This window comes from Bufo gargarizans, chromosome 10, assembly GCF_014858855.1.
Source record: "Bufo gargarizans isolate SCDJY-AF-19 chromosome 10, ASM1485885v1, whole genome shotgun sequence".
NCBI classification, from domain to species: domain Eukaryota; kingdom Metazoa; phylum Chordata; class Amphibia; order Anura; family Bufonidae; genus Bufo; species Bufo gargarizans.
The window spans coordinates 76299085-76414027 of NC_058089.1; the positions used below are offsets into that span (position 1 = coordinate 76299085).

General features: G+C 44.0%; 1 protein-coding gene across 1 annotated transcript; it reads right to left on the reverse strand.

Annotated features, from left to right (window-relative positions):
* Positions 1 to 224: 224 nt before the first annotated feature.
* On the reverse strand, positions 225 to 81226 carry PYGM (glycogen phosphorylase, muscle associated). Its single transcript, XM_044269762.1, has 20 exons — positions 80631 to 81226; positions 76878 to 76979; positions 76300 to 76378; positions 73125 to 73228; positions 58263 to 58394; positions 50383 to 50494; positions 49441 to 49523; positions 45216 to 45359; positions 45033 to 45125; positions 31364 to 31510; positions 31020 to 31183; positions 30823 to 30937; positions 28815 to 28916; positions 27771 to 27918; positions 23425 to 23483; positions 14773 to 14914; positions 14216 to 14423; positions 3294 to 3428; positions 3074 to 3140; positions 225 to 689 (listed from the first exon to the last, which is right to left on the reverse strand). Exons 1-20 carry the CDS (start codon positions 80871 to 80873, stop codon positions 537 to 539), a joined length of 2532 nt encoding a protein of 843 aa, XP_044125697.1. The 5' UTR covers positions 80874 to 81226; the 3' UTR covers positions 225 to 536.
* Positions 81227 to 114943: the final 33717 nt, after the last annotated feature.

Consider the following 114943-nt stretch of genomic DNA (forward strand, 5'->3'; position numbering starts at 1 on the left):
AAACTGAATGTACTCCGTATGCATTCCGTTTCCGTATTTGCGTTCCGTTGAAAGATAGCACATGTCCTATTATTGCCTGCAAATCACGTTCCGTGGCTCCATTCAATGTGTCCGCAAAAAAAAAAACTGTACACATACGGAATGTACTCCGTATGTCTTCTGTATCGTTCAGTTTTTGCAGAACATCTATTGAAAATTTTCTGCCCAGCCCAATTTTTTCTATGTAATTACTGTATACTGTATGTGCCATACAGAAAAACGGAACTCAAACGGAAACAAAATACGGAACAACGGATCCGTGAGAAATGGACCGCAAACACTGAAAAAGCCATACGGTCGTGTGCAGGAGACCTAACAGCGAGGCTGTGAGCTGGGCAATGATTCAATGAAGGGATTGGTTAGGAACAATTTTTGTGGGGTGATTGAAATGTTTGACGTTTCTAACTATTTGCACTTTCTACATTGCATGATAGGCAGTGATTCATTTCAGTAAGGAGGAGAAAGTGCACTGTATCCAGTATCAGAGTTAAGGGAAATTATTCACGTGGAACATCAGGTGGAGGAATTTTTAAGCTGCTAGGCTCTACACCCCATATTTCCCGGGCATACTGAGCAATTGTCCGGTCACTGGAAAACTTTCCTGATCCAGCAATGTTGTGAATCACTTTGCGAGTCCATTCTCTGGGGTTCTGCATAAGACAGAAAAAAAGATGTAAGCAAAATTTGAAAAATAAGGTGATGTGTCAGAGTTAGGGATGAGCGAATTTCTTATTTTGAAATTTGTTTTCTGTTTGGGTGGTTGTATAATGTGAATTGCATTATGGATTTCGTTACCAATTCACCAAGTTCCCAAGTGACGCAATTCACATTATACCACAACCCGAACCGAAAACGAATTTCAAAATAAGAAATTCGCTCATCTCTAGTAAGAGGTTTAAGCAAATGATGGAAAAACTCTGAATAAAATAAATAAAATAATAAATAAATAAATAAAATAATACCATTAGTTATGTAAAAAAAAGTCAACCAAACTTCTTTTATATTTTAATTATGGACAATATTCGCCCAAATATTTGCGAATTAGAATATTGCCCCGCCACTCATCACTATTCTAGAGTCCAGCAAAGACTAAATCTTGGCTGATTTAGATTTTTTCATAACTGGTAATACACTAAGGCCCCATTCACACGAAAATTACAAAAAACTGTTAAAAAGGTAAAAATTGTCAAATTTTTATTTATTTTTTCATGGATGCCTTTCTGAAAAATGGCCATTAAAAATGCCTCCTTAGGCTTGATTCATTTTATCATTGTATTATACACTGCACAGTTTCAGGGGCTATGGCCACCGCCGCAGCGTAGTTGCAAGGTGTTCAGGATGGGAGCTGCTGCGCATGCTTGCCTATGCGTGCTACAATGGTCCCAGCCACCAGATAGGCTGGCACTTTTTCCTATAATGTGCAAGCACGGCCACCGCTGCAGGATTACAGGGTGGTCGTAACCCCTGGATGGGAGTAGTGTATAATGTGATGGGTTTTCCACACAACTTCAGTCAGTTTTTTCTGCGATTGCGTTCAGTGTTTTAGTTATTTCTGCACTAGTGCAATCAGTTTTGGATGCGTTTTTCATACGTAAGAAAAACTGAAGAATTACAAACATCTCCAAGCAACCATCAGTGAAAAACGCATTGTATCCGGATGCAATCAGTTTTTTCATGCAAGCTACCATTCACTTCTATGGAACCAGAGCTGTGTGAAAAGCGCAGAATATAGAACATGCTGCGATTTTCCCTGAACGCAGAAATAATGCGTGAAAAACGATGCCCATGTACATGGACCCATTAAAATGAACGGGTTCAGATTCAGTGCGGGTGCTATGCGTTCACTTCAAAGCTCGCTCGTGTGAAAGAGGCCTAAGGCTCCCTGCATATGGCGCTGCATCATGTACACACCCTCTGTGGTGGCAATCATAGTCCCTAATGTTTCTTCAGCTCCATACGCACTCCACTTGTCATCATGGTATAGTCCCACAAAACACCTTCATAATGCAGCACGTCACGGAGCATGCCCTGCTCATTTCTTGCACATTCTCACAGAATGCTAGTATGTATGCTTGTGTAAAATCCGGGGTACAAGTATGGCCCAAGGAAGGCAATGTTGCTGTAATAAAGATCCGTCCTGCGTGTTTCATCGCTTTAGCTAACATATAAAGGGGCTGTCTCACTGCAGTAAGTGGCATTTATTATGTAGAGAAAGTTAATACAAGGCACTTACTAATGTATTGTGATTGTCCATATTGTCTCCTTTGCTGGCTGGATTTATTTTTCCACCACATTACACACTGCTCGTTTCCATGGTTACACCCCCACCCTGCAGTCCATCAGTGGTGGTCGTGCTTGCACAGTATAGAAAAAAGCACTAGCCTTTTTTCTATACTGTGCAAGCACGACCACCACTGATGGACTGCAGGGTGGGGGTGTAACCATGGAAACGAGCAGTGTGTAATGTGGTGGAAAAATAAATCCAGCCAGCAAAGGAGACAATATGGACAATCACAATACATTAGTAAGTGCCTTGTATTAACTTTCTCTACATAATAAATGCCACTTACTGCAGTGAGACAGCCCCTTTATATGTTAGCTAAAGCGATGAAACACGCAGCGTGGTCAGTAACCATGGAAACGAGCAGTGTATAATGTGATGGAAAAATGAATCCAGCCAGTAAAAAAAGCAATATGGATAGTAACAATACATTAGTAAGTGCCTGCTACAGGATAAATGCCCCTTACTGAAGTGAGACAGCCCCTTTAAGTTACTTGCAGCCATTTACAGAACCTATTTACTTACATTGTACATCATTTACTGACACAATGTTATGTGATGACAAACCTCTACATACCGCGCGCATGCATGAATAAGATTAGGAGCTCTTTGGACAGCCATTCACTGTTAGAAGCTACGGGATAGTATTGCTGATTTGATCATGCATATATGGAAGCATATCCATCTATGTGTCATCCTATTATCTGCTGTGCGATGTGTGTCAGTGTGACAGTCTGGACTATGACAGTTCACCTTGTAAAGAGTGCTGACAGATTCTTGACATCTCATATAATCTTCATAATCTGCAAACACTTTGAACCTGAAGAGAATAACACAACATTTGTGAGCGGTGAGCTAGCCTGAAGCTGGAGCAAGTGGAGGGAAAGGGGATAAAATACAACCAGCAGGACAGACGCGGGGAAAACGCGGACTGTTAGGCAAGAGACAGAGCGAAAGAAAGAGAAATTGTTACCTGTCATGATTCATCAGCATGTTGACAATGTCCTTGAAGAGGTCAGGTTGTTTTGGGGAGAAATATCCTGAATTAAGCTGATCAATCACTTGCCTGAGCTCAGGAATCCTCTCATAATATGACCGAGCATTGTAGCTGTGCAGAAATCACATACGTCTTACTGTTAGCATCCATGTGCATGTGAATACAATAGATTAAACATTATGGACACAATGAACCTAATGAGGTTTTCCCTTCAACCACTTCTATAATCTGAATGATAGATTTGTTTAACCTTTAAATATCTTTTTAAAAGGGCAGATTATATGCCGGTAAGGAGTGGTGATTGACGCTACAGCCTCTGGATCAGCACTCCTCTAAATCGCTCCATTTAATAAGAATAACGACTGTGCATGTAAAGCATTCTTTAATACGATAGTTCATCCATTGTCAGCGGCACATAAATGGGAAGAGATGTTCCCAATAAATGAGCATTTTTATGCATTAAAAAGGTAATCGGCCAACAAACAAAGCACTTGCTCGTTTGTCAGATGATTGGCGGGTTATTATCATGTGCCCAAGATGGGGAACAAATTCATAGAAACATTCATCGGACAAGGCCTTTAACCCTTAGGATACTGGAGGTTTTTTCCTTGAGTCAAAACTTTTTTTATTTTTCCGTTCACATGTCCATATGAGGGCTTATTTTTTGTGGGACAAGTTATACTTTCTAGTGCCACAATTTAATATGGCATACAATGTAGTGGGAAGTGGGATTTTTTTTTCCAAATGGTGTGGAATTGAAAAAAAAAGCAATTCCTCCACCTTTCAACAGGTTTTGTTCCTACGGCGTTCCCTTTGCGGCAAAACTGACCCGTGCCCTTCATTCTCTGGGTCAGTATGATTACAAAGATACCACATATATATATCTTTTTTTTTTCTGTCTAAATAGGGTAGAAATAAATTAACACTTTGAAAGAAAAATTTTTTTTTTTTTACATCACCATATTCTGCCCCCATAACTTTTTTATAGTTATATCTACTGAGCTGGGGGGAGGGGGGGGGGGGGCATTTTTGGCAGGACAATATGTAGTTTTTATTGTTACTATTTTGGAGTGTGTGTGTCTTTTTTATCACATTTATAAAAAAAAATTGCATAAAAGAAGAGGTGAAAAATTGCAAATCGGCCATTCTGACCTTTTTACGTTACACCTATTTCTATATTTTAATAGTATGGGCGTTTTTATAAGCGGTGATGCCCTTGATCTTTAAAAAAAACTTTTATATTTTTTAAATTTTTTATATATTTAACAGGTTTTTTTAAAACTTTTTTATGGTTTTGTAACTCATGTTTGAGGCGATAAAACTCTATTTTATTTTTAATTCTGTGCCGTTATGTTAATTATATAGCCATATTGGTACTAGAATTGCTCATTTCTTATCAATTGCAGCTTCAATTTCCTGGGTATCTTCTGAGAGACCCAGTGTATTTAAATAAATTACCGGCATCCACATTGGCCGCTTGATCAAGGCATCTAAAGGCTTTAATGACCGTGACCGGCATTATTGCCAGTCAGGGTCATTAGCCACGGGTCTCTGCTGTTTGAAACAACAGAGACCTGCCGGCAATGGTGCCCACTGTATGCGTAAGCTGGCGCCATGTTTGCCCATCGCTGAATGGGTTAAAGCGGATTTCCATGGAGATATTGTCTGTTAAAAAAACAGGCCAGAAGATGATAAAAAAAATTACGAAGACGTTCTCACCCTCAGCGATCCCCGGCCACTGCCGTTCCATCGCTGCTATGGTCCCTGCTGCCCTCGACTTCCTGGTCTTGGCTTGACAAACAACAAATGGCCTGGAAGCCTACTCAGTCCATTGCAGGCCAGAGCTGTGAGCCGCCTCACCCACTTATTTGGCTGTGAGGGAATTCTAAGTAATTTCCAGGACTAGGAAATAAGAGCATTGGGGACTGGAGAAGCATTAAAACAGCAGCAACAGGAAATTCATGAGTAATGATTTTTTTTCTTTTTTCTTTACCCTTTTTTATTTAATATCTTCCCAGTCAACTCTTTTTAGGACATAGTCTGTTTTGCCCTGTAGGATGCAGCATATCAAGACCAATCACTTTTTAACTTACTTTTCCATCTACATAGCTGTTGAGTTTTTTTTTGCAGGACAACACGGCATAATTTGGGGTACGTATAATGTATTGTATAACTTTTATGAATTTTTTTAGCATGTCATAGTTTTTTGTGTTTAGTTTTTACAGTGTTCATAGTCAGTACAACACTATTACCAGGTTTCCTACTTTTCCAATAATAAATTCTTTAAAATGAAAACAAAAGTTATTGTATACCACATTGCATGACCTATGACATTTTATTTTTTCTATTGGAAAGGTGTGCAAGGGCTTGTAAATTTACCAATTTAGGGGTACACATTTTTTTTATTCAATTTTTTTATTATTTTCTTGAAGTTGGATAGGTGAAGAAAACCATTGGGCCAGATAGACCAAAGCTGTACGGAGGTCTATGATAACCAGACGCACACAGCTGTGCCTAATGTATGATGAGGAGTACACCTTGTCATAGATCAGGCACAGCATCTGGCAGTCTGTGCACCTATACTGATAGGTATAGGAGATGGCATAGATTTCAGAGTTCTTTACGGCAGAAAACGGGTGTATAATATGATAAACATGTCTGGGTTTTGCAACTTTTTCACGCCACAAAAGTGCCATATTTTAAGATAACTCTGCCCCATTGTGTTTTTTTGTGTGTGTTTTTTTAACGTATTGTTATGAATTCGGAGCTACCAATTTTGTATAGTGTTTTTCTATAATGAAGCCTTTTATCAAAAAGGCAACTTTTATACTTCAAAACACTTTTTTTTACAATATTTATTCTCATGGGCATTTGACCATGTGATTGTTCACTTGCATAATACACTACACTACTTATATAGTACAGTGTATTATGCCTATTAGGCCTAACAGGAATAAAAATATATCAGATCTTGGGGCCTCAGTTACTGGCACCACAGTGTGAGTATAAGAGAGAGAGAGAGAGAGAGAAAGTATGAGGGTCAGACGGATCTATTGGAAAGGATTCCACCAGATCTGAAAAACTTGAGGCGCCTCATGTTTTGTAGGAGTTGGGTGGAAAGGAGGTTGGGTGCTAGATACTAGAGGCTGCTCCAGGTTTAGTCAGGTCGACAAGGGTGTCTGCCTGTAAAGGATATGGTAGTATACCAAAATAGGAGGACTGGTAGGTGGTAGTACCCTCCAAGTCTCACCTATTCTTGAATAAACCCTTTTGGGCGCCAATAGTTGTCGGTCGATAGTGGTGGCTAGGTGTCAAGCTACTTTGGTGTGTAATAGGTTTTACATCAGCGTAACATTTGCAAAGAAGTGGATTAAAGGATATAGGGATGTATATAGAGATATCGATGTATAGGATAAAACCATAAATATACGTATATATAAAATCTGTATAAAAGATTGTACACATAGATAGGATCACTGCATAACGTCTCAAGTGCCTGAGAAACCGTGTTCTGCAGTATCGTACACGATATAGTGGGGTACAGTATATATGTAGATATATATGTGTGCATATTCTCTCTACATATAGTCCGCCTCCATTGCTCTTTGCTAAACCTTTTTTAAGTTTTGTGTTTGTGTACTCTATTTTGGGTTTTTTATTTAAGGATTTTTATATAATACTTGGATGTTTCGGTCTGAGTATGTCCAGCAGTTTAAAAGGAATATAAGTGGAACATAGATGTTAGTTGTGCAATATGGGGTTGGAGGTGGGGGAGGGGAGACGGGGGGTGGTGGCGGGGTGGGTGAGAGGAGGAGAAGGGAGAAGGAGTGCTTTTTTGGAACTTCGGAGGGGGTAGAGGGAGAGAGTGATAGGGGTGTTTTTGGGGGGTATTGGGTGTAACTCTAGCGATAATTGGTGATTTAGTAGTTGGCGTGTTCCAGTGTTTCGTTAAGGCCAAATGGAGTGAGGGTGTTGAGTTTAAAAATCCAGAACATTTCCTTCCTACAGAGTTGTTGGTAGGAAGGGGTTTGTTCTAGGGGGGGTGACCTTTAGATCGAGGGGGTTGCTTTCGTGCGCTAGTGTGAAGTGGCGTGAGACGCTGTGTGTCGTGATTTTTCTTTTTATGTTTGATCTGTGTTCGTTCATTCGCTCTCTCAGGGTTTGTGTCGTGTGGCCAACATAATTGATATTGCAGGGGCATTGGAGTAGGTAAATGACGTTTCTGCTGGCACAGGTCATTTGTTGTAGAAATGGGATCTTGCCTATGGGGTGTGGAATGTCTATCTCTCTGTTTGCTGTTTTAATCATCTGGCAGAATTAGCATTTATTCACGCCGCATTTTGAAGATCCATTGAAATCTGATGTTTGTTTGTTGATTTTTGTCTGTTTCGTCATTTTTTGGGTGTGTTTGGGCATGATGGGGCTAGAATGTTTTTAAGGGTTTTTGCTCTTTGGAAGGTGAGTCTTGGTGTTTTCGGGATTTCTTTACCTAGAATGGGGTCTTTGAGTAGTACTGACCAGTGTTTGGTTAAAATGTGTCTGATAGTTTGGTGGTTTTTATTGTATCTTGTGATTAACCCTGGTATGTAGGGGGTTTCTTTTGTAGCTTTTTTTCTTGATTGGAGGCTTTCCTTCTGATCTATTTTGTGAGATTTTCTTTTTCGAATTTTTGATGAGTTGTGGGGGGTAATTTTTTTGTAGGAATCTTTGGCTTAGGGTCTCTATTTCTGTTTTCATGGTGTCCGTGTTTGTGCAGTTGCGTCTTATGCTTTTCATCTGGCTAAAGGGTATGTTTGTCTTCTGTCATGGTTTGAATCTCTCTGTGACAATGGCCACACCCATCTGCCTCCCAGCCAAGCTCTTGAACTAATCCCTGCTTACCTCATTTGCATAGCCAATCAGAGGGGGTTTTACAATTTACCAATTGAAAGAGGTGTTCCAACTGTCAATATAAATATATATGTGATGCATTCAATAAAGAATTGTCAGTTTGAACTCACATACAGCCTGACCGGTGTTCGTTCTGTGAGAATTAAAACGTAACGAGCGGTCGTTTGAGGCCGGATCATCAACGGCGGAACCAGCAGATATTGTGGTCACATCAGGGAGAGCAGAATAGAGCAAGCAGGGGCTCGTTACATTGGTGGCAGCGGTGGGATTGGCTCTCCAGTTACTGGGACACTCCAAATCACAACTAGGAATGACCAGCTACGCAGCCTGCAGGAGAGACACGCTGAAAAATTTACTTGAGAGCCGAGGAGGGATCGCTGGGACAAAGAACAAGGCCACCTTGATCAGTGAGTTAGCTGAGATGGATCAGAGGGATGGTGATGCTGGACCTCGGTCCGTGGAAGCCTTGTTTCAGCAACGAGTTAGATAACGGTTGGCATTATATGGTGCCAACCCATCCGAGACCGCCATACAGAATGCCATCAGAGACATCCAGCTGCAGGATGAGCGGCAAGAGAGAGAACTAGAGCGACAAGAGAGAGAATTGGAGCGACAACATGAGTGGAGAATGGCGGAAATACGGCGATCAGAGACAGCACCTAGAGATACAGCACCTGTCCGTAAGTTGCCCTTTCACGCATTCAAATTATTTAAGGAAGGAGAGGAGGAAATATAAGAGTTCCTCCAGGACTTTGAGAGACTGTGCCAGACACATAAAGTGCCGTCCCAAGATCGGGTCGCCTTACTGGCGAGTAACCTAACTGGCAAAGCTGCGGATGCGTATCGGGCCATGGAGCATGAGGACGCCATGGATTATGACCGAGTAAAAGAAGCCCTGCTAGCCCGATTTGCCATTACCCCTAAAGCCAGCCGGATTAAGTTTCGAGAATCCCGGAAACAAGGCAACCTAACCTACGTGGAGTGGGCACCTCGTCTGCAGCGGAACCTCAAGGGCTGGTTCCAGGGAAGCCATGCTCATACCATAGAAGACATCACCCAGCTAGTTCTCTTAGAGCAGTTCTTTGACCACACCCCTCCGATAGTACGGGATTGGTTGCGAGATAAGCGGCCACAGATGGTACAGCAAGCAGCTACTTTGGCCGATGAATATCTGGACTCTCGGAGATCCATTAGAGGCCAGCGCTATCTACTACCGCGGCCCAGTGTACCGACCTCGAGCCCAACTCCAGTATCTCAGTAGGCTGCCTCTAGACCCTTAGCCCAATCAAAACCTTCTACCGGGCCTAAGTGCTATACATGTAATCAGACGGGTCATCTGCAGCGTTATTGCCCTAACCGATCCCCAAGGTACCAAGAGACTGCCCAGTTATCCAGGTCGGCGACTTATTGCCTCCAGAACGAGGCCAACCCTCTAGATGTTCAGGAAGAGTTTGGTGAGCTGTTCGAAGCCGATCCCGTCCAGGCCGCAGCTGAAGATAATCGGCAGCACCATCGTCAGGCGGTATGGGTTAATGGGCAGCCGACCCAGGGACTTTTAACGTTAACCCTTATTCAGCCTAACATGGTTCCTCAGTCAGCCCGAACCGGCCAGACTGTGGCAGTCAGGGTAGCAGGGGGCAAGGTGCTGCGCTTATCCACCGCCAGAGTTCACCTGGATTGGGGCTCATGGAAGCGACAAGTGAGAGTAGGGATACTCCGTGAGTTACCCGCAGAAGTACTTTTGGGAAACGACTTGGGGCATTTGACTTCTTCATTTGCACCAGAGACTGCCATGGCCGTGACCACTCGACAACAAAGCCACCTACAAGGCAACTCCACTCCTATGGGGACCCAGGTAAGACCAAATCCTCCCACGTTACCCTGACTTGACAACCCCATGTCCTGGGATTCTCCTTCCGATGTTAGGCAAGAAACCCGGAGAGACCCTACTTTAGCGTGCTATCGGGACAGGGCGGGCAATTATCCAGGGGGGTTAGGGGAAGACAGAATAGAGTGGGAGGGAGGGCTTCTTTATCATTACACTGAAGGGGTGGGCAACGGGAAGCGCGAGGGCCCCCACAAACAGCTAGTCGTACCCCAGAAGTACAGACAGGAGCTATTGAGGCTGGCTCACGACATCCCCTTGGCTGGACATTTAGAGATAGCTAAGACCCGAAGTCGGTTGTCTCGTGCTTTCTTCTGGCCTAGGTTACATGCAGAGGTACGAGAATAGTGCCGGACCTTTGAGACTTGCCAGATAGTAGGAAAGGCGGGGGATCATCCAAAAGCCTCTCTGCACCCCATGCCGATAATTAGGGAACCCTTTAGCCGGATAGCAGTAGACATTATTGGCCCACTGGCCCGCCCCAGTGCCACTGGGAAGAAGTATATTCTTACAGTGGTGGATTACGCCACCCGCTACCCAGAAGCCATTCCCCTATCCAATATCCAGGCTAACACGGTAGCTGATGCCTTACTGCAGGTGTTTACTAGGGTAGGATTTCCCCAGGAGATATTGTCTGATCAAGGAAATCAGTTCACTGCCGAGCTGACCCAGCAGCTCTGGCGCCTCTGTGGTATTAAAACCCTCCAGAGTGCACCCTACCACCCCCAAATGAACGGGCTGTGCGAGAGATTTAACGGGACCCTAAAACAGCTACTTCGGGCCTTCGTGGAGAGTAGAAAGGATTGGGAAAAATATCTTCCCCACCTACTGTTCGCATACAGGGAGGTACCTCAAGAGTCCACAGGGTTTTCACCATTTGAGCTGTTGTATGGGCGAAGGGTTAGGGGACCCTTAGACTTAGTGAGGGCCCAGTGGGAAGGGGGAGAGGATCCTGAAGGCCTCCCCATCCTTAGTTACGTCTTGGAACTCAGGGATCGACTACGGGAACTTACTGAGCTAGTCCATGAGAATATGCAATCAGCCCAGAGTCAGCAGAAGGTTTGGTATGATCGATCTGCTCGGAATCGCACTTTTTGTGTCGGACAGAAGGTCCTAGTATTAAAACCCTTGAAGCAAAATAAATTACAAGCCTCCTGGCAGGGTCCCTATCAGGTGTTAAAACAGCTGTGCGACACCACCTACGTGGTCACCAGCTGTGCAGACACAAGAATTAAGAGGACATTCCACATCAATATGATGAAGGCCTATCACGAGAGGGCTGAGGCAGTAGCCGCTATATGCGCTCCTGCCACCGGGGACTCTGAATACCTGCCGATGCTGGAGCTTCCTGCAATCAGTAACCATTCTGGGGGGGTGGAAGATGTTCAGTTAGGAGATGGGTTAGGACCCCAGGAACAAGAACAGGTCAGGGAATTACTCCAGGACTGGAAAGAGATGTTCTCAACACTCCCTGGATACGCTCACTTGGCAGTGCACAAGGTGGAGACCTTCGGACAAAAGCCCCTGAGACAATCAGCCTATAGGATTCCCGGAGCTGTGCAAGAAGGGATGAGAGCAGAGATTAGGGAGATGCTTGAGTTAGGGGTGATCGAACCATCAGCAAGCCCCTGGGCTTCTCCTGTAGTATTAGTCCCAAAACGGGATGGCACGACCCGATTTTGTGTGGACTATAGGCGACTGAATGACTGTACTGTGACAGATGCCTACCCCATGCCCCGAGTGGACGAATTGTTGGACAAAATAGCTCAGGGACATTATCTGACTACTATTGACCTGTGTAAGGGTTACTGGCAGATTCCCCTGGAGGCGGACGCCATTCCAAAGTCGGCCTTCATCACCCCGTTGGGCCTTTACCAGTTCCGGGTAATGCCATTCGGGATGAAAAATGCTCCGGCTACCTTCCAACGAATGATAGATCAACTCCTCGGTGGTCTGCAGGATTTTGCATGCGCATATCTTGATGACATCGCACTCTATAGCCAGACATGGGAGGAACATCTCAGACACCTAAGCATAGTGCTAGACAGAATCAAAGTTGCAGGCCTGACCCTGAAGCCAGACAAGTGTAATATCGGGATGTCTGAGGTACAATATTTGGGACATAGAGTGAAATGTGGGAAGCAGAGGCCGGAGCCTGCAAAAATCGAGGCCATCCTAAACTGGCCGGTTCCCAGAACCAAGGCCCAGGTACTTAAATTTTTAGGGACAGCCGGGTACTACAGAAAGTTTGTACCTCACTATAGTGACATAGCCAAACCACTGACGGACCTGACCAAAAAGAATCTCCCTAGACAGGTCCTGTGGTCCCCGGAGTGCGAAACAGCATTTCAACAGTTGAAAACCACCCTAACACAAGCTCCCATACTGGCGGCACCCGATCCTAACAAACGCTTTGTCGTACATACCGACACCTCCATGTTCGGACTGGGAGCCGTACTAAGTCAAGTTGGCGACGATGGGAAGGAGCACCCGGTGGCGTATCTCAGCCGCAAGTTGTTACCCCGTGAAGTTGGATATGCTGTCGTGGAAAAAGAATGTTTGGCTTTAGTCTGGGCTTTAAAGAAATTGCAGCCCTACGTCTATGGACGCTCCTTTACCGTCATGACGGACCACAATCCCTTGATATGGCTAAACCGGGTGGCGGGAGAGAATAGTCGATTACTAAGGTAGAGCCTGGCTTTGCAACCCTACAATTTCACCATACAATATCGGCCAGGGCCTCAAAACGGGAGTGCGGATGGATTATCCCGGCAACGGACCTGGAATCTTAAGACTATTTTTCCAACATCCTCGAGTTGACCCGGTGAGGGTCCCACTGTGGCTGTTGGACTGTTTCCCAGGAGGGGGGGGGGGGGGGGGTAATGTCATGGTTTGAATCTCTCTGTGACAATGGCCACACCCATCTGCCTCCCAGCCAAGCTCTTGAACTAATCACTGCTTACCTCATTTGCATAGCCAATCAGAGGGGGTTTTACAATTTACCAACTGAAAGAGGTGTTCCAACTGTCAATATAAATATATATGTGATGCATTCAATAAAGAATTGTCAGTTTGAACTTACATACAGCCTGGCTGGTGTTAGTTCTGTGAGAATTAAAACGACACGAGTGGTCGTTTGAGGCCGGATCATCAACGGCGGAACCAGCAGATATTGTGGTCACATCAGGGAGTGCCGTGAGAGCAGAATAAAGCGAGCAGGGGCTCGTTACATCTTCTATTTATGGTAGTGACAGCTGTTGAAATCTAGGAAGCTATTGGCGTCTACGTTTTTAAAGTGTGTGCTGGTGGAGATAATGTTGTTTTTACTATTGAGGTGGAGGTCTAGGAAAACTGCGTTAGTCGGGTCTGATTCTAGTGTAAGTTTAATGTTCCAATTGTTTTTGTTGAGGGTCTGTATGAATGTTTTGAGGTGATTGTTATTTCCTTGCCATATGAAGATGATATCATCAATGTATCTCCTAAAATTTGATGTTGGGGTGCTTAAATAGACCAAGTTGGTCCTCGAAAGCCCCCAAAATACCAGTCCTCCTATTTTGGTATACTACCAGAGTGTGAGGGCACCGAGAGGGTGACAGAGGAAGACCATCCCAGGTTAGATTGTGTGGTTGCTATTGACTGTGTCATCTATGGAGTAACACAGCCAAAATCAGAGCTAGCTGTATGGCAGTTTGCAGGGCCATCATGTCACCCTATGCCACTAGCATTGCTTCAGGTAATACTTGGAGGCACAGGTTTTTGGACGCATTGCTTCTGGTAATACTTGGAGGCACCATAGGGAGGCACACAGAGGCTCATAGGAGCTTCAGGCATTGTGTGTCTTCATACAGCCTCTATGCCTTCATGTACATGTGGCCTTATGCTGCCTGTCTGTTCCTAGTTATCAGCACCTACCTGTGCTATATATCATGCAAGGCTAAGTACATGGGAATATTAAATAGCTCACTAATTTATAACAGACATCACCGTCAGTTGATCTGAAGTATTGTACTGTACATGGAAAACCCATGGCATGGTTTATGTGATGTTCATGTAATGTATCTGTAACTGTTTAAGTGCAGGAATAAACTACTAAACATCATAACTGAAAAGGGTCACTTCTTACCCTTCACGGTCTAGACGTTCCACATCAGGTACCCTCATGCCGAAGATGAAGATGTTTTCTTCTCCAGCTTCTTCAGCCATTTCCACATTGGCTCCATCCATGGTGCCAATAGTAAGAGCCCCATTTAGCATAAATTTCATGTTTCCTGTTCCTGAAGCCTCAGTGCCAGCGGTAGAGATCTGCTCAGAAAGGTCGGCAGCAGGAACCACTGATAAGAAGCAGACAAGAAAAGCAACATGTTTTTTTTTACCAAGAATCTTGCTAGTATCAATTTGTCAAAGCCAGGATAATGCTGTAAAATGAAAGAGTTTTTCTGCAGAAGTGCTATGCTATAACGGGCAGTTCTATGGTCTATGACGCGCACACATAATGGTAGCAGATGACATCTACTAGATGAAGATATCAAGGACTGATATATCACTGCAATGCACCATGTTATCTTATCGAAACAGGATTGCAGAGGAGCATTGCCTGGCCTATAAGACTCCTCACGACAATTTGTCGCTCTTCATAAGGAGATACAGAATTCCCCGAATCTTATTGAAACTGAAACACACCTTTTTCTGCAAGGGATACACGATAGTTCTCCAAGAATATGAGTTTGAGCCTGTCTCCAACTGCTGGGTCATTGTTGATAACATCTCCCACAGAAGTGATCAATTTGATGATCATCTTGGCCATATGATACCCAGGAGCAGCCTATCAATGAATGACAGAGAGACCAATGATACAAGAAAGAAGAGGGAAAACTGAGAATGTGAAGGAGGAGGGAGAGAGAATAAATGAGACAATGATGGATGGAAGGAGATATACTGCATGAAAGTAAAAGCGTAAACAGAGAGATGCATAGAGATAATAAATGTGCACATCTGTAATTGCGCTGCTCTTTGCATTATCATACGTCAACATCTTCACCCCTTGTGTTACGAAATATTAAGACAATTAATAAGAAGTGACAAACTCTCTATTGTAGTGCTCGCATACAGAAGACATAAACCATCTTAGCTTTAGAATTGTATAACATTTACAGTCAATTGTGCATAACATATTCCCTAGTCCTGAAATATAGGGAGATTGCACATCCAAAAAGATTCTTGTGACCAGTGAAAAAATGTAACATGATTGCTCCCATGTAGATTGCAGTGCTCCAAAAAGATAATGCAATTGCTAAATATATAAAAATACACATTATGTTACATTTCATTATTAGCAAACTGTGACCATGAACATCCAGTTCAATATGAGCAACATGATAAAGAGCGGAAGAAGATTGGTATAAGTGTTATGGGTAAAGATTCAATGAGACTTCTAATTTCTTCATCTAAAGTCCTGTTCTTTCTATGCTTAGGAGGCCAGTGGCAGTCCTATAAGTGTCTGATAGTCATAACTGTATGCACCAGCGTCGGGAGGCTGTCAATCACTGATAAGACTGCCCAATGGACCCCTAGGCTCAGAATGAGCAGATTTAAATGAATAAAGTATAAGATTAGCAGAATTGTTTCCTATAAACCTATATATCATTCATCTCAGCTTCTCCTGCTCTATAACATGCTCACTTTAAGGGTTAATTTAATTATTTTTCACATCAAGTATGTGCAAAAAGGCTGCTGATTTCTCACAGTGGCATATATGAGAAATTGGCTAAACCATAATGTAAGGGCTAGGAGAACAGTCTGCCCTACATGAAACCCACTGTAAAAACCAACATATCTGTAAATAGCTCCTGATAGTCTCTAGAATTTGAAATAAAGAAAATATTCCAATATATTTACCCATGTGGAAACTTTAGGTCTTTGGAGAAGCTAGTGTCTGCAGTGGCCTCTGTTGGTGTGGTTTAATTATCTTCCTGAAAGGTATTTACAGTGTAAGGCCTCATGCACACGACCGTTGTGTGCATCCGTGGCCGGTGTGTCGTTTTCCGTTTTTTTTTCCGCGGACCCATTGACTTTCAATGGGTCCGTGGAAAAATCGGAAAATGCACCGTTTTGCAGCCGCATCTGTGATCCGTGTATCCTGTCCGTAAAAAAAATATGACCTGTCCTATTTTTTGGACGGACAACAGTTCACGGACCCATTCAAGTCAATGGGTCCGTGAAAAAACACGGATGCACACAAGATTGGCATCCGTGTCCGTGATCCGTGGCCGTAGGTTACTTTCATACAGACGGATCCGAAGATCCGTCTGCATAAAAGCTTTTTCAGAGCTGAGTTTTCACTTCGTGAAAACTCAGATCCGACAGTATATTCTAACACAGAGGCGTTCCCATAGTGATGGGGACGCTTATAGTTAGAATACACTACAAACTGTGTACATGACTGCCCCCTGCTGCCTGGCAGCACCCGATCTCTTACAGGGGGCTGTGATCCGTACAATTAACCCCACAGTGTGTGCCCCCCCCCCTCCCTCTTTTGTATTTAACTCATTGGTGGCACAGTGTGCGGCCTCAGAACAGCCTCCCCGAGTTCTCTAGATCCAGCACTGCCAGATACGGAGAAGCATCATACTTACCTGCTGGCTGCTGCGCTGTCTGTGACCGGCCGGGAGCTCCTCCTACTGGTAAGTGACAGATCATTAAGCAATGCGCCGCACAGACCTGTCACTTACCAGTAGGAGGAGCTCCCGGCCGGTCACAGACATCGCAGCAGCCAGCAGGTAAGTATGATGCTTCTAATATTGCTAAGTAACCATGGCAACCAGGACTGCAGTAGCGTCCTGGTTGCCATGGTTACTGATCAGAGCCCCAGTGATTAAACTGGGACTCCGATCGGAACTCTCCGCTGCCACCAATGATCGGGGGGGATGTGGGGGGGAGGCCGCACACTGTGCCACCAATGAGTTAAATACAATAGAGGGAGGGAGGGGGGACCGGGGGGCCGCACACTGTGCCACCAATGAGTTAAATACAATAGAGGGAGGGAGGGGGGCCGTGGGGGGGCGCACACTGTGCCACTAATGATAATACAATAGAGGGAGGGAGGGAGTGCGGCACCTGAGGGGTTAATTGTGCGTATCATAGCCCCCTGTAAGAGATCGGGTGCTGCCAGGCAGCAGGGGGCAGTCATGTACACAGTTTGTAGTATATTCTAACTAGAAGCGTCCCCATCACCACGGGAACGCCTCTGTGTTAGAATATACTGTCAGATATGAGTTTTCACGATGTAACTCAAATCCAATGGTATATTCTAACATAGAGGCGTTCCCATGGTGATGGGGACGCTTCAAGTTAAAATATACCATCAGATCCGATGGTATAAAAGGGACTTCTGACTTTACATTGAAAGTCAATGGGGACGGATCCGTTTGCAATTGCACCATATTGTGTCAACGTCAAACGGCTCCGTCCCCATTGACTTGCATTGTAATTCAGGACGGATCCGTTTGGCTCCGCACGGCCAGGCGGACACTAAAACGACTTTTTTTTCATGTCCGTGGATCCTCCAAAAATCAAGGAAGACCCATGGACGAAAAAACGGTCACGGATCACAGACCAACGAAACCCCATTTTGCATGAGGCCTAAACCATATTGCACACCATATTACAAACCCATAGTTGAACTTTAGTACTGTATTTGCGATCCGTATGGTGTACATCCCAAATACAGTTGTCTGGATGACGTTTTAAGGGGTCATCACATCCCAAAAGTCTGGCCCGTCTCCTTCTGGACCTTCTCCTGCATTCAGCGGTGGACTAACATGCTCAGTAGCTTCTCAGCTATCCTCCTTCTATCTGCGCCGGTATAGTGATTAGTGTTGATCGAGCACCAAAGTGCTTGGGCCGAACCCTCGGGATGCTCAAGTGCTCTACCGAGTCAATGGTCAATGGGAGAACCTGAGCATTAAACCAGGCACCCCTTCCTCTGAAGAGGGGAAGGTGTCTGATTCATACGAAAAGGTCAGAAATTGATGGAAACACCACCGAAATAATTCTGGAATAGCATGTGGAGGATGTCTGGATGCATCTTGGACTCCCAGGCCGCTGCTGGGAATGATGTTGTCTGAGTAGTACGCCACTTTTACAGACTGACAATAATACATACAAAACCGAAGATAAAAGAGATTTTAGAGGAAAAATTGTTAGGAAACATTCTTTCTGTGATATTTACTTGTATATAAAGTGCAAGTGCTGCCAAAAATTACAAGGAAGAGGCACTCCGATACAACCTGTATATCACATAAAGGAGGGCCTCATTCACATTGTGGTACAATTGTTCAGATAGTGGGACTCCTACACTCATAAAGCCTATGCACTAAGTGAAAGGGCTGCCAAAAATTACAAGGAACCGTCACTCCAATACACCCTTTATTACACATAAAGGAGGGCATCATACACACCCTTGAAAAATTACAATTGATGGCCTGCTGGTGACCCTCTAAAAACATTAGGGGTGAGGGCCTGCTGCTGAGCTGAGCATCTAAAACATTAGGGGCAAGGGCCTGCTGCTGAGCTGACCATGTACAAAATTATGGTTGAGGGCCTGATGCTGAGCTGACTCTATAAAACATTAGGGGTTAGTGCCTGCTGCTGAGCTAACCATTGAAAAAATTATATGCAAGAGCCTGCAGGTGAGCTGACCATGTAAAAGATTGTAGATGAGGGCCTGCAGGTGAGCCGACCCTGTAAAACATTATATGCGAGGGCCTGCAGTTGAGCTGACCCTGTAAAACATTATATGCGAGGGCCTGCAGGTGAGCTGACCCTGTAAAACATTATATGTGAGGGCCTGCAGGTAAGCTGACCCTGTAAAAGATTGTAGGTGAGGGTCAGCAGTTGAGCTGACCCGGTAAAACATTATATGCGAGGGCCTGCAGGTGAGCTGACCCTGTAAAAGATTGTAGGTGAGGGCCTACTGGTGAGCTGACCCTGTAAAACATTATATGCGAAGGCCTGCAGGTGAGCTGACTCTGTAAAACATAATATGCGAGGGCCTGCAGGTGAGCTGACCCTGTAAAACATTATATGCGAGGGCATATACGCAAGGGCATTATATGCGATGAATAAGCATGTTAATAGGATGGAAGAGGAGGATGAGGATGATAAAAGGAAGATTCAACCATATACCCCTTTTTGTGGTGGAAGGGGTGCATGGTAATACAGTGTATTCAGTAAGTTATAAACAACAAATTTAAAGTGCCTTTATGGTCATCAGCTTTCCTCTGGTACAGTCGAGAAGTCAGGGTCAATCCAGGCCTTTTTTCATTTTTATAAGAGTCAATCTGTCAGCATTTTCAGTTGACAGGTGGCTACGCTTATCTGTTATAATGCCACCAGCAGCACTAAATACCCGCTCAGACCAAAACGCTGGCGGCAGGGCAGGTCAGCACCTCCAAGATGTAGAGCGCCAGTTTGTGCCACGTGTCCAGCTTGGACACCCAGTCGTTGTAAGGCACTGAGGGATCATTGAGGATGCTGACACGGTCTGCTATGTACTCCTTCACCATCTTCCAAAAATTTTCCCTCCTTGTGACAGTAAGCCAAGCATCAGGATGAGGGTGCTGGTGGGGTGTCATGAAACTGTCCCAGGCTTTTGAGAGTGTTGCCCTGCCTCTGTTGGAACTGCTGTGTGTTCCCCTTGTCTCCCCTTCTCGGTTGCCCAAGGAACTACGGACTCTGCCACCAGCATTGTCAGAAGGAAATTTTTGGAGCAATTTTTCAACAAGGACCTTCTTGTATTGCACCGTTTTGCTTGTTCTCTCCACCAGAGGAATGAGAGATGAGAAGTTCTCTTTGTAGCGGGGGTCGAGAAGGATGAACAACCAGTAATCCATGTTGTCTAAAATGCATATAACGCACAGGTCGCGGGAAAGGCAGCCTTACATGAAGTCAGCCATGTGTGCCAGAGTACCAACAGGCAAGACTTTGCTGTAGTCATCAGGAGGATGACTCTCAATCTCCTCATCCTCCTCCTTCTCTTCTGCTCACCAACGCAGAACAGATGGAATTAAACTTCCATGGTTACTACCCTCTGTAGCGGAGGCAACTTTCTCCTGCTCCTCCTCATCTTCATCATCCAATTTGCGCTGAGAAGACGAACTGAGGGTGGTCTAGCTATCACCCTGTGTACTGTCTTCCCCCATTTCCACTTCTTCCATATGCAAATCATCCGCCTTCATTGTGAGCAGCAAGCGTTTCAGTAGACACAGAAGTGGGTTGGTTACGCTGATAATAGCGGCATCGCCACTCATCATCTGTGTTGATTCCTCAAAGTTGCGTAAAACCTCACAGAGGTCAGACATTCATGCCCACTCAACGCTTGTGAAGAGCGGAAGCTGACTGGAAAGGCGACGACCATGTTGCAGCTGGTATTCCACTACTGCCATCTGCTCACAAAGCCTGGCCAACATGTGGAACGTGGAGTTCCAGCGCGTGCTCACGTCGCACAACAGTCGGTGAGCTGGCAATTGCAAGCGCTGCTGCAGCGTTGCCAGACCGGCGGCAGCTGTAGATGACTTTCGGAAATGGGCACATACGCAGTGCACCTTCACCAGTAGCTCAGGCAAATAGGGGTAGGTTTTGAGAAACCGCTGAACCACTAAGTTGAACACGTGGGCTAAGCATGGTATGTGTGTGAGCTTGCCGAGCTCCAAAGCCGCCACCAAGTTACGGCCTTTATCAGACACAACTATGCCTGGTTGTAGGTTGAGTGGCGAGAGCCACAGCTCAGTCTGGTCCCTTATACCCTGCCACAGCTCTGCGGCGGTGTGCTGTTTATCCCCTAAGCATATCGACTTCATCACTGCCTGTTGCTGCTTCCCCACTGCAGTGCTACACTGCTTCTAGCTAGCAACTGATGGCTGACTGGTGCTGCAAGCGGATAGTTCAGAGCTGGAAGTGGAGGAGGAGGCGGAGGAGGAGAAGTGGGGGTTGGAGCCACTAACGTAGGTGCTGGCAGAAACCCTGATCGACGTCGGTAGCACCTGTGCCATCCCAGGGTACGACTCGCTCCCAGCCTCCACAACCTTCACCCAGTGTGCCGTCAGGGAAATGTAGCGTCCCTGGTCGAATTCACTTGTCCATGTGTCTGAGGTTAAGTGGACCTTCCCAGTAACTGTGTTGGTCAGGGCACGTGTGATGTTACAGGACACGTTGGTGTAAGGCGGGCACAGCACACCTTGAAAAATAGTGGCGGCTGGGGACTGCGGGATGGCCGCCGACATCTGGCTGTGGAAGACATCAGTGTCCACAAGCCTAAATAGCAACATTTCCAGGGCCAGTAATTTGGAAAGCTGCACATTTAGTGCTATGGCCTGTGGGTTGGTGGGTGGGTGGCTGGGTATTTGCGCTTGCGTTTAAAGGGCTGGGGTAAGGACATTTGGACGCTGCTCTGGGACACGGAAAGGATGTGGTCGCTGATGGTGTTTGCGAAGGTCCAGGTGCAGGGGGCGGGAGGCATCTGGGCCTGAGCCTTCAACAGGGGATTGGCCAGCATGTAACACAGGGGAAGAGGAGGCAGTGGTGTGACCCGCTGACACAGATTGTGGACCCAGGCATTCGTCCCACTTATTACGCTGCTTGGATGCCATGTGGCGGCTCATGCTGATGGTGGTGAGGTTGCTAGTGTTTACGCCCCGGCTCATTTTGGTACGGCACAGGTTGCAAACTACTATTCTTTTGTCGTCCGCACTTTCCTCAAAAAAGCGCCATACTGCGGAACACCTACCCCTTGGCAAGTGAGATTTCCACAAGGGGATGCTCCGTGGAACAGTTGCGGGCCTGTTTGGTGTGGCCCGCCTTCTCCCTTTTGCCATCCCACTGCCTCTTCCAGCCTGTTGCGGTGCTGCAGATCCCTCCCCCCTCCCCCCTCCTTCCCAGGTTAGGTCACTGACTTAATCGTCCACCACCTCCTCTTCCACTTCCTCACTCTGCTCATCCTCCTGACTTGTTGACCTAACCACAACCTCAGTGATGGACAACTGTGTCTAATCCTCATCATCCACCTCATTAAACACTAATTGCCGTTGCCCACCGTCCTCTTCTTTTGACTGTTTGGGAATAAGGGCACAAGATCTGTCCCTGTTCAAGCATTCTTGCCGAGAGGCCCAAAAATCAAGGAATGGCGATGAAAAGAGGTCTTTGGAATATCCGAGTGTGGGATCACTTATTTGCCCAGACTGTCCATGGTGGGAGGAAGGAAGATCAGGGTGAGGATTGTGTTGAGCAGACTGTTGGCTACTGAGACTGGACTTTGTGGAAGACAGGGTGGCGCTTTACCTGCTGGAAGCATTATCTGCTGCAATCCAACCGACCACCTGGTCACACTGGTCTGACTTCAAGAGTGGTGTCCTGTGCCACCCTGCAAACTGGGACATGAAGCTAGGTATCGTGGATGATTGTTTTTCTTGTGCTCTGGCAGCAGGCACAGTTTCTACGCGCCCAGGGCCACGGCCTCTGCGTGCACCATCAGCATCACGGTCACTTCTCCGTCCCTTACTGCTTGCCTTCTTCATATTAAATGTTATATATGCTTGAAAGTATGTCACACGTACAGTAGCTTAGGATTTGGAAGTGTATGCGCAAACAAATTTAAAAAGGTATTTGGGATGTGGAAACGTCACACAGGAGATATCCCGCAGATAATGTCAATGCTGTCACCAGTGGCTAATAAAAAACTACAAGGAATGTCACAGGTATTTGGGATGAGGAAACTTTATACAGGAGAGTTACCACCGGTAATGTCACTGTCCGCAGCGTCTACGGAAAAAATAAATGACACATTCCGGCCAGCCAATCACTGTAATGCCAGTAACCAACATGGCTACAGCATTACAGTGAGGGCAGCACTTACCTGCATGTTTATTGGCTGAGTAGCAGCAAAAAAGTGCGGGGAGGAGACTCGAGCATTGCGCTCCAGCACATGCAGTATTCTGCTGAATACAGCCATGTGCCGAGCATCGGGATGCTCGAGCTGAGCTGGTGTTTGGCCGAGCATGCTCGATCAACATTAGTCGTGATCTCTTAGTGGAGTTACTCAGACATCTTTTATTCATTCTTCCCATTCATTGTTAAAATAGTGGTGTGTATTACTCCAGTGCAGATATATATATATTTTTTTAATTTCTGGTTTTAACCGCTTTAAGGAAGGGTCCTTTCCATTTGGCTGAATGTTACATTGTTCAGCATTGCTGCCTCAGGAGTTTTAGCTAAAGGCTGTTCATTTTATAGTCAATTCACAAGCGACCGCTACATTATAATATGCTATAGTCTACCCACCTTTCCTCCGATCATCACTGTCCTGGGCACCCACTGCTTGTTTGGCTCTTTCTTTATGCCTAGGAGAGTCATAGGTCAGCATTAGTCTCGTACAATTAAACCAATTTGAAAAGTAAGTAGGCCATATTTGACCATGCAGCCTTTCTATTACATCTCATCTATTCGGGTGTTGTCACTAGTTTGTAAATTACAGATTCTAGCTTCTATTCTAAAAAAGGAAACTTTAACAATTTCTCCAGGATTACTAGCTAGGATTAAATAGTGGATATTTCATATTGGTTGTAAGGTTATTAATGGAATGCAATTGACTGTATAAGAATTCAACCACAGGATAATTCCTGATGTATACCTCCGACGGATGCCTCTGGTGGCTGATAGAGCCAGATAGAGAACAATGTCGGGAGGCTCAGTCCCCACCCGTAACCTAGAAAACTCTGGAAGATGTCCCCATCCTGCGCTTAGCTGGGAGGAATAAGCACAACAGAGGTGATAATGTGCATAAAGCCTGAACTTTTCTTAGGGTCTAAATTGTTTTGTACAATAATTGGATTTGACAAAAAAAACTATTATAAGCAGCCAGTAGGAAAACTGCTGGATGGTAGGCTGTCAGTAGTGTAAACACCAGGAAGATTTGCCACGTAGCAAGCTAAGTGTATTGCTTAGGTGGATGTTTAGGGAATGGCTATAGAGCTTGAATGGGATCTTTTGGCCCCTGTTTGGTGAATGGGGGGCCCATGGACATGTTAAATGCATGTGCTGAGAGTTTCGTGTGTTATGGGATGTTGGGATTATAAGGGGAGATTTATAATCTCCCTGCGTCACTTTTGTGGTGTGTTTGGGACTTTTAAAATGCCACTTGTGACAAATTTTGTTGCAAGTGGTGTTTCTGCACCGCCATCGCCACTCTACCTAAAATGGTTCATGGTGAGGGCGAGGCCAGCGGGTCCTCCAAATTTATCTTTCATATGCGCAAATGAAGACAGAAATCTATGGCTGCTTAGAGCTGCTGTAGAATTCATTCTGGCGCACGCCCTGCAGGAGGATGCACCTAATATATATATTGTACATTGTACAGCAACTTAAGATATTTCAAAGATGGTGTAAAATGCCGGACTTTGATAAATCCCCGCCATAGTGTTTTGATTGTGCATGTTAACATATTTGTATTTAAACTAGAGAAGATGCCCTTTTCTACTAACTTCATAAACATAGGAACAAAAAGAACATAATACTATGGGAAGGGCTGCAGGAATTCAGATTCCCTGTGCAGTAGAGTTCCATGGGTCCAGGTCAAGCTTTGTACAGTACAGGGTAAATGCTGCTGTTAGTGGCCCCTGCTTTTTACTGCACTGGCATTTATCACTTCCAGTACATCATGTAATCCCCCCTCAGTCAGGCATCCAGTATACTTGGCCCTTGAATTGAATCCCGATACTTTGCTTAGCAGATTCAGCAGGAACATGAGGACACAGAAGGGGCAATGAGCTCTGCAGGACATGGCACTGCCTGTAGGACACATTAAATGAAATGCTGCTGCCGCAGAGACGTGAGACATGCCAGGTGGAAGGGACCTAATTCATGGATCTAGACATTTAGTAATAACATTAACAAGATGGCCCCTGGGGCCCCTGAAGTGAAGTCTGGAACTTTCACATACACCACGCTGCACTGGACAAAGGCAAAAGAAGAGTGCTTCTAGCGCTGCTTCTCAGTTCTGATGACATGGACATGTAGATGAGCGAGTTACCCTTACAGGCCTCACACCCATTGACTGGACAGTCATTTTGTGTGTATAGCCCTGTATAGCACAGTGCTTTACAGACGAGATTCAAAAGTGCAGTGACACAGTCCCTCCTACCCATTCGTGTTCCAAATTTTTTGCGTGAATATCGGCACTTCGAGAATCCGCAAATATTTAGAATATAGTGCTATATATTCGTAATGACGAATATTCGTTCGTTTTTTTCTTGTTTGTTTTTTAACACAGCACACATCAGGTGATCATCCCTCCCTTCTTCTAACTTGTGGGCCAATGAGAAGGCTTTGTCACAGCTTAGCAACCAAAAGAAAAGTTGCCTACCAGTTACTATATAAATCAAGACACTCCCCAGCAGGCATTTTGTGGAGAGAGAGGAGAAGAGCTTGAATACTGTGCTGTGCTTTTTCAAATTAAAAAATGAGAAAAGATCGCCTATCCGGGAGAGATGTACCTTGGTAGCTCTCCCAGAGTACTGCACAATCAAATTAAATGGGGGGTCAGTAACATATATAAAACATAACTTTTAATCAATCTAAATTAGAAAACCTGGGGGCGGTGGTTTTAAGTTTGTCTTTTGAGGGTGGACACATTGTAGCAGGGGACGTGTATGGGCTCCTTCCTGCAAGAGTGACACCCCTCTGGGCACCTTACTAGCTCATTTGCATACCAAATAAGCTGGATTTTCAGAGGATAAAAACATTTATTGCTAGAACAAAGGCACATCTGGAACTAAGTGCTATTAGGCCATGGCTTAACTTCAATAGCGATTATCCTGGTGACAGATTTCCTTTAAAGCTCACCTACAACAGTGAAGAAAAAAGGCTGGGTTGTTATGGAAACCTGGAGTAAAACTGTGTATGTGGAGGCTAACGGCCTGCAAGCTTCTATTAGCTGATGCATTTTTTGGGAATATCTCAGGAACGGTACGTCCTAGAGAGCTGAGACCCAGTCTAAAACCTTCCCAGACACCTGATGTACCTGTGTGCCAAATTTCGTGATTGTAAATGCAACGGTGCGGATTCCTTTAGCCGACATACACACATACATACACTTAGCTTTATATATTAGATTAGCAATCTGAGATTAAGAATGGCTGTAGACATTGGGTGGAATGGCCACTCCCGTTCTCCATACAAGCAGGGCTCTAGGGCTATGAATATACTTAAAGGGATTCTGTCACCAGGATTAACGATATGTAGATATTTATATGTGCCCATTAGTCTTAATGCAGTGTTTCCAATCATCCCTCTGTTTATGACCTGTGTGCCTTATATTCTTATAAAAATCGATCTTATTCATATGTCAATCACCTCTGTCAGGAGCCCATGAGGTTGTCCCACGATCTCCTGGAGCCCGGCCGCGCCCATCGATCTGGAGCCCAGCACCGCCTACTACTTTATATTCACTGCACCATCCTGACGTCATGTTATCTCTGCGCCGTAGTCTCGCGCAGGCGCAGTGGACACTGTAGTCTGCGCCCGTTCGGACTACTGGCATCGGCTTCCACTTGTCCACTGCGCGAGACTACGGCGCAGAGATAACATGACGTCATGATAGTGCAGTGAATATAAAGTAGTAGGCGGTGCTGGGCTCCAGATCGATGGGCGCGGCCGGGCTCCAGGAGATCGTGGGACAACCTCTTGGGCTCCTAACAGAGGTGATTGACATATGAATAAGATCGATTTTTATAAGAATATAAGGCACACAGGTCATAAACAGAGGGATGATTGGAAACATTGCATTAAGACTAATGGGCACATATAAATATCTACATATCGTTAATCCTGGTGACAGAATCCCTTTAAAAGGTTGAAGCTGAGTTTTGCTGTAGAGAAGCTGAACAAACCACTGCTGGACATGGACTTGTGATCACTTAAGGTGCAGTGATATGTAGCAGGTCCATTGCGGAAAACCTGCAGTAGATAGGGCCAAAAAGCTGCTGCTGCAAACATGCCCCAAATGGACTGGATTTTATGGTGGCATCACTGCCAGGATCTCAGCAGGTCTACCACTGCTTTCAACCTTTGCATTGCAGAGCTGCGGGTAACACCTACAGCAACAAATGCCATATACTACAGATTAAAGACCTGCAGTGCAGTCACTTTACACTGTGGGTTTTCTCTGTAGCGTGTGGATAAGATTTCTAAAATCTTTGCTTAAGCTGTAAATACTACGTATGTTCAACACAAAATTCTGCTGCTGCTGCTGCTGATCCACATCATTTACGCCACATGCGGCCACGTCCTTATAGCATAAGCTTTCTGGTGTCATCCTACTAGTGTGAATCTAGAACTTTGTCGAAGTAAAAGGACTTGTACGATTTGCTTTGCTGAAGAAACCAGTGGTTTGGTAGGACTTTATTTGCTGCTAGACAAGTATCTTATGACTTTACTTTCAATAAATCCAGTTTTATTTAATCTTATGCTGCTTTTGTCTACCTGGTCACCAGCAATTACAGCACATACGGTGGTATGCCGGTTTACACAATAGAAGAAGACTGTATAGGACTACTTTTTGCACAGATATTAGTATAGTGAAGTCAACACTGACACCTAGCACTCTGCTACCTCCAAGTGAATTGACTTACGGTTGTATAAGGTGATCACATGCAGACAGTTCAGAAGCTGCCTCTTGTATTCGTGGATTCTCTTCACGTGGATATCAAACATGGAACTTGGATTAATCTTCACTTTGTACTCATTCTCCAAATACCGTGCAAACTTGAGTTTATTTTCCTGTAGGAGGCACATTATGAGCATTAGGCCTCATGCACACGACTGTATGTATTTTGCTGTATACAGAAAACGGATCCGCTGGACCCTAAAAGAACAGAACTATTAATGTCCGTAATGCGGACCATAATAGGACATGTTCTATTTTTTTGCGGAACGGAAATACGGACATATGGAAACGGAATGCACACAGAGTACCTTCCGTTTTGAATGAAATGAATGGTTCCGCATACGGACCGCAAAAAAAACGGAACGGACACAGAAAGAAAATACGTTTGTGCGCATGAGGCCTTATTGGGTTGGTAGATTAAAGATATTCTTCACATACAACACTTATTGGTTTGTTAACACCAAATGTCTGCACATCCGACTTGTTCACTTTACAGCGAGGTTGTAATGAAAGCTGATGCCAGCTGAGTGAGCTGCGGTGGAGAAAAACACACATGTCTGCAGAGAAGCTGCACCAGTAAGCAGAGAATGTGTTAATCATCATGTTATGCCTTCACAATGATTTTGTCAATTTTCTCTGATTTGGTAAAAGTGGCTCATTAAAATACCTGAGAAAATGATTAACTAAATCGAGCTCATGTGGGAAAGTCATTAAAAATAGAATGTAATCATCTGACACCCACAGAAGAATGAAGTATGGGAAATGGGCTTGTTTGTTTCGGTAGTCGAGAAATAGGGGTTGCAATCATAATGAGAATTTTACCCAATGGCCAAGGCCCCACTTTCATGAATAGATGCGCCTGCGCAGTGTAACATCACCATCTGTAAGACTGTGGAGCCCAGGAAGGACTGCTCTCTGCTGTAATAGGGGGCAGCTATAACAACTGGACAAGCTGTTTAATGTGCAGAATGTTGGTACCATGTGTAAAGATTGTGGGTTTTTTACCAACCTGCTTGACTTTTGCAATATCTCTGATCAATGCATCATCATTGACAAAGTTCAGTAGCTTCTTCAGCTGGTCGAGGTCAGTGATGTAATCCTCTCCAATGCGCTATAGAAAGCAAGGGGATTAGAATAAATACTGTACCAGCATTACATATGACAATCTTTTTGAAGTCTGCTTCCTATTTAAGGGAATCGGTCATCAGAAAAAGACCTAGGGGCACATTTATTAAGACCGGCGTTTTAGACGTCGGTCTTAATTAGCCTTATAGCAGTCAGTGGATCACCAAAGTTATGAATAGGTGCCGCCGGCCTCTACATAACTTCAGCACATCCAGCGCCAATTCTAAATGTCAGACAGCTCCCTGTCTGTCTTAAATTTAGAACATTTTCTACACCTAAAACAGGCATAGAAAATGATGAATGAGACAGGCCTGTCGGCCCATCCCCTTCCTGCCAACACCAAGCCCATTTTTTTGACCTGGCGTTAGCAGGAAAGATGCGTCAGAATCTGCGCCGGATATATGCCACAAAAGTGGCATATATCTAATCATATGTTTAACATATTTTTAAAGAATGTTTGATGATGTTATTTTTAATGTTATTATTATTCAATGTTAAGATCCATATTTAAACAAAACCCATAAAATCATGTTGTTTTTCGCACTGTCCACTAAGACTAATAATAGGCACCACTTCTTGGTCTGTACAGATCACTTTACTGCAGTGACCTGCTTATCTGTTATTCTAATCCTGCCTGTAATGATATCACCTCTGTGTGTAGATAAGACAAGATCCACCATTCACAATAGGTGATTGTTGAGGCTTATCTAGTCTCTCCTTGTACAATGACCTCTGCACAGGTCACAGAGCATGCCTAGAAAACTCTCCCATAGAAGTCAATGAGGTCCCGTCCTGACCATTCTGTCTATGGACTATGGGGCTTCCGTTAAGCAGTTTTCTAAATGCTCGCTATATGCTGTTCAGAACAGCTCGGGCAAGATGGCAGCCCCCATAATTATGTTCAGGAAATAGAATTAAAATATCTGTAAATCAGTCCCCATTCACTTCTATGGGACAGCTCAATACTACAGAGCTATCCCATAGAAGTGAATGGGGACGCCATACTTGTAATTACACATGCTCACCACTGCAATTGCTGTGGCGTGCAGGTAAACAGAGCAGAGAAGGCAGTGCTCAAATGAATGCTGCCTTCTCTTCAAACAGCTGATCGGTGGGGGTGCAGGAGTCGGACCTCCACCAATCTGACTAGTAAAAAGTGAACAACCATTTTACTCTTGAATACAGCCACAATTGGCAGAATCAGAGTGGTTCTACTGAACTGAGATCACCATAAAACACTAGAATAAGCTCTTCTGTATGCTTTAAATTGTTGTCAGCCCATGTCTATAGAACACTAATAGACCCTTAAACAGGCACTAAATGGCTACAGGGCCATGGCCCTGACTTATCAAGACCTTGTTAGGCCCTGCCCGCCAGAGGTGGCATATAATTTATATGTCATAAATGAAATGCCTCTTCCAGCAGTGTGTGTGCCAGACTTACGCCTACTATAGCTCATAGCTGGCATAGATTACAGTCATCATTTATGCCAGTTTCTGGCATAAATGATGATAAACGTGTTCACCTTTTCAGAAACAGGTGAGGGTGACATAAATATGCCAGTTGCCATAATGGCATTTAAATAGTGACAAAACCAGGTGATGAGACTTTTTAACGCCAAAAACCAGGTATAGGGAGCCCCCTTATAACGTCAATAGTCCTATTAGTTCGGTGAGGCTATTATTACGACCTTTTTAATCGTTCTCATCTAAAAAAAAATCGGAGATTTCAGAGGACAGTAGAAGTTTTTTACTAACTAATCAGTTATAGGATGAGGCCACAGTAATGTGATCATTGTAACGTCAGATGGCTCATAGGCACTCAACACACCTTAATTCCGAATTTTCTGTAGCGTACCAGTGGGTATGATAAATTTACCATACACCTCTTACCTCTGCAATGACTTCTGCCAGACCTGGGTTACACAACACTAACCAGCGCCGGGGAGTAATGCCATTAGTCTTGTTCTGGAACTTATGGGGGTCCATTTCATAGAAATCATGGAAACTGAAAATATAAAATAGTAAAATTAAAACAAAGAAGCAGACTAAAGAGGAAAATTGGCCTCATGCATAGAACGCATACTCACACGGTGTCTTTTATGATATCCGAGTGAATCTGAGCAACGCCATTTACTGCATGTGAGCCCACAATGCACAAATGAGCCATATTAATACGCTTAACTGAGCCCTCTTCAACAAGAGACATTCTGCCCATGCGGTCCAGGTCTCCAGGAAACATGGCAGAGACTCGCTGCATGGAGGACAGGGAAAAGTCTTAAGGTGAAAGTGGCAGTGCAAGAATAAACATAAGTGGATTAGACATCGGGGGGAGAAGAGGGCAAGGTACACATGTGGGACAGGAAAGGGAGAGGAGCATAAGATTAGTACAAGAGGGGAATAAGTTCTTCAAATATTGGAACTAAGACTGTACATTGAGGTGTCTCTGATTAATTTCATAGATAATGTCCAGGTGTCTTGGGAGCAAATTCTGCAGGAGATGAACCGGCCAGCGCTCTAAAGCCTCAGGTAACACTGTGTGGTTGGTATAAGCACATGTGCGGACAGTCAGATCCCAGGCCTAAAGGTGCAAAGAAAAGAAGGACATTGTTTCTGTAGGCTGACTTAGTATAGTCACATGACCTGACAAGAAAATCCTGTGGCAGTAATTGTGTATGACAAAAAATTTATATTCACGGGGTATTGCTCCATGTTATCTCTTATCTAAATCACACTTAGTGAATATATTTATTCACCTAGCCTGCGTACGTTTATTCATTCTCAAATCTTTTGAATTCACGTTACATTACATGAGTGGCCAATACAAGGTTACATTTTACAGTAGTTCTATCCACAAAAATACAATGAGAGGCACAAGATATATAAGTGGAAAAGGAAAAAGTCTAACCCTGCTTTCACACCTGAGCGTTTCTCAAACGCGCGTTTTACGCGCATTTTTGTCGCGCGTTTTTATGCGCGTTTTTTGTAATAGTAAACGCGCGTTTGACGCGTGTTTGTGTGATTGACTGCAGTGTCCTATGGCCACAAACGCGCGTCAAAACGCCCCAAAGAAGCTCAAGTACTTGATTATGCGTCGGGCGTTTTACAGCGCGATCGTACGCGCTGTAAAACGCCCAGGTGAGAACCATTCCCATAGGGAAGCATTGGTTTTCATGTGTTGAGCGTTTTACAGCGCGTTTGAACGCGCTGTAAAACGCTCAGGTGTGAACTTAGCGTCAATCACTTTTAAAAACTCCCTCTGTTCCAGCGCTACCTCTCCCCGTAGTCTGGAGAACCCCTTTAAACGGGGCAGCACTCCAGTATTATTCATGGATATTGCCCAGTGTACAAAGCTGTGCTGCTCCAGAGCAAAGCAGTCACCCAAATATCACCCATTGTGGGGGTGACAGGAGTCAGTCACACCAATCTGATCATAAAGATAGTTCCATCAATATTACAGTCTCAGAAAAGCCCTCAAAGATGTGGGGCCACCCAAGCAGATTGATCCAATCGGGAGTTCTTGGCCAGGGGGGAGTCTTAGATGAAATTTAGCCATCCGGGTATGGCAGGAATCCAATTGTCATAGTGGTCATATGGGGGCTCTATATGGCAGTATGATGATAAAACATAAGATAAAGTTGTGATTAGTGAGTGGACCCTCCTTTATCAAATGGATTCAGAGAACAATCTACTAAAAGTAACACTGTGTAACGTAGACCTTTCTGATGAGCTGACTGTACCAATATATCAATGTCAAATCAAAAGATGAAGGCCAATTACAGCACAAATACAATACATAGTCTAAATTCACCAATGCAGCAGAAAAATGAACCTACTAATTAATAGCAGCAATGGCCACGGTAGATCTGCTGTAGGTTTCTTTTCCTCCGGGTCTTCAGTTGTAGACTACATACAGTTACTAAATGTGGTGATTAGTTACAAGGGGATCATTTACAACCATCTGTTTAAGGGAATGGCCTAAATGATATTAAATGCTGATTACTTATGTGAATTGCTGCTAGTCTGTTCCCGCATGAACTGTCAGAAGATATTTCAGTTATGAACATCTCTGCTTATTACTTCATGGAGTTTATTTGATTAATGTAAGTATAGCAGTTATGAAGAACATGCTGGGGAGGAAGGATCTTCTGAGATGGAAAAGATAGCAGGTAGCTAATGATGACAAAAGACGATCAGCAGATAAAAGACAAAGGGGGAGAAAATGGAGGGCTAAATAAATGACAATTGTGTATACGTTTAGCGGTTATAAGGCTCTGAGGGTTATGAACTGTTATTGACATGCACCAACTGCTCAACCTTCCCCTTCGTATTAAAGATTCAGTGATTCCGTGGGCTTAATTTAATACGTTTTCACCTAGCAGTGTCATTCCGTTTCTCTTACCATAAACATTCAGATAAATCAATATTCTATATTAGGTCGCATCTTTCTTTTCTCATTCCTCACTAGTTATCCAAAGAGCTCTTAAAGGGACAGCATCCATAGTAGCACCGATTTTGCAGACCTGATTTAGGCATCTACCATATGTTAGATGTACTGTATTATAATCATTTACAAACCATTCAAGTATTGCTGACAATTAAATATTGAGATTTAGCATTTTGGATCATTTTTGTTTCCACCAATAATGCAGGTTTTTGAACTGATGGTAAAACAAATCCTATTACACTACTACAGCAGAGAAGGGGACAAGTGACAATTGTCACAATATCAAAAGAAGAAAGAAAGGCTTATAGGAAGAATATAATGCAAGCCTACAAGGTAATAAAGATTGGCATTTTTAGCTTTAGTAAATTATTGCGTTCCCTGTATAATACCAGTTCTAGAGTATACGCTGGGCTCTATGATTCCCACTGTCAATATGATGTGCCTCTACACAGGGGAGAGTAAATGATTACAGAAATGTAAACCAGCTATGGGCTTCCGTAGATTTCAGTCTAGGCTCCTGGGCTCCTGGAGGATGCACTTGATTTATGACAAAGTGTGCACGTCCTCCAGCGGCACAGGGGATAACAAAGACCAGCGTAAAACGGCAGTGTCTGATGAATCCCCCCCCCCCCCCCAACTGTATCTTTGTAAGCACTGAATGGACAGAGGTAGCGTTTGTAGGCACACACATTTTGTCAATCCATTCACACATTTTCAGGAGGAGAAACAGGGGAATACCACAAAGCAGAGTTCTAAGAAAAGATTCTCCGGAATTGCTATTTTATTGGGAATAGCAGTATTTACTAATACAAACAATCCAGGAGAGCCAAGTGGTCCTCTTTCAGTAAAATAATAGGAGTATTGATCCTCCCTTTGTTCTGCAGGACTGGGGAGTTAGCAAATTAGATTAAGCAATTTCCTAATTTCTATTGATGGCCTTCTCAGGTTACAGCTGTACACAATATACATGAAACCAACAGCACCGAGGACTGACCTGCAGTAGCAAGCGCAGCTACGTGCAAAAGTAATGAAGAATGAGTTCCCCCAGTAGACTGTGTCTAAGGCCGTATGGCTGCTGTGAAGCATACAGTATATCTAAATGCTGTAAACGGCAGCTCAGGCAAAATGGCTGCCCCATAGTCTTGCATTGAAAATCGGAAAATAAAAACAGATCAGAAAATAAGTGTCTTTATCTGGTTTTAACTGTTAGGAAAAATTATAGGCAGCAGATTCCCAAAAAGGCTGCGAAGATTGAAACAGATGAAATAGGGTCACTGCAAAAGGTTACGCTGATACCATGTTAAAGTGTTTAGGTAAAATATTGCTGTGTTTGTGTATCCAACAGCATTGTATTGATAAGTCAAAATTAACAACTTGACTCAACCCCTTTAGGTTGCTAGGAGTTGGACTGGAGTCTGCCCTTAGGCACTAGAGAGAGAGTGCTTGGTGGAGGAAGAGAGTGGATGTACATGTGCTTACTCCTCATAACTAGGCCTGAGGGAGAACCTTCATCTCTGAGGCATCCGCAGCAATTGCTGCACCTAAGAACTTCAGAGAGAGAAAGGATACTAGAAGATCCAGGATCTACAAAGCTACGCATTGAAGACAGTCAGCAAGGTATCGTACACATTTATGGCAGAGTGAAAGAGACTTTGCTGCTGTGAGATGGAACATTGCTAGCGCACTCTTCTGCACCCTGAGATGGTTTGGCCAGCCGTACCTTAATTCTGTACCCCTCAGCCTGGGAATTACAGAACATATACCCTAAATCTCAGTTGTATGCCTTACATTAGAAAGACAGAGAGAACGAATACCAAAACCCCAATCATTGCTGCTATCCATACATTGCTGTTGAGGAGATATTACAGTGTGAACTACTACTTGGAACTGTGCCTTTATACTGTTGGATGTACGTCTACTCCTATCCTGTCCTGCATTTTAGTAAAGAAAGACTTATTTATTTACTACAACAGGCCTGGTTACTGACTCCATCACACGCCGGCCTTGCACCCAAACCCACACGTGTTTCCTATTTGATTAACGTATACAAAAAACATATACGTTAAATGGATGCCTCCGACTGATGCCATGCAGTGGCATCCGTTCACCATAGAGTTCTAATGTAAAAAAAAGTTTTTTACTGTACTCTACAAGAACATGTGCTGCGTTTTTGTATCCTTTCTGTATAAGTCAAACGGAGGCAAAAAAACGTGAAGTGAACACACCCTAAGCCTTTATGCTGCAGTAAGAACACACCTTGTCCAGCCCTATCACTTAAAGTGGAGGGGGGAGTATAGAGCACTATGGCCAGCGCTCTGCTGCTCCAAACATGTCATAAAAATGAATATGTGTCCACTCTTATCAGTGGTGTAACAAGGGCGGAGATCCTCCCTGGGTGTCAGGCTGTCAGCTATACAGGGGGTGCTGCCGTGCCTGCCTGCATGCGGGCACTTGAGTCTAGGGCTGCTCAGGCGGGTCGGGTTAGGCTACTTTCACATGGTTTGTCAACCTTCAGAAATTTCTGGAGAGTCCATAAATTGATGTGTCTGTGATTTTTTTTAATCCAGAACTTGAAAGCTTCCAGTGTCACAGAATTAAAAAAAATGTTTTATATGTCATCATGACCTTTCAAAGGTTTTGATTAATGGGGGGTCCAAGTGGTGAGACCCCCCCCCCCCCAATCCCTAGAATAAGGAGAGAGAAGCACTTGTATATCGTACTCTCTCCTCAGTGCAGGAGATAGAATCGAGATGGGGCCATATACTTTGTGTTGAGTTGTCTCTTGCAGCAGGAAGAGAGATCGTCGATGGGTTGGGGTCTCACCACCAGCGGAGAATTGGATTATAGCAGGGATGTTTGGGTCCGCTGCCCCGGGCCCAACGCCGACCCAAAAGGCCATTATTATGGGAGAGATTACTATGTGGGGGCAAATTACTATATAAGGCAATGTGGGGGAAACTACTGTGTGGGGGCAGTGTGGGGAAAACTACTGCTCGGGGGCAGTGTGGGGGAAATTACTGTGTGGGGGAAATTACTGTGTGGCGGCAGTGTGGGGGAAATTACTGTGTGGGGGCAGGTTGGGGGAAACTACTGCATGGGGGCAGTGTGGGGGAAATTACTATATGGGTGAAACTACTGCGTGGGGGCAGTGTGGGGAAATTACTGCGTGGGGGAAATTACTGCGTGGGGGCAGTGTGGGGGAAATTACTGCGTGGGGGCAGTGTGGGGGAAATTACTGCATGGGGCAGTGTGGGGGAAATTACTGTGTGGGGGCATTGTGGGGGAAATTACTATATGGGGGAAACTACTATGATGGGGACTCTTGTTACTGGCACATGATGTTTTTTTTTTGTTACTGGCACCTGATGGGGGGCTTTTGTTACTGGCACATGATGGGGGGCTTTTGTTACTGCCACCTGATGGGGGGCTTTTGTTACTGGCACCTGATGGGGGGCTTTTGTTACTGGCACATGATGGGGGGCTCTTGTTACTGGCACATGATGGGGGGCTCTTGTTACTGGCACATGATTGGGGGGCTCTTGTTACTGGCACATGATTGGGGGGCTCTTGTTACTGGCACATGATTGGGGGGCTCTTGTTACTGGCACATGATTGAGGGGGCTCTTGTTACTGGCACATGATTGGGGGCTCTTGTTACTTGTGCATGATTGGGAGGCATCTATAAGAGGACATTTTACTGGCACATTATTGGGTGGCATCTATGGGGGCACTTATTTCTGGCACATTATTGGGGCACTTATTACTGGCACATTATTGGGGGCACTTATTACAGGCACATTATTAGGGGCACTTATTACAGTCACATTATTGGTGGGCTCTATAGGGGCATATACTGGGGGGCTCTGTACAGTAGCATTTTATACTGGGACACATTATGGTGGGTACTACGGGGAAGTGGGGAGAGGAGTACTATGGGGTCATCTACAGGAGGCACTAAGAAGGGATATTTTCTACTGGTACATTATGGGGGCACTAGGAGGAAGGGGGGAGAGAAGCACTATGGGGGCATTTACTGGGGGAACTATATAGGGGTATTTTATACTGGCACATTATGGGGGCACTATGGGGACATTAGCTCAACTGGAGGCATTACAAGGGGGTATTTTTTGCACTGTCACAGTAGAATTATTTCTACTGGGGGGGGGGCATTATGGTGGGCTTTATTACTCCCCCATAGTATGACCCCCTAGTAGCAGCACCAGCCTCTCCCTGCTCTGCGACCCCACTGCCCCTTCTCCAAATCCTTATTATGAAATCTTTCTCATTAGGATAAAACACAACATCAGCTCCACCGAGCCCCCCAGCCAAAGTGTTGAAGTGGTGTCCGAGATCCCCAAGGGCCAAGCCAAGTAATTGTAAGTTTTCATGTGAAATATGTTTGTTATACACATATAGCATAAACTGTGCCACACAATATACAGTATACCTCTACACTGTGTAGTCTGTTCTATAGGCACCATTGTTTTGTGGCGGCAGACAGAAAATAATCTGGAAGTGCCCCTCCTGAGACCACGCACCCCCGTCAGCGATCTGGGAAGGGGGGGATGTCTTCTGAGCTAACGGATGCAGTAGCAGCCTCATAGCCCCCATATATGGCTAAAAAGTTATTGCTTCGTGGGGGGGGGGGGGTGACACCATTTTGTACCATACCAGGTGACACCAGCCCTAGCAATGCCACTGGATATTATAAATGCTGTGGACACTATAGGGACATTTGGGGCAATTTATCAAGCTGGTGTAAAGTAGAACTGGCTTAGTTGCCCATAGCAGCCAATCAGATTCCACCTTTCATATTTGACAGACAGCTCTTTTAGAAATCCAGTTCTACTTTACAGCAGTTTGATAAATGACCCCAATTATGTCTACTGGGGTCAGTATTTTTTCAGCAGTATAGTACCTGGGACATTGGGGAGCACAGTGGGCACAGTATTGTGAGTGGCAGCAGGATGACACTGTGGGGACATCAGGATGGGGAGGTTTGATGGAAAATTGAGAAATCTAACGTGCCTGTGTTACAAACTCTGTAGAGACGAGATGCGGCTGAAAGAATTTGTCATGGCGGTCTAACAGAGGAGAAGAGGAAAGAGAAGGTCTACATGACAGAAGATGTCCCTGGATGTAAGAGGTCAGAAGATGTCCCTGGATGTATTAGGGGGTGTGCCACAGAAAGGACCCGCCCTGGGTGCCAAACACTCTAGGCATGCCACTGGTTGAACGTTTACTTAAATCAAATGTCTCAGGACTGTTGGTACAGTTCATCAATACAGTGCACTTATATGGCATAAAGGAGGATTCAGAAATTACTTTAGCTGTAATCCTTACAACAGGTTTGGCAATTATCAGTTGAGGAGTTTTCCTAATGCTGTTACTTTACAGGCAAGACAAAAGTTCTCTACTTAGATAGTTCTACTTTAAGTCCAATCTCTAGTACTCAGGTACGGAATATAATGGTTTCCTTACTTTATATTGGGCAATCCAATAAGGGCGTTCTCCCTTGTGGCAGGCAAACTCTCTGCTAAATTATTTTATGCAGGATGCTCTCCTGAAGTATTCAGGATCACTATGTCTCAGAAGGCATGTAGTGAAAAAGGATAATTAGGCGCCTTTTAATCTCTTAAGGACACAGGGTGTACAGGTACTCCCGATCACCGCCGCGTGGGACAATGCACGGGGGGGTCCTGTGACCCCCCCCCCCCTTATGTTGGCGATCGCAGCAAACCGCAGGTCAATTCAGACCTGCGGTTCTCTGCGTTTTCGGGTTATTCGGGTCTCTGGGGGCCCGATAACCCGGAACAGGATGGTGATTGGTGGTGTGATAATACACCACCAATCACCATCCTGCGATCCTGAGAGGTGATATTGACATCACCTCTCAGGATCGCTTCTGATTGGCTGCAGGGGCCGGCGGGTGGTTTAAATGATTGCAGCACTCCTCTTCTCCTCTTTTCTGTGTCTGGGAGCGAGGAGAGAGGAGGCTGCATCGATCTCCAGAGCCAGCACCCCCATATCTGCCCAGCACCCGCCTTCTGACCCTCCACAGTGCCATCTGGCACTAAAAGATATTTAGGGAAAGGTTAAGGTAGGCAGGGATATTCAGGGAAAGTTTAGTGGGGAAAAAAAAGTTTCAACTGTTGCATTACCCTAATCGGGTGTGTGGGGTCCGCAGCACAGCTGTGTGACCCTAGACCCCCCAGGGGTGCTACAGTTTCCCCCCTGCCCCCCCCCCCCCCACCACACACATTTTTTTAGGGTGCAAGCAGTTGATTGTTTTTTTTTTTTCTGCGTACGCTGACTGTGGCCGGTACGCTTAGCATCCGGCCACTGTTAGCGCATCACACACCCCACCACTGATCAGCTTCGGACGGCTGATCAGCGAGTTAGAATTTTATTTTTTCAAATTTTGGGGCCTTTTTTTTTTTTTTTTTTTGTTAGTTTTAGGGATAAGTCCGCGAACACCCGTGCCCCCACACGTACACTAAAAAAAGATTTCCACACACGCACACACACACTCCCTTATGGCCCGCCGGTTCTCGGCCGAGGAGGCATATGCCCAACTTGCCTCCGAGAGTCCCAGTGAAGGGCGAGGATGACCCTACTTTCCTTTTCTCATCCGCGTCCTCCTCATTATCTAGTGACTATGTGGCCCACACTAGTACGAGCAGCTCTGGGGCTCGTACTAGTTTTCCGGCCCACCAGATAAGTCTACCGGAGCCCCCTACCGGTGAACTTGCATGGTGTACCCCAGAGCATTTTGAGCCTGCGATTCCTGATTTTGTTGGCCAAGCAGGAATCCAGATTCCCACAGTAGGCTTCACTGAATATGACTATTTTAGTATTTTTCAGTGACCACTTTGTGAATCTGATGGTGGAGAAAAGGAACCTGTACGCCAAACAGTTCATTGTTCAATACCCAGGCTCCTTTTTGGCTAGGGCCGGTGGCTGGACTCCGGTCTGTGCAGCCGAGATGAGGACGTTTTGGGGCCTCGTGCTGCACATGGGCCTAGTAAAAAAACAAAAACAGTGTCAGGCATTACTGGAGTGGGGACGTCATCTACCAGATCCCACTTTACAGTACGGCCATGACACGTACCCGGTTTGAGGCCACCCGGAAATGCCTGCATTATGCAGATAATGCAGCATGTCCCCCCCAAGGTGATCCTGCCTATGACCGCCTGTACAAAATCAGGCCGGTCATTGATCACTTTGGGGCCAAATTTTTGAAGGCCTATGTACCTGGAAGAGAGGTCGCGGTTGAAGAGTCTCTCGTTGCTTTTAAGGGGAGAATCATTTTCCGCCAGTATGTTCCCTCTAAGCGGGCGAGGTATGGCGTGGAGCTGTACAAACTTTGAGAGAGTACCTCAGGGTACGACTACAAGTTTCGTGTGTACAACGGGCGAGATTCACTTATTAAACCCCCAGAATGTCCCCCCACTCTGGGTGCTAGCGGGAAACTTGTGTGGGACCTTATGCACCCACTGCTAGATAAAGGTTACCACCTGTACGTGGATAACTTTTATACTAGTATCCTCGCCGCCAGATCCACGTCCTCTTGTGGGACCGTGCAGAAAAATCAACACGGCCTTCCTACCCACCACCTCCAGGTACCTATCCCCAGGGGTGAGACCCGTGCCCTTACCAGTGGAAACCTGTTGCTGGTCAGATATAAGGACAAGGGGGATGTCCTTGTACTGTCCACAATTCACGATAACGGCATCACCCCTGTCCCTGTGCGAGGTACCGCGGCAACGGTCCTCAAGCCCGATTGTATCGTCGACTACAATCGGTATATGGGAGGAGTTGATATCTCTGATCAAGTCCTCAAGGCATATAATGCCATGCGCAAAACCCAGGCATGGTACAAAAAAGTTGCGGCCTACTTGGTACAGGTTGCCTTGTACAACTCTTTTGTGCTGTCCCAGAGCACTGGCACCACAGGGAAATTCCTTCAGTTCTATGAGGCAGTTCTCAAGGTCCTGATCTTTTCTGACCGGGAAAGAGCAGGCCGGAGTAACTCGGGAACTGGAGGCGCCTGGATCGTCCCTGGCCAACACTTTGCAGGTGTGGTCCTCCATACTGGAAAGAAGTGTCACAGGAGGGGGATACGGAAGGGCACCACCACTCAGTGTGACACGTGCCCCGATCATCCGGGCCTCTGCATTGACGGATGCTTCAGGGAGTACCACAATTCCATGGAGTACTAAATTTATAATCCCCTCCCCAAATTTTTATTCCATTTAGCCACTGACAATTGGAAAAAAACTATGGTTCTCAGACTTAAGACACCAAAACAAAACATATTTTTTTTTACAAAAATATTATTTTGTAAAACTAAAATAAATTTAAAAAATACATATTAGGTATCGGCATGTCCGTAAGAATCTGCTCTATAAAAATACCCCATGACCTAACCCCTCAGATGAACACGTTTTTTTTTTTTTTTAAAAAAGGTATTTTTTGTCACCTTACATCACTAAAATTGTAATAGCAAGCGATCAAAAAGTCACATGCCCCCCAAAATAGTGCCAATAAAACCGTCCTCTCATCCCGCAAAAATTGAGCCCCTACCTAATATAATCGGCTAAACCAAAATAAAAAACTGACTCTTAGACTATGGAGATACTAAAATGTTTTGTTTTTTGTTTATAAAAGGATAATATAGTGTAAAACATAGATAAATTTAAGAAAAGTAGACATATTAGGTATCGCCGCGTCTGTAAGAATCTGCTCTATAAAAATACCCCATGACCTAACCTCTCAGATGAACACGGTCCAAAAGATAAAATAAAAACGGTGCCAAAACAGCAATTTTTTGGCAAATTTTCCATTTTAATCAGTTTTAATTTTCCATTTTAATCAGCAGGGGTTAACAGCTAAACAAAACTTAATATTTATTCCCCTGATTCTGCAGTTTACAGAAACACCCCATATGTGGTCGTAAACTGCTGTATGACCAAACGGCAGGGCGCAGAAGGAAAGGAACGCCATATGGTTTCTGGAAGGCAGATTTTGATGGCTTTTTTTTTTTGGTACCATGTCCCATTTGAAGACCCCCTGATGTACCCCTAGAGTAGAAACTCCATAAAAGTGACCCCATCTAAGAAACTACACCTCTCAAGGTATTCAAAACTGATTTTACAAACTTTATTAACCCTTTAGGTCTTCAACAGTTTATGGCAAATGGAGATGAAATTTCAGAATTTCTATTTTTGGTAACCTTGCCTCACAAAAATGTAATATAGAGCAACCAAAAATCATATGTACCCTAAAACAGTACCAACAAAACTGCCACCTTATCCTGTAGTTTCCAAAATGGGGTCCCTTTTATGGAGTTTCTACTCTAGGGGTGCATCAGGGGGCTTCAAATGGGACATGATGTAAATAAACCAGTCCAGCAAAATTTGCCTTCCAAAAACCACACAGCGCCCCTTTCCCTCTACACCCTACCGTGTGCCCGTACAGTAGTTTATGGCCACATATGGGGTGTTTCTGCAAACTACAGAATTAGGGCAATAAATATAGCATTTTGTTTGGCTGTTAACCCTTGCTTTGTAACTGGAAAAAATTGATTTAAATGAAAAATGTGCACAAAGAAAAAAAAAAAAAAAAAAAGAATGGCCTGGATAAGTAAAGCGTTTTAAAGTTATTCACACATAAAGTGACACTAGTCAGATTTTCAAAAAATGGCCTGGTCCTTAAGGTGAAATATGGCTGTGTCCTTAAGGGGTTAATCATCCAGATGTGTCCAGGTACTTTTAAGTCTCTCCCGGTCACTGGTGCTTTTGAAGTCCATTGGCTAATTTTAGCTCTAATCTTCACTAGTCTTTCTCTATATTCTTACATAGACTCACTTGTCTGTGCTGGGTTGCTGTGACTACTTGGTCGGTCCTCTCCAGGCTTGATCAGGGCCCAGAGGGTGAAAAGGCAGCTACATCTTGGACTGAGCCTGCTCTGCTCCTCCATACACTTCCTTCTCCTCTCTGCTTCCTACGTTACTCCCTTCTGTCTCAACACTTCCTTCACACTGAGTAAGCAAACCCCAAGCTATATCTAGTATGTGGCTCGAGCACCACCTAGGGCGAATAAATGCAATGACAATGCCAGCCTGAACTTAGGTATTACAATACATTAAGCACATATACAGAAAGTATAGAAATTAAGCACATATACAGAAAGTAACTGCAAGAGCAGTGGAGCTCTGTAACTGCAAGAGCAGCAGAGCTCTGTGACTGCAAGAGCAGTGGAGCTCTGTAACTGCAAGAGCAGTGGAGCTCTGTAAGAGCAAAAGCAGCAGAGCACTGTAACTGCAAGAGCAGTGGAGCTCTGTAACTGCAAGAGCAGTGGAGCTCTGTAAGAGCAAAAGCAGCAGAGCACTGTAACTGCAAGAGCAGTGGAGCTCTGTAACTGCAAGAGCAGTGGAGCTCTGTAAGAGCAAAAGCAGCAGAGCACTGTAACTGCAAGAGCAGTGGAGCTCTGTAACAGCAAAAGCAGCGGAGCTCTGTAAGAGCAGGAGCAGTGGAGCTCTGTAACTGCAAGAGCAGTGGAGCTCTGTAACTGCAAGAGCAGTGGAGCTCTGTAACTGCAAGAGCAGTGGAGCTCTGTAACAGCAAAAGCAGTGGAGCTCTGTAAGAGCAGGAGCAGTGGAGCTCTGTAACTGCAAGAGCAGTGGAGCTCTGTAACTGCAAGAGCAGTGGAGCTCTGTAACTGCAAGAGCAGTGGAGCTCTGTAACAGCAAAAGCAGCGGAGCTCTGTAAGAGCAGGAGCAGTGGAGCTCTGTAACTGCGAGAGAACCGGAGCTCTGCAACAGCAGGAGGAGCGGAGCTCTGTAACTGCAAGAGCAGCAGAGCTCTGTAACTGCAAGAGCAGAGGAGCTCTAACTGCAAGAGCAGCAGAGCACTTTAACAGCAGAGCAGCGGAGCTCTTTTATAAGCAGAGCAGCGAAGCTCTTTTATAAGCAGAGCAGCAGCAGAGCTCTGTAGCAGCCAAGCAATTATCCTGGTAGGGTAGGAGGGAGTAAGCTGATTGGTGGAGGCAGCACGGATAGCGGTTCCCGCTGGCACTCACTCCAATCAGCGGTACATGCCGGCGGCAGTGTAGGGACGAAGGGCTCTCCTCCTCCTCTGCTATGTTGTGGATTCTGCCGGCAGCTGCATAGTAAAGACACGCAGGATAGCGACATTCAGCTCAACTGAATGCTTAACTGCCACCTCCCATTCACCCCACAGCTAAATTATAGGCTCAGGATCGCTCTTGTGATCATGCATTAGTGCCGGCCAGTTTGATTGCCGGGACTTTCGCTTTATAAAACACACCGACTTTTTCCCCCACTTTGGAAGTCAGGAAGGATTTTTCCTCCTTAATATGGGGCAATTGACACCCAGCTCATAAGTTGTTTTTTATATACTACCTCTGAATCAGCACAGTAGGATTATAGGTTTGATTTGATGGACCTATGACTTTTCTCTTTTAACAAACTTGTGTAACTACATGACTATGTGACAATCTAACAGAAAAATTATTTAATGAATAGTTAGTGAAAAAAACTATAGTATGTATCTAAGCAGTTCTGTAGAAGAGTGAGAGATAAATACCACCGCAATTATAAAGGCCAAAGCTAGATATAATGATGTTCCATTACCGTGTCCCAATCCAGTTTTTCAACATCCAAAAATAATCTCATAAGCTCAGGGATAGCCAGAGATGGGTGGGTGTCATTGAGTTGTATGGCCACCTAAAAATTTAAAAAATAAAATAAAATCATAAATGGAAAAATGAAGTTGGTGATTACTGAGAAGATGGGTAAAGGAGCAGAGAAGTGTACCTTTTCAGGAAATGCATCAAAGGATGTGCGGACTGCATCACGGCTCCCAAATTTAGAGGATTTGAAGCGTCTGATTATATCTTGAAGAGTAGCGGCAACAACAAAATACTCTTGTTTTAGACGTAGTTCTTTACCTTCAAAGAACTGGAAAAAAGAGAGTTATGTAACAACAGAAAAATAGAAAAACATAAAAATTCACTAGAGAAGCAAATATGCAGCCTGAGTGTTAATCCAATCATGGTATACAGTATGTGCTCATAGGGGGTCATATATATAGACTGGTGGATGCGGCTAACTTATGTAGAGACACAGGCCTCTATATAACTTTGGCGGTTGGTTGCGCAGGCCATGCGACATGCTTTAAACTGACAGCATTATGACAGCATACATTCAAAAGCTGTAAGGGTTACATAGCATCATAAATCAATATAATACTATGCGACCCCGTTAGTGCTGGGAGTTCGGGACGGGAGCTACCGCAGACACATGTGAATTCAATGAGTTGAACTCACTTGTGTAAAAGGGGCCTAACAGCTGTCTACAATACCGGAAATACGCATAGAGGTCATGGCTTGCAACAAAGTCCAGATCCCTGCACAGGGTATAAGGGTGAATATCAGGGGACTGCCAGTATAACACCCTTTAGTTAAGACTAAAGGCATACCAGTTGGTTGACACAGTGGTTCCACACCCTCTCCCACTGCCATTATCTATAGAAAAAAGTTAAAATGCGGAGAACGCTGCATGCAAATGACCCCTGATGGGGGTAGTGCCACTGTATGGAATAGTAACACTGTCCAGCCTCATTGCGGTTTGTGGTTTCTGCAGTGGGCATATATCAGAGCTTACTTGTGCTGACTTATCCTGGCCTGAAGGATATAAGGCATGGATGTCAAACTCATGGCCCTCCAGATGTTGCAAAACTACAACTCCCATCATTCCCTGATAGCTGTAGTATGCCCGGGCATGATGGGAGTTGTAGTTTTGCAACAGCTGGAGGGCCACGAGTTTGACATCCCTGATATAAGGGGTTATCCAAGAATAAAGGTGGATTTACACGTCCAGATATTCGGGCAGATCATTGAGAACCAACATTCCTGCGAATCCTCGTTTCCGACAATCTGCCTGTGTAAAGGTGCCGCTGATGACCCTGTGTAAAGGTGACGCTGGTTCAACGGGTGAAACTGCAGATGAACCAGGCATCTAAATTATCATTTCTGGACAACAGATTGTGCTGTCTAAGCAACAATCTGCTGCCCAGAAACAATGGACCTGTATGAGGACGAGAGATCACAATAGCGATCCCTCGACCTCATACTGTGGAGGTGATTGCTATATTTTTCTTATTTTACTGAAATACGCCCCTATACGCTTTCACCAGAAATAACTGCAACAGTGCAGTGCGTATTATTTGTCTTTTTTTACTGAAATACGCCCCTATACCATTTCAACAGAAATAGCTGCAACAGTGCAGTGCTTATATATTTTTATTTTTTTACTGTAATACGCCCCTATACGCTTTCACCAGAAATAACTGCAACAGTGCAGTGCGTATTATTTGTCTTTTTTTACTGAAATACGCCCCTATACCATTTCAACAGAAATAGCTGCAACAGTGCAGTGCTTATATATTTTTATTTTTTTACTGTAATACGCCCCTATATGCTTTGACCAGAAATAACTGCAACGGTGCAGTGCGTATATATTTTTCTTGTTGTACTGAAATACGCCTCTATACGCTTTTAACAGAAATAACTGCAGAAGTGAAATGCGTATATATTTTTCTTGTCGTACTGAATAGTGTTGGGCGCAAATATTCGAATAGCGAATATCGGCACTTCGAGAATTCGCGGATATTTAGAATATAGTGATATATATTTGTAATTTTTAATATTCTAGATTTTTTATAAGATACTAATATTTAACAGAACATAGCACTTGCAGCCCAATAACAAAAAGATGAAATGACAGAGCTTTCTATTGGCTATTTGGATCCCAGTTGTAAATCGTTTTACTATCACTGTCCCTAGCGCCTTCTCACGTCTCTCCCTGCACTAAGATGCTGTGAAATGATTTCTCCCTATGCTTTCCCTGCACTTAAAAATCCTTTTTTTCTTTTTCTTTTTTTTAAACATAGAGGTTTTTCCAATAACTGTCCCTAGCACCTTCACACGTCTGTCCCTACACTCTGAACGCTGGAAAATTGCAGAATCTAAAATGGCTGCCGTACTTATGGGGCTGTGACATCACAGGGCTGGCTGGCTTCTGATTAGCTGCATGCAGACATGTCAATCTGAGTGATCCTGCTTTCCCAGAGCTCCTGGCCCTATGTCCTCAGTCCTCACACATGTAGCCGCGATTTTAGGAAAATTGCAATTCGTTACCACGAAGCGTGAGAAAATTCGCATTCATTGCGAATCAAAGTTTTCCTGAAATTTGGATTGAATTCCAGTTCGTCAGCTTTGATTCGCTCATCTCTAATGTTGATCACAGCACGGCAGGGAAAGGAAGAGCTGTTAGACAATGAACCCAGCGGTGGGGACAAGGTACGTATCATCTCTACTTGTCCACTCTGGGAAGTCTGTCTTACTCTTGGATAAGCCCTTTAAAGAAGTAACGTCCATTTATATAGCTAGATTTTGGGCCATAGCTAGCGTCTATTGATGAACCAGTCAGTCAGCACTCATTTAAAAAGTTTTTACACAGGCCGATGGAAACTGCGTGTGGACGAACAATTGTTACTATAATCATTCATCCCCCAAACTGTTAACCGCATTTTTTTTATGCTCTCAGAAATTAACAAATGAGCACTTGCTGGTTTGTCTGCCGATTGCGGCATACTTACAGCGGCCAATTATCAGGAACGCATATTTGTAAGCACATTTGTTCCAGATAGCCCAGTCATCTTCTGGTGGAAAAGGACCTCAGTGTAGGTCACTATAACTTAAGGTAGGTTCACACCTCCGTTTAACTGATCCGGCAGAGAACGGCCTGCCTGACATCACTGGATCTGTCATAGCTGGATACTGCCATTCACGCCGGACCTCATTTTGTATATTATTGGATCCAGCAGGAACCTTGCCACATTCCAGCATGAGTGCTGTGTTTTGGCCAGACAAAAAAAACACTGCATACACCCAATTTTGTCTGGCCGAAACCCCACACTCATGCCAGAAAGCGATTAGATCCCCGCCAAATCCCATTATAGTCAATGGGTCCAGAGGTGATTGACAGTATCCAGCTAGGTCAGATCTAGTGAACTCCAGCTGAGTTAGGCCTCTTTCACACTGGCAAAATGAGGGCCGCAATTCACGCGCGCCATTCCGTGGGCATTCCGCATCACGGATGCGGACCCATTCACTTGAATGGGTCCGCAAATCCGGAGATGCGGAAATGGTGCAGAGCGGAACCACGGAACCGCACCCTACGGAAGCACTACGGAGTGCTTCCGTGGGGTTTCGTCCCGTACTTCCGTTCCGCAAAAAGATAGAACATGTCCTATCTTTTTGCGCAACGGCCGGATTGCGGACCTATTCAAGTGAATGGGTCTGCGATCCGCTGCGGCTGCCGCACGGACTGTGCTCGTGCATTGCGGCCCTCACGACCACGGGCCGCACACGCCAGTGTGAAAGAGGCCTTAAACAAAGGCGTACACCTACCATTAATGACTTGTTCTTACCATCAACACAGCAGTATTTGGCTCTGCCTTTATGCAGATAGGGTCTCCACTTGAGGACTGCCGTCCCTAGGGACTTAAACTGACATATGCAGTAATAATCGTGCTAGAAGGGATTGTTTCTTTCAGTAAATGACCATAAAAAAATAGGGTGACTACAATGTGTTTAAAAAGGACCTAACGGGCATGTTTTAGTGACTACTTACACTCACCATGCAATAACAATACATAATGTTGTGCCATTCCTTTATTATTCCCATTATAAGTTAGTGGATAAATTGCCAACTGTTACCATTCCCCCAGTCAAAGAGGAGTTTCTCTGCACAGTCCACACACCTGCAACAGGTATTACACAATTAGCAATGTATACAATGACTTCTAATAGTAGTAATAGAGGAAGGTATAACATGTATTCAGAAGAAGAAATGCAACAGAATGGGAATGCAGTGATTTACCTAAACAGACATGTCAGGAGTCTTGGCGGGTCATACTGTGTGCACGCTCATCTTAAATATAAAATATTGCATGCAGAATTAGCTTACTACTCACATTATCATTTGGATAGAGGACACGGGAGATGTTTTCTGCAAGGTTACGATCTAATACAGCCTGGATGTAGCCGCCCACATTGACTGAAGAGGGTAGAAAACTTTACTTAAAAAATGTTCTCATATTCAGCATGTAAATAGTCAATGACAGAATCGACGATCAAGAAAATGTTGTTAGGAAAGAGTAAGTAAATAAGGGCAGCAATGATGAATGTAGAAATATGGGGAACACATAAGTGAGCCCCCCTTGAAAGAAATTAAACTACGCCGTGCAAATGAACAAGTAAAAAGTCAGGTGTGTGTGGTCCTGTGTAGTAATCATCAGTATTAAAGGGGTTGTCTCACTGCAGTAAGTGGCATTTATCATGTAGAGAAAGTTAATACAAGGCACTTACTAATGTATTGTGATTATCCATATTGCTTCCTTTGCTGGCTGAATTTATTTTTCCATCACATTATACACTGCTTGTTTCCATGGTTACAGACCACACTGCAATCCATCAGCGGTGGCCGTGCTTGCACACTATAGGAAAAAGCATCAGCCTCTCTGGTGACCGGGACCATAGGAGCGCACATAGGTTGTGCAAGCATGACCACCACTGATGGATTGCAGGGTGGTCTGTAACCATGGAAACGAGCAGTGTATAATGATGGGAAAATGAATCCAGCCAGCAAAGGATGCAGTATGGATAAAAACCATATATTAGTAAGCGGCTTGTATTAACTTTCTTTACATGATAAATGCCACTTACTGAAGTGAGACAGCCCCTTTAATCATTGAGACAATTGCTATCCTCCTTATAAAGCTGGATTATAAGGGGGGCAGTTACCCAGAAACTGACATCTCTCACTTCCCTCAAGCACTTTCTACACACTCCCACCAAAAAGGCATAGAAAGAGGTGACAGAAAGATAAAGCTATTATTTTATCATAAAACACTCACAGTCTTTCAAGTTGAAGTCATTGGGGGCTTTTGCTGACCACAGCCTCATGGTATTACATGTGTTATTTTTATATCCTGGAACCGGGGTGTCATATGGAAGAGCAAGAACAAGCTGTAGAGTAAAGAGTAAAAGTATTTACTATATAGTAAAAATAATGTTACACAGCACGTGGTAGTAATATAGCAGAGACAAAAAAAGGCATAGAAAAAACTATAACAAAAGTGGTAGGTAAATTGATAATATAATGTGTATAGTATCAGGACGCAGTGGGAGAAGATCTGGTGAATTAGTCCAGGTGGAATGTTTATTATGAGACCTGGAAGATTTAAGATTGAATTTTTTACTTCTGAGTAAGGGTGCGTTCACACTAGCGTTAGGGATTCCGTTATGGCTTTCAGTTATAACATGGTTGTAACGGAAAATAACGGAATCCATAAGACAGAAGGACGGATCCGCTCTTCTTCCTATAGACTTGTATTAGGACGGAATGCAAAACGGAAGCCTTTAAAAGGCATTCTGTTTGCTCTCCGTCCTAATAGAACTATGGGAATAAAAACGGATCTGTCTGCTGACAGGACTTTGTTTTCTGTCTTGCATAACAGAATCCTAGATGGATCAGTTATGCTTTACCATAGACTTCTATTAGGACGGAAAGCAAACGGAATGTCTTTTAAAGGCTTCCGTTTTGCATTCTGTCTGGGCATTCTGTTATTTTCCGCTATAACCAGTGAACGGAATCACTAACGCTAGTGTGAACCCACCCTAAGCAGTAATAGTAAAGCAGTAAATGGGAAAAAAGAGGATGCAGAGTAATGTTCACTTCATGGCTGTAAAGTGTGATGAGATGAGAGGGGCGGTGTAAAAAATTGGTCTAAAGTAGGGATGCTCAACTGGTGGACCACTGTAGCCAGATGTCCAGACCCTTGCATGTCCTGCCCTCAACTGTATCTGCGACCTCAGGACCTAGTTCACCATTCCCCTGCCGTCAGTGATTCGGTGATAGCATGCGCCATGTAGTAGCGTTATCACATGTGCTGCACTGAGCCACAGACAGCAGAGCCCAGAGCGGAGGTGTACACTGTGCTAGGTGTGGCTCAGCGTGGCAGGAACAATGACGTAGCCGCATCAATCCTATTAGTGGTGAACCACTGATGGCAAATGGAGAAGAAGCAGGGAACTAATGGTGAGGGAATGTGGGATGAGTATTTAAAATGGAGGCAACGTGGGGCATCACTCCATGAGGAGCATAAGGGAGCATTACTTTGCAATCTTTGGAAACAGCATTTAAGGGAACACTTAAGAAGGCATCTTAAGAGGGCATCACTGTGAGAGGGCCACTTAATGGAACATTACTCTGTGGGGGGGGGGGCCACATAAGAGGGCATCATTCTGTGAGGGAGGCAATTAAGGGGCATCAGTGTGCTGGAGCCACTTAAGGGGACAGCATACTGTTTGGGGGCCACTTAAGAGGATATAATAATGTGACGGGCACTTAAGAGGTCATCATACTGTGTGTGAGTCACTCAAGGGGGCATCACTGTGAGAGGGCACTTAATGGAACATTACTCTGTGGGGGGGGGGGACCACATAAGAGGGCATCATTCTGCGAGGGAGGCAATTAAGGGCGATCAGTGTGCTGGAGCCACTTAAGGGGACAGCATACTGTTTGGGGGCTACTTAAGAGGATATAATAATGTGGTGGGCACTTGAGAGGTCATCATACTGTGTGTGGGTCACTCAAGGGGTTATCACTGTGTGAGGGCACTTAAAGGGGTTATTCAATGTCATAAACAGTCCACCCATGTGCCTGGCACCTCACACAAAATATACTTACCCTACTCCCCGAGCCGCTCCTGTTCCCCGCACCGCCGTTCCTGCTTCTCCCTGTACACGAATGAAAACATCCGGTGTTGGGGGGGAGCAGCCAATGGCAGGCGGGGAGGGGGGCGAGCCTCCCTAGCATTGCGGGTGTGTCTTGTTATTATTTTTTATTTTACTTCTTATTTTTTATTTTTTTTGTGGCTTCACCCAAAGGCAGACCCAGGTATGTGGATTTTTATAAAAAGTACGTGAGTTCTCCTGGTCTAAAGTAAGTCAACCAAGAGGTGGCATAAGGAAAACAATTTGTTAAAAATTAGCCACTGTGTCTGTCTGCCTGGTCAAATTTAAGTCAGTAATAATAATAATAATCTCCCTAATGAGTGTATTCATAGATATTGTCACATAAGCTGTAGACCACAGGTGGACAACTTTTTGTTTCTTGGGCTACAAAAATGTTTTTCATATAGTTTTTTTTTAAACTCTTTTTTATTAACATATGAGAAATAACATCAATATCATATAATTCTGTTACATGTCATAATACAGACAAAAATAAAAGATGTCTAGTTATCCAGTTCACCCACTGCACTGTGGCAAACCCCTTATTGCTGTAGCCGAAGAGGAGTTGTACAATATATTCAGGTGACCCCGCTAAACTGACTGAACCATGGATCCTCGAGCTGAAGACAAAACTTGTCGCAGTCTCGAAGCTGAGTACAGGGTGTGTGATGAACTACACCACAGACCCCAGACTTTGTAAAAATTTTTAGGTTTATTGCGATGTTTAAACACCAACACTATATAATGGTAGAATCTGATTTATCTGTGATTTCCACATAAACAGGTTCGGTGCATTGGGGCTGTACCATCTCAAAGCAATGCATTTACGTGCCATAAATAGTGACTTCCTCAAAAATGTTGTCATATAGTGATCCCAGTTATCTTCCATCAGTATTCCCAGCAGGCAAATTTCAGGAGTGCAAGCCACTTGAAGTGGCAGTAGATCGGAAAGAAAGGCGGTCCCCTCCTTCCAAAATGTAGCAATCGAGCTGCATCTCCACATCGTGTGCCAAAAGTCCACCTCCAAGTCCTCACATCTTGGGCATGCTGTGGATGGTGCACTACCCATTCTATATACCCTGGTTGGTGTAAGATACTGTATGTCTGATGAGTGATGTAAAGTTGGATCATTTTGTTATTGACTGCTGGTGATATGGTAAATGTGATTCTAATAAAGCCGTTATGGATTATTCCATATCAAGAATATCTCAATCTTTTCCATTTATCTAATACTGTGAGGGGGTTGGCACTAACCTTCGCTTGTACTAAATGTGAATAAATTACTGATACCAGTCCTCTGGGGCCCTGGGTTTTAACCACTCCTATGAGTGGGTACTTAGAAATCCTGAAGCTATTGTTTGGAAATTTACTCTGTATAGCTGTAGGTAAGTTGTAGGTAAGAAAATAAGTTGGTTCGGGGGATGTTATATTTCTGTGAAAGTGTCTCAAACTGCATCAACACTCCTTTATCATATATATCTCCAAGGGTTCTGACCCCTGCCAGTTGCCATTTGTCTGCTCCCATGACCACTTGCATCTGTAGTAGCGATTGGTTGCTCACAGAGGTATGTCAGAGACCACTTCCGTAAATTGGGACAGTGACTTAGCCTCCTTCCAGACCGTTTGAACCAATTTGTGTAGTGGCAATAATGATTTCTGGAACTTGGGGGGGCATTTTCAAAACTGACCAAAAAGTGTGGCAATTCAGGTAATGTTTTAGAAAGTACTCCGAGGTGGCAGATCTCCAGTTGTATACCAGGCACTGATGTGTCTCAGCTGGCCCGCTAAATAGTAAATATAATAATCTGGTAGCGCCATACCTCCCTCTGCCTCTGATGTTTTAGTGTATCTAAGCTAAGTTTGGCTCGGGATCTGGCCCAAATAAAGGTTCTGGTCAGAGAATCTATTTCTTTAAACACTGATTTGGGTACATGTACCTCTGCATGCTGAAGTGCATGGAGGACCTTGGGAAGTATAATCATTTTAATTAGGTTAATGCGTCCTGCTACCGAAATAGGCAGTGTCTTCCAACTTTGAAACTTACTCCGTATGTGGTTAGTTAAGGGGAAGATGTTAAGTGACAGGGTCTGTGAATCTCTTTTAGTGATAGTCACTCCCAGATACTTTAAGGTGTCTTCTACATTTAGCCGCTCTGCATGGGAAGGACCTGTTCATTCTGCTCTACCCAAAGGCATGTAGACCGATTTCTCCCAGTTGATTCTTAAGCCCGAGAACTGCCCAAATTCATTTATCAAAGTCACTGCATTGCGAAGGGATGTATCAGGTGAGGACAAATATAGGATCATATCATCTGCATATAGTCCTATACGGACCTCTCTTTCGCCTATGGTCACTCCATTTATATTGTTCACTCTCCGTTCAGCCAATGACTTACAACTGACTTCCACAAAAATCCGAACCTCTCTCTCCCGGCTCCAAGATTTCTCCCGAGCTGCACCAGTTCTCTGGAATGCCCTACCCCAAGAAATCAGGCTTAATCACAACATGCACAGTTTTAAGCGTTCGCTAAAAACACATCTTTTCAGGGTGGCCTATCACCTCCCTTGATCTAACCTCCCATAGCCCATTTATTATTCCCTGAAGCTGAGCCTCCACTGCACCCAGAAACACTCTGTATATTGGCTGCTGACCGGCTCATGTGGCTTTATATCTGCTCCCCTATTCTCCCAAGATGGCTGGACTATCGTACATAACAAGCACTTCTACCTTTTGTGTCACCCCTATCCCCTCATAGATTGTAAGCTCTTGCGAGCAGCGCCCTCATTCCTCTTGTTGTAATAATCGACTTGTCTGTTGCTATGTTATTTACGACTGTTTGTACATGAACCCCTGAATTGTAAGGAGCTGCGGAATATGTTGGCGCTATATCAATAAAGATTATTATTTTGTCAGCACTCCTCACCCTGATTGCCAGTGTCTCAACCGCCAAGGCAAATAGGAGCGGCGACAAGGGGCAGCCTTGTCTCGTTCCTCTATGTAGGGGGAAACTTTCTGATAATTCTCCATTTATCAGTAGTCTGCTTATCGGGATGTTATACAGGATAGTGATCCATTTGAGGAACTGCAGACCAAATTCAAAGCCTTGCAGGCAACCAATTAGATAAGCCCATTCTATAGAGTTAAATGCCTTGGTGGCGTCTAATGAGGCCAGGGCCCAATCCGCATTCAGGGAATAACCCACTTGTGTAACCACCTAAACCAGTCTGATATTCTCAGTTGTGGACTTCCCTGGCATAAAACCAGTCTGATCCTGGTGAATCAGTGACAGAATTACCTGATTAGGCGAGTGGCCTAGATTCTGGTTAGAATTTTGTAATCCACATTTAGCAGTGCTAAGGGTCTATATGAACTGCACTCTAGGGGTTCTTTATCAGGTTTAAGTAAAAGTATTATAGTGGCCTTCATAAATGAATAGGGCAAGTGCCCCGTCTCCAGGGCCGAGTGGAGGGTGGATAACAATTGAGGGGCCAACACCTCCGCATACTTGGCATATACTTCTTTGGGGAGCCTGTCTGGGCCAGAAGATTTCCCATTATTAAGATCCGAAATGGCCTGCATTATTTCCTCCAGGGAAATTGGTTGGTACAATTGGGTACTTTGTGATATACTAAGTTTAGGGAGGTATATACTTTCCATATAAGTGGCTATCTCTGTTTCAGATACTGTTATGCTAGATCTGTATAGGTCTTGGTAAAAATGTGCGAAAATACGGATAATTGCTTCCTGTGTGCAGTGTTCTTGTCCTGCGGCGTTCCTGATTGCTAATATTGCTGAAGAGGGCAAGTCATGTCGAATCAGTTGAGCTAGTAGTTTAGCTGACTGATTGCCCAGTTCAAATGCTGTCTGTTTCATAAAGAACTGTTTCCTATCTGCTTTGTCCTTGAGAATCGCTAGGTACGGTCTTGCCCGCCTGGAGCCAAACAGTCCTGTTGTCATCAGTCAGATGACGGATATATTGTTGCTCCAGAGTGGTACACTTCGATTCCAGCTCCGTCCCTGAGCGTTTATTGTGTCTTTTTTTTATATAGGATATGCTGGAATGTAAGGACCCGCGAAGAAACGCCTTCAAGGTGTCCCATACAAGGGCCAGGTTGGGCTCCTCTTCGTGTGTTTTCAAAAACTCATTTAACTGATATGGAATCCCATCTGCCAGAACAGAAGACTCAGCCAGAACAGATGTATATTCATTTTATACATTACTGAAGGGGCGCTACGAATCAGAGTACCCAGTATCGGCGAATGATCTGATATCCCCCTAGGTAAGTATACTATGGAGCGTAGATTTAACATCGCTATCCATTTGCCTAATAAATAGTCCATCCGGGTAAGAGAGTTGTGGCCGCCACTGTGGCAGGAGTACACTCTGTCTCTGGGATATTTACCTCTCCAGAGGTCAAACAATCTAAACTCAGTCAGAAACCTGTTGAGTCGTGAGGGACTCTCCACCCCTATCAGATCCGCCACATCTGGAAAGCGGTCCAAAGAGGGGTCTAGCATCATATATAAATCTCCCATACAAATCACTGTGGCGTGTGGATAAGCATCTGCAAAGGTGACTGCTAAGTGTAAAACCTGCATAGAGCCAGGGGGAGGGTTGTAAATGCATAGTAACGTTTATTATACATTATCAATAAGAGAGTGAGCAAAGACATATCTGCCTTCTGAATCAATAGCTAGGCCTTTTACCTCCCAGCGTAGGTGTTTCTGTACCATCAGGGACACTCCTCTTGAAGAAGAGGAGTAATAGGAGTGTGCGGCCCATTGTACCCAACGCTTCTTTAAGGCCCGAGAAGTATTGGCGATAAGATGCATCTCTTGGAGAACAAACTTTGTTGGCTATGATTTCTAATAAAAGCTAGAACCATAGATCTCTTTTGTGGCGTACCCAGTCCCCTGACATTCCACGATAAGAGTTTTAACTCAGCCATGGGTTCCAAGGCAAACATATGTTGTCAGGAGCGGAGCATAATGCAGTGGGTGTATATGTGCAACAGTGTAACATGAGAAAGTATAGCTGAAGTAATATAGGTAACCAGAAAAAACTAACCGTAATTCCCTAACGTTATGTTTCAGTAAATGTAAAGTTAAGTCTAGAATAGTGTCTTAAACCAGACTAAGGCCAGTGAAACCGGGATGCCTCTGCCTACGGTGATAATTGGCAGAAGCATGCGGGCTGCTGCTACAGTAATAGTAGAACCATTTAAATGCTTGTACACAAGTATTAAGGCCCTATTTCAGCAGTTGAATTAAATCTAGGTAATATCTAGAAGCTGCAGTAAGAGGTATCTAACTCACAACTTTTAAGTTTTTTGTCATTTTTAAAACAAGGTATGTTTTATTCATCCCACTGTAACAATTTGGAATATTATAACAGGTCTGTTACCTAAATTCTTAAATAAAAGTCATTTTATTTCCATGTTGTAATGCAGTATAACAGGAAACTCCAAGGCGGTAAATACTTTCACTGTATGTGCCGAGCTGTTGTCTGTCTTAGTGAGCACTTTATCTGGGCCCAAAACCGCGTAATTAACTTTGTGGCGCAAAATGGCGCAAGTCACATAGACAATTACTGATGTGCATTTTGGGTCAAAAATGTATCTTTTCGTCTTCAATCAGAATCTTTCAGTTAAGCCTCATGCAGACGTCCGTGGAACACGGTCCGCGAGATGCCGGACTGGCATTGCAGGAGTGCACGTCGTCATTGGTTGGTATTACGCCGTGCGCTCCTGCTATGCCAGTCCGGTATCTCACGGACTGCGTTCCACGGACGTCTGCATGAGGCTTTACATTGCACTCTCTGGACTCTTTCCGAGTCTCTTCTTCTTCCCGTTCTGGCTGTACAGAGCAGTTTCTATTAGTAAAAAATAAAAAATCCAGAGCAAAGAGGGTGCTGATATCAGGGGGAGAGGTGCACCCTGCCTCCACTACGCCTCTATATGGTTAAAATGAGACAGAATGTTTGTTTCAGTGTCCTTACCTGTGCATCCACCCACTCTGCACCTTGTGGAGTGTGCTGGACTTTACCATAGAAGTATACAGGAATCATGTACTCTGGTCGAGCTTTTTCCCATGGGTTTCCATACCTCAGCCAGTCATCCGCCTCCTCTACCTGTAATGAAAGAGATGTGAGGACACTGGTAATATCAATTTTAGAGTTGAAACTGGCATATACACACTGATACGCAAAGATGGCACTGATAGTGTGAGAAGCAAATGTAAGAGCTATGGGGGACATTTATCAAAGTCTCACCACTTTTCAAAGTGGTCTATGTTTAAAGGGGTTGCCAGGTTGTCCGATCTGCACCCATTCACCATGAATGAGTGGAATACTGGAGCTCTTCATGCTCCGATGCTCTCCCTTGCCCTGCGTTTCTTGAGATCCGGTGACGTACTGGGCTATCCATAGGTAAGCTAGGCGGAGGCTTCCACCTAGCAGTGAGCCCAGTGACCTCACCGGCAGTGGCATAACTAGAAATGACTGGGCCTCACAGCTAATTTTTGAATGCCCCCTCCCCTAAAGCAACTCCCTCCTCCTGTGCAACACGCACACCTGTGGCTAGTCAAAATTACTCTCTCAGACCAGGCCCAGTAGCCGCTCAGTGCATTTCCTACAGTGTCTCTGTATATACTGTCATTATATAACACTGTTGCGGTGGGCTTGACAATAAAATCTTTTATTTAGTCTTCCTCTTGGGTGGGCCCCTTCTGAGTTCAGGACCCAAAGCAGATGTTTCCCCTACAGCTATGCCCCTGGTTACCAGCACTTGCTGTGCAGCAGGTGTAAATATAGTTGGCATGTCCCAATTCACTTCAGTGGGACAGCTCCTTCCTATTCACCTGAGGATAGATCATCAGTATGGCAAAAACAGACAGCACCAGTTGATATATTTGATAACTATAGTAGGCTGGACAACGCTTGGATTTTGGGGACAATATAAGCAAATTATCATATCTAACATCTGCTGGAATCAGATAGGCTTAGGAAAGCTAATTTGCATATATTTCCCAGAAACCCAGAGGGGATCACCTGGCCTACAATACCGTGTACACATACTGTGCACACTAGGGGCTCTTCTTAATGAGAAAGAGTACACCATAGAAAACACACATATATTGTCGAGAAACACTGGTTAGTATACTAGCCTCTCTCTCCCCTGAAATGAACCACAAAAAACTTAGCTTTGTGTGAATCTGAACTTTTTGAGACATTTGGATTGAATCCCAAACCAGAAGAAACAGATCTCTCATCCTTAGTGTAAAGAAAAACTGGCTCAGCTGCCCATAGCAACCAATCATATTTCACCTTTCACTTTTCAGGGCTCATTTGGAAAATGAAAGGTGGGATCTGATTGGTGGCTATGGGCAACTAAGCAGTTCTACTTTACACCATTTTGATAAATCTCCCCCAAGGACTTACTTTGGGTCTCCTTAAAACTATTTTCTCTTTTTCATTTCTAGCTATGTCCAAGGTTTTTACAAAACATAGGAAGAGAAGAATATATTTTAGTGTCATTCACACCATGTACAGGGGAATCTGTCACCGCTCAGTCGCTGCACTGTACACTGGATGCATAGAAAATGAAGGCCCTTGGTCTGCACCAATATTAGCAAATGCGGCCCATTGTATGCTATGTGATTTTACATAAGACCGCAGACAAAGCTCCTGCATTATTTTAAAACTCGTTATTAATGCACACAATATTAAAATAACAGTATGGAAGATGTCTCCATGTTATGAATATTTGCTCTTCCCCCTCCCTCCACCACTGGCCCGCTATATGGGAGGCATCAGGAGACATTTAGCAGCTGTAACAGACACAGAGGCGGAAGATGAAAACACTTTACTCAAGTGATGTGAGAAAAGACCGTAATGGCGGCCTTCACATGCGGCAGATTCTGAGTGGAGCTTGCAGAAATCCATGATCTTCCCATCAAAACAACCCCAGACAGACGAATGGAAGTGATTTTAAGTTGAAGACATTTCTGCAACTAAATCTGCCATGTGTGAAGGCATCCTAACAAGAAATTCTAAGGAGATTGCACAAATCTGTAGCTTTATAGTCCACAAAATGTACAACTAATCAGGCAGATAATGTTCAAGATTCTGTGAACAAAGACATAGTACACCGCAGCTTTAGGGGGCGGTCACCAACGCAGCAGGGGGCGCTTCTCGGCAATACGGCAGTGGTAACATGTAACAATACTCCACCACTCAGTAGGGCTCTTCCAAAGACACTTCTCTCAGTGTGCAGAATATTCCAGCTGTGGAAGGGCACCAATGGCTGGACACAGGGGCGTAGTTATAGGGGTCGCAGCACACCGCAAATTACGTATCGCAGTCCTCGGGATGGAAATACAGTTAGATGCTGTAGCAGGTCTCGAGAGCAATGTCTCTCTGCCCTACTGCTACCTCTGATAGGCTTCAGGCTTGATGCCTGTAATCTATTAGAGGCTAGCACAGTTGCCGCAATGTCGTAGTCATTGTGCCACCTGAGCCGGGCAGCGTACAGCTCAGGAAACAGGCTGGAAAAGGTCTGCACTGCATTGTTGAGAGCCGCATGGAGGTAAGTATTTAAGTTTATTATTTTTTATTTGGCACCATGCTGTTGAGCCACCATAGGGGGAGCACTACTATGGGGGCACTTAATATTTTATACTGGCACACAGAAGGGGGCATGTTCTTATACTGGCACACATTATGGGGGCACTATGGGGACATTGGCTCTACTGGGGGTACTAAGGGGACATTTTTTGTACTGGCACACAGAAGGGGCATTTTTTTTTTGCACTGGCACACATTATAAGGGGCAATTTTTTGCTCTGGCACGCAATTATAATGGTGTATTTTTTGTGCTGGCGCACATTATAAGGTATTTTAAGGATCACATTTCCATTTACCATTTAGTAAGGTTAAATATTAATGCATGACATATTTACATAAATCATTTTCATAGACCCCTACAAGAGGCTGTCTGTCCACGTCTTTTGTAGAATATTTAATTTCCAGAGAACTAGAGAAATCCTTAATTGGCATTACAGAAACATGACGTGTTTTCATGTGACGACAAGCCCATGGTAATGCGATTTATAATGGCTCTGGTATCCACCCAAACAGAAAATCCTGTTTCCAAAAGTTACACAATTGAAAATCACTGAACACATGAATAGTGTCCTAGAATATGTGGATGATATAAACAATGAAGCAAGCATCTTTTTTTTCTTCAAAAATCTAAATGCTCAGACACTGTAAACACGGAGCCAGTATACAGGCCCAAGGGATCCCTTCAGGTACAATGAGGAACACTAGAGTCCCCTAGACTTATAGAGGTGCCATATTACCGCCTCATGCACCCTGAGAATTGTATTTTATTTGTGTACTCAGTGCTCTAAATTCAGCCTTTTCATAGGTATATCTCTCTTTAATTGAGCGAAATCCTTATGCCCCCTTTAAAGTCTATGCAGGGGTCTAGGATTCTGAATGATAGAAGGAGGTCACCTCAAAGACTTCCTGTGTACGGTGATTTATTTACTCATCTATATGTGTACTCTATCAACAAAAAACAAACCAGCCTTTAACGGCAGTGACAGACATGGCAAGTTACTAGGGATGACCGAACCCGAACTGCAAAGTTCGGGTTCATACCGAACATCGCTGATTCGGCACCCGAACACGGACTTTTCAGCGGAAGTCTGTGTTTGGGTTTGGTGCTTGGATGCAGACTAAAGCTTGTATAAATGCCAGATCACGTGTGTTGCCGCCATTCTGCTCTAACTAGTGTAGGGACAGGACATAGCTGCACTGTGGGACAGTGTTAGGTTTTAATCTGTCCATTAATTTTGTGGTTGCCTTCAAAGAATGAGGAGAGCATCAAATAAGGGATGTGTTTGTGGTGCTGCTGGTGTTAATGGTGTTGGAGCTCCTACTGCAGGCAACAGGACGTTATGCATAATTTTGTAGGCCCGAATGCCACTCTACTAATGGTGAGGCCAGAACAAGTAGAGGCGGTAGTAAATTGGATGACTTTGAGTGCCTCCAGTTTCTTTACATTGGCTTCCACCCGGTCGACTGCTGAAAGCGCAGAGTTGGCACTGGCGGCCCATGGGCATCTGTCTTCCACTTCGACCCCTTGCAAATCAGCCAAGCAGTCAGAGTGCCGAGTCATGCAGCAGGCACTTATGCTTTTTGATGACTCTGCTGGCAGGGTTTCTGTGGGGTATCCACAGAGCCCTGCACCAGAAGTGGAAGAGATGCCCAACCACTGTTTGAGGATGAGGACGCGGGGAGACCACCGCAGCATGTCTCAGATGATGATGATGAAACACAGTTGTCAACTGTAGACCGGCAAGTAGGGCAGAGGTGAGGAGTGAGTGCAAACTGATGTGGAGGATGATGAGGTCCTAGACCCCACATGGAATCAAGGTCATCCGAATGATGTGTGCAGTACAGAGGAAGAGGAGGGGGTCACGCAGCGCCAGCCGCACAGCAAAAGAGGGAGCAGGGTGCAAAAGCACAGCGGCTGGCCCCTACCCAGTATGCCTGCTAATGCCCACCGCGCAGAGGGACAGTGCACACCAAAACCAACTCAAAGGAGTTCCCTGGTGTGGCAGTTCTTCAGAAAATGTGCTAACGACAAGACACGGGTCGTTTGCACGCTGTGCAGTCAGGGCCCGAACGAGGGATAAATGCTGTAAACCTGAGCACCACCTGCATGACTAGGCATCTAAATGCAAAGCACGAGCTATAGTGGAGCAGACACCTGAAAAACCACGAAAGATTAGAGGCTGCTCATGCTCCTTCTTCTGCTGCGGTCTCGGCCTCTTCCTCCCCCTCTGGAGCAACCAGGCCATCCGTCTCCCCACAAAGAGAGGATGTGACAGTACCACCACCATCACCAGCAGTGTCACCGAGCATCTCCACACTGTCCCTTGGAAATGTTCAGCTGTCCATCCCCCACAGTACGTGATTCCCAGCCGCCACTACTTTTCCAGATGGGCCATCCCTGTCCTGCATGAACAAGTGGCGTAATAAATCAGGTGTACGCTGCCCAATGCCATCAGTGGCAAGGTCCACATAACCACTGATACGTGGATCAGTAAGCACTGGCAGGGAGGTAATATCTCTCTAACTGCCCACTGGGTAAATGTAGTGGCGGCTAGGCCTGAGGCGGAAAGGGGTTTGGCCAGGGGCATAGCTAAAGGCTCATGGGCCCTGGTGCAAGAGTTCAGCTTGGGCCCCCCTTCTCTCAGTGCTTTGTGGCTAGGGGCAGGGAAGCACATACTTGGTGCTTCCTGAGGCAAAAATTGAAACAACAAATTCTTGACCCCTTCCCTCCAGCCAGAGGTGTAACTTGACCAGCATGCACTTTCTATAATTCCAGTGTCTTTTTATGTGGCACCAGGGTCTTTGGGCCCCCTGAGGCTCCTGGGCCTGATAGTGACAGCTATTTTAAGTCATTTCCCTTTCCATGTTTGTTTTCAGGGCAATTGTCCTGCTCTTATTCCCATTTTGCTTCCTTTTGCAGCCCTCTAGCCCCTACTACGACTATTTTACAGTCACTTCACAGCACCAAAGTTCGGGTCCCCATTGACTTCTATGGGGTTCAGGTTCAGGGTCAAGTTTGGGCATCCGAACCGAATTTTTAACTAAAGTTCAGCCGAACCGGAACATCCACGGGTTCACCCATCCCTACATGGTACATCTCATTGCTAGAGCTACAGAAAGTTTAAAGTTAAAATTAAAGTCGATCCCCAGCTTTAATGTTTCCAAATAGGCATCATGTGTACCAGGCAAGGTCACGGCATATTAAAAGTGTCACTGTTATAGGTCTCGTGCTGCACAATAATACATTAAAAACTGTATCTATAGCAGTGCCTTGGACCTTTCTTGCATGGGGCAATTTAGTATATATTAGGGAATTGCAAACATGGCAACCATGTTCTTTTTTGGAACTTTTTCCTTTTGCCATGGCAGCATTCCAATAACATGTATGGCTTTAATATATTACACCATGTTTGAGCAGTGGAAAGCAGATAGAACACAGATACCATATTGAATGGCAAGCATTCTTTTTACAAATATATGGGGTAATTTATTATCCAGAAATATGGCAATATTTGGTGTATTTCTGCAACTTTTCCCTGCTCACACCAGGTGTAAAAAAGTGGGTGGGGAAGCGGACGGTCCGGCAGACCCGTCTCATTTATAACTTTCTACGCCTCTTTTAGCTGTAGAAAATTGTGTAAATGTAAGACGGCTTGGCAGCTTGCTTACATTTAGATTGGCACTGGATGCGCCAAAGTTATGTAGAGGCCGGCACCTGTTCATAACTTCAGTGGATCGACCACCAGATATAAGGGTTATTAAGACCAATGTCTAAAACGCCGGTCATAACAAATGAACCCCATAAAGTATATATTATCTAAATGACCTAAATGCTATGCAGATCTGTGTCATTCACTAACATAAACCACCACAATTGCTTTTTATTTATAAAGTGGACAGGTCAAAATTGATTGCTGGTTGCTATGGTTTCAAAGCTGATATGCACCTTGGGGGTCATTTCTGCAAAAAAAAAAATATATATATATATATATATATATATATATATATTTATTACTCATAGCAAACAATGGGATTGCCACTGTAATATTCCTGGAAAACATTTGGACACAAACAGAGATTTGTTAAACATTTCTGTTGTTAGCAGGGTCATTTTTTACTATGCATCAGTTTTCAATGTGCTAAATCACCCTGCGGTATATTTGCTAGGCTAGGATCAATATGTGTTCCACAGGCCAATCTCATGATCTTGTGGACTCCTGTGCTTTATACTGTAAGAAATTATATTCTGCATCCAGGTTTATCGATTCATGGCTGGTTTTCCTGCTGCACCTTTACTCTATCTCTTCCAATGCATGCTGCAGCTTGTGTCTGATATGTCAAAGTGGTTGGGACATGAAAAATATTCTACGTTTTTCAAACTAGCTCCCGTATCTGAATACTTTTGTAATTGTGTAGTACCCCAGAGGGGGCACTACGATTCTTACACCTACCTACTGTCTCTTATGGCTAGCAGAGAATGTAATCTGTGAATTTATTTCAAGGTCCTCGTATACTGTGCATTAATAATATTGTTATTACATGTAATGTGCCTGGTTGTCCATCAGGTGGCAGTGTATCTAGCAGAGTACCTTTAGATAGAATGGAACTAGGGATGAGCGAACTTGTGTTTTTCAAGTTCGGGGATTTGCGCAATTCTGTTATGGATTCTGTTATCAAGGAATATAATGGAATGTTATTATGGAATGTACCACGGATGCCTTTAAGAGGCATTCTATTTTGCATTCTGTCATAGTAGAAGTCATTGAGCAGCATAACGGATCCAGATGGTTTCTGTTATGCAGGACTCCTACTGTTTGCTCTTTTCCTTACTTCTTGTCCACCTCACTGAGGTGGTCGCATGCACTGAGTTTAAATCTTCAACTGTCAACAGCCATATGTTCTGTTAGAAGTTGAGGGAGTTACAGGGAAAGAGCTACAGCAACTTTATTTGGGGTTAATCAGAGGCACTTTAAATGATGGCCGGTGTATGCTGACTCCTATTTAACAGGATTTTGAATGTGATTGCTTATTTCTGAACACAGCTACATCCCCAGTTATAAGAGGGTGTGCATACTTATGCATACACATTATTTATTTATTTTTTGTTTTCTTCTCTCCACTTAAAAGATTTCAGTTTGTTTTTCAATTGAGTGGTACAGTTTATAGGTCACATTAAAGATGGAAAAAGTTTTGAAATGATTTTTCTTTGTCTCATTATTTTACATCACAGAAACCTGATATTTTAACAGGGGTGTGTAGACTTTTTATATCCACTGTATATGTCTATATGTATGTTTAGGTAATGTTGTTGCTGTTGGGGGACTAGGACTGTTCTTTGCATAGGACAGTGTATCAACCAGTTTTAAAAAGTGGGCGTCACGTCATAGTACAAAAGCTTAAAACGATAACAGAAAACAGGTTGAGTGACCACTAAACATACAGAGGCATGTGATAGGTTAGCTGCTGCCATCTCAGCCCTGCAGACACCACAAGCTGTGGTCGTTAAATCACTGCAGAAGTTAATGGGTTAAAAACTGGGTCTTCTGGAGGCACTGATGTGATTGAATTCACTTAAAGGGGTTGTCCCATTAAAGGGACTCTTTTACCAGCGACCTTCCTCCCTGTTTTCATAGACACATAGCTGTGGTTCACCTGGTTAAAACGCTGCTTTTCTTTTGTAGATCTGTGTCTACCTTTTCGAGTTATAATACTTTTTCTTAATATGCAGATTAGACCTTTGGTGCAATGAGGGAGTCACCATTTCTCTTATTGCACCCAAGCTCCACTCCCTGGCTGCTTTGATTGACAGGCACTGGCAAAGCAACAAGGTAACGGCTGGTCACAAAAAAGAGTGGAGCTTGGGTGCAACAGGAGCAATGGTAACACCCACATTGCACCAAAGTCCTAATCTGCATATTAATAAAAAGTGTCATAACACAATGGTACCTTGAATCAACAAAAGAAGAACGACATTTTAATCAGGTGAACCATAGCTCTGTCTATGAAAACAGTTGGATAGGGAGGTCACTGGTGACAGGTTCCCTTATGACACCTTTTCTCCTATCCACAGGATAGCGGATAAGTGTCTAATCTGCAGAGATCCAACTGCGTTGTACATGCATGCTTTTCTGACACTCTATTCAAACAGGAAACATGTGCCCCCATTTTTCAGATCGGCAGGGGCTCCTCTGAACAGTTGTTAATGGGACAATCATTTAAACACTGAATGTACGTATAGATTTCTTTTGAACACTCCTATACTATTGGTGGTCTTTCCTTAGGAGAGACCACCAATAACTGATTGGCAGGGGCCACTGGGAGGGGGAGGGGCAATAAGAAGAGGTTGAGGTGAAGCAGTGCTCCAAGGGGCTCCAGACCAGCCCCTTGGTGCTCTGAACAGCTCATTTGCATATACGTGAATGTAGAAATTTCTCTGCATCAGTAATGCCAATTGCAGAAAAAAAAGGATAATGTTAGTCACCATAATCAGCCTACCAGACATAATGCCTGTTTTAATCATCATAGTGAAAAATGTTCTTTACAGGAACAATAAACCCTGAAAAACAACATTGTGTAAGTACCTTAGCTTTCCAGGATCCTGAAAGGCAAATCTGCCCAGCTATGGTGCTATTTAGGAGTGAGGAGGGGGATTTATCTTAGAAGATTTAATATTCTGCAGTCTCTATTACAGCTTCATTTCCCAGGACTCTGAAAGCCAAATTTGCCTAGCTATGGCATTGTTTGGGAGAGGGGGAAGGATTTATTTACCTAGCTTTTTTGGACTCTAATCTGTCTAGCTATGCTACAATATGGAGGGGTTTTAACTGGGATTCTTACTCAACTTTTCCAAATTCCTAGCTAACAAATCCAGCTAGATATTCTACAACACTGGGGATTTACCAATTTATAAATCGACTGACCTGGCATTGTGCAGCCGGGGACAGCTGGGTAATAATCTCTGTGGGGTGATGATGGAGGCATGATGGGTATATAAAATGCACACAATGATGTCCTGATACATTGTATGAATCAATCATATGGTACAAGGGAAACTTTTTACCAATGCAGCTGCACAGTATGGTCACTCAGCCTTTCCAGGACCCTGAACAGCAAGTTGGTCTAGCTGTAGGAAGGGATTTATCACATGTGACATTCAGTGTAATTTTTTCGCTGCTAGTGACAGCAACATTATCTGCGCTACATCTCCTGTATAACGGTTGCGCATCCTAAATATCTGTGACATTCAGTGTAATTTATTTGCGCATACACTTACAAAACCTGTGCTACTCTACATATGACATATTTGCAAGCATATATACCATTTAATATGCTCAAGGTGAGCAGTAAGGGATGGGGAAGTGGCCATGCTGCTGATGGAGCACGCAGAGGCCGTGGCCCTGGGCGCAGTAAAACTGTGCCTGCTGCCAGAGCACAAGAAACAAGCTTCATGTCCCAGTTTGCAGGGCGGCGCAGGACACCACTCTCGAAGTCACACCAGTGCGACCAGGTGGTCGGTTGAATTGCAGCAGATAATACTTACAGTCGGTTAAGCACCACCCTGTCCTCCACAAAGTCCAGTCTCAGTAGCCAAGAGTCTGGTCAACACAATCCTCACCCTGATCCTCCTTCCTCCCACCATGGAGAGTCTTGGCAAACAAGTGATCCCACACTCGGATATTTTGAGGAGTTCTTTTCAGCGCCATTGCTTGATTTGGGCCTCTCGCCAAGCCCAATTGAAGAGGTACATGAAGAGATATTGTGCACCGATTCCAAAACTCTTGAGCATCCACAGTCAGAGGAAGATGACGGTGGGGAATGGCAATTAGTGTTTCACAAGGTGGATGATGATTATGAGACACAGTTGCCAATAAGTAAACGTCAACTAGTGTCTCAAGAGGTTGATGATGAGGATGAGACACAGTTGTCAATAACTGAGGTTGTTGTTAGGTCAACAAGTCAGGAGGATGACCAGAGTGATGAAGTGGAAGTGGTGGATTATGAAATCACTGACCCAGTCTGGGAAGGTGGCAAGCCGAGCAAGAACAGCAGTACAGAGGGGGAGGGATCTGCAGCACCGCAACAGGCTGGAAGAGGCAGTGGGGTGGCAAAAGGGAGAAGGCGAGCCACACCAAACAGGCCCGCAGCTGTCACCCGGAGCACCCCCTTGCGACAAACTCCCTTACCAAGGGGTAGGTGTTCCGCAGTCTGGCGCTTTTTTGAGGAAAGTGCGGAGGATAAAAGATTTGTCATTTGCAACCTGTGCCGTACCAAAATGAGCAGGGGTATGAACACTAGCAACCTCACCACCATCAGCACGATCTGCCATATGGCATCAAAGCACCATAATAGGTGGGCCGAACTCCTGGGTCCACAATCTGTGTCTGCGGGTCACACCACTGCCTTCTCTTGCCCTGTGTTATGTGCTGGCCAATCCCCTGTCCAAAAGGCAGGCCCGGATGCCTCCCGCCCTGCACCTGGACCTTCGCAAGCACCATCAGCTAGCACATCCACTTCTGTGTCCTAGCGCAGCGTACAGATTTCCATAACCCAGGCCTTGAACAAAAGCGCAAATACCCTGCCACCCACCCACCCACAGGCCTTAGCATTAAATGCGCACCTTTCCAAATTGCTGGCCCTGGAAATGTTGCCATTTAGGCTTGTGAACACTGCAGCTTTCCGCAGCCTGATGGCAGCGGTCATCCTTCGTTACTCAGTCCCCAGCCACCACTTTTTCCGGGTGTGCTGTCCCCACCTTACACCAGCATGTGTCCCGTAACATCACCCGTTCCCTGACCAACACAGTTATTGGGAAGGTCCACTTAATGACAGACACGTGGAGAAGTGCTTGTGGCCAGGGATGCTACATTTCCCTGACGACACACTGGGTGAATGTTGTGGAGGCCGGGAGTGAGTCGTACCCTGGGATGGCACAGGTGCTACCGACGCCAAGGATTGAGGGCCCTTCTTTCATCAGGATTTCTGCCACCACCTACATTAGTGGCTGCAACCTCCCTTCTCCTCCTCCACTTCCACCTCTGAATTCTCATCTTGCAGCACCAGTCTGCCATCAGTCAGTAGCTGGAAGCAGTGTAGCACTGCAGTGGGAAAGCGGCAACAGTCGCCTTTCCAGTCAGCTTCCGCTCTTCACAAGCGTTGAGTGGGTATGGATGTCTGACCTCTGTGAGGTTTTATGCAACTTTTAGGAATGAACACAGATGGTGAGTGGGGATGCCGCTATTATCAGCGTAACCATCCCACTTCTGTGTCTACTGAAATGCTCGCTGCTCACAATAAAGGCGGACGCTTTGCATGTGGAAGAGGTGGAAATGGGGGAACACAGTACACAGGGTGATAGCCAGACCACCCTCAGTTCGTCTTCTCAGCGCGAATTGGATGATGACGTGGAGGAGGAGGAGCAGGAGATGGTTGCCTCAGAGGGTAGTACCCATAGCATGTGTATCCATCTGTTCAGCGTGGATGGGCCGAAGAGGAGGAAGAGGATGAGGAGATTGCTGTCCTCATCAGGAGGATGACTCTCAAAGTCTTGTCTGTTGGGACTCTGGCACACATGGCTGACTTTGTGTTATGCTGCCTTTCCCGTGACCCTCGCGTTATACGCATTTTGGCCAACACCGATTACTGGTTGTTCACCCTTCTCGACCCCCGCTACGAAGAGAACTTCTCATCTCTCATTCCTGTGGTGGAGAGGACTAGCAAAATAGTGCAATACCAGAAGGTCCTTGTGGAAAAATGAATCCAAAAATTTCCAGCTGACTACGCTGGTGGCAGAGTATGTAGTTCCTTGGGCAACAGAGGAGGGGAGATGAGGGGAACACACAGCCGTTACAATAAAGGCAAGGGAACACTCTCCAACTCCTGGGACAGTTTCATGACACCCCGCCAGCACACTTACCCTGATGCACGGCCTAGTGTCACAAGGAGGGAAAAGTTTTGGAAGATGGTGAAGGAGTACGTAGCAGACCGTGTCAGCGTCCTCAGTGATCCCTCTGTGCCTTACAACTGGCGCTCTACACCTTGGAGGTGCTGGCCTGCCCTGCCTCCAGCGTTTTGTCAGAGTGGGTATTTAGTGCTGCTGGGGGAATAATAACTGATAAGCTCATCTGACTGTCAACTGAAAATGCTGACAGGTTGACTCTTATCAAAATGAACAAGGCCTGGATTGCCCCTGACTTCTCTTCTCCACCAGATGAAAGCGGCTGAACATAAAGGCACTTTAAATGTGGCTTTTATGGTGTACTGAATACACTGTGTTCCCATGCACCCCTTCCACCACAAAAAAGGGTATATGGTTCAATCTTCCTTTTCTCGTCCTCCTCCTCCTCCTCCATCATATCAACATGCTTATTAGGCTGCCCTCGCTCCTAATGTTTTAGAGGGTCAGCTCAGCAGCAGACCCTCACCCCTAATGTTTTATAGGGTCAGTTTAGCAGCAGGCCCTCGCCCCTAATGTTTTAGAGGGTCAGCTCAGCAGCAGACCCTCACCCCTAATGTTTTAGAAGGTCAGATCAGCTGCAGGCACTTTCCCCTAATGTTTTAGATGGTCAGATCAGCAGCACGCCCTCGCCCCTAATGTTTTAGAGGGTTACCAGCAGGCCCTTCCTCCTAATGTTTGAGGGTCACCAGCAGGCCATCAATCATAATTTTTCAAGGGTGTGTATGAGGCCCTCCTTTATGTGATATACAGGTTGTATCGAAGTGCCTCTTCCTTGTAATTTTTGGCAGCACATGCACTTCATATACAAGTAAATATACAGGAAACAATGTTTCCTAACAATTTATCCTCAAAAATCGATTTTATCTTCGGTTTGGTGCGTATTATTGTCAGTCTGGAAAATAGCCGTACTACTTAGAATTATCACTGTAAAAGTATCAGATTGGCTATTCAGCTATATGTACTATGGCTGGTACAATGTATATACTACAGCTGGTACTATTGGTACCATTTCAACTAAATGGTGACATTTAGTGTGTAGACAAATGGGAGGCTGCCTAAACCCAGCCCCCTCCTCCTAAACTTCCTGGATCATGTGCACCATCATCAGAGGGGGGAAACATGGCTGCAGCCTTGGAGAGGAATACACTGGTTTTCTATGTTATTTTTCATGGTGGTCTGCAATTGTTATATTGGACAAAACAAGAACAAGTAGAATAAGGAGTGTATGTCAGGTTTTGTTAGTTGTCCCTTTAAAGCAGTGCTTCTCAATTATTTTCTGTCATGCCCCCCCTAGGAAGAAGAAAACATTTTGCGCTCCACCCCCCCCCCCCCCCCCCCCCGCGACTGTAAATAGTATCATTTGTCTATAAAATTGTTATAGTACACCTTATTATTGGTATCCTCCTGCGGTGTGCTTTGTACCCCTTCCACTCCTGCATTCCTGCTATTATGCCCTTTTTTATCTAGGTTACCTTCAGGGCTTAGTTTACCTGCAGAGTGTCTTTTTGCACCTTCCCCCTCCTCCTTTTGATCCAGGGTACTGCCTTCTAGTTCATATACTTTTTCCTCCTCCATCCCCTGGTTACTATTTATTTTCCCCTTTTCAGTTTTATTATCAGATTTTGTGTTTGTCCTACCTCCTCTCCTTGACCCCTGCTCTTTATGTTCTTTCTGTGCTTCAGCTCTTGTTTTCCCACCTGGTGATGCTGCGGATGTATCTTTGCGACTCTGCCTTGATGACATGCCGGCGTCCTGCTCTTTCTCCTCTGTGAGTGGCACTAGGAACCGGCGTATTGATTCCTGTATGTCTCCATGGGTCCTCTGCATGTGTCACGTGGTCCTCCGCGTCGGGCTGCTACTGGGGCTGCGCTGGGACAATCTCCAGTGATCGCGCCGCGCTGCTCCCTCTCTCCAGCCGTAGAGTTGCTAGGCAACCGACGCCGTGTGGGACGCCGCTTGCGAGTGAGTCGGATAATCCGATCTGGACATCCAGTATGACAGTGTTTGCCGAGGTCAAACGAGCCCCCCTTTACCAATGCCTTATTCAATATTCATCAAGTTGCCAAAAACTGGCCAACCCCTTTAAAGGAATGAGTAATCTAGAGGAAACCTTGTACAATTTCACAGGAATAATCGTTGCAGCATATTTACTGTCTATTTCTATTGTCTAATATGCTGATCATTTATGAAATATTTGAAAGATCTATCATACAACTTTCATACTTTTCTAACTACCATATATAAGTGTCAGTGATTACTTAAAATACTGATGATCTACAAACCTGCCAGCCATTGGCTATCTTCTGGTTGAAGATTCCAAATTCATATCGGATTCCATAACCATACGCAGCCAACCCAAGGGTGGCCATGGAGTCCAGAAAACAAGCTGATAAAAATATGGATATGATATTAATATTACAACAATAAATTTCCAATATAAATAACTACAGACATTGTCATGCATTAGATAATAATAATAATTATAATAATATGCTCATCTCTGTAATATAAAATTGATTTTTTTAACCATTTTTGTTAAGCAGGTACACACGTTTCCTTCCCTGACAGCAAGGAAAGATAAAAATTGTGAAAAAGTATGCAACCTTTCGTTATACAATAATGCACCAAATGGTTAAACATTTAGGAGAATATCATTATGACGTGTATAGTACCGTAGTGGTAAAAACCCTTGAACTTTCTTAATTTCTTAAAAAAAAAAAAGGTAAAAAAAAAAAAAAGGTTTTAAAATAAAGAAGAAACGTTTGTAAAATAATAATAATAATAATAATAATTCAAATAAGGATTCAAGTAGTAGTTCATGTGACCTGTTACAGGAAAATATGGCTCTTAGCCTGAACCTCAGCCTGATGACCACACAAATGCACCTAATAATTGGATATAGTGTATATTGATATCCAGTGGTATTCACCCATTCAGTGATATCAGTATGGCCATTAGCCATTTGTGTCCCTTGTTAGCATATCAAAGGCAGTAAGGGCACATTGTAAAATCAGTTGGACGGAGATTTGGGTGGTCACAGGGTGGAGTCCTTGGTGGGGGGCTGGGACACAAGAACATATAGGTGAAACTTGTGAGTTGGTCTTCTCGTGCTTCCTGCCAGTACTTGGACCAGAAACACTTCAGGAGCAAGCTAAGTATATATCTGGTTATATTTGTATGTAAATAAGTATAATATCCCAGTAGACTTTATATGCGTACATATATACATTTGTAGTCTGCGATTGTATTACGTGTAGATTATATATATGCTGTTTATGCATGAGTCTCTATATGTACATGTACTAATAGTCAGGTACTGAATGTGAGTTGGGTAGAAGAGTAGATCCAGGAGACTGTATATTGGTGGAATACTGGATATACTTTATCTAGATACACATTATTAGCCACATTTGCTTAGCATCCAGGGTGGGCAGGAACGGAGGTGGCTGTGTGTGGTGGTGTCCTCTATGTATTGTGTTATCTGTATCTTTATGTATAATGTCCATTGCCTTGTCATCTCTATGTTATCAGTAAACTATTTTTATATATATAAGTATCTGGGAGGGTTGTGTGTTACTCCTGGGCTATATGAAGGATTAGAGGGACTCAGAACAAGCGGGTTATATAGGAAACAAAGGCAGGCTAGGAATAGAATAAAAGGGACGGAATATGGAGAGAGACATAAATCTCCAATTTCCAATAACCAAACTTCCCTTCATCATGACCTAATAACAGAGGTTCTCACTGTCCAAACGCACAGAAACCATGAGGGTAAGGGAGGCGAGACCTCTCCAAATCCTATCCAGACCACTTTTCAATGTAATTTAGGTGGTTGTCTCAAAGAGGTATCACTCTACGTTTATTGAGGGTCCTACTTGGAATATAGAAAGATCATTCAGTGGACAGGGCTGTCCAGGCTCTAGATATTGATGACCTATCCCTAGGCCAATATCAGATGGTGGGGCTCCAACACTTGGCACCATCACCAATCAGCCATTCTCACCATCTGCTGGCACCGGAATTAACACAGTGGACGGACTCGGAAGTTGACAGGTCCATCCACTGTGTAGTGCCCGTACTGGGTTACTACAGTTTGGGTCCTATTCAGTAAAACCCCCTCTCACATGGACCAACCTCTTCAGTGAACCTGCCCCTGACGAAGTGGAGGCGAAAACCGGGTCGGGCGTTTAATGAGAGGACGTGCACATTTTTAATGACTGTTATTTTATGGATTTTGTGAGTACAATAAATGATTATATATTATCACTCAGTAAGCAGGACTTCACTATGTTGGGCCATCTCTTCTTTCATTCTTAGGAGACTAGAGCATTGATATATGTGAGAACCGAAGCTATATATCTGAGGAACTATATCTGAAAGACACTCCTTGTGTACTGCGAATGTGAACTCCACTAAAATTTAAGCTGCGCAGTTTTTATTCATTTATGTCTTCAGTGAATGTGATACCATTGCCACAAAAGAGAAAATGGCTTCACTGACCAAAGAGGATGTCACGTTGTTTAGGTTGTTGGGATCAGGAAGTGATCTGTAGGAACAGGAATGCTGAAGCCCTCTATTCCAGGAATTAGTACACTAAGCCAACAAACACGTAGCCTCACATTGACTAATACTGTCTAAAAGTAAGACAATGTAAACTGCGCCGTATTTATCACAGTGGTGGATTCTGGATGATAAATCTGCCGCACCAATAAGCTATCCAGTCTAAATTTACGCCACCTATTTGTTGGCTTAGTGTACTCCAGAAAATGCACACAAACTTGGAGCATTCTTTGGCGTAGGACGCCACATTTAAACCCGTGCCCTTTTCCCATGTCTGGGGAATCATAAAAGGGTAGAAACTGTTTAGAACAGATTAATAAATGTGGTACATGTAGCATGTATGCCAGTTTTTGTGTAAACTGCGCCAAAATTCTTGGGCATCTGAGATTAGTAAATCTCTGCCTTTGTCTGGAGCAGAAAACACTGGACATATAAATGAGTAATCTGTGCGCTGCTAAGGGTTCTGCCAGAAAACCGTGACAGCTGCGCCCTCATCAGGAACCTACTTTCATCATATCAGCTCCTGGATAGCAAGGGACCTTAGTGGCATATTCACACATTGCAGATTTTTACAGAACTGTCTGCAACTGGAAATCTGTTGCATCTGCAGCCCGCACATAGATCTCATGCCGATACAGTCATAGAACGTTCTGCAACAAATCTGCCTCGTGTAAATCTGCCCCTGTCACGATTCCATGTGCTGCTCATATATGTCATATAAAAGCCTGTAGCAACTACCCACTTTCAGAATCATGGAGACGTCATGTGAATCATAGTGCCAGCATTTTATTCTGTCCCCAAATATGCAAGAAGAAGCTCAATAGGACCTTCTGGAAATGATATGACAATGTCACACAACAGCAGGAAATACTACGTAACACCATCTGCCATACTTACCGGCCAGTCTTCCCAGACCACCATTTCCCAAGCCTGCATCTTCCTCAATCTCCTCAAGCTCTTCTATGTCCAGTCCAAGCTGATTACAAATGGGAACACATTTAATATATATATATATTCAGTATGTAGACATACACACGCAGTACATGTACCACCACACATCACTACAGACACCACTCTCTTATTAGGAAGCATTTTAGAATAAGACACTTATACTGCAATGGGGCTAAAGAGAGGTGGTAACGAGCCTCATGGGACTGGACACTAAGGCTCAACTACACTGCAACATTTGTAGCGCGACATTTGGTTGGACTAATGTCGCGCAACAATTTTTATAATGGCAGTCTATGGTGTCGCACTGCAACATGCTGCGACTGCGACCCAACAGTCGCAGAAAAATCCATCTCGAAAGGATTTTTTTGCGATTGTTGCGTTGCAGTATGTTGCAGTGCGACACCATAGACTGCCATTAAAAAAATTGTCGCGCGACATTAGTCCAACAAAATGTCGCGCGACAAATGTCGTTGTGTAGATGTAGCCTAATACAGAAGTGATAGTCTACACATCATGATATGTACCTGATATACAGCCTCATCACAGGCATTTTGAAGACCCAGGTTTACCATAGTATTCTGGAGAGTGCGACCCATATAAAACTCCAGGGAGAGGTAGTAAATTCTCTGTAAAATATAATAACAGATAAACAGCCATAAAAGTATCTGCATAGTCCAGGGGTGGCCAACCTTACAGACACAAAGAGACAGACAAAATAAAAAGGAAGGACTACCAGGAGCCACAAGCTATACATCACGCGGTTGTGATTTTTTTTTCTGTTACAGCGTTTACCGCATAGGAAATGTTTTTACATTTTTTAATAGTTCACACTTTTTCGGGCATAGCGATTTGTAATATGTTTATTTTTTATTGTTTGTAAATTTTATATGTAAAATTGGGAAAGGGAGCGATTTAAACTTTTAGTATTTTGGTGGGGGGGGGTTTGTTTTGCCCAGCAATACAGTTGAATGCTGCAATGGGGCACGGGACTGATGTCTCCCTGGCCCACCATTTCCTCTAATGGGCTTTAGTCCTAGTTCCTGTAGCCTATGAGAGGCCGGTATCATCATCGTGCCTGAGCTGGGCTGCATAGAGCTCAGGACACAGACTAGAAGAGGAACGTGTCTTGCACTGTATCAATGACAGCAGAATGGAGGTAAGTATTTGAGTTTATTATTTTCATTTGGTAGCATGCTGTTGGGCCACAATGGGGTGGGGATCATTATTCTGTAACTGAAGAAAGCACTATTGGGACACTGCAGCTGTAAAAAGGAGCATTTTTGTACTGGCACACGTTATAAGGGGGTCATTATGGGGACATCTGTTCTACTGGGGTCACTAAAAGGGGGTAGTTTTTTGTACTAACACACGTTATAAGGGAGCATTTTTTGTACTGGCGCACATTCTAAGATGCCCACTTTGGGGACATTTGTTCTACAGGGGCACTAAAAGTTTTTTTGTTTTTTTTGTACTGGCACACGTTATAAGGGGGTATTTTTGTTCTGCCACACATAGCACACTCTGGCAGAGAATTATAATATTGGTGGGTCTTTTGGGAGGACTGTTACATTGGGAGGCACCCTGGCACAGTATGAGCTTATCAAAATTATTTTTGGAGGACACTATGTTTACGGCACTAATAGGGACACTATTTTCTGGGCACAGTTATTTTTTAGGGCACTGTGTGCCAATAATTATTGAAGGGGGATTATCTGTTTCTGCAGTATACTATTGGGATGCACAGTGGGCACTGTATTAGAGGTGGCAGGATGGAGTGTTCAGAAGGTGGGAGGAAGATGGAAAAGTAGGAAACTAAGATGTCTCTTTTTCTAACTCTGCACACAAGAGATGGCTGAAAGAAATCATCATGGCGGTCTGGTCTGAATGGAGAAGATAAAGAAAGAGAATGTCTACATCAGAGGACATGTCACTGGATGTAAGAGGTATGTGGTGCTGTACTACCCTGTATGTTTTGTAGCTCTGTATATAATGTTTTACAAGTGTGTCTTTAACAGTAGGGCTGGAGGGAAGGGATTAGGTTAACCGCCGTTTCAGTTTTTGCCTCAGGCAGCAGAAAGGCTAGGTGCACCGCTGGATCCAAGAGAAAAATTGCATTTGGAGTTTTCTTTTGAGCTAATCACTGTCCAATACTATCTATGTCTTAAGTTTTGAACCAGTTAGACTTTTGGGCCCCAAGAGTAATTTCCTCTGGTGGGCCCAAGGAAACCCAGTCTTACACTGAACAGGGAGTGGCTAATTTACAGTATATACTGTCCCTATATGTTGTAAATCAGCTAATCACTGTCTGCAAAAACTGCCCTGCATTTCAAGGCAGCTGGTTGGTTACTCATGCACCAGGGATACAGAAGAATTATTCACTGCCAGCGTAGTATATATATTCATTTCTAGAAGCCAGCAGGGAGGGAAAAATAATTAACCCCAGCCATCTTCACAGTGACTGTGGCTCAGTACTATGTAGATGGACATGCCTTAGTAACGATCGTTTAGAAAGTGCTGTTAAGGGACATTTTAGGGCAAGTTTTCGCATATAAATGTACAAGTTCTAAAAATGAAGTGTATCAGAAAATGTTCCCTAACACTGAAGAAAAAATAAATGTTACTTACACTTTAAGATCTCTTTACAGCTGACCGATGAAATATATATAAGCCACAAAAAAATGAAAAAAATAAAAATAAACTAGGTTCTAGATGTAGGACCATAAAATGATTCAGTATAAAATATGAACTGGCGAGTCGTGTTAAAGATGGAGCCTGGATCCTGAATTCTGAGATTTAGAAAGCAATGTCTGCAAACGTAGCATCGACAGACAGCATAAATTGTTTTGTTCCGATAAAGCGTAGCCTGGCTTATACAGTCATTCCTTAATCCCAGTTCCCAGTTTGTCATCACACACAAAGCTCTGATCAAACTATAGTGTGAAAAGGATGAATTACCCTGACAAGTGATGTTAAGACTTAAGACTCGCTTGCTATTTTCAGACCTCTTGTAAGATTCACTTCATTCAGTCACTGCAAATCTGGGGATCTGAGGCCTATGTGATTAACTATGATTGGAGTGCTTGTGTCAGTTGTGTGCTACACAGATTTTACTTTGAAATGGCTGGCTAACAATATCATTAGGAGAATCCTCATACATACGTTTCCTTATAGATTAATAAAATGACATTGATCAGAACCTCAAACTAGAACATGGCAAAACCATGGACATCTCACAAAGCTGTCATGTCTTATCCCAACTCAATATGTAAACACATCCTCACATTTTATGCATCAATTTGATATTATATTATGATTTGGGCCTGTTTTCAGCTCTTATGAACTCCCATTAAAGGTCGTCCTATGTTTAAATAATAAATGTCTGTTATATACCGAAAAACATAAGAATTTTGCAATTAAAATATTTAAAAATGTTCTTGTGTCTGGATATTGGAGTTTGATACTTGCTATGGTTCCTCCTGATGTTATTTTAATTCTTTATCGTGAATCAGGAACATCCTAGTTGGATACTACATGTTCTGTGAGGTGAACAAAAAAAACACTAGGGGGCGCCATAACACATATGTGACAGTACACACAGGAGCACAAAATAATTCCAGTAAAAAAAATTGTGTGATCTAACAGAGAAAGTCTAAAGTGCAACAACCACTTTTGTCCTACATTTAATGTATAAGTTTGGAAAAAAATAAATATGCACAGTCCAGTAAAAACCATACTTTTTTTAAATGTTTTTTGTATACAATAAACATAAGACAAAAAAGTGATTTGTAACCCAGCCTTAAGTAGTATGAGGTTGGCAATGATAGGGCAGTACAGCTGCACAGAGAGTTTGAATAAAGCAAGGCAAAATCTGAAGAGAGTTTGTATGTTCTCCAGTGTTTGCGGGGTTTCCTCTGGGCACCCTGGTTTCTTCACATCATTTCAAGAAGATGCAGATAGGAAATTTGACTGTAGTGTGAGACATTAGGATGGGAGACTGACTGATGTGTATAATTATAATCTCTATACAGTACTATGGAACTGTTAGAATCTCTATTAAACACTGCCAGAGGCAGGGTGTAATAGGATGTTAGTGAAATCAATGAACACTGCAACACAGAAGATGCAGGATAAGTCTGCTAGGGAAATTATATAAGGTGGAAAGTTTACTCAAACTCTTAAAAATATATTATTATTTTTAAACGCCCTCATATGGCTATGTTGGTGTACAAATAAAAAAAAGGTTATGGCTCTTTGAAAATGAGGATGAAGAAACTCACCTTGGGGTCATGTTCATAGTAGTGCTGCTGTGTTCGGATCCACCGACCCACCAGGTGATCACGCACCGTGTGTGCGAGGGCAAAGTAGTAGTCACGAGGATTGGCCACATTACGATCTTTCACAAGGGTGAAGTGTAAGTGCCGGTTAAAGTTCTTCTTGAGCTCGGAAACATTTTCTGCTCCAGCCAAACCCCGGACACTGATCTGCTTTCTCTTCTCCTGGTCAGTAAGAGGCCTGGACATGGCAAAGGTAGAGTGCACTACACAATTAGAGGGTGAGGAACGTAGGAATGGTGCTGGTGCAGAGCAGAGTGGAGGTGACAGACTTCTGAGTGCCTCACTGACTCAACTCATCTCTTCCAAAAAGCACACCCTTCCACTGCCCCTCCTACAAAACAAAATAGCCAAAGGGCATGGCAGCAGTAGGCAGGATATACAGAAGGTTAAGAGGTGGTGGGAGGCAAGTGGATTGAGTATACGAGCAAGGTTAGCCAAAAGTGCATGCTAATGCATTTTACATTCGTGACATGATCCTGTAAAGGTGAAGGTTCCTGCAAGGTTCTAGGTGCAGGTATTAGAGGCAGTGTGACAGCAGCAAAGTGAGCCAAACTAGGCACAGAGACAGAATAAAATAATCTGAGAGGGTGAATGGTGTTTTCTGGTCGTGGGCAACAGATGGGTTAATGTGGATACAGGAGATCAGATTTAGTCTGTCCCTCTAGTGTTTAAATATAGTGGTGACCTTCAGCTGGTAGGATATATGTATTACAGGGCAGAGAGCAGGGGTGATACAGAAGACATTGCTGTTTAACTCTCAATTGCCCAGAACGATATACTTTAATGAGAGACCTGAAGCATATCATGATCAGTTATGAGAGCCAGTCTCTCGGTGATTAGAGGTGTATAGTATCACCCATCTAACCAACACTCAGCACGCTTGTAGTTCTACCATCAGCATCTACCTAGAAAATGTAACTTTCCCCCACAAGATCCAATAACCTCAAGTGCACTGCAGTAAAGCATTTGTAAAGGCTCATGCACACGACCATATGTATTTTTTGGTCTGTAAACCGTGGATCTGCAAAATACGGATACCAACCATGTGCATGCCACATTTTCCTAAAAGTACTGACTTTTCGAGCACATGACCGTATTTTTGGTCTGCAGCCTATCCGCATTTTTTGCAGACCCATTCATTTTAACGGGGTTGCAAAAAATGTGGACTGAACACCTTGTGTTGTCTGCATCCGTTTGCCCGTGCAGCGGCTCCGCTAAGAAAATAGAACATGTCCTATTCTTGTCTGTTTCTTAGATAAGGATAGGACATTTCTATACAATGGAAAAATTAATTTGTGGCATGCATGCGGCTGGTATCTGTGTTTTACGGATCCGTGGTTTGTGAACCGCAGAACACATACAGTTGTGTGCATGAGGCTGAATAGGACATGTTCTATAATTTGCGGAACGACTGCACGGATGACTTCCATGTTCCATTTTTATGGACCCATAGAAATGAATAGGTCAATGTGAGATCTGCAAAAAAAAAAGTAGATCGGAGGCGCATGAGGCCTAACTTTTTGCTTTTTCTAGTGCTCCGTACTGCATCATCATATAACTCCATTCTTGCCTAAATTCTGGGTTCAATTAATATGTAGAGGTTGCAGTGACCGATGTGGTATGTGCAACATTTGGCTTTCCAAATGTCACTGAGAGGAGAGAGCTACATGTATGGGAGGTAGCAAGGCAATGAAGAGGCTACAGCTGTTGTAGGAGACGGGAAGATGAGAGACATTACAACGTGCTGCTGTGTATTTTAGGCCTCATGCACACAAATGTATTTTGTTTCCGTTTCCGTTCCGTTTTTTTTGCAGATAGGATGTGGACCCATTCATTTTAATGGGTCCGCAAAAAATGCGGACAGCACACCATGTGCCATCCGCATCCATATGTCCATTTCGTAGCCCCGCAAAAAGAATAGAACCTGTCCTAATCTTGTCTGTTTTAGGCATTGCTACAATGGATCCGCAAAAAAAAAAAACGGATGGCATACGGAGGTCATCCTTTTTCTTTTGTGCAGACCACAAAACACATATGGTCCTGTGCATGTAGCGTTAGAATGAGAGACAAACAGGTGAATTAGAGGAGAAGGCAAAGACAATAATCAATGAGACACATTTCTAAACTTATATTTAAGTTACTGAGAGGAGCATTGATGTGGCAGGAATACGTGACATGACAGCTGCCTCGGCCTATGTGGCCTAGACTATAAATACACCACACGGACAGAAGTGAGAGATTGGGGAGGCCATGAGTGACAGGTGAGGCTGCACTAGGAAAAGGTCAGAGGTGACTCGGGACAAAAAGCCTAACCTCTATCAAGACGTTCTCAGTATCATCTGAAGACACACCGTATATGACAAAGCTCTCCCAGCAACACATCATAGTATATGCAGACGTTACCGAGCCTAAAACATGTGGATTCAGCAAATTCTCATTGCTTGTTTCCACACATTTAGGGCATACAGCGGGTCCGCAATACATGGGCACCGGCCGTGTGCACCCCGCATCACGAATCAAGTGAATGGATCCGCAATCCGCATGTGGCGGTCCACAGCATGGGCCGGCCAGCACACGGCCGTCTGCATGAGCCCTTATTCCTGTGAAACACAGAGAGTTGGGTTTAACAAACTAGAGGTCTCTTTTTTCCCCTTTGATCCCTCTTAGGTCTCTTATAGTTTTCAGCGGACGCATGACTCTGCATTGCTGTCTTACAGATTCAGATTTACCAAAAAGAAAGTTTAAGACCCATTACTGTTGATCTCCCACTGTATCATGTGGAAGTCTGTTCCATTATTCATTACATAGAAGACGTTATTCCTGATCTTTTCCCTTCTTCATTTTAGTTTATGCTCTTCTTCTGCGTGGCTTGTAAATGCACTGAGACTAGAGCACCCTTTCAACCCCTTGAAAAGTTGTGAGTGGGAGTCATTTTCAGGCGTCTGTTATGTGAATTGAAACTTGGGTTCTTTATGTTTCAATGTGTAGAAACGGTTGAGGGGAGCGACTTCCCGTACATATACCGGGTGTCCTTGCGGCCCTGCACAGCCATTCTAGTGCCAGCAGGCGACCATGGTGCATCGAGGTGGTACACAGCATCATTACGCTGTGCACCGTACACATCCCCTACTTCCGGATGATAGACCCATAGTAATACCCGGGCTCGGAAACGCATCGAGGAGCAGAGTTAACACTGTGGGCATTACTTAGCTTAGTCCACAGAAGTGTAATTGTAACGTGAGCTAGCAGTAGAGCATGACTATTATCTGGGCTGTGGTAGCTTTATGCAGTAGTGAGGGCAGGGCCGGTGCAAGGATTTTTGCCAACACAAGCGAAGCTACATTTTGGCGCCCCCCCCCCCCCCCCCCCTCGCAGCTCACCTGGCCCTGGTCCCGTCTGCAGCAGCTGGCTTCTCCTCTGTGTGGTCCTGGTATCTTCTCTCTGCTTCAGACAATCGCTGGTTTGAGGACTGTATTTTTCACCCTCTAAGACGCACCTAGGTTTTAGGATAATAAGAAAAAAATATTTTCCATTACACCTCAGGTCAGACCAGCAATCAGACCCCTAATTTTAATCAGACCTCAGCTAACAGCCCCAATCAGACCACCAATGTTAATCAGACCTCAGATCAGACCCCCATGTCAGACATCAGCCCCCATCCATCAGCCCCCCATGTCAGCCATCATGCTACCATGTAAGCCATCATACCCCCATGTAAGCCATCATGCCCCCATGTAAGCCATCACGCTCCCATGTAAGTCATAAGCCCCCCATGTCAGCCATCAGACCCCCATGTCAGCCATCATGCTCCCATGTAAGCCATAAGCCCCCCATGTCAGCCATAAGTCCCCCATGTCAGCCATAAGTCCCCCATGTCAGCCATCAGACCCCATGTCAGCCATCAGACCCCATGTCAGCCATCAGACCCCCATGTCAGCCATAAGCCCCCCATGTCAGCCATCAGACCCCCATGTCACATTTCTCCCCCTCCATGTTACATTTTTCTGCCATCCCCCAGGGTGCGCCCTAAGGCAGCCGCTTGGTCGGCCTTATGGTAGCACAGTCCCTGAGTGAGGGTAGCGGAAATAGTCTGTTATAGACTGTACAGGACGCAGGTGGATCTCCTAGTGTTATCGGTGATTGATAGCATTCTGTGTGTAGACAGAGATAGCTGTCAGTCACTGATAACACCTCCCTCATGTACTGAGAGCTGTTCACAGGAGTGGCCTTAAAGGGGTCATCAAAGACTAATAAATACCTCCCAGAGTGGGTGACCCTCAGTCTAGGACAGAAGTGTAGGAACCTACAGAGGGCTCATGCACACATAATGCATGCTCCCAGTGACGTGTAAAAGTGACCACCAACTGTCCGTGAGGCCAGTGCTGACAGATGCAGACCCATTCAATCATCCGCACCACAAAAAAATAGTGCATGCTCCACTCCATATCTTCTCGATAGTGGACCCATTCAAGTGATACGATGTGCACACAGCCGGCCCTTATATTGCGGACCAGCTGTTTGCGAGCTACAATACGGGCGCGGCCAGAACACGTCCGTGTGCATGAGCCCATAAGCTATGATAGAGTGGTGATCTTTCGCAATGTGATTACTTTGAACATTGAGTGAACCACATAAGAAATTCAAGATTATGGTCTGCAACCCTTATCTTTATGATGTATCGAGCAGTGCCGGGCACTATGTTCATTGGGGCACATTTATCAAGTTCGCCTGCTTTCAGGCTTTCAATTAAACAGGTGCATTTGTCTTGTCTTTCTTTTGCCGACTATCAAAAGCCTCACACCCCATATGCGGAACCACTGACTTCAATGGGCCGCAAAAAAAACTGAAATGACTCTGTGTGCATTCTGTGTCCGTATGTCCACATGGCCGTTCTTAAAAAAAAAATTGAATATGTCTTATCATTGTCTGCATTACGGACAAGGATAGGGCCTGATGTTCCGTTGTGCAAAATGCAGAATAAACACGGCTGATATCCATGTTTTGCAGAATCACAATTTCAGTACCGCAAAACACCAACGGTCATGTGCATGAGCCCTTAGTCTAACCTCTAGTGGTTCTTTATCAGTTAACCAGGTTTATATTTACGAAGACTAGTCTAATTAGTATGTGAATGGAAGTGAGCTGAAAGTAGGCGCACGTTTCCATGAAAGTGTCACCTTTTAGGCTACGTCTACATGACAACATTTGTCGCGCGACAATAAATTGCGCAACAGATAGGGCACAACTACACTGCAACATTTGTAGCGCGACATTTTGTTGCACTAATGTCGTGTGAAAATTTTTATAATGGCAGTCTATGGTGTCGCACTGCAACATGCAACATGCTGCGACTGCGACGCAACAGTCACAGAAAAATCCATCTCGAACTCTCTGTGTACAGATGTCATAGATGTGAATCATTGTGTTATGTGGGGTGTTTCATAGGACTGCAGGGAACATCTACTACATTATCTGCACACAGAAAGTTAGCACTGTTATCTGGGCTGTTACATAGGACTGCAGGTGACATCTCCAAATTAAAATCTTAGCCCGCTCTACATATAGGAGAATACAGCACCACATGCCTCTTACTTCCAGTGACATCTCCTGTCATGAAGACCTTCTCTTTCCTCTTCTCCTCCGTTTGACCCAGACCACCATGACAAATTCTTTCAGCCGCATCTCGTTTCTGCATAGTTTGTTACACAGACATGTTAGATTTCTAATAATGGGGGTCATCTATCAAACTGGTGTAAAGTAGAACTGGCTTAGTTGCCCACAGCAACCAATCAGATTCCACCTTTCATTTTCCAAAGAAGCTGTCAAAATTGAAAGGAGGAATCTGATCGGATGCTATGGGCTACTTAACCAGTTCTACTTTACACCAATTTGATAAATGAATCCAAAGGTCCCTGTCTACAGCAGTTATAATGTCCTCTAGAGTGCCCCCAGTAATAATAACACCCTATATTGTGTTCCAGGTAATAATGCCTGTATAGTGTCCCCAAAAATAATGTCCCCTAATAGTAATTTTCCCCACACAGCCCCCATATAGTAATTTCCCACACACTGCCCCCATATAATAATTTCCCTCACACTGCCCCCATATAATAATTTCCCTCACACTGCCCCATATAATAATTTCCCCCACACTGCCCCATATAATAATTTCCCCCACACTGCCCCATATAATAATTTCCCCCACACTGCCCCATATAATAATTTCCTCCACACTGCTCCAATATAATAATTTCCCCCACACTGCCCCCATGTAGTAATTTCCCCCACACTGCCCCCATGTAGTAATTTCCCCAACACTGCCCCATGTAGTAATTTCCCCCACACTGCCCCATGTAGTAATTTCCCCCACACTTCCCCCATGTAGTAATTTCCCCAACACTGCCCCATATAATAATTTCCCCCACACTGCCCCAATATAATAATTTACCCCACACTTCCCCAATATAATAATTTACCCCACACTTCCCCAATATAATTTACCCCACACTGCCCCATATAGTAATCTCCCCCACACTGCCCCATATAGTAATCTCCCCCACACTGCCCCATATAGTAATCTCCCCCACACTGCCCCATGTAGTAATTTCCCCAACACTGCCCCATATAGTAATTTCCCCCACACTGCCCCATGTAGTAATTTCCCCAACACTTCCCCATACAGTAATTTCCCCCACACTGCCCCATATAGTAATTTCCCCTACACTGCCCCATATAGTAATTTCCCCCACACTGCCCCATATAGTAATTTCACCCACACTTCCCTATGAAGTAATTTGCCCCCACACTGCACTCTCATGAAATACTTTGCCTCCACACTGCCCCCATGAAGTAATTTGCCCCCACACTGTACCCCCTGAAGTAATTTGTCCCCACACTGCACTCTCATGAAATAAAAATTTGCCCCCACACTGCACTCCCATGAAATAATTTGCCCCCCACACTGCCCCATGAAGTATCTTGCCCCCACACTGCACCCCATAAAGTAATTTGCCCCCACACTGCACCCCCTGAAGTAAGTTGCCCCATGAAGTAATTTGCCATCACACTGCACCCCCTGAAGTAATTTGCCCCCACACTGCCCACCATGAAGAATTTGCCCCCACACTGCACCCCTGAAGTAATTTCCCCCCACACTGCCCCCATAAAGTAATTTGCCCCCACACTGCCTCCTATGAAGTAATTTGCCCCCAAGTAATAATCTGCCCCCACATGAAGTGATTTGCCCCCATTTAATAATCTGCCCCCCCAAACTGATTTGCTACCACACTGCCCCATGTCCTGCATCTGGGCTACATAGTAACATAGTATATAAGACCGAAAGAAGACATTTGTCCATCCAGTTTGGCCTGTTATCTTGCAAGTTGATCCAGAGGAAGGCAAAAAAATAAAAACTGTGAGGTAGATGCCAAAAAAATTCCTTCCCGACTCCAATCAGGCAATCAGAATAACTCCCTGGATCAACGACCTATCTCTAGTAGCTATAGCTTGTAATATTATTACACTCAGGAAATACATCCAGGCCCCTCTTGAACTCTTTCAGTGAACTCACCATCACCACCTCCTCAGGCAGAGAGTTACATAGTCTCACTGCTCTTACCATAAAAAAAACCTCTTCTACATGCTCTACTACACTTTTGTTCGGCGTGGCCTCACTTTCCCATGTTTCCTTTGCCACATCCAAGAGACCCATGGGGTGCCTGCCATACAGTAATGCAAAGGGTGAAAACCCTGTGGAGGTTTGGGGCACTTCTCTAATAGAGAACAATATGTATGGTATAAGACGATTCCCAGTCCCACCCATCCTTCTCTACCATCTTCCTCAGCGTGGCTTTTAGGGTCTTATTAAATCGCTCCACAAGGCCATCCGTCTGAGGATGGTAGTCTGATGTGTGCAACTGAGTGACTTTTAAAACTTTGCACAGTTCCCTTAACACTTTTGATATAAACAGTCTTCCTTGGTCTGTAAGAATCTCCTTGGGAATCCCCGTTCGGGAGAAGACATAGAACAATTTCCGGGCAAAATTTCTGGACAAGGGGTTCCGTAGGGGAACAGACTCGGGCTAACAGGTAGCATAATCAACGATTACGAGGATGTACTGATGCCCCCTGACTTCACCAACGGCTCTAACCTCAATGATTGGTAATGAGACCAGAGGGCTACGGAATTGGGCTACCAGGGAAGTGACCTGGCAAACTGGACAAGATTGACAGAAATCCCTAATCTCCCGGTAACACGCTGGCCAATAAAAATCATTGTAGGACCCTCTTGAGTGTTTTGTCTGCCCCTAAGTGACCCCCCAACACATGGGAGTGGCCCATAGCCATATACTGTATCTATATGGTCACGGGATTAGTAGCTGCTCTACCACTTCGACCCCTATCTTGGTCACTCGGTATAAAAGGTCCTGATTCAGGGCAAAGTGTGGAAACCGTTTGTCGGCCCTGGGCTCCTGGAGAATCCCATTAAGGACCACCACATTCTCTAGTGCCCCTTTCAAGGTCTAGTCTCGTAGTTGGGCCATACCAAAATTTCCAAGAGACACCTCCAAGTCGAGGACATTTTTCTCTGTGGTAGCCTCTTCCTCATTGTCCCCTAGCAAGACAGTCAGAGGAAACTCCTGGGTTCCTCTGGACTTCTACCCACCGGGTTGCCTGGACCTCCTAGGGGATTTGGCATAGCCGTCTTTGCCCACAGGTCCCAGAACAGGGGGCAGTCACAACCAAAGATAGCATCATGTAGCAAGCGTTTCACCACCCCCACATTGTGCATCAGGGTACCCCAGCCTGTCTCCAGAGTAACCTGGGCAACTGGGTAAACTCTGATGTCCTCGTGAATACACATGACCCCAGATTTTTCCCGGGGGCCAACACATGAGGAAGAGAGGCCTAGATAAGAGTGACCAAGCTCCCTGAGTCCAACAGTCCTAAGACACGAGTCCCATTGATCGTTAGTGTACACATCTGGGGTCCCTCCCCCTTGGTTGGTATGGCGCTGCAAGCTGGCTGCGTGAAGAGGGAACTGCGCCGGCCCACAGCTGTAAGTTTGCCTGCACCAGGTGCTTAATCACCACCTCCATGGAGGCTGGCTTGGTCTGGTTCTGTGTTGACCCAGGACATGTAGTTTGTCCGTGGGTTTATGTACGCATCCTCCACCAATTTATGGCGATCAGCTCAAACGGTGACTTGAGATATAGATCAAATAGTTTATTTTGTCCAAAACTGTTTGACCAAAAATTTGCTTACTTCAACATGTAAACACAGAAAAAACACAGGCCATGTGAAGTGGTCTGACTCACAGTCCTTTGTAGTTTCCTTGAAGGAGAAAAGACTGGCAATAGCAGGTTTCTCCGCTGAAAAACCCCACAAAGCTATATTCCTAGTCTATCACACTTCCAGACTAGGAATCACACCCATCCAGCTCTCCTGGGCTTCCTAGCTTATATAGGCAAGCCAAAACCTGGCCTGGATACCTGGGAGTAGTCATCCCATCCTGCTCTTTGACTACTCCAATGAAACCCAGCCCAGATAAGCTGCAGCTAAACTACTACTAACAAGTGTCAGTAACCTAGGGTTACTGACAAAACGTTACTGGTTTATTTCAACGAGGCCAGGCACCTCAGTGACATGTATCTGTTGTCTACTATAGCACCTTGTGCCTTTTCACAATATTAATATATATATGTACAAATATAGGTAAAAAGTATAAATCTGAAGGTGTCGGCCCTCTACAGAGCAATGAGGGGGGAGTTGCAGAGAGCGACAAGGAGAAAGCAAAGCTATTAAATATTTTTTTCTCCACTGTATTCACTGAGGAAAATAAACTGTCAGATGAAATGCAGAATGTAAAAGTAAATTCCCCATTAAAAGTGTCCTGTCTGACCCAGGAAGAAGTACAGTGGCGTCTTAAAAAGATTAAAATAGACAAATCGCCAGGGCCAGATGGCATACACCCCCATATCCGAAGAGAATTAAGTAATGTCATAGCCAGACCCTTATTTCTGATATTTACAGACCATTCCACAGGATTGGCGCATAGCAAATGTGGTGCCAATATTCAAAAAGGGTGCGAAAACAGACCCCGGAAACTATAGGCCAGTAAGTTTAACATCTGTTGTGGGTAAACTGTTTGCAGGTTTTCTTAAAGATGCTATCTTGGAGGGTCTCAATGAAAACAAGCAAATAACATCATATCAGCATGGCTTTATGAGGGATCGGTCATGTCAAACTAATTTAATCAGTTTCTATGAGGAGGTAAGTTCTAGACTTGACAGCGGCGAATCAATGGATGTCGTATATCTGGACTTCTCCAAAGCATTTGACACTGTTCCACATAAAAGGTTAGTATATAAAATGAGAATGCTCGGACTGGGAGAAAACGTTTGTATGTGGGTAAGTAACTGGCTGAGTGATAGAAAACAGAGGGTGGTTATTAACGGTACACACTCAGATTGGGTCACTGTCACTAGTGGGGTACCTCAGGGGTCAGTATTGGGCCCTATTCTCTTCAATATACTTATTAATGATCTTGTAGAAGGCTTGCACAGTAAAATATAAATTTTTGCAGATGACACTAAACTGTGTAAAGTAATTAACACAGAAGAGGACAGTATACAGCTACAGATGGATCTAGATAGATTAGAGGCTTGGGCAGAGAAGTGCAGATGAGGTTTAACACTGACAAATTTAAGGTTATGCACATGGGAAGGAATAATGCAAATCACCCGTACATACTAAAAGGTAAAACACTGGGTAACACTGACATGGAAAAGGACCTAGGCATTTTAATAAACAGCAAACTAAGCAGTAAAAACCAGTGTCAGACAGCTGCTGCCAAGGCCAATAAGATAATGGGTTGCATCAAAAGTGGCATAGATGCCTGTGATGAGAACATAGTCCTACCACTTTACAAATCATTAGTCAGACCACACATGGATTACTGTGTACAGTTCTGGGCTCCTGTGAACAAGGCAGACATAGCAGAGCTGGAGAGGGTTCAAAGGAGGGCAACTAAAGTAATAACTGGAATGGGGCAACTACAGTACCCTGAAAGATTATCAACATTAGGGTTATTCACTTTAGAAAAAAGACGAGGGGAGATCTAATTACTATGTATAAATATATCAGGTGTCAGTACAGAGATCTCTCCCATCATCTATTTATTCCCAGGACTGTGACTGTGACGAGGGGACACCCTCTGCGTCTGGAGGAAAGAAGGTTTGTACACAAACATAGAAGAGGATTCTTTACGGTAAGAGCAGTGAGACTATGGGACTCTCTGCCTGAGGAGGTGGTGATGGTGAGTACAATAAAAGAGTTCATGAGGGGCCTGGATGTATTTCTGGAGTGTAATAATATTACAGGCTATAGCTACTAGAGAGGGGTCGTTGATCCAGGGAGTTATTCTGATTGCCTGATTGGAGTCGGGAAGGAATTTTTTCCCCTTTAAGTGGGGAAAATTGGCTTGTACCTCACATTTTTTTTTTTTGCCTTCCTCTGGATCAACTTGCAGGATAACAGGCGAACTGGATGGACAAATGTCTTTTTTCGGCCTTATGTACTATGTTACTTTGTTACTATGTTACACACTCATACACTACTCACAAAAAGTTAGGGTTAATTGGTTTTTGGCTGAAATTTCTGGAAAACGTAAAAAGTTCATGCTACAGTTATATTATATCATGAAAGTAGGGCATTTAAGAATGCAATGGTTATTTCTTCATCTGAAACTATTTATTGAAACAAAAGCCAACAACAGTGGTGGGTATACCCCCACCAAAAAAATTCACTGTCTTAAAAACTTGTCATGTGGCCTTGAGCATCAATTACAGCTTGACAACTACATCTCAAGCTGTTCACAAGTCGACTTATTGTCTGCTGAGGAATGACATCCCACTTTTCTTGAAGGGCGTCCCTCAGGTCATTGGGGTTCTGGGGTGCAGAGTAACGAGCCTCTACACGGCGACTCAGCTGATCCTAGAGATGAAATTAAGTCTGTGTTGTTCATGCAGAGGCACAATGACTGGATTAATGATGTTATTTAAGCATTATGGGCTCGTCACTGTACCATTTACAAAGCATAGGGCAGTTCTTTTATTGACTAGTCACACCTGCCCACACTGTAACAACACCACCACCAATTCTAATTGAACCAGGAAATTGAATTAGGCAATTCATGGATCAAACACCTCCTTGTTAGGATTTAGGGTGTACAATCTCTGCTTGGGGAGAGAGCGCCTTAATCAGCGTGAGGAGACCACATATGCATCTCTGGTGGCATTAGAGGCAGAGCTTGTTAAGAGCTTATTTGCATCCCCTTTCTTCCCAGAATTCCAGAGGAGCATGTATGGCCTAGAAGTTTCCTCACCCCAATTAAGACGCTCTCTCCCCCCAAATAGTAGTGTGTGCATTTGATAACCCCCCATTAATGGCATACAAAAGGAGTGTGAATTTGGGTGATAAGCTGGTGAAATCTGATATAGGAGAGGCACATAGGGATGGACAGCTCTATTTGGCACCTAGAAAAATTGGCAATTTCATTAAGGGTGATACTTTTACCCATCCCTATAGTAGAAAAAGATATAGGATTAGACAGTTTTACACCTGTAGATCTATATGATAGAATGTCTGTGCAGCCTGATTTGGGGAGACCACGATGGAAGTTAGGGAAAGAATTAAAAAACATAAGAGCACGATCAGGAAGAAGGCAATGGACAAAGCGGTGGCTAAACATTTAGTAGAGTGTGGTCACTCTGTTAACGAACTCAGGTTCAGGGTGATAGATTCAGTTAGTACTCTCGGGAGGGGTGGGGATAGAGAACTACAGTGGATCTTTACGTTGAACTCTATACAACTCCATGGACTCAATTTTGAGTTCAATGTGAATAATGTTTATTAGACTCTATATCAGTGGTGAGCAGAATATGGTCTGATATATCCGATTTAGTATTGGTGTATGCCTATTGTTTTTAATTGGTTATACACACTGTTTTGTACCAAGGGCTTATGTGTTTTATACTGTTTATTGCACACCTGTGGAAAAATTGGAGCTATGCTTGGACATCGGGACTCCATATACGTCTTTTATGTGAGGGAGGATATATCTGTATAATTCCCTGTTGTATCATAATTGCGCCTGTCTTTCCCCAGAATATGTTGGCACTATATTATAGCTTTCTACAGGGAGTGCAGAATTATTAGGCAAGTTGTATTTTTGAGGATTAATTTTATTATTGAACAACAACCATGTTCTCAATGAACCCAAAAAACTCATTAATATCAAAGCTGAATATTTTTGGAAGTAGTTTTTAGTTTGTTTTTAGTTTTAGCTATTTTAGGGGGATATCTGTGTGTGCAGGTGACTATTACTGTGCATAATTATTAGGTAACTTAACAAAAAACAAATATATACCCATTTCAATTATTTATTTTTACCAGTGAAACCAATATAACATCTCAACATTCACAAATATACATTTCTGACATTCAAAAACAAAACAAAAACAAATCAGTGACCAATATAGCCACCTTTCTTTGCAAGGACACTCAAAAGCCTGCCATCCATGGATTCTGCCAGTGTTTTGATCTGTTCACCATCAACATTGCGTGCAGCAGCAACCACAGCCTCCCAGACACTGTTCAGAGAGGTGTACTGTTTTCCCTCCTTGTAAATCTCACATTTGATGATGGACCACAGGTTCTCAATGGGGTTCAAATCAGGTGAACAAGGAGGCCATGTCATTAGATTTTCTTCTTTTATACCCTTTCTTGCCAGCCACGCTGTGGAGTACTTGGACGCGTGTGATGGAGCATTGTCCTGCATGAAAATCATGTTTTTCTTGAAGGATGCAGACTTCTTCCTGTACCACTGCTTGAAGAAGGTGTCTTCCAGAAACTGGCAGTAGGACTGGGAGTTGAGCTTGACTCCACCCTCAACCCGAAAAGGCCCCACAAGCTCATCTTTGATGATACCAGCCCAAACCAGTACTCCACCTCCACCTTGCTGGCGTCTGAGTCGGACTGGAGCTCTCTGCCCTTTACCAATCCAGCCACGGGCCCATCCATCTGGCCCATCAAGACTCACTCTCATTTCATCAGTCCATAAAACCTTAGAAAAATCAGTCTTGAGATATTTCTTGGCCCAGTCTTGACGTTTCAGCTTGTGTGTCTTGTTCAGTGGTGGTCGTCTTTCAGCCTTTCTTACCTTGGCCATGTCTCTGAGTATTGCACACCTTGTGCTTTTGGGCACTCCAGTGATGTTGCAGCTCTGAAATATGGCCAAACTGGTGGCAAGTGGCATCTTGGCAGCTGCATGCTTGACTTTTCTCAGTTCATGGGCAGTTATTTTGCGCCTTGGTTTTTCCACACGCTTCTTGCGACCCTGTTGACTATTTTGAATGAAACGCTTGATTGTTCGATGATCACGCTTTAGAAGCTTTGCAATTTTAAGAGTGCTGCATCCCTCTGCAAGATATCTCGCTATTTTTGACTTTTCTGAGCCTGTCAAGTCCTTCTTTTGACCCATTTTGCCAAAGGAAAGGAAGTTGCCTAATAATTATGCACACCTGATATAGGGTGTTGATGTCATTAGACCACACCACTTCTCATTACAGAGATGCACATCACCTAATATGCTTAATTGGTAGTAGGCTTTCGAGCCTATACAGCTTGGAGTAAGACAACATGCATAAAGAGGATGATGTGGTCAAAATACTAATTTGCCTAATAATTCTGCACTCCCTGTATAGTCTGAAATTCGGGCTGTTAGGAGTTAACATAGGGATAGTGCATGGGAGACATATATATAAGTATTGGTGATGGTGGGCGATATGGAAGGCGCTTACACTTACTGTCATCCTTAAAATGATACAGTAAAGTAAGGGCAATGATCTGCTGTGGCAGATTAGATAATACATGTGAAACTGACAGCTGTTTATATTGTTTAGGCACACGACCGTATGTGTTTTGCGGTCCACAAATTGCGCATCAGCAAAAAAAACTGGATGACATCCATATGCCATCCGTTTTTTTTGGCGGATCCATTGTAACAATGCCTAAAACGGACAAGAATAGGACATGTTCTATTTTTTTTTTTTTGTGGGGCTGCAGAACGGACATACTGATGCGAACAGCACACGGTGTGCTGTCTGCATTTTTTGCGGACCCATTGAAATGAATGTAGATAAAAAAATAACTCTTAAAATTACATAATTTATTAATTCCTATTAAAATGTGATAAAGACCCAATGATCCATATACGAAAATGGCCAGTAGTATAAGAATCTAAAGACCAGACATACAAACAAAAATTGGGACCTTACAGGTGCATGCAGGAGGAGGAATGGGGGGAAAGGTAAATGCAGATATGGGGTTGGACCTGAACAGCCCTTTGCTACCCCTATCTATGTTGTCGTACCTAAAACTATATGTGCCCTGGTTGTCCCTATGCTAAATATAGCTCAATGATATCCTAGCCGTATTGGAAAGGTCCCCGCCAGGATATTCTCTCGTTGACCAACCAACACAGATAGGTATTACCTCAACTCGTTTCACCCTGTATAAAGGGCTCCTCAGGACGTCGTGCTAATAAATCACTGATAAGCAACAATGATAATAAATCGATAAACTGATACCACGGAATCATGTTAGTTGTGGCAATAACAATCATGAATTCCACAACTTCGCAGCCATAGCAATCATACATAATGTCGACGTCTTCCACAAGATACTCCAAATGTCTAGCCCTCCATATACTGTCAAAATGAAAAGCTAGTATGAACCCTCAGATAATGGTTCACCTAGTATCACATTCAACTGACCACAATATGTGGTTAAGGGTAAATTATGATGTTCATAATGAAGGAACCGTAATCAGTTAAGAGCTCCATTTCCTAAGTTCACCACCCATCCTAGATGTGAGCTATAGGAATTATAATGAAGCATCCATAAGTGCGTCCTCCATACGTTACGTCAGGGACACGTGTTTCCTTGTGCTTTGATAACCTATAGACAGAAACCACAGAATGACCTAGGGGTTCACAAACACCAAGATATTGGTATATATATATATATATATATATATACACACAGTACAAACCAAAAGTTTGGACACACCTTCTCATTCAAAGAGTTTTCTTTATTTTCATGACTATGAAAATTGTAGATTCACACTGAAGGCATCAAAACTATGATTTAACACATGTTGATTTATATACATAACAAAAAAGTGTGAAACAACAGAAAATATGTCATATTCTAGGTTCTTCAAAGTAGCCACCTTTTGCTTTGATTACTGCTTTGCACACTCTTGGCATTGTCTTGATGAGCTTCAAGAGGTAGTCACCTGAAATGTGGCTACACAGCCTCACATACCCGTCAGATAGCGGTCCTGCTCAAGATACAACCACCTTCCAAAGTCTACTTCTTATAAAGTTAAGATGGTGTAGATGAAAAATTCTGCGGTCCTAAAGATTAACCGCAAATACAGCGTCAATTTGCTGACCAGGTATAGAATAACATGACATCCCATGGAGGTGATACATGAATTACTTACAGTGGAAGACGTTAAATCCAATATGCCAATGATGCTGCAGTCCCAATCGACTTAGCTAGTCTGATGCCTGTTAGCCATATTTAAACAGACTGCCCGATTCCCGCCCTAAGGATGGCTCCACCCCACCATCCGAGCCGCTCCACTGGTGGTGGATTTCCACCCTGCTCCGGTCACGTAATGCGTACCTCGTATGCCGTACCGGAACTTCCTGCCCTTGGAACGCACCGTAACTATTGCCTGTCAACCAAGACTTCGGCTTCGCCGGAACTTCCTTTCCTTGGAACGCACTATCTCCATTGAGTATCAACCGAGACTTCCTGCCACTTGTGCGTACAATATACCTCCGCTATATATCAGTGGTGTGTCCGGATCACCTGACGGCCCGCTCCCACTTGCTATCTGTGGAGCGCAGACATCAGTAATAGTATATGTGTAAAGGGCTCATATAGCCATCTCACAGGTATTCTGGTGTTCATCATTCTCCTTATAAGGGGTTAAGCCATAGGGATGGAGGGGTTATGCCTCCACATTAGGAAAGCAACAAGTACTCACCCCAAAAGTAGCATATACCCCGAACACATCCCACTATCATGAGGCAACAAACCCCTAGCATTCCATGGATGATATTATAGGGCATACTGGGAGTTAATCTGGATCGGACAAGATTATATACATTTCTGGCAATAAATCCATCAGATAAGAGAAGGGGACAAATAACAAAAATTCAGATGCTTCTCGCATCCAGGACACGGTTATAGGAATACGATTCACTAGTAGGTAGACAAATCAAACAAAAGACAACCTGGGCAAGCAAACAATAAACCATAATGAATCCCCATCCTAAACAAAGCAACCAAAGGTAAGCCTTTCATTCAGATCGGAGGCGATATATCCATTTGCATTCCTTTTGCAGAATTTTTCTTGCTTCCCCATGAAACGTCTCGTCCTCAGAGCAATTCCTCCGGACCCGGAGGTATTGCCCTTTAGGTATACCTCTTTTTTGTGGTGTTGAATGGTGGCTATTCCAATGAAGGATAGAGTTGGTGGCTGTATCTTTCCGGAAAATGGTAGATCTTTGCCTATCGCCACACTTATAAATCCTCACATCCAGAAAGATGATAGCTTCCTGTTCAAGCTCAAAAATAAATTTCATACCTATTATATTGTTGTTTAATACCTGGACAAACTCTACAAATTCTTAGTTCCTTTCCAGACAATAAACACGTTGTCTATGTAACGCATCCAAAATAACTTAGGAAATGCAGCTCTTAAAGGAAACCTGTCACCAGTTTTATGGTGTCCTAACTAAGGGCAGCATAAATAAGTGACTGATTCGCTTATCAAAATGCTGGGTCACTTTCTTTAATTGACCCAGTCAATCTGCCAACATCTTGTATTGAAAAGCTCCAGCTGATAAATATGAGTCATGAATATTCATGAGCTCCTGACTCTCCCCGCCCACCTGCTGCTGAATGACAGTTTGTTTACATAGGAATCAACAGCAGGTGGGCAGGGGAGTGGCTATAGCTCTGAATTAAATATACGCTAGACTCAATGACATCACGCTGGACTCAAATCAGCTCATTAGCATGCGGCATCTTTGTGTGTATATTATGAGGTAACCATCTGTCACACCAGTAAGTGAATACAAACCAGATTCCAAAAAAGTTGGGACACTATACAAATCGTGAATAAAAACTGAATGTAATGATGTGGAGGTGCCAACTTCTAATATTTTATTCAGAATAGAACATAAATCACAGAACAAAAGTTTAAACTGAGAAAATGTACCATTTTAAGGGAAAAATATGTTGAATCAGAATTTCATGGTGTCAACAAATCCCCAAAAGTTGGGACAAGGCCATTTTCACCACTGTGTGGCATCTCCCCTTCTTCTTACAACACTCAACAGACGTCTGGGGACCGAGGAGACCAGTTTCTCAAGTTTAGAAATAGGAATGCTCTCCCATTCTTGTCTAATACAGGCCTCTAACTGTTCAATCGTCTTGGGCCTTCTTTGTTGCACCTTCCTCTTTATGATGCGCCAAATGTTCTCTATAGGTGAAAGATCTGGACTGCAGACTGGCCATTTCAGTACCTGGATCCTTCTCCTACGCAGCCATGATGTTGTGATTGATGCAGAATGTGGTCTGGCATTATCTTGTTGAAAAATGCAGGTTCTTCCCTGAAAGAGATGACGTCTGGATGGGAGCATATGTTGTTCTAGAACCTGAATATATTTTTCTGCATTGATGGTGCCTTTCCAGACATGCAAGCTGCCCATGCCACACGCACTCATGCAACCCCATACCATCAGAGATGCAGGCTTCTGAACTGAGCGTTGATAACAACTTGGGTTGTCCTTGTCCTCTTTGGTCCGGATGACATGGCGTCCCAGATTTCCAAAAAGAACTTTGAATAGTGACTCGTCTGACCACAGAACAGTCTTCCATTTTGCCACACTCCATTTTAAATGATCCCTGGCCCAGTGAAAACGCCTGAGCTTGTGGATTTTGCTTAGAAATGGCTTCTTCTTTGCACTGTAGAGTTTCAGCTGGCAACGGCGGATGGCACGGTGGATTGTGTTCACTGACAATGGTTTCTGGAAGTATTCCTGAGCCCATTCTGTGATTTCTTTTACAGTAGCATTCCTGTTTGTGGTGCAGTGTCGTTTAAGGGCCCGGAGATCACGGGCATCCAGTATGGTTTTACGGCCTTGACCCTTACGCACAGAGATTGTTCCAGATTCTCAGAATCTTCGGATGATGTTATGCACAGTTGATGATGATAGATGCAAAGTCTTTGCAATTTTTCGCTGGGTAACACCTTTCTGATATTGCTCCACTATCTTTCTGTGCAACATTGTGGGAATTGGTGATCCTCTACCCATCTTGGCTTCTGAGAGACACTGCCACTCTGAGAAGCTCTTTTTATACCCAATCATGTTGCCAATTGACCTAATTAGTGTTAATTGGTCTTCCAGCTCTTCGTTATGCTCAAATTTACTTTTTCCAGCCTCTTATTGCTACTTATCCCAACTTTTTTGGGATTTGTTGACACCGTGAAAATTTGAATCAACGTATTTTTCCTTTAAAATTATACATTTACTCGGATTAAACTTTTGATCTGTCATCTACGTTCTATCACAAATAAAATATTGACATTTGCCATCTCCACATTATTGCATTCAGTTTTTATTCACAATTTGTTTAGTGTCCCAACTTTTTTGGAATCCGGTTTGTACTTCTAAGGCACTTTTTAGTAGTTAATGATTGTATATAATTAGTTAGATTATAATCAAATATCCACATGACATGTTCCCTTTAACTGATTACGGTTCCTTCATGATGAACATCATAATTTATCCTTAACCACATATTGTGGTCAGTTGAGTGTGATACTAGGTGAACCATTATCTGAGGGTTCATACTAGAGCTTTTCATTTTGACAGTATATGGAGGGCTAGACATTTGGAGTAACTTGTGGAAGACGTCGACATATTCAGTGTAGTCCACTGTGGAAATCTGGATTCCTGATTGGCCTACAAAATCAGGAATCACGGGCTCGTATCGCTCTGGGCTACACCAGACTAGTTCACCGGCAGGGTGCTCCGGTGGATTTAACTGGTGGGCCGAGAAACCAGTACGAGCCCCAGAGCTGCTCGTACTAGTGTGGGCCACAGGGTCCCTAACATGGCAGTCCCCTTGCTCCGCCTGGCGGCGTCTCCGCCGCCTTGGGGGCTCATCATCATCGCTAGCTGGGTGTATGCCTCCTCGGCCGAGAACGTCCGGAGGGCCATAGGGGAGTGTGTGTCTGCGTGTATATGTGCGTGTGTGTAACTCTTTATTTGGTGTGCGTGTGTTAAATAAACTAACAAAAAAAAGGGCAAAAAATGTGGGGAAAAAAATTCAAAACCGCGGATCAACCGTCCAAACTTGATCAGTGGTGCAATGCGCTAACAGTGCCGGCCACAGTCAGCGTATAAAAGAGAAAAAAAATGCACCCCAAAAAAGGTGTGTGGGGGGGGGGGGGCAGGGGGGCAAGTGGCAGCACCCCTGGGGGGTCTAGGGTCACACAGCTGTGCTGTGGACCCCAGACACCCTAACTTAGGGTGATGCAATCAAAGTTCAGAAACTAACTTTCCCTTTTTTTCCCCTGCCTAAACCAAACTTTTCCTATGCTGCCCCTATGTACCTGAAGGGGGGTGCTGGGGCAGAGATCGGGTCCTGGGGGTGCTGGCAGCGATGGCGGACACACGTGCAGGCAGCTCCTCTCTCCTCCGGCTCCGGAACACAAAAGGAGGAGGAGAGGAGCGCCTGCCTCTTTTGAATCTGCCGCCGGACCGCCCACAGACCAATCAGAAAGCGACCCTGAGTGGTGATGTCACCATCACCACTCAGGATCGCTGGATGGTGATTGGTGGGGTGAAATCACACCACCATCACCATCCTGTTCCGGGTTATCGGGTGTTCAGAGACCCGAATAACCCGGAAACGCAGAAAACCGCAGGTCTGAATTGACCTGCGGTTTTCTGCGATCGCATACATGGGGGGGGGGGGGGGTCACCGGACCCCCGGCGCATCTGCCCCAAGTGCCTGCTCAATGATTTGAGCAGGCACGGGGTTCCGGTGATCGAAAATACACAGGGCGTACATGTACACCCTGTGTCCTTAAGTACCAGGGCACAAGGGCGTACCTGTACGCCCTATGTCCTTAAGAGGTTAAAGAGACTGTTTTACACTTGGATGTTTCTGTTATCAGGAGCAACGTTCAGTAAAAGTTATAAGTTGGATTGCACCATCCTTGTTTCAGTCTCCAATTCCTCAGTTAACACTACAGTACCACCATTAAAAGGTACTGGTGTCACGACTACAAGGGACCTTGCCATAGGCAGATTAAAGGGATTCTGTCACCTCCCCTAACCCAAAATCGTATTTTAAAGCAGTCATGCAGCACAGCTTACCTTGAATCGGCAGGAGCAGGAGCTTCATCGTCGTCACTGGGCATGCGCCGAGCCCAGTGACGACGATGACGCTCCTGCCCTGTCTCCTGCAGATCGCACTGGCGCAGCCCTCAGTGGGTACTGTGCCTGCGCGAGAGTTGGTTCGGCCGTGAGGGAGGGGGAGGAGAGGGATGAGAGGCTGTGGGCGGTTAGGCATTCTGAAGGAAGGCGGGCTGGGCACTGTAAGAGGGGCGTTACTGGGCACACTAAGGGGAACATAACGCCCCTCTGGGCACCTTCGGGGCTAATTTGCATAATCATAAAAGTCGTTTTTCTCCTAAACTACTGGACGGATTACAAGATAGAAGAGCAAAGCCGATTCAAGGTAAGCTGTGGAGCATGACTGGTTTAAAATCCAATTTTGGGTTAGGGGAGGTGACAGAATCCCTTTAACCACTTCAGCCCCGCTAGGTGAAACCCCCTTCATGACCAGAGCACTTTTTACACTTCGGCACTACACTCCTTTCACCGTTTATCGCTCGGTCATGCAACTTACCACCCAAATGAATTTTACCTCCTTTTCTTCTCACTAATGGAGCTTTCATTTGGTGGTATTTTATTGCTGCTGACATTTTTACTTTTTTTGTTATTAATCAAAATGTAACGATTTTTTTGCAAAAAAATGACATTTTTCACTTTCAGCTGTAAAATTTTGCAAAAAAAACGACATCCATATATAAATTTTTCACCAAATTTATTGTTCTACATGTCTTTGATAAAAAAAAAATGTTTGGGCAAAAAAAAAAAATGGTTTGGGTAAAAGTTATAGCATTTACAAACTATGGTACAAAAATGTGAATTTCCGCTTTTTGAAACAGCTCTGACTTTCTGAGCACCTGTCATGATTCCTGAGGTTCTACAATGCCCAAACAGTAGAAAACCCCCACAAATGACCCCATTTCGGAAAGTAGACACCCTAAGGTATTCGCTGATGGGCATAGTGAGTTCATAGAACTTTTTATTTTTTGTCACAAGTTAGCGGAAAATGATGATGATTTTATTTTTTATTTTTTTTCTTACAAAGTCTCATATTCCACTAACTTGCGACAAAAAATAAAAAATTCTAGGAACTCGCCAAGGTATTCCGTGAGGGGCATGGCGAGTTCCTAGAATTTTTTATTTTTTGGCACAAGTTAGCGGAAAATGATGATTTTTTTTTTTTTTCTCTTTTTTCCTTACAAAGTCTCATATTCCACTAACTTGCGACAAAAAATAAAAAATTCTAGGAACTCGCCATGCCCCTCACGGAATACCTTGGGGTGTCTTCTTTCCAAAATGGGGTCACTTGTGGCGTAGTTATACTGCCCTGGCAATTTAGGGGCCCAAATGTGTGAGAAGTACCTTGCAATCAAAATGTGTAAAAAATGGCCTGCAAAATCTGAAAGGTGCACTTTGGAATATGTGCCCCTTTGCCCACCTTGACAGCAAAAAAGTGTCACACATCTGGTATCGCCGTACTCAGGAGAAGTTGGGGAATGTGTCTTGGGGTGTCATTTTACATATACCCATGCTGGATGAGAGAAATATCTTGGCAAAAGACAACTTTTCCCATTATTTTATACAAAGTTGGGCGGCGATACCAGATGTGTGACACTTTTTTGCTGCCAAGGTGGGCAAAGGGGCACATATTCCAAAGTGCACCTTTCGGATTTTGCAGGGCATTTTTTACACATTTTGATTGCAAAGTTCTTCTCACACATTTGGGCCCCTAAATTGCCAGGGCAGTATAACTACGCCACAAGTGACCCCATTTTGGAAAGAAGACACCCCAAGGTATTCCGTGAGGGGCATGGCGAGTTCCTAGAATCTTTTATTTTTTGTCGCAAGTTAGTGGAATATGAGACTTTGTAAGGAAAAAAGAAAAAAAAAGAAAAATCATCATTTTCCGCTAACTTGTGACAAAAAATAAAAAATTCTAGGAACTCGCCGTGCCCCTCACGGAATACCTTGGGGTGTCTTCTTTCCAAAATGGGGTCACTTGTGGCGTAGTTATACTGCCCTGGTAATTTAGGGGCCCAAATGTGTGAGAAGTACCTTGCAATCAAAATGTGTAAAAAATGGCCTGCAAAATCTGAAAGGTGCACTTTGGAATATGTGCCCCTTTGCCCACCTTGGCAGCAAAAAAGTGTGACACATCTGGTATCGCCGTACTCAGGAGAAGTTGGGGAATGTGTTTTGGGGTGCCATTTTACATATAACCATGCTGGGTGAGAGAAATATCTTGGCAAAAGACAACTTTTCCTATTTTTTTATACAAAGTTGGCATTTGACCAAGATATTTTTCTCACCCAGCATGGGTATATGTAAAATGACACCCCAAAACACATTCCCCAACTTCTCCTGAGTACGGCGATACCAGATGTGTGACACTTTTTTGCAGCCTAGATGCGCAAAGGGGCCCAAATTCCTTTTAGGAGGGCATTTTTAGACATTTGGATCCCAGACTTCTTCTCACACTTTCGGGCCCCTAAAAAGCCAGGGCAGTATAAATACCCCACATGTGACCCCACTTTAGAAAGAAGACACCCCAAGGTATTCAATGAGGGGCCTGGCGAGTTCCTAGAAATTTTTTATTTTTTGCATAAGTTAGCGGAAATTGATTTTTTTGGTTTTTTTCTCACAAAGTCTCACTTTCCGCTAACTTAGGACAAAAATTTCAATCTTTCATGGACTCAATATGCCCCTCAGCGAATACCTTGGGGTGTCTTCTTTCCGAAATGGGGTCACATGTGGGGTATTTATACTGCCCTGGCTTTTTAGGGGCCCTAAAGCGTGAGAAGAAGTCTGGAATATAAATGTCTAAAAATGTTTACGCATTTGGATTCCGTGAGGGGTATGGTGCGTCCATGTGAGATTTTATTTTTTGACACAAGTTAGTAGAATATGAGACTTAGTAAGAAAAAACAAAAACAAAAATTCCGCTAACTTGTGCCAAAAAAAATGTCTGAATGGAGCCTTACAGGGGGGGGGGGGGGGGGGGGGGGGGGGGTGATCAATGACAGGGGGGGGTGATCAATGACAGGGGGGTGATCAATGACAGGGGGGTAATCACCCATATAGACTCCCGGATCACCCCCGTCACTGATCACCCCCCCTGTAAGGCTCCATTCAGACATCCGCATGATTTTTTACGGATCCATGGATACATGGATTGGATCCACAAAACACATGCGGACGTCTGAATGGAGCCTTACAGGGGGGTTATCAATGACAGGGGGTGATCAGGGTGATCACCCCCCTGTCACTGATCACCTCCCCTGTAAGGCTCCATTCAGACATCCGCATGATTTTTTACGGATCCATGGATACATGGATCGGATCCACAAAACACATGCGGACGTCTGAATGGAGCCTTACAGGGGGGTTATCAATGACAGGGGGTGATCAGGGTGATCACCCCCCCTGTAAGGCTCCATTCAGACATCCGCATGATTTTTTACGGATGCATGGATACATGGATCGGATCCACAAAACACATGCGGACGTCTGAATGGAGCCTTACAGGGGGGTTATCAATGACAGGGGGTGATCAGGGTGATCACCCCCCTGTCACTGATCACCCCCCCTGTAAGGCTCCATTCAGACATCCGCATGATTTTTTACGGATCCATGGATACATGGATCGGATCCACAAAACACATGCGGACGTCTGAATGGAGCCTTACAGGGGGGTGACCAATGACAGGGGGGTGATCAGGGAGTGTATATGGGTGATCACCCGCCTGTCATTGATCACCCCCTGTAAGGCTCCATTCAGACGTCCGCATGTGTTTTGCGGATCCGATCCATGTATCCGTAAAAATCATGCGGACGTCTGAATGGAGCCTTACAGGGGGGTGATCAATGACAGGGGGGTGATCAATGACAGGGGGTGATCAGGGAGTTTATATGGGGTGATCATGGGTGATCAGGGGTTTATAAGGGGTTAATAAGTGACGGGGGGGGGGGGTGTAGTGTACTGTAGTGTAGTGTGGTGTTTGGTGCGACTGTACTGACCTACCTGAGTCCTCTGGTGGTCGATCCTAACAAAAGGGACCACCAGAGGGCCAGGTAGGAGGTATATTAGACGCTGTTATGAAAACAGCGTCTAATATACCTGTTAGGGGTTAAAAAATGTGGATCTCCAGCCTGCCAGCGAGCGATCGCCGCTGGCAGGCTGGAGATCCACTCGCTTACCTTCCGTTCCTGTGTGCGCGCGTTCACAGGAAATCTCGCGTCTCGCGAGATGACGCATATATGCGTGACTGTGCGCAGGGCTGCCACCTCCGGAACGCGAATCTGCGTTAGGCCGTCCGGAGGTGGTTAATACAGACCATCAAGGGCATCTCGAACCACCATCTGGCCTGTGTCCCTTAGAATTCCTGTGCCGTGCTCCTCATCACTTGTGCAGGCCTGCCCAGGGATGACATAACTGTGAGTACCAGAACTGTATTGACCTGGGCCCACCTAATGCTCACACCGTGACCTCACATATAATTCCCCTGTCGGCCTGGCTCACTGCACATGTCGCCTTAGAGACACTTTCCCCTACTAGCAGGATCAAGGTGGGTGGGGACTCCATCACATGATCATCATAAAGGATACGCCCACTCCCCAGGTCCTGAACGGCCATGAATATAATGACATGCACGGTGCACTTTTGCAGTCACTATGTTGGAGTGCCTTAGTGCATGGTTACTTCCAGGTGTTACTAGATAAGATGAGCACAGGCGTAAGTTGTTCATCGCTTAAAGCAACTTCATCTAATGAGTATTTGCTCTGGATAGGTCATGTTATTAAATGTGTGGGCAATGTTTGTATTGTATTGGCTCTCCCAGTATGTGGGGGGAGCTGCATGCACTTTGAAAGGGTGGATAGTGTCACTCTGTATTAGGCTTGACAAAGGCTATGTCGCAGCCGAAACGTTGCAGTTTATTTTCATGGCACACTTTCTGTGAAGTCTTTCCAATAAAGAAGTCGCTGGAGAGGCTGCCGTTACCTGTTTGTTTGTGCAGAACAGGAGTAGAAAGAGTCATAGCTGCTTAATTTACTGTATACATACCGCTCATCCAGTGTCATATATATATATACAGTGAACAGGCAAAATGTCACTGACAACCAGCAATGATCTGTGTGCAGATACAACATGCTTGCAGCGTACGGCCTCATGCACACAGCTGTTGTTTTGGTCCACATCCGAGCTGCAGTTTTGGCAGCTCTAATGAGGACCCATATACTTCAACGGGGCCGCAAAAGATGTTGTTCCGTTTATACGCCCAAAAAATAAAATAAAAATTAGAACCTGTCGTATTCTTGTCGGCCAAAAATAGGCAGTTATATTAAAGGCTGTACATGCCATTCTGCAAATTGCGGAACGCACACGGACACCAAATGTGTTTTGCGGATTGCAAAACACACAAGGGTCGTGTGCATGAGGCCTTAGGCTGCATTCACACTTCAGTTATTTGTGAGGTTTTTCCCCATCAGTTATTTGGAGCCAAAACCAGTAGTGAAGCTTCCACAGCGATTAGGTATAATGAAAAAAAATTGCATCTGTTCTTTCTTTTGGACCTGCGCCTGGTTCGACTCACATTAACTGATGGAAAAATGGAACCAATAATTGAACACAGCCTAAGGCCTCATGCACACGACTGTGCCATTTTTTTGGCGGTCCGCAAAAAAACGGAAGCTGCCTGTGTGCCTTCCGCAATTTGCAAAACGGGCGGCCCATTGTAGAAATGCCTATTCTTGTCTACAAAACGGACAAGAATAGGACAGGTTATGATTTTTTTTGCGGGGCCACGGAATGCTGTCCACACCTAAGGCCTCGTTCACACTTCAGTGTTTGGTCAGTGTTTTCCATCAGTAATTTGTGAGCCAAAACCAGAAGGGAAGCTTCACAGAGAAAAGGTATAATGGAAATCTCTGCATCGGTTCTGTGGTTTTGGCTCACAAATCACTGATCAAACACTGAAGTGTGTACGAGGCCTAACATGTGGACCTGCAGGACAATTGAGAACAAAGTATTTAAAGGGAATGTGTTTTCAGAAAATTACCTACTATTGAAATGTTCATGTTTAACATAATTTAAAAGACAGTTATTTTTATTTCCATGACAATATCTATAAGCAAAAATCATAAAATCCTACAGTCCTTACACTGGCCACTAAGCCTTATAATAAGCGCCACTTCTTGGTCTGTACAGATTTCTTTACTGCAGTTATCCACTTATCTATCGTTCTAATCCTGCCTGTACTGATACCAGCTGTGTATAGCAGGATCCACCATTCACAATTGGCGACTGTTAAAGCTTACCTATTCCTTTCTTGTACAATGACCTCTGCACAGGTCACAGAGCATGCCTAGAAAACTCTCCCATAGAAAAGTCAATAGAGTCTTCTCCCCATGGACCGAACGCTCAAGCTTTCATGCCATCAAGTAAAGGGGTATTCAGACAACTCCACCACGGCGGTGTTTCTAACACCAAGGACGCACACAAAAAAAGAAAACTACACTGCTTCAGTTGTCAAATCAAATCTATCACTAGGCAGAAAACATCCTCCACCTCTCACTAATCCATTTAAGCTGTGACTGAATACCTGAAGCGTGGTATAGGACCAGCAAAGAGGACATTTGAAATATGAAGTGGGTCTATATATGCTGCAGATCTTCCCTGTAGATTTCACCCTTTGCAATGGAGGGTGGAGTCTGGCAAATCCCCTCCCCCAATAACATGGAACCGCAGCAAAAACTGCTGCAGCCTTCTGCTCTAGTTTTTTTTATTTTTCAGGCGTGTGTGTGCATAAAAAAAGAGAACTCAGTGGCTGAACCATTAGACATAGGAGAGTGGACCTTGAACAAGGAGATATTCTGATTAGCCAACAGGTGGGGGTCAGCCCAAAAACCATTTACCACCTGCATGGATTCCACCTTCTCAGCAAACCGAAGTTCTGTGCAGCATACCCATCCAAAAACAAAATCCTTCTTCTCCATCAAATAAAGACATCATCCTTCCTAAAGCGACTAAAGAACAATGCCTTACTTTGGCTATCAAGCATCCTCACCGCCCCTCTCTCTATCCGGAACAGAATAGTACATTTGCTTCCTGCAGCGGTCCTCAACCTTTTCACCACTAAGGGCTCATGTTCTTGACCCACGTGGTTTTTGGCTCATAATAACTGACATTATAATTGAAGTGTGAACTCAATTTGTGGCCTGCAAAGTGCAGATTGGCAAAACACAGGTACAGACCTGTCCTTGTCTGTAATGCAGATAATAAAAGGACATGCTCTACATATCAAGTTGTGTTTGTGCAACCCCCCTTAGACGTGATTTATTATTTTTATTTTTTTTGTGGGCCGTATGCAGAACAAATAGAGTGGACACCAAAAAAAACATTCATGTGCATGAGCTTGAAGATGCATTCACTTGCCAAAGCTAGCCTTTGGGAAGAGGGTGTTGCATGCTGCAGCCCCTTCCATAAAATCTTCGCCACCATGACAGCACCATAGGAGAAATACCAAAGTGTGAGGTAAAATTGTGCCTCATCAATAATTTGGCTTTCACGAGTCCACTTCCCATCTAACATATATTCTTGAAATACATTTCAATATTCAGTAGGCGCTGTGTGTTTTGATTTAGACAGCAGGAAGGGCTTTTAAACTCAGGAACATTTTCTATAGCCGTTTTTCACCACATTTACTAATGAAAATGTGCCGGTTTGGAAAAAACTTGAACCTCATTCGCCTATTTAGATTTTTTTTTTACAGCAATTCAGAAATTTTCTAACTTTTGAGCTTAATTTAGTCTCAAGAGATATCTAATTTCTACACCAGGCATACTTCTGTCATGTTTTGAGGGGTGAGTTGCAGTAAATCCTGTCTTAACCACTTCACATCTGGGTCATTTCCCCCCCCCCCCCTTCCTTTTTGCAAATCTGACATGTGTCCCTTTATGTGGTAATCACTTTAAAACGCTTTTACGTATCCAGACCATTCTGAAATTGTTTTCTCGTCACATATTGTACTTCATGACAGTGGTAAAATGGAGTAATTTCCAATTATAAAAAAAATAACCAAATTTACCAAAAATCAGGAACAATTAGCAAATTTCAATTTCTCTACTTTTATAATCGATCGTGATACCTCCAAAAATAATTACTTTACATTCCCCATGTGTCTACTTATGTTTGGATCATTTTCTGAATGTCATTTTATTTTTTGGGGGACATTAGAAGGCTTAGAAGTTTAGAAGCAAATCTTGAAATTTTTCTGAAAAAAGGTCTAACGTCACTTTGTGAGGTTTACATAATAGAAACCAATTTACTGACCCCATTTAAGAAACTACACCCCCTCAAGGTATTCAAAACTGATTTTACAAACGTTAACCCACAAGATTTTATGAAAAATAGAGATGACATTTCTGAATCTCCCTTTTTAGGCAGATTTTCCATTTTAATAAAAAAAAATCCACTAACACAGCAAGGATTAACAGCCAAACAAAACTCAATATTTATTGCCCTGATTCTGTAGTTTACAGAAACACCCCACATGTGGTCAAACTGCTGTATGGCCACATGGCAGGGCGCAGAAGGAAAGGAACACCATATGGTTTTTGGAAATTAGATATCAGGTTTTTTGACACCATGTCACATTTGAAGACCCCTGATGCACCCCTAGAGTAGAAACTCCAAAAAAGTGACTCCCTTTTTAGAAACTACAGGATAAGGCGGCAGTTTTGTTGGTACTATTTTAGGGTACATATGATTTTTGGTTGCTCTATTTATATTACACTTTTTGTGAGGAAAGGTTAAAAAAAAATTGCTGTTTTGGCACCATTTTTATGTTTACAATGTTCATCTGACAGGTTGGATTATGTGCTATTTTTATACAGCAGGTTGTTACAGATGCGACAATACCAAATATGACTGAATGTCAGTTTTACATAATACAGCATTTTTGAAAAAAAATGTTTAGCATCTCCATTTTTTTTGGGGGGGGGGCGATTTTATTATGCAGGGGCTCATTTTCTTTTTGTACAAGATGACTGATTGGTACTATTTTAGGAGATGTGATACCTAATATCTATACGTTAAGTTTTACACATTTTTGAAAAAATAAAAAATCTTTCATCGTTTTTTGAAACAAAATATTCTTTTACTGTCTCCATAGTCTGAGAGCCATTGTTTTTTTATTTTCTGGGCAATTTCTGGGGTATAATTTTTGCAGGGTGAGATGACTGATTGGTACTATTTTGGGGTGCATATGACTTTTTGATCACTTGCTATTACACTTTCTGATGTAAGGTGACCAAAAAAAATGGCTTTGACGGTTTATCTTTTTTTAGGTTATGTGATATTTTTATAGAGCCGGTCATTACAGAAGGGGCAATTCCTAATATGTATACTTTTATTTAAGTTTTGCATGATATTTTTGAAACAAATAAAATAAATTTTTAGGGTCTCCATATTCTGAGTCAGTTTATTTTTTGGGTGATTGTCTTACATAGGGTCTCTTTTTTTATTTAACTTTAAGACAATAGCATTTTTGAAACAAAAATGATGTCTTATGTCTCCATGTTCTCCACTACTTTACTGGTACCATTTTGTGGGACATACACCTTTTTGATCACTTAGTGTTGCACTTTTTGTGATGTAAGGGGGAAAAAAATTGACTGACAGTTTTTATTTTTCTATAGTATTTATCAGACAGGGTGGATCATGTGATATATTTATAGAGCCGGCAGTCAGACGGCAATACCAAATGTCTTATTTTTTATATTACTTAATTGGAGACTTTATTTTTTTTACATGTGAAACTTTTATATAAAAATTTAAATTTTACACTTTGTGTCCCCCATAAGGTCATACAAGACCTCTGGGGGATATTTTCTTTCACTATTTATTTCTCCTGTAACTTGGGCTGACAGTAGCCCCAGTTACAGGGGGAACTCCCCCCCCCCCCCCCCTCCTGTACAGCCTCAGTGCAGGGCTGATCAAGGTCTGTGAAAGACCCGACAGCTCCTGCACTCTCCCGACCCAGGCAGTCATCCATATGAAGTTTATATCATATGGGTGGATGTGAAGTGGTTAAAAGTCACTTTCATGAAGACGTGCACCTATTTTCAGCACACTTGTGCAACATTTTTCATACATACACTAATTAGACCAGTCTTGGTGAATATGAACCAGCCATACTGATAAAGAACCACCAGAGGTCAGACTAATATAGCGATATGTATAGTCTAATTTACGAAGTGATGTGGGACTTTTTAGAAATACTAGACAAAAGACCAACAAAGCAAATGCACCTGTCTAATGTCAGGCAAGTTTGACAAATGTGCAACTGTGTTCCTATGAGGCCTCTTTTCACAAGCGATTTGGATTGTGCCAGGATCTGTTCATGAAAAAAAAATTATGCTTTTGCAAGTTCAACCAGTTTTGACACTCATTGGTACACAAGTGTAGTGTCCATAACAGGAAATCACGCTTGTCTGAAATTAGCCTTTCACAGGACTACATGGCGTCATCATTTTTAATGCTGGGAGTCTGACAGACCTTGCATCAACTGAATGATACTGGTGGCTTTATGTCAGTACAATTCAGTAGATGCGGTTATGGGAAAGAAGTAGTGTTCATAATGGGAACTCACTCTCCCAGAGCGTGTTTTTCATGGTAGACCAACTCATCTGATATTAGCTTTATGACGGATTAATAAACTATCACTAAGCTATAATTCCAAGAGTATGTTGTCTAGTACATCTGAAAGTAAAGAATCTAGATTTTTAGATTTGCTTATTAAAGGTAAAGTTCTAGCCCATTATTTTAGCGGCAGAAAATGGAAGACAATATATACGTCCTAGGTAGTAAAATGGGTTAAGGGTTGCTTGCAACATGGAAGCTTTTAGTGGCATTCTGTACTTTCCAGTTTGGCACCAGTGTTTTTGCCCCACATTTTTTGCAGTAAAAAATACCAGCTCCAATTTTAATAAAGTCCATGAAATACCTGGAACAGGGTTTAAAAACCACCATTACACCAATAGCTGAATTCCTTGGTGGGTGTCATTTCCAAAATAGGGTCTTTTGAAGATGCTTATGTTTTGGCACCTTATACCCTCTGCAAACCTGAAATGAAGGACCCCAAATCTACATGATGAACCTTCATTTCTGAGGTCTGCATTTGAGTTTAAGGATAAAATTGAATATCTGCTGTAAAATAATTTTTTGTAAAATTTCCCCTTCATTTTAGTTCATTTCTATCTGGCTATAGTCCCTTGTCAATTCACAAGTCTCATTGGAAAGTTGGATCTTGACACATAGGGAACTCATTCAAATAGGTGGTGCTAGCGAGAATGTTCTCTTCAGAGATACCGCGTTGCAGGTTCATTTCCATGAAATACCTAGAGTTAGCAAACTTTCTAGATGCTATTTTGACTACTTTGAGTGGTGCACTACCTGGTGACCTCCTTTTCACCTTTTTAGTCGCAGATCCCCCTCCAGTTCTGACTCCTCTTCCACCACCCAAAATGGCTGCAGTGCTTCTTAGACTATCAGATATAAACTGCACTGGTATCACAAGACACTTCATACTTGTCCAGCTTTACTTTCTGATTGTTCATGTGAGCAGTGCTGGCGAATCCAAAGGCAGCAGGAAGGGTCTTAGGCTACCAAACAGCGTGCATCAGGCAGTCTGAGAAGTGGTGTGGCCATCTTAGATGGCAAAATAGGAGCCTGGGAATTGAATAAATTGCATCCAAAAAAAAAAGGAGCGAACCATGTACCATATTTTTCAGATTATAAGACGCAACAGGATTTGGAGTATGCAAATATGGAAAATATTTAAAATATTTTTTTCTTGAGAGCTCAGCAGACGACCTCTATTCTTCATCAGACAGCCGCCGCCCCCCCCCCCCCCATCTTAATCAGTCCTCAGATCAGACCCCATCAGCCTCATATTGGACACTCCCAGCCTCAAATCCGCTCCATGTTAGCCCCCCATCATACCCCCCCGACCCAATTGGCATCAGATCAGCAGCAAAAAAAAAAAAAAAAAAGCTTGCTCCAGACAGCACTGCAGATCCAGGACTTCCCACATTGCTTCTTCCAGCCAACCTGCTCTGTGCAGTGGCCTGACAGTGCACAGCATCACCTACGTGCACTACGCCCCGACATTGTGCGTGGTCCGGAGACTGCACAGCAGGACCCGGAAGACGACTAGGCAGGTTGAGTACAGCCAGTACAGCCCTCACCTCCTACATGCTGATGACTCCTTCCATAATGGAAGCAGTCATTAAGCCAAAATAAGCCAAGCTCTTAAGGGGTTACATTTTTTTTAAAGGGAAATTCCAATGTACTTATAGATGCTTGTTTCGGTGGCAAAGATATATGCTTTTTTTCTGGCACTGTTCTATAAGCTGGCAGTATGTAAGCACAATACACAGTGAATGAGAATTCAAATGCATCATTCACTGGGGCTTGGGCAGCCAGTTTCAAAGAACTGTTCAAAAGGAAAACTTTACTAGAGTATTCCTTTAATACTTTAAACTGCAAGATACTAGATGTTACATTAAATTCAATCATTCCGGAAATGGCCTTCAAAGACCCACTAATTAAAAAAAGTTATTAGACAAGCTTTATACAGAGTCAGACAAAAAAACACAAGCAAAAGGGTGCTAAACATCAGACCCTTTATCTATATTCTGTAACCT

What these genes read in the sequence shown, in the direction of transcription:
- PYGM (XM_044269762.1), bottom strand. Translation starts at nt 80,873, where the DNA reads ATGTCCAGGCCTCTTACTGACCAGGAGAAGAGAAAGCAGATCAGTGTC. An exon ending in TCCTCTATCCAAATGATAAT is followed by an intron (nt 45,360 to 49,440) that starts GTGAGTAGTAAG and finishes TCTTTTTTCCAG; the next exon opens with TTCTTTGAAGGTAAAGAACT. An exon ending in TGTATCCCTTGCAGAAAAAG is followed by an intron (nt 14,424 to 14,772) that starts GTGTGTTTCAGT and finishes GCTTCTTATCAG; the next exon opens with TGGTTCCTGCTGCCGACCTT.